This window comes from Rhinoderma darwinii, chromosome 1 (assembly GCF_050947455.1).
Source record: "Rhinoderma darwinii isolate aRhiDar2 chromosome 1, aRhiDar2.hap1, whole genome shotgun sequence".
Lineage (NCBI taxonomy): Eukaryota > Metazoa > Chordata > Amphibia > Anura > Rhinodermatidae > Rhinoderma > Rhinoderma darwinii.
This window is the reverse complement of record NC_134687.1, coordinates 560,611,484-560,755,662: the sequence shown is the minus strand read 5'-3', so window position 1 is coordinate 560,755,662 and position 144,179 is coordinate 560,611,484. Positions and strand designations below refer to the sequence as shown.

Here is a 144,179-nt window from a genome sequence, read left to right as displayed (position 1 = left end):
CGTATTCCAGTTTAGGTTTGGCGCTGGCAGTGTCCAGTATCTTAGTCTAACAGGCCCAGGGCCGGCGTCCGCACCCGGCGAACTCATGCAAATGCGTGCCGGGGCCAACTACCCTTGGGAGGGCCCACTCGGCCTCTGGGTGCTGTCACTGCTGTCGTCAGGGCATCATTGTCCATATATGGACAGTGATGTCAGGAGGAAAGGAGTCTCAGGCAGAGTGGTAGCGGCTCTGCTCCGGGACTCAGTATCTGTAGAAGTCCCTGACATCACTGTCCATATGTGGACAGTGATGTCAGGAGGAGAGAAGGAGTCCCAGGCAGAGTGCTAGCGGCTCCGCTCTGGGACTCCGTCTCTGGAAAAGCCTTGACGATGGAAGCGACAGCACTCAGCGGCCGAGTGGGCCCCCCCAGGGGTAGTATGGACAGTGATGTCAGAGGAAGAGAAGGAGTCCCAGGCAGAGCGCTACAAGCGGCACTGCTCCTGGACTCCGTCTCTGGGGAAGCCCCTGACATCACTGTCCATATGTGGACAGTGATGTCAGGAGGAGAGAAGGAGTCCCAGGCAGAGCGCTACAAGAGTCTCTGCTCCGGGACTCCATCTCTGAGTCCCAGGCAGAGCGCTACGAGCGGCTCTCATCCGGGACTCCATCTCTGGGGAAGCCCCTGACATTACTGTCCATATATGGACAGTGTTGTCAGGAGCAGAGCAGTGTCCCAGGCAGAGTGCTAGTAGTGCTCTGCCCGGGACTATGGCTCTGGGGTTGCATCAGGGGTTTCTCCTGAAGCGTAATCCCCAGCCAGAGCATCGGCAATGCTCTGGCTGGGGATTCCACTCCTAGAGGGAACCCAAAATCGCTACCTACAGGGGGGGTGTTCGTGTGGTTCTACCAGGGAGGGTGGCTGTGCGGCACTACCTGCGAGGAGGGAACTGTGTGACACTACCTGGGAGGTGGGGGCTGTGTGGCACTACCTGGCGGGTGGGGGCTGTGTGGCACTACATGGGATGGGGGCTGTGTGGCACTCCCTGGGAGGGGGGCTGTGTGGCACTATCTACAGAGGCACTAAATTTTAGGGGGGGTACAAACTGGGGGCCTAACTTCTATGTGGGGGCATAAACAGTGCCTAACGTCTATATGGGGGCACAAAGTGATGTTTTCTGCCATTTTACTGCCCTGTGAGTTCCCCTGCAAAGGGGCCTACTAAGTCTGTGTCGCCCACATAAACCTGGAGGTGGCCCTGAACAGGCCCCTCTGTCTTCACCAGGGACCACCGCAAGATGGTGTAGAATGAGCTGCTAGGCAGCTGCAGGTCGCGCCCCTTCTAATTGTCCCCTTAATTTGGCTAGTAGGAGGCAGACAGATGACAGTGTCAGGATGTAGTGTCAAATAAAGATCAAAGACAAAAGTCAAAATGGAGAGGTCAGGTTCAGAGGCAATGGTTCAGAAACAGAGTCAAAAGCCAAGGTCAATTACACGAGCAAGAACACTAGAATTTGGATGAGACCTAATACTCTGGCATCTGTTGGTGCTCACAAAGAGGCTTATAAAGGCAGTCCAATTAAATCATGTGACACCAGAGGGAGGTATTTTTCTTGAAGGTACTTCCTCACACTGACCACTAGGGGGAAATGTGTCATGTAGCACTGCTCGATGACTACTAGAGAGATCTCCGGCATGCTGACCACGAGAGGAAGCTCTAGGATGCAGTACTGCACTTTAACCACTAGAGGAAGCTTCAGTGTGTAGTACTGTACTTTCACTACTAGATGGAACGCCGACATGTAGTGCCGCGCACCAACCAATGGAGGGAGCTCTGTGCTGGAAATGGTTGAAAGATAAGGAGGTAAAGAGGAGGAGAGTCTGCCCTGGACCTGGGAACAACAAACACGGTAAGTAGGCTTGGCATTGTTTTGCTACAAAAATGTAAAACTGGGGCAGCAGAGACATCAAACCCCAGAATCAGTTCACACCTCAGACCACACATCTAACTACATTCAGACTTTAGACCCCTAAACTAATATAGACCTCAGAACATACCCCTATTGACTTTAATGGGTTCTGTTGGGTTTCCGTCATGCTATCCATTTTCCCTGACAAACTGCATGTTGCGTTATTTTGTTCAGGATTTTTAGCAGAATCTGCAATGGAGGTGTGAACTAAGCCTTAGTCGCAAAGTTGAATTTTCATGGAATTTTTAGCTTAAAATCACTATTTAAATCATAGTTGCATGAAGGTGGTTGTGCATATACATTTTTCTACACCATATATGCTGTGTGCTGTCTTCAAAAACTTTTGACTTTGGTTGCATACTAGCTGTTTGGGGGTGTGCTGTATATATTTTAACTGGTTCCCGACCGCTCACTGTAAATTCACGTTGGCGCTTGCTGGTCTCTGTGCAGCACCGACGTGAATTCACGGTGGGTGTTAACAGAGCGATTGGGTGTCTCAGAGTGGCGCTAACACCCGGATCGCACTGGAAACACCTGCATCTGCTCCCGGAGACATGATCGGGACCTGATTGGTTCAGGTCCCAATCATGTGACATTGCAGGGAAAGTTTGCTGTAGTACCAAACTGGAAAGTTTGTTGTAGCAAGAAACTTTTCCGCCATCAATCGCGGGTGATTCCGCTGGTTGTCATGGCCACCGGGACTGCCATGAATGGAAGCCTATGTCAGCGTCACACTGACAGTTATAATATATTGCATTACATAGGTAGTGTAATGTATTCTAGCAGCGATAAGAGATGCAGGTCCTCAAGTCCCCTAGTGGGACAAAAAAAAAAGTTTAAAAAAGTCTAAAAAAGTAAATACAAATGTTTTATAAAAGTGTAAAAATAAAAGTTATAAGTAAAAAAAAAAAACAACGTGCTTTTTTCCTATAATAAGACTTTTATTATGGGAAAAAAATGAAACCTTTAAAAAAAGTATACATATTTGTTATCACCACATTCGTAAAGACCCAAACTATAAAACCATAATGTTATTTTTCCTACACGGTGAACACTGCAAAAAATAAAAATAAAAAACAATACCAGAATTGCTATTTTTTGGTCACCACCCCTCCCAAAATATACATTAAAAAGTGATCAAAAAGAAACATTTCCCCTGAAACAGTAAAAACTACAACCCGTTTCGCAAAAAACAAGCCCTTACACAGCAAAAGTTACAGCTTTCAGAATATAGTGACAAAAAAAGAAATTATTTTATAAAAAAGTGATTTTATTGAGCAAACGCTGCAAAAAATAAAAAATGGTATCGCCATAATCATATCAACCAGCAGAATAAAGTAAAATTGTCATTTGTAGCGTGCAGTGAACGCCATAAAAAATAAAGCATTTAAAATGCCAAAATCGCTGTTTTTTGGTCACCTTAGCTCTCACATTTTTTTTAGAAGCGCATGTTCACATGGCAAACAAAAAACGGCTGTAAAATATGGAGCGGTTTTCAAGGGAAAACAGCCCCTGAGTTTGAGCCTTTTTTAAGCATCAAGTGTTTTTTGATGCGTTTATCACGGCCGTTTTTGGAGCTGTTTTTCTATTGAGATAATGAGAAACGGCTCAAAATATGGCTCAAGAAGTGACATGCACTTCTTTTTTATGGGGCGTTTTTTTACGTGCCCCTTTTTAGAAACTGCAAGTAACAAAACGCCTCGTGGGAATGAAACGCCATTTTACCCATTGAAATGGGCAGATGTTTGGAGGCGTTCAGCCCCCGTATTTTTAGATATTTTTCACCAATAAAAACTACAGCTCGTCCCGCCAAAAATAAGCCCTCACACCTCTCAATCGACCAAAAAATAAAAAAGTTATGACTCTCGGAATGTGGCGAAACAAAACAATTATTTTTTTTCTTTGTAAAAGTAGTAAAATATAAAAAAAACGATGTAAAGTTGGTATCACCGTAATCCTATTTTGCCATGGAAAAAAAGTTAAGTTGTTGTTTTTACCACACGGTGAAAGCCATAAAAACAAAACCCAAAAAATAATGGAGGAATCACAGTTTTTTCCAGTTTCAGCCAGCAAAGAATTTTATTTTCAGTTTCCCAGTACATGGTACTTCATATCATGTCAATAGAATCTACAACTCCTCCCGCAAAAATTAAGCCCTCACACTACTCTATTGATTAAAAAAAATTAAAAAAGAAATTTATGGCTTTTGGAAGGCGGGGAGTGGAAAACTAAAATGGAAAGGCAAAAAAGGATCAGTCCTGAAAGGGTTCATTAATTTCTAATGAAAAAACATTTATCACCATCAGTGGGTATTGCCGTAATCGTAAGAAATTGCTTTACAAACTATCGGGGTGCTTTTTCTCCTTTTTCTTTTGTGAAACTGAAAATGTCAACATTTTAGTGGAAAAAATGTCGATATTAATTTTAACAGCCTAATTCCACTAAATTCTGCAAAAGACCTGTGGGGTCAAAATGCTAACTATACCTATAGAAAAATTCCTTGAGGGCTGTAGTTTCCAACATGGGGTCACTTTCTGGGGATTTACACTGTTTTGGCACCACAAGACCTCTTCAAACCGGACATGGTGCCTAAAATATATTCTAAAAAATAGAAGGCCTGAAAATCCACTAGGTGCTCCTTTGCTTCTGAGGCCGGTGTTTCAGTACATTAATACACTAGGGCCACATATGGGATATATCTAAAAACGGCAGAATCTGGGCAATAAATATTGGGTTGCGTTTCTCGGGTAAAACCTTCTGTGTTACACAAAAAACTGTATTACAAATGAATTTCGGCAAAAAAAAAGAAATTTGTACATTTCACCTATACTTTGCTTTAATTCCTGTGAAACGCCTAACGTGATAAGAAACTTTCTGAATGCTGTTTTAAATACATTCAGGGGTGCAGTTTTTAAATTGGGGTGAGTTATGGGGTTTTTAATAAATAGGCTCCTCAGAGCCACTTCAGAACTGAACTGGTACCTGAAAAAATAGTCTTTTAAAATTTTCTTGAAAACGTGAGAAATTGCTGCTAAATTTGTAAGCCTTGTAACGTCCAAGAAAAATAAAAGAATGTTCAAAAAACGATGCAAACATAAAGTAGACATATGGAATATGTGAAATAGTAACTATTTTGTCTGGTATTACTATATGTTTTACAAGCAGATACATTTAAATTTAGAGCAATGCAAATTTTTGCAAACTTTCTCAAAATGTTGGTGTTTTTTCACTAACATAAAGTACAATATGTCATGAGAAAACAATCTCAGAATGGCTTGGATAGGTAAAAGCATTCCAAAGTGATTACCACATGAAGTGACACATGTCAGATTTGAAAAAATTGTCCGTGTCCACAAGGCCAAAACAGGCTGTGTCCTGAAGGGGTTAAACACATTTGCGGTAGAAGGCCAATATGTAGATGAGATTTGAACAAATCTCATCTATATGCTGCGGAACATTTTCTGCATGGATATCAGAGCATGCTGAATCCGCAGCAAAATCTGGACGTAACACACAAGTACATATTGTGAAGATATTTGCATGTAGACATAAGTGACATGTATGAACTCTGCATATCTTGAACTATTATATTTAGGAGGTGTTGTGCGTCTAATTTTCTGATGGGGTCAGACTTTTAGCCACAAACACTAATTGTTATGCATTGTTTACGACAAATAACATTTTGAGACAAAATTGCATGAAGGTACATGTGTGCAGTGGCGTAACTACCGCCGTAGCAGCCGTAGCGACTGCTACGGGGCCCGCGGCATGAGGGGGCCCGTGTCGCCCGCCGGCACAGGCCCCCACCATGGCCGGAGGCTCCGCTAGCTGCCGCTACGGCTGCTACAGCGGGACGCCACTGAACACTACGGCAGAGCAGGGAGGTATCTCCCCGCTCTGCCAGTAAACAAAAGACATGTATCCCCTATCCACAGGATAGTGGATACATGTGTGATCGCTGGCAGCGATAGGGAGAACGGGGGACTGAAAGTCCCCTGAAGTTCTCCATCACAAACCTCGGACTTCCAGGGTCTGTGTCGGCAGCTCCGTAGAAATGAATGGAGCGCCGGTCGCGCTTGTGCGCAATGCGTGACCAGCGCTCCATTCATTTCTACAGAGCTGCCGACACAGACGCCGGAAGCCAGAGGTTAGTCATGGAGAACTTCAGGGGAATTTCAGTCCCCTGTTCTCCCTATCGCTGCCAGCGATCACACATGTATCCCCTATCCTGTGGATAGGGGATGCATGTTATTTGTAGGACACACTATAGGTCGCATTTTTTTTGGGGGGGGGGGCTGTATGGCGTTCCCTGCAGGGGGGGGCTCTGTATGGCGTTCCCTGCAGGGGGGGTGCTGTATGGCGTTCCCTGCAGGGGGGGGCGCTGTATGGCGTTCACTGCAGGGGGGGGCGCTGTATGGCGTTCCCTGCAGGGGGGGGCGCTGTATGGCTTTCCCTGCAGGGGGGGCGCTGTATGGCATTCCCTGCAGGGGGGGCGCTGTATGGCGTTCCCTACAGGGGGGGCTGTATGGCGTTCTCTACAGGGGGGGCTGTATGCCGTTCTCTACAGTGGGGGCTGTATGGCGTTAGCGCCATACAGCCCCCTCTGTAGATAACGCCATACAGTCCCCCCTGTAGATAACGCCACACAGTCCCCCCCTGTAGATAACGCCACACAGTCCCTCTGTAGATAACGCCACACAGCCCCCCCTGTAGATAACGCCACACAGTCCCCCTGTAGATAACACCACACAGTCCCCCCTGTAGATAACGCCACACTGTCCCCCCTGTAGATAACGCCACACAGTCCCCCCTGTAGATAATGCCATACAGCCCACCCTGTAGATAACGCCACACAGTCCCCCTGTAGATAACGCCACAAAGTCCCCCCTGTAGATAACGCCACACAGTCCCCCCTGTAGATAACGCCACACAGTCCCCCCTGTAGATAACGCCACACAGTCCCCCCTGTAGATAACGCCACACAGTCCCCCCCTGTAGATAACGCCACACCGTCCCCCCTGTAGATAACGCCACACAGTCCCCCCTGTAGATAACGCCACACAGTCCCCCCTGTAGATAACGCCATACAGCCCCCCCTGTAGATAACACCATACAGCCCCCCCTGTAGATAACGCCATACAGCCCCCCCTGTAGATAACACCATACAGCCCCCCCTGTAGATAATGCCATACAGTCTACAGGGGGGGGCTGTATGGCGTTATCTACAGGGGGGGGCGCTGTATGGCGTTATCTACAGGGGGGCTGTAAAAAAGGCACTATCTACAAGGGGGGGGGTTGTGTGACACCCAGGGGAGGGGGGGCCCCAGTCAATAGTTTGCTATGCGTCCCAGTCTTTCCTAGTTACGCCCCTGCATGTGTGTATAAAGTGCTGAGCGCCATTTTCTCAAAGTGGCAGGTGTGTACTTTCAGAAAATATGTGGTTAAGGGGGTTTAGGATAGTTTTTTTCATTTTATAAATCAGGTTTTATTTGTACACATCAAAAGTGTGAAAATTGGCCCGGCTATCAGAGGTGCAAAATACCCAGAAACCCCTGGCAGCGAAAGAATTAAAAGGAATGGCTCAAAGGACTTCCACTTATTTCAAAGCCTCCAGTACTTATGATGGTGGAATACTATATTTAGTAGTCAGTGCTTCTTATGGAGGATAAATCAAACTGTGTAATTTGGAGACCACATAGTTGGATGCAGAAGCCACATTACAGCTGATAATCCAATAAATTGCTACAGGCAACACCACTGTTTTTTTTTTTACACCAGTTTTCTTTTTTTATCGATCCCGTTGTGTTATCTCTTTGAGCTGAATGCCAGAATTCAGACTATGTAAACTCATCGCTAGGGCATGCTCGCTTAAAATTGTGGGCGGTATATACGAGTGGGCTGAATGTCTTATCTTAGCTATTAGTTATGAATGATATCACTAATAGCTACGTGTTTATTATGGAAGTGACCTTATGATGTTTTATTTTAGTAGACTTGTCGCATTGCACCAATTTATTTCCTACATAAACCATGTGTCAGATGCGGCAACTTGGTCAAGTGGAGATACTATATATGGCTTCTTTTGCCCACGAGCCATTTCAGTATATTGCAAATCTACATAATGCTACGTCAAAGCAATCCATTGCTGGAAGATAATCTCTAGCTATATCTGATTTCTAAGGGCCAGTTCACACAGAGTTTTTTTACCACTTTTTTGGCGCAGAAACCACGCCGCAAAGCGTGGCAAAAAACGGCCGAAAATGCCTCCCATTGATCTTAATGGTAGACGGAGGCGTTTTTTCCCGCAAGCGGGAAAGCCGGCTCGCGGGAGAAAGAAGGGACATGCCCTATCTTCGGGCGTTTATGCCTCTGACCTCCCATTGACATCAAAGGGAGGCAGAGAAAGCGTATTTTGCTGTGTTTTATGGCCGCGAGCGAAAAACGTAGTGAAAATCAGCGTGCAGGCAGAGGAAAATCTGCCTCAAACTTCCAAACGGAACTTTGAGGCAGATTTTCCTCCTGCAAAAAACTCTGTTTGAACTCACCCTTAGGCTATGTTCACACGGAGTATTTTGGGGGAGGAATATCTGCCTCAAAGCTCCAAACGGAATTTTGAGGCAGATATTCCTCCCCCAAAATACTCCGTGTGAATAGCAATTATCGCGCCATTTTTCGCCCGCGGCCATTGAGCGCCGCGGGCATAAAACACGCTTTCTCCTGCCTCCCATTGAAGTCAATGGGAGGTCGGAGGCGGAAGCGCCCGAAGATAGGGCATGTCGCTTCTTTTTCCCGCGAGGCATTTTTACTGCTCGCGGGAAAAAGACGCCGACGCCTCCCATTGAAATCAATGGGAGGCGTTCTCGGGCCGTTTCTGCCGAGTTTTGCGACGCGGTTTCCGCGTCAAAAAACTCTGCAAAAGACCCCGTGTGAACATAGCCTTAGGCTATGTTCACACGGAGTATTTTGGGGGAGGAATATCTGCCTCAAAATTCTGTTTGGAACTTTGAGGCAGATATTCCTCTCCCTGCACGCCGATTTTCGCGGCAATTATCGCGCCGTTTTTCGCCCGCGGCCATTGAGCGCCGCGGGCATAAAACAGCGAGAAATACGCTTTCTCCTGCCTCCCATTGAAGTCAATGGGAGGTCAGAGGCGGAAGCGCCCGAAGATAGGGCATGTCGCTTCTTTTTCCCGCGAGGCAGTTTTACTGCTCGCGGGAAAAAAACGCCGACGCCTCCCATTGAAATCAATGGGAGGCGTTCTCGGGCCGTTTCTGCCGAGTTTTGCGACGCGGTTTCCGCGTCAAAAAACTCGGCAAAATACCCTGTGTGAACCTAGCCTAAGATTCTTCAGTGAACAGGAAAGTTATATCATGAAATGTTGTCCTTTTATATTGTGCATTATTTATTTTTCCTATAGGCCTCCTTCACACACAGATTTTTTACTGGCACTTTAAAATGCATCAAAAGCGCTTTTAAAAACACCACCATTATTAAAATGTAACATGCGTTTTTTATGACTTTTTTAATGCCGTTTTTCAATAAGGCTGGACTCACACCTGCCGTTTTGCTGTGATTTGTGCACTTTTCACAGCGTTTTTATTGCATTTTTTGCTGCGTTTTTTAACTCATTTTTTAGTGTGGCCACATGTTACGGTAAAGGCTATAGTAAAATATCAAATGCACTACACACAACTGCGTTTTGGTTTGTGGTGTTTTTGAACCATTTTTGTGGTCAGTAGCATCTTTTTCCAAATCCAGCATTCTCTGGGTATGGTGTTTTTTCAGGCGTTTATCCCATAGGCTACTCTAAAGGACTTTACAAAACTCCCAAAAAAAGATAAAATGATATCTAATGTAAAATATCATTAGAAACGCCACTAAAAACACCATAGAAAACGCATGTTACATTTTAATAACAAATATAATGGCAGTTTCTCCTGGCTCAAATACCCACAATATATATCTTAGACCGGAGCAGGTAAAACTAAATTGGGTATGATCCAACAAATACTAAATGACATATATAAAGTACAGTTAAGTTTACCGCTCAGACGGCACCGGTAAGGGTATGTTCACACGGCCTATTTTTGGCCGTTTTTCGTGCCGTAAACGGCCGGAAAACGGACGGAAAATCGGAAGCAGAACGCCTCCAAACATCTGCCCATTAATTTCAATGGGAAAAACGCAGTTCTGTTCCGATGGGCCATTTTTTTATGCGGCCGTTTTAAAAACAGCCGCGAAAAAAAAGAAGTGTAGGTGACTTGTTGGGACGTTTTTTGGAGCCATTTTTCATAGACTATATTGAAAACATCTCCAAAAAAAACGTAAAAAACGCGAGTGGCTTAAAAAACGTCTGAAAATCATGAGCTGTTTTCCCTTGAAAACAGCTCCATATTTTCAGACGTTTTTGAGTTTGTGTGTGAACATACCCTAACAGTCCAATATCATTCAGTATGGACACTCTCTCCCAGAAAAATGCAGTGGACAATCCGTAATCCAATGAGGCTGTGGATGGTAATTCTTATCCCTGTAGTCCCACTGAGCTCCGTATCGTCTCTCGATGTTCAAATAACTGGTAGGAAAAGGATCTTATGTCTCTAATAGATGGAAAAAGGAAGACACAGGCACGCGAGAGTGTTTGGCGTGCCGCCTAGAAATTTTAAAGATTTTTACTTACCTTGATGCTTTTATTTCTTGTTACTTCTGTGAGTATGGATTAAACTTGGCGTGGAGCAATGTTTTTTCAGAGGGTGTTGCACTATGTGTCTTCCTCTTTCCATGTATTAGGGTATGTTCACACGGCAGCGTCCAATACGCCTGAAATTACAGGCTGTTTTTCAATGGAGTCAATGAAAATCGGCTCCAATTACTTCTCTAGAAATGACATGCACTTCTTTGACGCGGGCGTCTTTTTACGCGCTGTCTTTTGAAACCGGCGCGTAAAAAAAAAGCCTGTGTGCACAGAACATCGTAACCCCATTGATTGCAATGGGCAGATGTTTGCCGGCGGTTTGGAGACGTATTTTCGTCCGTAAATAGGGCGTGTGAACATACCCTTAGGGTATGTTCACACACACTAATTACGGACGTAATTCGGGCGTTTTTGCCCCGAATTACGTCCGAAAAATGCGCATCAATAGCGTTGACAAACATCTGCCCATTGAAAGCAATGGGCTGACGTTTGTCTGTCCACACGAGGCGTATATTTACGCGCCGCTGTCAAATGACGGCGCGTAAATAGACGCCCGCGTCAAAGAAGTGACCTGTCACTTCTTTGGCCGTAATTGGAGCCGTTATTCATTAACTCCAATGAAAAGCAGCGCCAATTACGTCCGTAATGGATGCGACGTTCAAGCGCCTGCACATGCCGTTACGACTGAAATTACGGGGATGTTTCCTCCTGAAAACATCCCCGTAATTTCAGCCGTTACGGACGCTGTCGTGTGAACATACCCTTAGAGACATAAGATCCTTTTCCTACCAGGAGTTCTTTGAATGTGGAGAGAGACGATCTGGAGCTCTGTGGGACTACAAGGATAAGAATTACCATCCACACCCTCATTGGATTGCGGACTGTCCACTGCATTTTTCTGGGAGAGAGTGCCCATACTGAATGATATTGGACTGTTACCAGTGCCGTCTGAGCGGTAAACTTAACTGTACTTGACATTTTAATAACGCTGGCGTTTTCTCGAAGCATTTTTTGATGCAATTTAAATTGGCAGAAAGATTGTGTGTGGGAAGGTAGCTGAACTGTCATTTTGTACATACCTTTTTTTCTGGTTTGTTTAGAACGTAGTTTTGGCCACACTAAAAAAACGCATAAAAAACGCTATTAAAAATGTCACGAAAAATTTCACGAAAAATGCACGAAAACACAGCAAAACGCTCTGTGTGTGTGTGTGTGTGTGTGTGTGTGTGTGTGTGTGTGTGTGTGTGTGTGTGTGTTTGTGTATATCTCCAGCCTAACACGATTTCTCCGATCCGGTTGAATTCAGACCATTTCTGCACCCACCACTGGTCTTCCGTGTTGCAAATTGTCTTGACTAAAAATTTCCTAACGTTTTGTGTCTACAGCTCTTATGGAGATCTATGAGACCTCATGCACACGGTCGTAGCCGTGTGCACAGCCCGTGGTTTTGGCACGGACTGTTGCGGAGTGTCAACCGCGGGCCTTCTGCAATTCACGGACCGTCCACACATTAGCCCGGACCGCAAATCCGTACCATATAATGACTTGTCCTATTTTTTTGCGGTCTGGCCTCCCAGCCAATGCACAGATCGTGGAAACCACTGTCGTGTGCATGGGCCCATAGAAATGAATTGCGGATACAAAAACACAGTCTTGTGCATGAGGCCTCAGTCTTCATAGTTATATACTACATACAATCCCTGTGTAGTCTGACCCTGCAATTAAACTATATCAGCTATATTTATGTTCTCCCAGGGAACCCCTTTAACCCCTTAACGACACGGCCAGTGTTAATATTTTCACTTTTCTTTTTCCTCCCCGCCTTATTTTTTCATTGACATATTTTTTTCTATTATATTGTTTTTTTGCGGGACAAGTTGTGGGTTTTCTTGGCACCATTTAATGTAGCATATAATGTACTGGGAAACTGCAAAAAACATATTTGTGGGGTAAAGGAAGCTAAGGTGACAAAATTTGAGCATTGCAATTTTTTTTTTCTTACGGCATTCACCAAGCAGGTTAAATCCATTATATTGTACTAGTTCGGACTAGTACGGACGTGGCAATACCAGGTTTGTTATTTTTTTTAAACATTACTTTTTGTACATTAAAATAAACTTTATTCAACAGTTTTTTATTTTTTAGAAGTCCCCCTAGGGGACTTGAACCAGCAATCATTGGATCGTTTGCAGTATATAGCGATTTTGACAGGTTCCTATTAAAGGGGTGTCCATTACCGGACAACTGATGACCTATCCATGGGGCACCGGATGTCATTGCACAGTACGCAATGTATGGAGCTGGAAGCAGTTGGTGCCGCACATTGCATATCGGCCATGCTACCGAACTGCAGCTCTACCGCTATTTTGTGACCGGAGCCACCCGCTTCTGGTCCGGTGCCCGGAGGCAGCTGGAACGGCTGATCGGTGCGGGCTCCGGGTGTTGGACACACCCCGATCATATACTGATAATATGCTGATACTTATCATATACAGTGGATAGGTCATCAGTTGTCCGGTAGTGCACAATCCCTTTAATCCCAGAGGCGGGGCTTAATAGGTGTACAAAGATGCGTCGCGGGGAGAGGAGATGGCACATCAGAGGCATGTTGCATGTTGTTTTTTTATGATGCGTGCTGTTGCGCTACTTTTGAAGTCGCATGACTGCCAATTTGTGAAACTCAATGCAACTTTGGTGCAACTCAGAACTGTTGTGTGACTTTTCCTAGCCACTTCTTTTGAAATGCAGCTCACAGCCAGCAGTCCTCTCCCCGCTTTGACGTCAGTTTCACACAAGCATACAGTACAGCTCTCTGTAGAAGCCAGGGGCGTTGCTAGAGTCTTAAAAGAGATATATATTTACTCCCGCCACATAGCTACACCGCTGGATAGAATTGGATGCATTGTCTCAGAAGACAGTATCACACATGATAGGCTTAGATACATGGCCCCAGCAGACAGTATCACACATGATAGGCTTAGATACATGGCCCAGCATACAGTATCACACATGATAGGATTAAATATAGGGCCCAGCTCGCTGACATTGCGGCTCCAGCACTGGACCCACGAAATGTAAGTATAAGAATTGCTTTGCTTTTGTATGTGTTACTAATTTTTTGGTGTATTTGTGTTTTTTTACAGGTTCGGTTGTGGGACTACGTCGGACTCGAGGACTACTTCGATTACGGCTTTTTTATTCTCAATAAAATGATTAATGAGGGATCTGTGGGTTTTTTATTTTAATAAAATATTTTTTCTATGTATTTGTATTTTTTTTTTTACTTTATTACTACCGCCTTAGCAATGGCCGCTGGCTAATTGACAGAATCCATTACTAATGCGAGGCTTAATGTTAGCCGGTGAAAAGGCAAACAGTAACCCCCATTATTACCCTGGTACCCACCGCCATCAGGGGTACCGGGAAGAGCTGGGTACGATCCAGTACCCGACCATCTGTAGTGTAGGCTGGGCACCGGGGCGGCCGTAGGCTGGTATTATTAGGCTGGGAGAGGCTGAAAACAGTGGCACTTCCAACCCTGGTAATGCTAGCCTGCTGCTGCTTCTATGTTGTAACTGACTAGTTGTGAAAAATGGGGAGGACCACACAACGTTTATTCCATTAAAAAATAATTACGAGGGGTCTCCCCCATTTTTTATATACAGCCAGATACAACTTAGCAGCAGGAGGCTAGCATCACCATGGTGGGAAGTGCCACTGCTTTGGGGCTTTCCCAGCCTAATAATACCAGACTGTGGCCACCCCAGTGTCCGACCATCACTACTGATAGTCTGGTACTGGATTGTACCCAGCTCTTCTCGGTACCCCTGGTGGCGGTGGGTGCCGGAGTAATAATGGGGTTTAGTGTTAGCCTCCGCACCGGCTAACACTAAGCCCCGCCTTAGTAATGGACGCTGTCAATCAGCCGGCAGCCATTATTAAGGCGGTGGTAATGAAGTTTAAAAAAAAAAAAAGAACATAGAAAAAATATATTTTATTGAAATAAAAAACCCCCACACAATTCTCATTAACCATTTTATTGAAAATAAAAAAAGCCGTCATCGAAGTAGTCCAACAACCGAACCTGTGAAAAACTACAAACACGCATAAAAATCCAGTAGTAACACAGGTGGTAGGCTTAGATACAGCGCCAATGTGTGATACTGTCTGTTCAACCATGTTTTCTTATACTGTATAAGATTACTGTCTGCTGGGGCCCTGTATCTAAGCCTAACATGTGGTAGGCTTAAATACAGGGTCCATCAGACAGGATCACACATGGGCCATGTATCTAAGGGTATGTGCACACGGTGAGAGGCTTTTACGGCTGAAATTACAGACTGTTTTCAGGAGAAAACAGCTGCCTTGTTTCAGACGTAAATGCTCCTCCTCGCATTATGCGAGGCGTCTGTGACGCTCGTAAATCTTGAGCTGCTCTTCATTGAGTTCAATGAAGAACAGCTCAAATTACGTGGCAAAGAAGTGTCCTGCACTTCTTTGCCGAGGCAGTCAATTTACGCGTCGTCGTTTGACAGCTGTCAAACGACGACGCGTAAATGACAGGTCGTCTGCACAGTACGTCGGCAAACCCATTCAAGTGAATGGGCAGATGTTTGCCGACGTATTGTAGCCCTATTTTCAGACGTAAAACGAGGCATAAAACGCCTCGTTTACGTCTGAAAATAGGTCGTGTGAACCCAGCCTAAGCCTACCATGTGATAGGCTTAGATACAGGGCCCCAGCAGACAGTAATCTTATACAGTATAAGATTACTGTCTGCTGGGGCCCTGTATCGAAGCCTGGCTTGCGGTAAGCTTAGATACATGATCCAACAGACAGTATCACACATGGGCCCTGTATCTAAGCCCATCAATGATGCTGTCTGTTGGACCCTGTATCTAAGCCTACCACAAGTCAGGCTTAGATACAGGACCCCAGCAGGCAGTAATGATGTTACACTTATCCAGCTCTTTGGTGCAGAGGATGTCCTGACACCATCCAGCGTCGTGACGTCATGCGCGGCGCACAGCGTCGTCTTATGACATAGGCCCTATTTACTATAGTCAATTTCTATAGACACGGGGTCGGGGGCCGCGTCCTGGTTGCAATTGCGACCCCTGCGACCCCTGTCGCCCGGGGATCCAGGGCACCGGGCCAAAGATCCGGGGCTTGGGCCCCTGGGGGTCCGGTGCTAGCGTCGCCCCTGGTAGAAGCCGTACATAGCGCAAAGGAAGGGATCAAATCTTGTCCTGTGAGATCAGGGGAACCTTTCATCTTTCCTTATCTCACAGGAAGGTATACAATCCCATCCTTCGCTCTAAACATACAGCTCCTGCTAGTGACTGTTGTGTTCTCAAGTGAACCCGGCAGCCGTATTCACACAGTGTATTTTTGACTAAATCCGCATTAAAAACAATTGGATAAAGCTTCTCATTGAGTTTAATGTGAATATGAATCGCTGGTATATACAGTGCATTTTTTTTCACGTGTGTAAATAAATTACGCATCGTGTAAAATAATAAGCATCATGTCAATTCTTGCGGCATGTCGTGTATTCCATTGGGAGGAAAAAAAACATTAAAAAAATTCCTCAAAAAACACTTCAAATACACATCGAAATATACGTATTCAATGAAAAACAGCTTAAACTAAACGTGTGTGTTTTGACGTGTATTACACAGGTTTTATTTTCAGCCTCAAATTTATGCTGCGTGAGCATTGCCGAACAGTCACTTATTTCTATTTACCATGTTCTCTGCTGACCCCTAGTGGAGGTAATGTAATAAGGAACTTTATGTTACATTACAGAGGTTGGAAGCTTCTATAAATCCTTTCTTTTTCTTTTTAAATTGCTTCTATTTTCTGCCAAAAAACTCATGCCAACTACAGTAAAAATATACGCCAGCTCCTATTTGGCGTGGATTTCACTCTGTGGGACATAGCAAGGTAGAGGCCAGTGCCCCATACCGTACCCCCCCCCCCCCGATCAGACTAGCCCCCCCCCGCCCCGATCAGACTAGCCCCCAATTAGTTTAAAAAAAAAAAAAATGAATGCTCATTTTACCGCTTCTCTCCTCCACTTCGGGTCCCCTCAGGGTACTGGACGGGCAGTGTCAGTACGTTCTATGTGACGCAGCACTAAAGACTTTGAGTACTGTGTCGCATAATAGACGCTGCTCGGCGTCAGAACTTGTATGAGCCATGTAGCATGCTGTGGGGGCCAGGCGGGGCAAAGTGTAGGTAAGGTGAGCATTAATTTTATTATATGGCCGATGAGGGGGAATGGAGGGCGCACGGCCGTCCGAAAGATACTCACACTTATTAAGAGGCATGCGCCTCTTAATAAATGTGTTGCCTCTTAGGGTATGTTCACACGCAAAATCAAAAACGTCTGAAAATACGGAACAGCTCCTGATGTTCAGCCGTTTTTTATTCAAAGTTGCGTTTTTTGTGGCGTTTTTTACTGCCGTTTTTGGAGCTGTTTTTCTATAGAGTTAATGAAAAATGGCTCCAAAAACGTCTCAAGAAGTGACATGCACTTGTTTTTCGCGGCAGTTTTTTTACGCGGCTGTTTTTCAAAACGGGCGCGTAAAATAACGGCCCGTCGGAACAGAGCGCCTTTTTTCCCATTGAAATCAATGGGCAGATGTTTGGAGGCGTTCTGCTTCTGGTTTTTCAGCCTAATAAGCCGTGTACACATACCCTTACTCCAACTTTCCTTCTATTAAGACTGGCATATGAAATGGCAGTATTAATAAATTGGCCATAGATTTTTGTTGAAAGACTTATTGGACATGCAATTCGCGTGCAACATTTTTTACGTCATGTTGCATGACGCTACAATATGGCTGTATGTAGCCCAAGCAGTTATTTGCCTCTTCACAAAAACTCATTTGTCAATGTGTGCAGCAATTTTTTTTTATGGTGTTTTTGGTGGCTTTTTTTCAGAATAAACCCTATGTTGCATAGTGGAATCTTTGCATCACACAATCTTTTAATCACATGATTTGCAATGTGAAAAACACCACCTAAAAAAAACCCTGCAGGTAGTAAAACACACTATTAGCAAAAAAATTCCACCAAAAACACATTAAGGCCATGTTCACCAATGTTGGTGCAGATTCAGGGCAATTACGCAATGAATCGGCACCAACATTTGCATATTTGACAGGTAATTCAGACGTTGCAGATATCACAGCGGACTGGCCACAGCTTTCAGTTTTTGCATTGCAAAGGCTGAAATACGCAGTGAAATTCCGCTGCTTCTCCGCAACATAATGAGCATGCTGCGGAGAGAAAAATCTGCACCGCAGCCTGATTTCCGCACAGTTATTTTTGGCAACGTCTGAACAAACTTTCCTAAAAATGTATAGAAACAAATGTAAAAAACGTCTGCTGCAGAATTCCACTGCGGACTGTCAGCAGCGGAATTCCAAAGCAATTCTGCCACGTCTGAATGTGCCCTAAGGCCCTGTTCACATGGAGTATTTTGCAGGCAGATAAATCTGCCTCAAAATTCCTTCAGGAATTTTGAGGCAGATTTTGTCCGGCCAGCAGAACACTTGCTGCGTTTTTCTCCTGCGGCCATTCAATGGCTGGCGATTTTGGCCGATTTCGCGGACATTCAATGGGAGGCAATCAATGGAAGGTGATTTCGGGCGCTTATTCGCGCGGTTTCCAATGCGGTTTCCACATCAAAAACAGAGCCAAAATACTCTGTGAACTAGCCTTTAAGGGGTATTCCTAAAATCATAAATTATCACCTATTCACAGGATAGGTGATTATTTTCTGATCGCTGGGGTCCCATCGCTGGGACCCCCATTGATCGTGAGGACGAGGGTCCCGAACCCTTAGATCCTCCTTACTGCTCGACCACAGTGAGGACATTAAATGGTGCGACGGTCGAGTTTGCGTGCTGCCGCTCCATTCAAAGTCTACGGAAATTACAGAAACAACGGAGTACATCTCTCGGCTGTTTTCGGCATTCTAATAGCCAGTGAATGGACCTGCGAGCGCATGCTTGTCCGCCGCTCCATTTAAGCTCCTCCTCACCGCAAGGAGTGCAGTGTGGAGCATATGGGGGTTCAAGACCCTGTTCTCATGATTGAAATCCTGTGGATAGGTGATAATTTATGACTTTGGGAATACCTCTTTAATTATTTTATCTAAAAACTTACATTTAGATGGCTAAAAAAACGTCAAAAAAACGTGTGGGAAGGAAGCCTACCGGCCTTAGCAATTGTTAGTGACTGATGTGTGACTTGCCCACATCTTTTTTTTTCCCTGTGCATATTTTATTGGTATATTTATTTTGTGATAAAAGAAAGTTGGTGTTTATGTAATACAATTTATTCATGTTCCCTGCCGTAGGCCTGTAAGCTGCAGCACTGGGAAAAGACTGTACACATACAACTTTTTTTTAGCAAACGTTTTTTTTGCAGTCCATAAAAATAGATTGAGTCGCATGCACTCAGTCACCGGACGTGAAGGGGTGTAGTAGAGCCGCTCTTGGGGACAGCAGCAGGCGCAGTAATGTGGGGAGAGCTGGCATAGTATTGCACAGCAAACACTGTTTTGGGGGCTAGTTTTGGGGGTACCTGGGTAGCAGTAGGCAAAGGCAGTAGCAGGAAAAATATTAAAGGATGCATATTTTGGGGGGTAACAGCAAGCACATAATTGTTTGTCGGGGTGGGGCAAATGCAAGTGGGATTATAAATGAACACATAAAGGCGTGCTCTGGGGCTGGGTTCACAATGTGCATTTTTGTTGCGGTTTCAACATGCTTTTTTTTTGTTGATGAATTCCCATTGAGAGACATGGGAGTTTAGCTACCAAATAAACATCGCATGTTAAAAACGCACAGTGTAAACCCAGCCTTTATGGCACCCTGAATGGGTGTTTGGGGGCACTCAGTTTCTCTTATGCCATCTATTGAAGGGATTTTTGTGAAATTCTTTGGAAAAGACTGATGACGTTTTGTACTTTGTTTCCAATCTTAGCAAATACACACGAGAGCTGTCTAGTGACCAGGAGCTGATTCATGCAGACACTACCCTATCACACATAGTGTAGTGCGCATGTGTGGACAGCAGGTGGCAGTACAGCTGTGGCGGAAATGAGCGGTGAGTGTACGGCTGTACTTCCGGTGTCCGATGAGGCAGGTCAGTGCGTGTGCAGGAGTGATACATGAGGAAGGTCACACTCTCAGGCGACGTGTTTCTTTGCGGCTGTTATTTAGCTGTAACACACGGTGTTGCCGGGACTTGTAGTTCCTTCTTTCGGTGACTTGTAGTCTATTCCTGCGCTCATGTCCCTCGGTTTATGTAATAATGGCGGATGAGTACACGGGCAGAGATGTGGGTTCCCCGTCTCAAGGTAATATACTATACGCTTTTTTGGGGGGGCATCGAGGCTTTAGATTATAGAATGGCTGTTGTGAAACTACAACTCCTAGCATGTCAGGCCATGCTCGAGTTGTAGTTTTTACAAAAGCTTGTGGAGCACGTGTTGCAGTGCACGTCTAGTACAAGCGAATGGAGGCTGCTTTGTCCACTGTTACAGTAGTTGCAGATTGTTGTATGGTGCAACTCCAGTCAGATGATGCGTCTTTTATGTGATTCACTGCACATTCAGCTTCCGTAGAAGTAATTGGAGATGTGTGTCTGCTGTGGGGAATGACTGACGATTGCAGAAAAGCTGTAGCCAGGCGTCATTCATACAAGAGGTATTGAGCGTGTCCCCGGCGACTAATGTAGTCCTCCTGCTGGGACCATCCACTGTTATGGGCTAGGGGGGAGGGAGAAAACAAAGTCCTTAGTTGTCGTCCATTAATCCATAACCGCAGGGACACTGTGTACCGGCTCTCTGCACACTGTTTCTGTCTGCATGAGGCTTAGTGAGTGCTGCAATTTATTCTAGCATTGGGAAGTCCTGGAAACTTTTCCTAAAAACTGCTAGGTTCTCTGCTGCATTGTCTGAATTGCGTCATCCACTCCTCTGTAAAACGCCCACTTGGTCTAAAGTAAAAACATGCCCAGTTGTCACCACATTATAAGTGGCCTATCTTGTACATGATGTGATCGGCGCTGTAATGTAGATTACAGCAGTGTTTTTTATTTAGAAAAACGATTATTTTTGACGGAGTTATGACCTATATTAGCTTTATTCTAATGAGTTTCCCAATGGACAACTGGGCGTGTTTTACGATATGGCCAAGTGGGCATTGTACAGAGGAGTGTATGACTCTGACCAATCAGCGTCATACACTTCTCTCCATTCATTTAGTCTGCACACGGCAGTGTCCTCACAATGAATAGACATTACCACCAGCCGGGACGTGATGTATATTCAGAATCCTGACTACTTCTCTGCACGTCTCTGATTTACAGCACAGCAGGCGTAGTCTCGCGAGATTACGCTGTAAACTATCATTTACAGCGAGAGCTTGCTGTGCTGTAAATCGGAGACGTGCAGAGAAGTGGTCAGGATTCTGAATACACATCCCGTCCTGGCTGGAGGTAATGTAAATTCATTGTCAGGACACTGCAGTAATGTTATAGTGTGTTTATGTAGCTGCATATAACGACATAACTATATCACTATCTGCTGAATGAATGGAGAGAAGTGCATGACGCTGATTGGTCACTGATTGGTCAGCGTCATACACTCCTCTGTACAACACCCACTTGGCCATATAGTAAAACACGCCCAGTTGTCCATTGAGAAACTCATTAGCATAAAGCTAATATAGGTCAAAAATCATTGTTTTTCTAAATAAAAAACACTGCTGTAATCTACATTATAGCGCCGATCTCCTTATGTACAAGATAGGCCACTTATAATGTGGTGACAGAACCTCTTTAATAGTCATTGGCATAAAGCTAAAATCGCTCATAATTGTTTTTCTAAATAAAAAGCACTGCTGTCACCTACATTATAGCGCCGATCTCCTTATGTAGGAGATAGGACACTTATAATGTGGTGACAGCCTCTTTAATGTATTTGCTCCCTCCTCACCCCCGATGGCCTAGAGACACTATTTAAAGGTTTTTTTAAAAATCTTTTTGGCACTAATTCTATGTGAATGACGCTTGTAGAAATATCTAATGGGTAGAATTGTTTTTTCTTACCGCCCCTAGAGCAGTAACATGTATGTAGTATTGTGTAACTGGTGAATAGAGCTGGAGGCATGAGAAGGTGGAGCAGTCCCTTGTACTGCTTCCTACTGGTTATATCCTCCTATAGTAATAATGTATGTACTTATTCACTTCCCATTTATGTTGGGAAATGACCTGCATCTTGCATTAACAGTGTGTATATAGGTATAGATTTGTGAGGAACTGTAACAAATTATATTGGAGAATTGCGTAACATTTCATTATCTAATGAATACGCTTTATGTTCAAATTGGAATAGCATTGGGCCAGAGCTAAACTACACTTGTGCCGCATGGTGGTCACATGTCTCAAGAACAGTGGTGTTTGCCTATTAGGCCTCGTGCCCACTTCAGTTATTTTCTTCAGGGTGCTATTTTTATTTTTTTTAACTGATCGCACCCGGACATGTTAATTTCTATGGGGCCATGCACGCTTCAGTTGTTTTTACGTTTGTTTGTCCGTTCCGTCAAAAGTAGTGCATGTCCTACTTTTGTCCGTCATTCAGTGACCGTGGGCCCATTGAAGTCTATGGGTCCATTAAAAACCCGGACGGCACACAGAAGGCATCTGTGTGCCGTCCGATTTTCACAGGTCGGTTGCTAAGCAACAGCAGGGCGTGCCAAAGTTCCCTGCATTCAACACACAAGATAGATTTTAACAGACCGTTTAAAGAGGCTCTGTCACCACATTATAAGTGTCCTGTCTCCTACATAAGGAGATCGGCGCTGTAATGTAGGTGACAGCAGTGCTTTTTATTTAGAAAAACAATCTATTTTTACCACGTTAGGAGCGATTTTAGCTTTATGCTAATTAGCTTCTTAATGCCCAAGTGGGTGTGTTTTTACTTTAGACCAAGTGGGTGTTGTACAGAGGAGTGTATGACGCTGACCAATCGGCATCATGCACTCCTCTCCATTCATTTACTCAGCGCATAGGGATCCTGCTAGATCCTTATGTGCTGTCTTATACTGACACATTAACATTACTGAAGTGTTTAGACAGTGAATAGACATTCCTTCCAGCCAGGACGGGATGTCTATTCACAATCCCGGCACTTCGTTAACGTTTCTGTAGTACTTACAGCAGAGCAAAGCGTTTCTGTCATTTACAGCGAGATCTCTCGAGATTACGCTTGCTCTGCTGTAAGTACCAAACAAACGTTAATGAAGTGCTGAGATTGTGAATAGACAGTCTCTTTAAGGCTGGGTTCACACGACCTATTTTCAGGCGTAAACGAGGCGTATTATGCCTCGTTTTACGCCTGAAAATAGGGCTGCAATACGTCGGCAAACATCTGCCCATTCATTTGAATGGGTTTGCCGACGTACTGTGCAGACGACCTGTAATTTACGCGTCGTCGTTTGACAGCTGTCAAACGACGACGTGTAAATGGACTGTCTCGGCAAAGAAGTGCAGGACACTTCTTTGCCACGTAATTTGAGCCGTTCTTCATTGAACTCAATGAAGCACAGCAAGATTTACGAGCGTCTCAGACGGCTCGCAAAATGCGAGGAGGAGCATTTACGTGTGAAACGAGGCAGCTGTTTTCTCTTAAACAGTGTCTTTTCACACGTAAATGACAGCTAGCGTGTGCACATACCCTTAAACTGAAGACAAACTGAAGCACAGCATCCGTTTAAAACGAAGGAACGGACGCGGAGTGACAACAGAAAGCACACTGATGTCACAACGGACACACTGATCTGTTTTAAACGGACCTGAAACTGGTGAAGAATCTGCATGAGGCCTTAGTCTATCCCTGCAAGCTGATTGGCTGCTGGGTTAGATTAAACAACATTGTATGGTGTATTATCTGTAGTGACTCCAAGACCCATCATCTACATAGACTTTTAGAATGTAATGGGCTGATCTGTGCCTTCTGTCCCCACAGCTATGAGACACGATGATAAGACACAGCAACCTCCAGAAACAAGTCCTGAGTCTATACAAACAGTTTTTACGAGCTGGAAAGGACAAACCAGGTTTCCTGCCCCGAATCCAGAATGATTTCAGGAAGAACGCCAAAATCCCCAGGACTGATATCATGCACATAGAATATCTCCTGCGCCGTGGATGGAGGCAGCTGGATCAGATGAAGGATGTTAACACAAAACAGCTCGGAGCCTTCATCAAAACCTCCATCGAGGCAGAGAAAGTTCCCCCAACATCCTAAATGGAGTGACCAGTTACCTGCTGACATACGCTCCGTACACTAAATACATGGTGGGTCTTATTATATAGACTACAACATGTCAGCATCCTAATGTGAATCTCTATTAACTTGAGGTTGTCAATTATTTCACACCACTGGATTATTATTTCTGTCGTGGTTTTACTAATAACTTTTTTGGGCAAACACTGCGCCATAAACAAGCATGCAAAAGCGCAGTTTTCTATAGAAGCAGTTCTAAGAGCATTTCCTAGAGAGAAAAGAAGAAAAGTTTATTTTTCTGATGTAGGAAGACCCACCACCAGAGGCCGCACTACATATTTTTCTTTAAAGTAAAAATACTACTCCTCAGCATTTTTAGGGCAGTATTTTGGGGCGTAAACTCCTCGAAGTACACCTTGAAAAACGCTACTGAAACGCCGACATACACCTTCCCATTGTAATCAATGGGGAAAAGGTATTTAGTTCAGACGGGGTGTTTTGTTTTTTTTTGTTTTTTTTTACCGCTCCAAAAACATCTAAAAATAAAAAGAAAAGCCTCACATGTTTTCTGCTTCAAAAATGGCTGAAAATCAGAGGCTGGTTTCCCTTGAAAACAACTCAAATTTTCTGCCGTTTTTAATTGTACGTGTAAACAGTCTTATGGAGCATTTTTAGCCAACGGGGAGTATAACTTTCAGTAATGCAATTCAAAATTTATTAGGCTGAAAACCATTTAATGCAACCTCTGTGTATGTCTTTTCTACTGTTAATGCTGACCGCAGCATTTGCACTACACTGTGGACTGAACACTGTTAACGCAGAAATGTTATATGTACAATATATAGATGGACATCTGGTCACTAAACGGGTGACAAGAACAATGAGGGTGCCTAAAGATGACAGATGGAGTTGTATAAAATGGGGGGCATGTAATTATCAGCACAAGTCCCATCATACACTATACATACCAGTGAGGGGCCACAAATCTTCTTATCCCTGAGGGAGAGGGGGTAACATTAACTTTCCTGATATAGGCCCCATGCACACAACCGTAAAATCGCCTGTAATTACAGACCCATTCATTTCTATGGCCGACAGACACCTTCCCGTTTGTCTACGGGAGTGTGTCCGTGCTATAGAGACCTGCCGAAAAAAATAGGACGTGTCCTATTTTTTTTTATTTTACGGACCGTGCTCCTATACTTTATAATGGGAGCACGGCCTGTAAAAACGGCCGGCTGTCCGCAGCCGGCCTTGCCTGTAATTACGGGCACGGTCGTGTGCATGAAGCCATAGAGAGTACACCTCATGGTCCACAGCACCTATTGTACTGGAGGATAAGACCAGGACCACAGACTGTGGATAACTACATTGTAGGGGCCAAACTGTTTCCATTGTATCCGCCTGAGACACCATTTTGAAAGTGCGCTGACCCGAACCAGAGGGACCACTGGGTGGCTCCTAATGACGTAATACAGGCGCACACGTAGATCCTTCCTGGCTCAATGTTCCGGTACCTAACAAACGGCATTAGGAGCCACCCGGCGGCCCGCACAATCGGCTTCGTATGAGAGTTTACTTAAAGGGCATGTGTCGCTAGAAATCCTTTTTTTTTTTTTTTTCTGTTAAACAATTAGTATTTAAGTGATTACACATTGTTTTGTTTTTGTTTTTTCACAAGTCAGGAAATATTATAAATTAGATTCTAATTTATAACATTTCCATGTGCTGGCCACTAGAGGGAGCAGTTTCCAAAATTGCAGCATGGTCACTGTGGTAAAGCAACCTCATTGATTTATGCTGCAAATTTGGGGTGGACACACTCTCCTCTAGTGTCCTCACACAATCCCCCTCCCTTATTCTGGCTAGTGCCAGGAGAAGGAAGGGTTTGAATGTCTTCAAACCTCCTACACTGTGTGCCGCCATTTTCTGAGTGACTGCACAGTGTAGGAGGATTAGATACAGTGGTAATCACACAGTATAACACGAACATATACACAAACATAAATTACCTGCTCCTGCCGTCGCCTCCGCCGGTCTATGCTCCTATTCATTGCGCCTTCGCTTCGTTGAACACTTCGTTTTGGTCTGCTCAATCATCTGCTGATCGTATCGTTTAAAAAAAGGAAAAGATTATCGTTGTCTGCAGCACATCTCCCTTTTGCTCGTCCCCATCCATAGCTCTGTGTGACAGGAGCAAGCGAGCGCCGATCAACGATGTGTTGGCCTTAATGATCAGGGCTGCATGGTATCGTGGATTTGCACATGCTGCTGTGGTGGTGAGCCAGAAAATCATGCCATTACCACACAGCTAAACCTGCTGCAGAATCCAAAGTCTTTAAAAGAACTGCAAAAAATAACTAAAAATGAAGATGTGTATGTATAAAGTTGCTAGGTTTCTCGTTGACCATACAGCCAATGTTAATTTAAGGTGCAGCTTGTTAATACTTGAGCTGGAGGCATGAGAAGGTGGAGCAGTCCCTTGTACTGCTTCTTACTGGTTATATCCTCCTATAGTAACAATGTATGCACTTATTCACTTCCCATTTATGTTGGGAAATGACTTTGTTCTCTGCATTGACAGTATATGTGAATAATTTTAATCCTAGCGATCTGTCATCACTTAAGTGGGAAAACCTCTTTAATTATTGTATCGCTATTAGGTTTAGTTATAGACGTACTTTCGGACATCTCATGCATGCATTCTGTGTGAAATTTTCTTAATTTAGGTGTACTCGAGAATTGGATTATGCTGCTCTTACACCTTTTTGTTTTAAAGTACCTTCACCCACACGTGTACAGTAGGACATTGCATATAAAGCAATTACCGAATAGACTTGTATTGCTCCATTGATAAGTAGGAGCTGTCCAATAATAGAACAGGACACTAGCAGCTTCCCCCCTGCAAGTCCTTCAGCAGAATACAGACTGCATTATTATCAGACCTGTGTTGCTCATATACCAATAATGCTGTATTTGACATTTCATGATATATACAGATTAATTTACACATGGTGCTTTAAATAATCAGTACCTATTACAAAGGGACCGGCGTGCCATGAAGTTTAATGATGGGAGCCAAGTTCTATGGAGAAAATAATTTCCATCTTTGCAATAGTTGTCCTTGGTATGTAAATTCTCATGAAGTGTTGTGTGTGTTAGGAAAATTAGACCCTGAGGGGGGCAGGCATGGAAAAGTTAAAGGGAATGTGTTGCCAGCAAAACATGTTTTGTTTTTTTTTTAGTTAAACAATTAGTGTGTAGGTGATTAAACATTGTTCTAATTTTTTTTTTTTTTTTCACGAGTCAGGAAATATTATAAATTGGATTCAATTTATAATATTTCCCAGCACTGGTCACTAGATGGAGCCATTCCCAAAATTGCAGCATTGCATGTGGTAAAGCAACCACATTGCTTTATGCTGCAAAATTGGGTAAAAATCCCTCGCTCTAGTGAGCTCTCAGAATCCCCCCCTCCTTTATCCTGGCTAGTGCCGGGAGAAACGAGGGGTTTGAACGGTCTAACCTCCTACACTGTGTGTCGCCATTTTTTGAGCTAACACACAGTGTAGAAGGTTTACATACAGTAGTAAACACACACTGAAACACGAACATACATAGAAATCACTTACCTGCTCCTGCCGCCGCCGCTCCCTCCGGTCCATCCGCTCCGTCTGCTGCCGCTGCTCCATGTGCACAAATCCGGAAGCCGCGACCGGAAGTAGTAATCTTACTGTCCGGCCGCGACTTCCGGTCCACAGGAAAATGGCGCCGGACGGCACGCATTTCAAATTGAACTGTGTGGGAGCGGCGCATGCGCCGTTCCCACACAGCGGCGTACACGATAGTGGATGGAACGGGCCCCGTTCGCAGTCCCTATGGGACTGGAGCTGCCGTATTCCATGTCTGTATGTGTCGTTAATCGACACATACAGAAATGGAAAAAAAAATGGCAGCCCCCATAGGGAAGAAAAAGTGTAAAAATAAAAAAAAGTAACACACAAATTAATCCAAACGTTTTTAATAAAGCACTAACATCTTTAACATATTAAAAAAATAAATTTTGGTGACACTGTTCCTTTAAATCTCTGGTGTTCAACTGAATGTAAGTTGTAACTGGTTTGTGTTTTGCATCCCTAGGACATCGGCCAGGTGATGGGCGCATGTTACTGGCACAGTGCTTAACATCAGAAGCTTATGCCACAACCATTATGAATACAAAACTATTGTGGAGCTGCAGCGTCTGAGAACATGCACAGTGAATCGCTACTGCTCCATAGATGGACACAGAAGACATGGCTGAAGGATGTAAGATAGGGCAATCATTTAGTATGAATTGACTTTACCTATATATAATCCTGGTGTATCCAGCTGAAAAAATATGTATGTATAGAACTAATTTTATATTTCATTTAAATAAGTTTTTGTGTTCAGTTACACAGGATATTTAAAGTCTAAGTAACGTTCTGAAGTGACTAAGGCAAAAAATACTTTTTAATGACCTTTACAACCCATTGAAATGCATGGTGAAAGATGAACGTGGAATAAAGACCTAAATCAGAAAATTGACTGAAGTTTTTTTTTTTTTTTAACCAACTTCCTATCCCTAACCGTGCCAAAGACGTTAGAAGTGGATTATATACGTACACGTAGAGGAGGTTGTACGTGGTACATTGAGATCCCTGCAGCATCGTACTCTGTGCTATGTGTCTATTGTTATACTGTATATTGTGACCTAGGGTTGAATAGTTTAAAAATATGGTGTCCGATGGAACACGCCATGAATGTTTTTTCTGACTGATTTGTATGTCATTCAACAGAAAAACAGTAGGGTCCCTGTAGAACCCTGTGAGTACGCTATTACAGCTTTGTACAACTTTGAGGCGGTATGGAGCCGTAATATATTCATGAGGCCTTCTAGGAACTGTGTGTGTGTGTGTGTGTGTGTGTGTGTGTATCTAAAAAGTAATAGCAACAATTACAAAAATATCCCCTTCTGTTTTCAAAATGAAATTTAACGGAAAAGATGGAATTCATCCGCACCCCTGTCAAAAATAGATCTAAGGCCTCATGCACACCACCGTAGCCATGTGTATGGCTGTGATTTTCGGGTCGGCCGGCAGCGGACTGTCAGCCGCGAGCTGCCCGAAAATCGCGGGCCATGCACATGGCCGCGACCATTATTTTCAATGAGCCTGGACTCCTGGGCCATGCACGGACTGTGAAAAACCACGGTCGTGTGCATGGTCCCATAGGAATGAATGTAGGTTTTCGGGGTATTGCGGCCGCAAAAGCACGTTCGTGTGCATGGGGCCTAACACTTTAGGCCAGGATCACACATGCGGTTTTTTGAGCCAAAGCCAGAAGTGGATCCAAAAAGAAGGAAAGATATAAAGAAAAGACATGCCTCTCCCTTCATTTGTGGCCATTCCTCTGGCTCAAAAAGCTGCATTAAAACTGCATGTGTGATCCTGGCCTTAGTGATATGTCGTCCATTCCTAGTTGTTTTTAAGTTTTGGCTACAACTATATAATAGCAGCTGCTTTAGGCTATGTTCACACGGAGTATTTTGGGGGATGAATATCTGCCTCAAAATTCCGTTTGGAACTTTGAGGCAGATATTCCTCTCCCTGCACGCCGATTATCGCGCCGTTTTTCGCCCGCGGCCATTGAGCGCCGCGGGCATAAAACAGCGAGAAATACGCTTTCTCCTCCCATTGAAGTCAATGGGAGGTCAGAGGCGGAAGCGCCCTGAAATCAATGGGAGGCGTTATCGGGCCGTTTTTGCCGAGTTTTGCGACGCGGTTTCCGCGTCAAAAAACTGCAAAATACCCCGTGTGAACATAGCCTTACGCGGTCTCCTACAAGCCATTGCAGGACGAGATGTTACTTACTATGTGATGGTTTCTTACTGTGCAGCATTCCACCATCAACGTCTGGCTGTACATATAATATGTATTTTATTCCTAATTACATTTATAGCAAAGTTATTTTTCCCTTACTAGGGATCACTTTGAATGAGGCCAGGACCACACGCACACCGTTTTTAGTGACTTTTTTTGGCTCTGCTATTTGAGCAAAAAAAATAATTATAGATTTTTGTGTCTTAACCCCTTAAGGACGCAGCCTAGTTTGGGCCTTAAGGCTCAGAGCCCATTTTTCAAATCTGACATATTTCACTTTATGTGGTAATAACGTCGGAATGCTTAAACCTATCCAAGCGATTCTGAGATTGTTTTCTCGTGACACTTTGGGCTTCATGTTCGTGGTAAAATTTGGTCGATATATTCAGTCTTTATTTGTGAAAAATTGCAAAATTTAGAGAAAATTTACAAAAAATAGCATTTTTCAGAATTTAAATGCATCTGCTTGAAAAACAGACTGTTATACCACCCAAAATAGTTACTCGTTCACATTTCCCATATGTCTACTTTAGATTGGCATCGTTTTTTGAACATTATTTTATTTTTCTTGGACGTTACAAGGTTTAGAACATAAACAGCAATTTCTCATATTCTTAAGAAAATTTCAAAAGCCTTTTTTTGAAGGTGCCAGTTCAGTTCTGAAGTGGATTTGAGGGGCCTATGTATTAGAAACCCCCATAAAACACCCCATTTTAAAAACTAGACCCCTCAAAGTATTCAAAACAGCATATAGAAAGTTTTTTAACCCTTCAGGCATTTCACAGGAATTAAAGCAATGTGGAAATGAAATTTGCAAATTTAATTTTTTCTGCTGAATTTCAATTTTATTCAATTTTTTTTTAGTAACAGAGAAGGTTTTACCAGAGAAACACTACTAAATATGTATTGTCCAGATTCTGCAGTTTTTAGAAATGTCCCACATGTGGCTCTAGTGCGCTCGTGGACTAAAACACAAGCCCTAGAAGCAAAGAAGCACCTAGTGCATTTTGAGGCCTCTTTTTTTATTAGAATATATTTTAGGCAGCATGCCAGGTTTGAAGAGGCGTTGAGGTATCAAAACAATGGAAACCCACCAGAAGTGACCCCATTTTGGAAATTACACCCCTCAAGGAATTCATTTATGGTTTTTGTTATCATTTTGACCGCACAGTTTTTTCACAGCACCTATTTGAATTGGGCTGTGAAATGAAAAAAATGATATTTTTTCCAATAAAATGTCATTTTTGATCAAATTTTCTTATTTTCACAGGGAACAACATACCCCATTTTGTTGCCCAATTTGTCCTTAGTGCGGCAATACCCCATTTGTGGTGATAAACTGCCGTTTGGGCCCATGGGAGGGCTCAGAAGGAAAGGAGCGCTATGTGTTTGTTGGAGTCCAGATTTTGCTGGATTGGTTTTCGGGTGCCATGTCGCATTTGCAGAGCCCCAGAGGTATCAAAGCAATGGAAACGCACCAGAAGTGACCCCATTTTGGAAACTACACCCCTCAAGGAATTCATTTATGGTTTTTGTTATCATTTTGACCGCACAGGTTTTTCACAGCACCTATTTGAATTGGGCTGTGAAATGAAAAAAATTATATTTTTTCCAATAAGATGTCATTTTTGATCAAAATTTCTTATTTTCACAGGGAACAACATACCCCATTTTGTTGCCCAATTTGTCCTTAGTGCGGCAATACCCCATTTGTGGTGATAAACTGCCGTTTGGGCCCATGGGAGGGCTCAGAAGAAAAGGACCACCATTTGGCCTACTGGAGCTTTTCTGGTGCTAAGTCATGTATGCAGAAGCCCCTGAGGTACCAGTACAGTTGAAACCCCCGAGAAGTGACCCCATTTTAAAAACTACACCCTTAAGACATTCATCTAGAGGTGTAGTGAGCATTTTGACCCCACAGGTACTGTGTAAAAGATAATGCGCAGCAGATGGTGCAGTGTGAGATTTGCAATTTTATATATGTATATGCCATTTCAGTGTCCAATATAGTGTGCCCAGCATGCGCCACCGGAGATATACACCCCTTAAATTGTAATGTGGGTTCTCCTGGGTACGACAATACCCTACATGTGGCTGTTATCAGCTGCCTGGGCATACGGCAGGGCTCAGAAGGGAAAGATGAGGGCGGTAAGCTGTGCGGAGTGCATCAGGGTAAATTAAAAATCAAGGGATGTATGATACATTTTAAAACAATCTTTTATACAGAGCCCTGGTTTTTCGGGACACGTGTCACATTGGTATATTGTGACTTTCCTTATCCCCCTCTTATAGCAGACTCTGCACCTCTTTTGACTCTTTCCCTTTCCACCGGTTTGGGGAACTTCTCCTGGAAAGTGTTGCCCTGGTACGATGCGTGTGGCCTCGCTTCCAGAAGTACTGGGTGCCCCCCCTTCCTGGTCCCTAAAGATTAGATCTTGAAATTCCAGGAAAGTTCCCCTCTGGCCTGCACATCGACGTAGCACATACGAATTGTACAAAGCCATCTGTATGATGTGCCCGGCCAGCTTCTTATACCACACCGCATGGCGCTGTAGGGCTTCAGGACTTGATTTGACAAGTCCATCCCTCCCATGTACCTATTGTAGTCCAGGATGCAGTCTGGTTTGGGGGTGGCCTTTCCTTCATATATCCTAAACCTGTAGGTATACCCTGATGCACTCTCGCACAGCTTATACATCTTCACGCCATACCTTGCCCTCTTACCTGGCAGGTACTGGCGGAATTGAACCCTCCCTTTAAAATGTACCAGGGACTCATCAATAGAAAAACACTTCTCGGGGGTGTATGCTTGGGAAAACCGGGCACTGGAACGGTCTAATAGGGGTCTCCGTTTATACAAACGGTCAAAACTGGGGTCATCTCGGGGTGGGCACTGCTCATTATCAGTATAATGCAAGAAGCGAAGTATTGCCTCATTTATTTATTTTTTTAGGTTCCAGTTCATTTCTGAAGTTGCTTTGAGGGGCCCATATATTAGAAACCCCTATCAAACACCCCATTTTAGAAACTAGACCCCTCAAAGTATTCACAACAGCATGTAGAAAGTTTATGAACCCTTTAGGTGTTTCACAGAAATTTAGAGCAAAGTAGAGGTGAAATTTACTCTTTTTATACCATTTTTTTTATAACACAAAAGGATTTATCAGAGAAACGCAACTCAATACTTATTGCCCAGATTCTGCAGTTTAGAGAAATATCCCACATGTGGCCCTCGGGCGGTAATGGACTGAAGCACCGGCCTCCGAAGCAAAGGAGCACCTAGCGGATTTTGAGCCCTCTTTTTGATTAGGCACCATGTCCGGTTTGAAGAGGTCTTGTGGTGCCAAAACATTGGAAACCCCCCAAAAGTGACCCCAATTTGGAAACTAGACCCCTTGAGGAATCCATTGTAGTTTTCATGGGGTGCATGCGGCTTTTTGATCAGTTTTTATTCCATTTTTAGGTGGCGTGGTGACTAATAAACAGCAATTCTACTATTGTTTTTGTATACTTTTTTTTTTACAGCGTTCACCGTGCGCTATAAATGATATATTCACTTTATTCTGCGGGGCGATACGATTACGGCGATACCAGATGTTTATAGTTTTTTTTTATGTCTTATGGCGTTTGTTTACAAAACGTATTTTATTGTGCAATCATTCACTTTTTGTGTTACCTTATTCTAAGAGCCAGAACGTTTTTATTTTTCAATCAATAAAGCCGTGCGAGGACTTATTTTTTGCGTAACGAACTGTATTTTCCATCAGTACCATTTTTAGGTACATGCGACTTTTTGATCTCTTTTTATTCCATTTTTTGGGAGGTGAAGTGACCAAACAATTGTGATTGTGGTACGGTTTATTAATATTTTTTTTTACGGCGTTCACCGTGCGGGATAAATAACAAAATAATTTTGTAGTTCAGGCCGTTACGGACGCGGCGATACCAATTATGTATAGTTTATTTGTTTGTTTATATATTTTTATTAATAATAAATGACTGATAAGGGAAAAAGTGGGACTTTTACTTTTATTACTTTTAAAACTTTTATTTTCTTATTTTTACACATCTTTTTTTAACTTTTTTTTTACTTTATTACTTTGTCCCACTAGGGGACATGAGGGCAGGAGGCCCTGATCGCTATTCTAATACACTGCACTACATGCGTAGTGCAGTGTATTAGAACTGTCAGCTACTCACTGACAGCAAGCATAGTGGGTCCTGACGTTGTCAGGACCCACTAGGCTTCCGTCTATGGCATAGCCGGACGCCATTGTTTGGTGTCCGGTTGCCATAGTCACCATCGCCGGCCGCTGTCGCGTAGCAGGCCGGCGATGGCAGCTTAACCCCTAAAAAGCCGCGATCTCTATAGAACGCGGCTTTTAAGGGGTTAATCAGCGGGGACACAGCGATCGGTCCCCGCTGTAGGAGCTGTGACAGCTGCTGAACAAGACAGCAGCGTCACAGCTCCTGTATGTGTCGGGAGGACGGCCGAAACGGCCGTTACTCCCGAGACGTACTATTACGGCATGGAGCGCGAACGATACAGCTGCCATGACGTAATAGTACGTCAAGGAGCGGGAAGGGGTTAAAGAATCCATTTAGTGAATAAAACTCATCCGGTGCGTTAAGATAATCATAAGACAAGTATGTGAATGCTGATTTTGTTGCAATTTTATGAACAGACTATTCATAACAAAGAAAGGAATTTGGTGAGAATAAAATATACACTGATGTGGCCTCATGGGAAAGAATAATGAAGAATTTTCTTGCCAATAGAAATAAACCAGGTGTTACCTGATGATGAAGAATTATAATGCATTTGAAATATTTTTTGGGTATGCTATTGGCTAAAAGAGAATTATCGGCACATTGCCTCTGATTGGTTAACCTCAAGCCTACACCACTTTTGAATTATATTATTGTAATTGAGTTTAGCAATAAGTATTTTGAGCATACAAGCGATGTCTGTGTGTTTAATTTGTCTTCTCTCATATCGATAAAGTTCCTGGCATGAGTGTCTGTTGAAACACTCGTCTAAATTTGTCTAATATATATTGAGCCATTGGCTTCCCCAACAGTGGTGGTGCCGAAAAACCTGGGAGATTGCACGTCTGATAAGCTGTCGCTGAAGAGGTCGGGCTTTACATTTGTGAATTAAAAAAAAGATCGAGATGGTAGATAAGAAGCTTATTCTTACACCATTCACACATGTATTGCGTAAACCTTGGAATTTAGCTGTCATAACGTCACATCTTCTGGACGGGGCACTTTATCCAGTAATGGTATGAAAGGATGGATCCAAAAAGGTATGTTTAAACTTTGTGTGATGAAAGATCGCAGGTGCGTTCGTGATCTTGAGTTGTTGAAGATATGAAAGACGAGAGAATTTTTGTCGGCAATTACATTGTTAATCAAAAAAAGCTGTGAGCAGTGATTACCTCCTCCTTTGGAATGTGGTGACGTAGCGCATGGTTGAGAGAAGTTGTAACTCGCGTGAAGTTTTTGAAATGAAAGGATTGCAACTTGGACAGTGAGAAAATACTTGTGCTGCTCTGTAGTAATGTCATTTGTTACTTTGTTGTGTAAAATCTTTACGGATCAATAGTTATCCTGTTACCCGTTTCCTCTGAGTTAATGGCTGGGAAGTACTGATGGTGACAAAAGTTGGATATTTGTGAGTAATATCCTGTAGTACCACAAGGGCTTCAATGGATAAGTACTGATAAATGGAGAATCCAGTGCAATAGGGAAAACTTTGAATGTTTTGAATAACCATTGACATGCTTTTAGCACACTGCCAACTTGTAATACTGTGTGTAAAGGTCCCTAAAAACCACCAGTTGTATGCACTGTCAGACTGGCATAAGGTGGGAATCGGTACAGGCTCTTTCTAGCACACATTTGCTAATGCAGCATGGACTTTGATGTAGCATAACATCCAAAGTCGGTCTGTTTTAGCATTACATCAGAATGCCGGATTGAATACTGTTGTAAAATAAAAACCTGTGTTCAATGAATGACCCTTACACATACCCCAATTGCCATCTGTGTCTTAGTAATATAACTACTTACACAAATTACAGTGAAGGACATTGGTATTAGCTCACACCCAGGGCCCCTAAAGAAATGATCACTAAAATACATCACAGGTTGTATGAATCAAAAGCTATACCCCGGCAGCGTGGGGTTTGTAGATGTTTGAAATGAATGTGACCAACTCCTGCTTGATTCAATAGAAGTTCACAAATGTCAATTGTGTTGAATTTGCTCATGTGTTGATTGGCAGCATTTTGTCTGATCCCTCACTGTTTTGAACATCAAGAACAGAGGAAAGGATACCCTACTGCTAGAATTTCTGGAGGAACGACTTTTGATATCGTATTGGTAAGACGGTCTAGGACAGGGGTCTCAAACTCGGCCGGGTAAGTGGGCCACATATATAAAAAAAAATAGAAGTTGATGGGCCGCATTTCAATAATCCAGTTTTCCAGTCAAGGTGTCGCTAAATGTAGTCTGGCGGCTCAATTGGCAGCGTTTGGCAGACACACAAATGTCAAGATTGGGCAGCCCCTTTTTAAGATAGTGCCACAGAGCCCTCTGTAGATAGTGCCACAGAGCCCTCTGTAGATAGTGCCACAGAGCCCTCTGTAGATAGTGCCACACAGCCCTCTGTAGATAGTGCCACACACCCACCCGTAGATGCTGCCACTGTGCCCTCTGCAGATGCTGCCACTGTGCCCTCTGCAGATGCTGCCACTGTGCCCTCTGCAGATGCTGCCACTGTGCCCTCTGCAGATGCTGCCACAGTGCCCTCTGCAGATGCTGCCACAGTGCCCTCTGTGGATGCACAGAAGATGAGCCTGCACCATCGCCAGCAGGTATCGGCTGTATATTGCAGCGGACACCCTGCTGCATGGCCAGGACCGGAGCTTGTCTCAAATCTGGCTGATTAACCCCTAAAATGCAGCGCTCAAAAGCGAGCTCTGCATCTATGTGGGTTTTACCAGCAGATCGGACCCCAGCAATGTCAGGCTGGGTTCGCACGAGCATGTTACGTCCGTAATGGATGGAACGTATTTCGTCCGCAAGTCCTGGACCGGACACACTGCAGGGAGCCGGGCTCCTAGCATCATAGTTATGTACGATGCTAGGAGTCCCTGCCTCTCCGTGGAACTACTGTCCCATACTGAAAACATGATTACAGTATGGGACAGTTGTTCTGCAGCGAGGCAGGGACTCCTAGTGTCGTACATAACTATGATGCTAGGAGCCCGGCTCCCTGCAGTGTGTTCGGTCCGGGACTTGTGGCCGAAATACGTTCCGTCCATTACGGATGTAACATGCTCGTGTGAACCCAGCCTTACCGAGAGGCTCCGATGACTGCTCCGGCAGACCGGAGGTCTAATTGGCCTCCTGTCTGCCAAATACAAAAGCCTGTTAGGTCCCGCTCGGAGGCGGGGTCTAAAAGGATTCTGTCCCCAGAAACAAGATGGCGCAGGCTGAGAAGCTGAGCCTGCGACATCAGCCGCTGGTGTCCGCTGTATGTTACAGCTGAAACCGTGCTGTAATGGCAGCATCTTAGTGATTTTTAGCCTATCCGCATCGCTGTGATGCGCAGCGTTGCCGATTGTTGCTATGGCACCCGGAGGTCTAACAATGGCCTCCTGCTCTGCCATGTATAGAAGCCTATTAGGCCCCGCTCGGAGGCGGGACATTATAGGTGTGCTGTCAGTGAATAGCTGACGGCTCTAATGCATTGCACTATGTGGGTAGTGCAATGTATTAGAGTAAAGATCAGAAGTGTAGGCCTTCATGTCTCCAAGTGGAGGGGGGGAGTTAATAAAAGTGTAAAAATAAAAGTATTTTCTATTATAGGAAAATGTACACCTATTTGGTATCACCGCGTCCGTAAGAACCCAAACCGTAAAACTATAATGTTGACTTCCGGTTCCGGCGCTGGCGATGCAGGACGCGTGTGACTGAGCTCCCGCTCCCGACTAGCCTGCTCATCTGCAAAAGTCACTTCGGTGGCGAAAAACAGCTCAGTGACACCGGCCCTTCGCACAGGAACGTACCCAGGGGTATATGGAAAGATATCTCCTCCGGAGCGCGCACAAGCCAGCCATGGAGGATCGAGCCGCGGGTGTGGACAGGGGAGGTAAGATGGCGGCGTTTCCCGCCACTACTCCCCCGCTGTATTCACAGGATGAGGAACTGCTGCAGCCTCAGCCAATGTCCCCAATTTCAAGCCAGGCAGAGCCCATAGCCTCTTTGCAACCAGTACCTGTGGATTATATAGCACTAGCCCATGAAGTGGCTAAGCGGATAGCCCCTGACCTGCAGAAAGCACTGGAAAAAACGGTGCAAGCGTCTCTTACCCGCATGCATGCGGATCTGGCACAAGTAACGTCCAGGACTAATGAATTAGAGCAACGGGTAACGCTGCTAGAGGATGAAAATGAACGCTTGCAGTCCAAACTTAAAGCGGTGTTGTCTAATACCACTCAGTTGGGAGACAAAGTAGAGGATCTGGAAAATCGCTCCAGGAGGAGCAACCTGCGAATTGTGGGCCTGAAAGAAGCGGTGGTCCCTTCTGAGTTGCAACGTCTATGTGAGAGATCATTGCCAGCAGCATTGGGCCTCCAGCGCCCATGTCGGGTGGAAAGGGCGCATAGGGTGGGGCCAGACCCTAGAAATCTTCCAGCAGCAGACAACAGCAGCAGCAGTTCGTATCGCCCCAGACAAGTCATCTTTAAACTGTTGGATTACAATGACAAGGTGGCACTGATGAAGGCATATCGCAGCAGAACTCGGCCCTTGGAGATAATGGGCATGAAAGTGCTACTTTTCGAGGACTATTCTACGGAGGTCGCAAAATGCAGGCGTTCCTTCAGCAAGATTTGTACCGAGCTGTTCCAAGCGAAAGTACGTTTTAATCTGCAGTATCCAGCCATCTTGCGGGTGTTTCAAGCCAACGGCCGGACCGCGACATTCAATACAGCAAAAGAGGCGGAGGACGCGCGGGCAGAGCTATGTGGAAGCCGCTCCCCGCACGAGGAGCAACGCAATCCAGAACACAGCCCACGTCGCAAGCCGAGAGAAGTCGGAAGGAGTCGCTTGGATATGGAGAGGACCTGGGCAGAAGCTTTACTACCCACGCCCGGAAGAGTACGCGGAGGAAGATCCAGGAACAGAGGGGATTCTCCGAAGCCGCAGAGACGGTCACGGGGCCGTACCAGGTCCACGTCTCCTGATTGAAGAGCGAAGTTTTTATAGGACCTTTATGTCTTAGAGAGAGGGTTCTGAGGACGATGTAGACCACTTGCAGGTTCCGATCCGATCTTGAGCAGATAAGTTGCCAGTTATTACAGATAATGCTTGATGATTGCATATGTTTGTTTGTTACTACAGCATTTTAGTCTGTTGTTAAATGTCCTCAGATCAAAATGTATGCATACTGATATAATGCTGTATTCATATTGCAGGGGGTTGGAATAAGAGTTAGGGCCTGTTCTAAGTTATAAGCACGCTCACTGGTGGGATACTCTGAGAGTTCCACAAGGTCGGTTCTCTCCTGAAGGGGTTTATTTGGGTAGTTGTTTGGGGCAACGTTGAAGTGAAGCAGTGTTCAGGTCAATATAGTATGTGGTAATCTGAGCGACAGCTGAAGGGCGTGACCCTTTGATAGAAGACCGAGTATCGGCTGCAAGAAATGGTTGGTTGGCGAAGGGCTGGTGCAGCTTGATCACGATAAGTGATTTGTAATCTCGGCTACGCAGGTCTGGGAGGGAGGGGGAGGGGGAGGGAGGGACGTGTTAGTGCACAACAGAAAAAAGTGAAGTTTCCTATGCCAATGTGTACTAGGGGGGTGACCGCCCTTGGCACAGGCGTTTTTTATATTCCTTTTCAACAAGGTCTGTTGGCTTTGAGTTGGAGTTTAGCTTTGTTTGATAGGCCGTGTTCTGGCCATGTTTTCTATGTTTATACATGGCGATTAGGGAAAGATGGATCCGACTCCTCGAACCGATCACGGCTTTTTGACACCTTAGCTCATCTTAGACATAGTCCAATAACATGAAAATAGTCTCATGGAATGTTAAGGGGCTCAGATCCCCACAGAAACGGACCAAACTCTTACGACATATGAAGAGATTGCATCCAGATGTAGCCCTGTTACAGGAAACTCACCTTACCGAGTTAGAATTTAAATATTTACAAAAATTCTGGGTGGGCCACGTTTTTGGCTCGCCGGCAAGAGATGGCAAGGCGGGAGTTATAATATTGATACATAAAAATTTTGCTTTCACATTGGTGTCCCAGGAACGTGATGATGAGGGGCGTTGGGTCCATCTAGTGGTGGAACATGCAGGGGAAACTATTAGTATCCATAATGTCTATGGGCCAAATGCGGCCAGCACAGGTTTTTTTGACAAATTGGAAGCCCAACTCCAGCAGGATCGCACAAAATTATTGATATTAGGGGGAGACCTTAATACTGTAAGGTCCTTTAGGGAAGATAGAAGTGTAGGGGCTGCTTCACAGAAACAGAGGGATAGGATCTTACCGGATTTTTTAAGACACACTGCCCTGGCAGATGCCTGGAGGAGTTTACATCCTGATGCTAGGGAGTATACTCATTTTTCGCACGTACATCAAATCGTGGTCGCGTATTGATTACTTACTGGTGAACGAAGCTTGTTCCCGCAGATTGCGCGACGCGACGATAGAAGATCTTGTCATCTCTGACCACTCCCCGATTACCATTACTCTGGCTGACACAGTAGCTAAGGGAATGGATTTTATATGGAAGTTTCCCTCATTTCTGGCGACGGACGAAGAATTTTTACAAAAACTAAGGGGATGGTGGACGGAATTTGAAGGGGATAATGCGTCACACCGTACGGACCCGTCGTTGTATTGGCGTACAGCAAAAGCAGTAATTCGCGGGAAAATTATACAATTTATGGCCAATCTGAAACGTAAGACCAATGAGGGGTACAAGACGGCAAGCGAGCGATTAAGGTGTGCATATACGGCATTTTTACAACATCCGTCGGCGTCTCTGGGGGAGGCATGGAGTGCAGCCAAGCGACAATTTGATCAATGGTTAGATAAAAGAGAAAGCATCTATCGGTCTCAATTTGATGCTGACCTTATGCGCTTTGGCAACAAAGCGGGCAAATTACTAGCACGCCTGGCGAGGGGGAGGTATTCACCGTCACACATTTTATCCCTTAGAGACGCCGACGGAATCCCTACAGCGGATCCGAAAAAAATTAACACTATTCTGTGTACGTATTATCAAGCTCTGTATTCGGACACGCACATTGACCCTCAAAAAGGTAGGGAATTCTTGGAGAAGGTAAAGTTACCTGGGCTCATGCAGGAGCAGAACGATTTGCTGAGCGCAGAAATCACGGTGGAGGAACTCACGAGCACAATCAGGACCTTACATAACGGAAAGGCCCCGGGGCCGGATGGGTTCATGGGAGAATTTTATAAGTCACTAAGAGAGGAAGTCAGCCCCACTTTAGTGGAGTATTATAATATTTTACTAGAGACCGGTACTTTCCCAGCGGGGGCCAAAATAGCGCATATAAAGGTGCTGCCCAAGAAGGGGAAAGATCCTCTTGACCCGGGGTCATATCGCCCGATCTCATTGATAGATCAAGACCAGAAGCTACTTACAAAAATCTTAGCTAACCGCTTGGCCATATATTTGCCAGCATTGGTGGGGAAATCTCAAGTGGGGTTTGTAAAGGGTAGGGCGGCAGTGACTAATCTGCGTAAGGTGTTGACGGTCCTAGAAACAGTAAGGCACGATCCTCAGCCAGGGGCCCGACCGGCACTCTTGGCGCTAGACGCAGAGAAAGCTTTTGATAACATACAATGGGAATGGCTGGGGATGGTGCTGGATAAGATGACGATCCAGGGAGCCTTTCGGATCTTTTTGAAAGGGGTCTATAATAATCCCCAAGCGCGCGTCTACTCCTCAGGGTTTTTATCGGCTCCCTTCCAATTGCATAAAGGAACCCGGCAAGGATGCCCACTGTCGCCACTTTTATTTAATCTAGCACTGGAACCTATGGCTAGGTTTCTGGAAGAGTCCGCAGTATTTAAAGGTATCCAGGTGGGGTCTCGGGCAGTCAAGTTAGCCTTGTTTGCTGACGATGTTATACTGTTTATGTCAAATCCCCAAGAACACTTAATGCCGGTCTTTCATTTTTTGCAGGACTTTGAGCAATGCTCGGGATACAAAATCAATATGGCTAAAAGTGAACTGCTGGAGTTGGGCAAACCGTTACCCGGGGCATTTTGGCAGTCCTTGGGATGCGGAATATCCCCGGTGAAACAATGCATAACTTATCTAGGCATTAAGATAGGGAAGGGGCCTGAAACTCTATATGGTCTGAATTATCCACCGCTGTTCAAAAAAATACAGGCGGAACTCGCCAGATGGCGCCAGTTACCTCTATCCCTGCTGGGGAGGTGCCACCTAATCAAGATGGTTAGTTTCCCCAGACTGTTATATCCCTTTCAAACGCTCCCGCTCTTGCTGAAACATGGGGATGTCTCCAAACTGAACTCCGCATTCACAAAATTTGTATGGGCAGGAAAGAGGCCTCGTATTGCACTTACTAAACTCATGATGGGCAAGCAGGAGGGGGGACTGAAGTTTCCCAACATTAGGGGATACAATGTGGTATGTCTTTTTCGTCATGCAGTGGATTGGCTTCATGAAACGAGCCATTATTCCAACTTAGAGCTGGAAGGGGAGTACGCCTCACCCTGGAACTTAAAAGCATTATTGCATTGTAGAGTGGCCTCCCTTCCGTGCCGTCTTAAAACCTCCATTGTCCTGAGAGACACAGTCCTGGCCTGGAAAGCGGTTCGTAAATGTTTTGGCTTGCCTCACCTGCTCTCCAAACACATGCCGCTGTGGGGACACCCGGAGTTCCTGCCGGGAGTAGACAGTAGGAGTAGATTTGCCTCTTGGGGGGAAGCAGGTATTAGTAACGCAGGGGATCTTATGCATAAAGAGGAAAGGAGATGGTTAACAGGGTCGGAAATCAGAGCTAAACTCAATCCATTAGAGGGCAATGTTAATGTTAATGCTGATTTTATACAAGTTTTCCAGGTGCGGTCGTTCTGTACCTCTAGGCTCAGAGATTTGAATAAGGAAGCTACCACTCATACTCTGGATGAGGTCATAGGCCCAACGGTTCTTCGGGCGACTATCTCGAGGTTGTATAGTGCACTCGGGGATTATTTTGTCCGCCCACGCCCACGGGCTATGTTCAAAATATGGGAACGATGGACGCAAGTTCCGGCAATAGGAGAGACCATATTGGAGGGTTGGGAGACGGTACGGAAGGTGATAGTGAACGAGAGCTGGAGGGAAACCTATTTGAAACCAATACATTCGGCCATATATGGCTTTAATATTTTACCCTCGCAGTCCTTCCCCGATCGCATTACGAGCTGTCCCAAATGCAACACACCCCTGTCAAATTTGTGGCACGGAGTATGGAGCTGTGTTCAGACTGAACGATACTGGGAGATGGTACGCAGATATATTGTGGATCATTGGAAGGTGAAACTTCCGATGACACCTCAAGCGCTGCTGTTCCATCAGGCGCGACCGCCAGAGGAAGAGGGGGCTCGAGGAGCGAGATCTCCGCTCCCCTTGGTGCACACAATTTTGCTGGTGGCCTTGAGGTGCCTTCTGTGTAAATGGCTGGAAGCGGATACACCGGGTCTCGACATGATCGTGACTAGCTTGAAACAATTACTAGCTCTCGAACGGGTGGAGGTAGAAAGAAGGAAAGAAACGGGAACCAAGAAGTTATTTGCTAAATGGCAAATATTTATAGAAACGCAATGCACAGCGACTGAGGTGGAGGAAATTGTTACGCCCTTTAGACACACAGCATGGTATCACACGCAATTTCTGGCAGGCACATTAGGAGGCTTACAAATGGAACCTAGATAATAGAAGGGGAATGGATGGGACGGAGATATTATCTGACGGCCTGGGTCGTGTTCGGGGATAGGGGAAGTCAGGTTGTTAGCGTTTTTAGTCGCTGGACAGATGCAAAAAGATATGCCATGAGTATATGTTATGTTATTTTATGTTGTGTTAGTTATATTCGCAAGTATGCGAGATTCAAATTGTAACTCAATTTTTCTGTGAAATGTCTGTAAAAAAGTGAAAAAATGTTAATAAAAATGATGTTTTAAAAAAAAAAAAAAACTATAATGTTATTTTTCCCGCATGGTGAACACTGTAAGAATGTAATAAAAAATAATGCCAGAATCGCTATTTTTTTGGTCACCGTCCCTCACAAAACATAGAATAAAAGGTGATCAAAAAGTTGTATTTACCCCAAAGCAGTGCCAATAAAAACTACAACACATCCTGCAAAAAAACAAGCCCTTACACAGCGTTTTTGATGAAAAATAAAAAAAAGTTATGGCTCTGAGAATATAGTAACAAAAAATTAATTATATAAAAAAGAAAAAAAGATTTTATTGTGCAAATGCTGTAAACCATAAAAAAAAAAAACCTATATATGTATGGTACCACTATTAGCATATCGACCTGCAGAATAAAGTGAAATGTCATTTATAGCCCACGGTAAACACTGTAAAAAAGAAAAAAAAAACTGCCGGAATTGCTTGTTTTTGGTCACCTTGCTTGCCAAAAAATAAAGAAGTTCTGGCTCTCAGAATATGGCAACGCAAAATGTGCAGAGTGTTCCAAAAGCGGATAACATCTGGCACCATTTGTCAGTGCGACACCGGCCACATATCTATGAATTATTATATATTAACTGCAATATTATAGCCTCTTATTATGCCCTGATGTTCTCCGCACAGATTACATATGCCCCATATTATAAACTGAAATACCAGCAATACCCCAAACAGAAAAACTACCAAGCAAAATATGCGCTCCAAATGGCACTTCCTCCCTTTTGAGCCCTACAGTGTGCCCAAACAGCAGTTTACATCCACATATATGGCATAGCCGTACTTGGGGAAACTCCCTTAACATTTTATGAGGAATTTGTCTTCAGTGACTCAAACTGGGCACAACATATTGTGCACTAAAATAGCATATTAGCGGAAAATTGTCATTTGTACTTTGCACCATCCGCTATGCATTCGTTTGGAATGAAAAAACACGTCGGTTCAAAATTCTCACTACATCCCTTAACGCGATTGGGCGTGACTGTACGTCCGAAATCAAAGTCATTTCCCGCAATAGGGCGTACAGTTACGCCTAAGCCTCAAACTGTCACCATGTCAACAGACATGGTGACAGCGTCCTGATCACAACTGTCATAGACCGTTGCCGAGCAGGACTCGCGGCACAGGACCAATCAAAGTGGTCCTGTGCCGGCATGAGCTGTGATTGGCCAGTCAGTACTGACAGGCAAATCACAGTGCAGGAGGAGTGTGTTGCCGGCATCTCCGGCTCTGACAAGCTCATTCCTGTCGGAGAGCTTGTTAGAGTCGGACGCCAGTGAACAGAGTGAACTATGCAGAGTGAACACTTTTTGTGTTAAAAAAAAAAAACAAAGCCCAGCGATCTGCCCCTGTTGTGCCCACTGACCAGTGATCACCACCTTTGGTGCCCACTGGTTGTAAGATATATAATTATATAATTTCAGTCACCCACAGTGTCCTTCTGCCATGTCATCTGTGCCCAGCGATCACCTGTCGCAGTACCTGGTCGCCATCACCCTACTGTGTCGCTAGATTGCCCACTGCCCGAGTTCCGTTAGGTAGCAATGCCACGTCTCATTTAGTTTTCCCCCTGGTAGGTAGGGTACGCTTACTGTTTGAATACAGCAGGGTTGCTGTTCTCATTGCGCAGTTGAGAGTAGCGCTGTTTATTTTTTGTTAAAAAAAGTTTAATAAAATTAAAAAAAAATGTAAAAACATTTTTTTTTAAAAAAAGTTACAAAAAAAGATAGTTAGTTAGTAGCTGAACAAAATTATGGCCAAAAGAGTCTTCACAGCCGAGGAAGCGTATCAAATGATGTGTTCTGATACGGACAGCGCAAGTGAAGGTGAAGCACAGTTCGTGCTTCCATCTTCCTCTGCATCCAGTGACTGAGTCTGCACCCCCCAGTTGGCGCAGAAGAGCCGTAGGTCCTGCTCTGCCTGATATGACATGGGTATCTGCGGACAATTATACCCCCCAGGTGCCTGAGTTTACAGCCCCCTCAGGCATTCAAATTGACACTACGGATTTTAGCCCCATTGATTATTTTAACGTTTTTTTTTCCAGACACCCTTTTAGAATTAATTGTCCAGCAGACCAACATTTATGCGGAACAATTTATCGCCCAGAATCCCAACTCATTTTATGGGAGAGGCCAAAATTGGACCCCCACAAACGCAGTGGAATTGCGGAAGTTTTGGGGCTTATTTTTACGATTTGGGCTCATAAAAAAGCCCAGTATTAGAGACTATTGGTCCCCTGATATTTTATATAACACCCCCCTTTACCGCACAGTAATGACAAGGATGCGATTCGAAGCCATCGTAAAATTCCTTCATTACAATGACAATAGTCAGTGCCCACCCCCACAGGACCCACATTTTGATAGGCTGTATAAAATAAGACCATTGATTGCCCACTACTCCCAAAGTTTTTCTCAAGTTTATACCCCCCAACAAAATATTTCTGTAGACGAATCATTAGTGAGCTTCAAGGGTAGACTGCACTTCAGGCAGTATCTACCCAATAAAAGAGCCCGGTACGGCATAAAACTGTACAAACTCTGCGAAAGTGCCACCAGTTACACGTACTCTTTTAGGGTCTACGAGGCTAAGACTCCCAAATAGATCCCCCAGAATGCCCCCCCCCCTTTCCTAGGAATTAGTGGAAAGATTGAATGGGATCTTATCTATCCTTTGCTCCGCAAAGGATATCATTTATATCTGGACAACTTTTACAACAGTGTCCCATTGTTAAAAGTTCTCTCGTCCAGATCCACCTTGGCGTGCGGAACAATCCGCAGAAATCAGAAGGGCCTCCCCAAAAATTTGCTGGGTCAGATCCCAAAATTAGGAGAGAGCAGAGCTGTCTGCAGCGACGATCTGCTCCTCCTGAACTATAAGGATAAAAGGGACGTCCTTATGCTGACCAGCATACACGACAGCAGAGGCAGCCTTGTCCCTGTATGCGGATCCACCACCCAAGTCCCAAAACCATATTGTGTACAGGAGTACAACAAACATATGGGTGGCGTTGACCTGTCCGACCAGGTCATAAAACCATACAGCGCCATGCGCAAGACCAAGGTATGGTATAAAAAGCTGTCTGTGTATCTTACACAGATGGCTTTATACAACGCCTTGCAGATATGCTGGCAGTGGGGATACGTTCCTGCAATTTCAGGAAAAGGTCATAAAGTCCCTGATGTTTGGTGACCAGGAAGGGGAGGGCAGTTCATCCGGCTCTTCCGTCAGCAGGATAATTCCCGGCCAGCATTTCCCCACAGAAATTCCCCCCACTGAAAAAAAACAGAAGCCCCAAAAAAAATGCTGTGTGTGCGCCAAGCGAGGCATTCGTAAGGACACCACATACCATTGTGAGACGTGTCCCACAAATCCCGGCCTGTGCATGAAACAATGTTTCAAAATATACCATACCTCCTTAGATTTTTTATTTATTTATTCTTCATTCACTTTTTTTGTCTCCAATACTGGACATGACCAATTATTCATTTTTTTACTGACCAGCCCCATTTAAAATTTGTCAAAAAACACCTAAAACAAAACTAAAAATTCTCACTATACCTAGGACCCGAGGGAGTGTCTGTCTCATCCAGGTTGCAAATCTGGGTGAGAGGAATAAATCCAGATGAGATTGGTTGTCTCCGCAAATCTTTTTTTGCTGAGGCATTTGATTTATTTTTTGGGCTGGATTTTATGGAATGGTGGGTAGGTTGGTAGTGGGACCTGCCATTCCCTCTCACTCCATTGCGGGTTTTCCGGATTTCCAGGTTGCCCTCCTTAGTTACTAAAATTAAAGTATTTCTTATTATACTCCTAGATGAATACCTAGAGGATTGTCACTTCACAAATTAAAAATTCTCACTATACCCCTAGATGAATACCTTGAAAGGTGTTACATTACAATCTAAATATTCTCACTATACTGCTAGATGAATTCTTTGAGGGGTTTAGTTTCCTAAATGGGGTCACTTTTCTGGGTTTCTAATGTTTTGATACCCCAGATCCTCTGTTTTCATGACACAGGGCAGTAAATGCCATCGTAGTAGGCCTCAGATGTTGCATGGTGCTCTTTATCTTCTGAGCCCTGCCATGTGCTCAAACAGCAGTGTATCTCCACAAATGGGGTATTGCCGTATTCAGGAGAAATTGCGTAACAAACTGTGGGTGCTTTTTCTCTTTTAACCCTTTGTGAAAATGATGAATTTGTGGCTAAAGCAACATTTTCTTTGAAAAAAATCTACATTTTATTTTTTACTGCCCAGTGTATGCAACACCTGTGGGGTCAAAATGCTCACTATACCACTTGAAGAATTCCTTGAGGGGTGTAGTTTCCCAAATGGAGTAACTTTTGGAGGGTTTCCACTGCACTGGTACCTTTACAAATGCGACATAGTGCAGAGAAATCAATCCAGCACTCCAAAAGCTAAATGGCGTGCCTTCCCTTCCGAGTCCTGCCGCTTGCCCAAACAGCAGTTTATGACCACATGTTTGGTATTTCCGTACTCTGGAGAAGTTGCTTTACAAATGTTGGGGTGTTTTTCCTCATTTATTTGTTGAAAAAAAATTACAAATTTTGAGGTAACGCTACATGTTATTGGAAAATAATGTAATTTTTAATTTTCACTGCCCAATTCTAATGAAATCTATGAAACACCTGTGGGGTCAAAATGCTCACTACACTCCTAGATGAATTCCTTAAGGGGTGTAGTTTCCAAAATGGAATCACTTTTGGGGGGTTTCCACTGTACTGGTACCTTAGGCGCTTTACAAATGCAACATGGTGCAGAGAAATGAATCCAGCAAAATCAGCGCTCCAAAAGCCAAATGGCGTGCCTTCCCTTTCAAGTTCTGCCGCTTGCCCAAACAGCAGTTTATGACCACATGTTTGGTATTTCCGTACTCTGGAGAAGTTGCTTTACAAATGTTGGGGTGCTTTTCCTCATTAATTTGTTGAAAAAAGAAAACATTTTGAGGTAACGCTACATGTTATTAGAAAATAATGTAATTTTTCATTTTCACTGCCCAATTCTAATGAAATCTATGAAACACCTGTGGGGTCAAAATGCTCACTACACCCCTAGATGAATTCCTCAAGGGGTGTAGTTTCCAAAATGGGGTATTTTTTGGGGTGTTTCCTTTGTTTCGGCACCACAAGACCTCTTCTAACCTGATATGGTGCCTGAAATATAATCTAATAAAAGGTAGGCCCTAAAATCCTCTAGGTGCTCCTTTGCTTCAGTAGCGCACTAGGGCCACATGTGGGATATTCCTAAAAACTGCAGAATCAGGGCAATAAATATTCAGTTGTGCTTCTCCGGTAAAAACCTTCAGTATTACAGGAAAAATGGATTAAAATGCAATTTCTGCAAAAAAAAATTAAATTTGTAAATTTCCCCGCTACTTTGCTTTAATTCCTGTGAAACGCCTAAAGGGTTAAAAATCTTTCTGAATGCTGTATTGAATACTTTGTGGGGTGCAGTTTTTAAAGTGGGGTGATTTGTGGGGGTTTCTAATATATAAGGCCCTCAAAGCCACTTCACAACTGAACTGTTCCCTAAAAAAACAGTTTCTTGAAAATGTGAGAAATTGCTGCTAAACTTATAAGCCTTGTAACGTCCTAGAAAAATAAAAGCATGTTCAAAAAATGATGCCAATCTAAAGTAGACATATGGGAAATGTTTGCTAGTAACTATTTTGTGTGGTATAACTATATGTCTTACAAGCAGATACATTTGAATTTAGAAAATGCTAATTTTTTGCAAATTTTCTCTACATTTTGGTGTTTTTCACACAAAAATATTGAATATATTGACCAAATTTTTTCACTAACAAAGTACAATATGTCACGGGAAAACAGTCTCAGAATCGCTTGGATAGGTAAAAGCATTCCCGAGTTATTACCACATAAAGTAACACACGTCAGATTTAAAAAATGAGGCTCTGTCATTTGGTCCAAAAGTGGCTACGTCCTTAAGGGGTTAATATGCCCTACTTTAGTAGTTTCCAAGATAAGGGTCACTACTTGGGGGATGACCTCGGAGTCCTGCAATTGTGGGCCAATGCTGTGAAAATCACCAAAATAGGTCTCCAATACGCATGGTACTCTTCACTTCTGAGCCCTGTCATATGTACAGGCAAATGATAAATTCCTTGAGGGGTGTAGTTTTGAAAATGGGGTCACTTCTTGGGGGCTTCCACTGTACCCTGGTACCTGCCTTTCTGAGCGCTGCAGTGTGTCCAAACAGCAGTGTATGACCACATGTGGGGTATTGCCGTACTCGGGAGAAACTGCTTTACAAAAGTTTGGGTGCTTTTTCTCCTTTTGTCCCTTGTGGAAATGAAAAAAATGCAACATTTTAGTGTAAAAGATGTTGATATTCATTTTTATGGCCTAATTCCACTATGTTCAGCAAAAAACCTGTGGGGTCTAAATGCTCACTATACACTATACAACAGGACACTCAAAAATTATTCCTGCAAAATTTGAGCTTCCATTCTGAGCTTTGCTGTGGGTCCAAAAAGCAGTTTATTACCACATATGGATATTGCCGTAATCTGGAGAAATTGGTTTTCCTTGTAAAAATTGAAAATTTCCACGTTTTATTAAAAAAAATGTAATTTTTAATTTTACAGCATAATTACACTAAATTCTGCAAAAAAAAAACAAAAAAACAGTGGTGTCAAAATGCTCGCTATACACCTCAATAAATTCCTTCAGGGGTGTAGTTTCCCGAATGGGGTCACTGTTGGGGGTTTCCATTGATTTGGTACCGCAGGGGCTTTGCAAATATGACATGGCGCCGCAAACCATTTCAGCAAAATTTGAGCTCCAAAAGCCAAATAATGCTCCTTTCCTTCTAAGCCCTGCCGTGGGTACAAACAGCAATTTATGTCCACATATGGGATATTGCCGTGCTCAGGAGAAATTGCTTTACAAATATTGTGCTTTTTCTCCTTCAGCTCTTGTGAAAATGCAAAAATCTAAGCTAAAACGATATTTTATGGGAAAAAAATTTAGATTTTCATTTTCACAGCCTATTTCCAATTAATTCTGCAAAAAAATTTGTGGGTCAAAATGCTCACTCTACCCCTAGATAAATTCCATAAGGGGTGTAGTTTTCAAAATAGGCTCAATTTTGGGGGGTTTCCATACCCTCAGGGGCTTTGCAAATGCGACATGGCACTGAAAACCATTATAGCAAAATTTGAGCTCCAAAAGCCAAATGGCGTTCTTTCCCTTCTGAGGGCTGCCGTGCGTTTAAACATAAGTTTATGACCACATATGGGTTATTTCCGTAGGAAATTCTGAGAAATTGCTTTACAAATGTTGGGGTGCTTTTTCTCCTTTATTCCTTGTAAAAATAAAAACATTGTATGTTTTATTTGAAAAAAATTTAGATTTTCATTTTAATTCCTTGGGGGGTGTAGTTTTCAAAATTGTGTCTTTTTGAGGGTTTTCCCTATGTTTTGGCACCAAATGACATTTTCAAATCTGACATGGTGCCTAAAATATTTTCTAATAGAAAGGGGGCTTGAAAATTCAATAGGTGCTCCTTTGCTTCAGAGGCCTGTGTTTCGGTCTATTAGCATACTAGGGCCACATGTGGCATATTTCTAAAAACTGCAGAATCTGGACAATAAATATTGAATTGCATTTCTCTGGTAAAACCTTCTGTGTTACAGGGAAAAATTTATTACAAATGAATTTCAGCAAAAAAAAAAAATGAAATTTGTAAATTTCACCTCTACTTTGCTTTAATTCCTGTGAAACGCCAAAAGGGTTAAGACACTTTCTTAATGCTGTTTTGCATACTATGAGGGGTGCAGTTTTTTTAAAATGGGGTGATTTATGGGGACTTTCTAATATATAAGGCCCTCAAAGCCACTTCAGAACTGAACTCGTCCCTGAAAAATAGCATTTTGAAATTTTCTTGAAGATGTGAGAAATTGCTGCTAAAGTTCTAAGCCTTGTAACGTTCTAGAAAAATAAAAGAACGTTCAAAAAATGATACAAACATAAAGTAGACATATGGGAAATGTAAACTAGCAACTATTTTGTGTGGTATTACTATCTGTCTTACAAGCAGATACATTTAAATTTAGAAAAATGCTAATTTTTCCATACATAGGTAGTGCAATGTATTTGAAAAAAAAGTGGGACCTAGTGGGACTTAAAAAAAAATGTAAAAAAATAAAAAAAAAAGTTTCAAGACATAATAAAAGTTTCAAGTAATAAAATACAATCGCCTTTTTCCCTTATTAAGTCCTTTATTATTGAAAAGTATAAATAAACCATACATATTGGCTATCGCTGCGACCATGACGGCCTGAACTAAAAAAATATTATGTTTATTCCATGCGGTGAACGGCGTAAAAAAAAACATGGAGAAAACTGTACCAGAATTTCTGTTTTTTGGTCACTTTGCCCTACAAATATTGGAATAAAAAGTGATCAAAAAGTTGCAGGTATCCAAAAATGGTACCTATATAAACTATAGCTCGTCTCGCAAAAAACAAGCCCTCGTACAGCTCAGTCGACGAAAAAATTAAAACGTTCTGGTTCTCACAACTTGGCGACAGAAAAAATACATTCTTTTTACAAAAGTAATTTTATTGTGCAAAAAGTTGTAAAACATAAAAAAGTGGCATAAACTTGGTATTGCCAGAATCAGACTGACCCGCAGAATAAAGGTAACATGTAATTGATAACGCATGGTGAACGCTGTTTAAAAAAAACCCTAAAAACTATGCCAGAATTGCCGTTTTTTTGGTCACCTGGCCTCCCAAAAAATAGGTTAAAAAGTTATTAAAAAAGTAGCATGTACCCCAAAATGGTACCAATAAAAACTACAGCTCGTCCCACAAAAAAACAGCCCTCATACCACTACGTCTATGAAAAAATGTAATTAGTTAAGGCTCCAATAAGTCAGGAAATAGAAAATATGCAGTTGTGCAGGCCCGAGGGGAACATTTCTTCTGTTTCAATAGGCAAATTTTTAAGGCCCTAAAATTAGGGAACCAGGAAGGGGAGGGCCCAAACATATCTGCTGGAAGTGAGGGCGCCCGTATTATACCAGGGCAACACTTTCCCAGCAAAATTCCCCAAACTGCAAAGGTGCGGAGTGTGGACCAAAAGGAGGATAAGGAAGGACATTTATCAGTGCGACACAGGCCTGTGCAGAAAGGATTGTGTCACAGAGTTTACCCCATTATTATACCACCTGACTATGCCCCTGATGTATTTTGCCCAGCTTACATATACCCCCACATTATAAACTGAAATACCAGTAAAACTCCAAACAAAACTACTACCAAGGAAAATCCACGCTCCAAAAGCCGCATGGTGATGCGTCCCCTCTGAACCCTACAGTGTGCCCAAACAGCAGTTCACTTCCACATATATGGCATCGCCATACCCAGAAGAACCCTTTTAACCATTTTTGGGCTGTGTGTCTCCAGTGGCATAAGCTGGGTATGACATATTTGCCACTGAAATGGCTTATCTAGGGAAATGTTTGCTTTGCACCATCCGCAGCACAATCATTTATGGAAAAGACCTGTGGGGTGAAAATGCTCACGACACCCCTTAATAAATGCCTTGAGGTGTGTAGTTTCTAAAATTCGGTCACTTCTCAGGGGTTTCTTTTATTACTTCACATCAGAGCCCTGTCAAATGTCCAGGCAAAAGATTAGGGCCACATGTAGGGTGATTCTAAAACCGGTCTGAAAGAACCTGATGCTGAAGGAGTCTTGAGTGCAACTGGGCCCATTCTATCGCTGGGATACAGGCTGTTAGTACTCCCAGAACTGATATCACTTCTCTTAAAGAGACCACCTTCTGTATGACATCCCTGACCGTCATTACCATACTCTTTGCTTTTTTCAAGGTAAGGGAAGACGTTTGAGTTGCAGAGTCCAGCATTATCCTTAGAAAGATGCGCTGTCGACAGGGGACTAGCTTAGATTTCTCCTCGTTCAATTCCCAGCCAAGCTTGAAGAGGATATCCTCTACTATTTTTATTTGCTGAAGCAGAATCCGATCTGACGCGGCCACAAGCATAAAATCGTCCAGATAATGTATTATCACAATGTCTTTTTCTCGAATATGGGCCATCATCTCCGCTAAAATTTTCGTGAATACTCTTGGGGCTTGTGAGATTCCAAAGAGAGAGCCCTGAACTGTAGGTGACAAAGAGTGTTCTCCAGAAATACTGCCACTCTTAGGAATTTCTGGAAGTGACTGTGGATGGGCACATGAAAATACGCGTCGCGCAGATCCAGGGTGATCATGACACATCCCAGAAAGATATTGTTTACTGTGGAAGTACCGGAATTTTCGGGCTATAAGACGCAGTTTTTAGCAAGAATAAATCCTGCTAAAAAGTCCCTGCGTCTTATAGTCGCCAGTCAATGAAGCCAGATTAATTTTTCATGATCTCAAATTAGCCTATAATAAAAGGGAAAAAATACATAAATTGTTGAACCAGTTATCCTTCCGTTCAAGACTGCCCAAGCAGAAATCATCTTTGGCAGCAGATGCCAGAAAGTTTCTACTCACCCGAATGGATCCCGAAAGAAATCTCAAGACGGTTATGGAAAAAACCAAAACCAAAACAAACCACAACTTCTAGATTGTTTTAAAATGTGGGTAATGTCCTGTTGTCAAGCAAAACATGCCCCGTTGTTGTTTTTTAAATTACAGGAATGTATCGGTTTTAAGATGACCTGATAAAATATTTCAGGTCTAAGGCCTCGTTCACATCAGCTTCGGGTTCTGTTTGGGGTTTCCATTCACCCATTCCGTCAGAAGAACAGATGAACGGAAAGCCAAATGGGAACCATAGCTTCCGTTTGCATTACCATTGATTTCAATGGTAATGTTTCCATTGCAAATGGTTTCCGTTCCGTAAGGTTTCGGTTTTCCTTTTTTAGCAGAAATAGCGTAGTCGACTACGCTATTGTTTTTGCTAAAAAAACAGATACAAAAGAATCATAAAAATTAAAATGCTATGCTTCTACAATCATTTGAGCCCTTGGACTAATAGTGTTCCCCAACCTGTGGCTCGCCAGCGGTTCCAAAAACCACAACTCCCATTCATGATGGACAGCAATGGGGAACACTGCCAAAGAACCAGTTTTAACTGCTCCCGACCGCCCACGGTAAATTCACGTCGGCATTTGCTGGGCTCTGTGCAGCGCCTACGTGAATTCACGGTGGGTGTTAAAAGCGCGATCCAGGTGTCTCAGAGTAGCGCTGACACCCGGATCGCGCTGTTAACCACTGCCTCTGGTCCCGGAGACATGACCGGGACCTAATTAGTTCAGGTCCCGGTCATGTGATCGCATGGGAAAGCTTGTTGTAGCAATGAACTGGAAAGTTTGTTGCTACAACAAACTTTCTCGGGGACCGATTGCGGGTGCTGCAGTCGGTTAGAAGGCAAAACCGGAGGCCATACAACGGCCCCCGGGTCTGCCATGCACAGCAGCCTATGAGAACCAGCCGGAGGCCGGTCCTCATAAGCTTCCTGTCAGTGTGACTCTCAGCGTCACACTGACAGTTTATAATACGTTACACTACCTAGGTAGTGTAATGTATTATAGCAGCGATCAGTGCTGCCAGTCTTCAAGTAAAACAAGTAAAAAATAAAGTAATAAAAGTGTAAAAACAAATTATAAAAGTTACAAAAACAAAAAATGCTTTTTTTTCCTATAAGTCTTTTATTATAGGGAAAAAATGAAAATGTAAAAAAAAAAAAACACACATATTTGGTATCACCGCGTTCGTAACGACCCAAACTATAAAACTATAATATTATTTTTCCCGCACGGTGAACAGCGCAAAAAAATAATTAAAAACCAGTGTCAGAATCACTATTTTTTTGGTCATCAACCCTCCAAAAATATAGAATAAAAAGTGATCAAAAAGTCGCATGTACCCTAAAATAGTACCAATAAAAACGACAACCTGTCCTGCAAAAAACAAGCCCTTACACAGCTTTTTTGACTAAAAAATAAAAAAGTTATGGCTCTCAGAATATGGTGACACAAAAAATAAATAATTTTATCGAAAAGTGATTTTATTGCGCAAATGCCACAAAACCTAAAAAAAACGATATACATCTGGTATCGCCGTAATCGTATCGACCCGCAGAATAAAGTAAAATGTCATTTATATCGCACGGTAAAAAGTGAAAAAAAAAAAAGACAAAAAACATTGTCAGAATTTGTTTTTTTGTCACTTTGCTTGCCAAAAAAATCTAATAAAAAGTGATAAAAAAAAAAAAAAATCACATGTACCCTAAAATGGTACCAATGAAAACTACAGATTGTCCCGCAACAAATAAGTCCTCGCACGGCTCCGGTGAAGAAAAAATAAAAAAAGTTCTGGCTCTCAGAATATAGCGACAGAAATTGTGCAGTGTCAAAAAGCTGATAAGATCGGGCGCCATTTATCAGTGCGACATTGGCCACATATCTGCGGATTATTATACCCTCTTATTATGTCCTGATGTACTCTGCCCAATTTACACATACCCCCACATCATAAACTGAAATACCAGCAAAACCCCAAACAGAACAGTTACCAAGCAAACTCTGCGCTCCAAAAGCCAAATGGAACTCCCAACCTTTTGAGCCCCACAGCATGCCCAAACACCAGCTTACGTCCACATATATGATATTTTATATCCGGGAGAACCCGCTCAACATTGTATGAGGTATTTGTCTTCAGTGGCACAACATATTGTGCGTTAAAATGGCATATCAGTGGAAAATGTTAATTTTCACTTTGCACCATCCGCTGCGCATCAACGCCTTTGCGCACCACGACTTAATAGCATGTCGTGGTGCAGGGGGTTATATATGGAGCAGGCTCATGCGCTGCGCCCGCACCATATTCTGCAGGTGTCTGCTGTGTATTACAGCTGACACCCGGGACTAATGGACAGGAACAGCGATCGCGCTGTTACAGGAGCCTGTAAAAATGATATTATACTGCAATACATTAGTACTGCAGTGTATTGTACCAGCGACCGAATGATCGCTCGTTCCAGTCCCCTAAAGGGACTTTTGGGAGGTTTCCACTGTTTTGGTACCTCAGGGGCTTTGCAAATGCGACATGACACCCGAAAACCATTCCAGCTAAATTTGAGCTCCAAAAGCCAAATATTGTTCCTTCCCTTCTGAGTCTTGCCGTGGGTCCAAACAGCAGTTTATTACCACATATGGCGTATTGCTGTAATCAGGACAAATTGCTTTACAAATTTTGGGGTGATTTTTCTCCTTTATTCATTGTAAAAATTAAACATTTCTATGTTTTTTCAGAAAAAAGTAGGATTTTCATTTTCACGCCCTAATTCCACTAGATTCAGCAAAAAAAACTGTGGGGTCAAAATGCTAACTATACCCCTAGAAAAATTCCTTGAGGGGTGTAGTCTACAAAATGGGGTCACTTTTGAGGGGTTTCCACCGTTTTGCTCCCTCCAGGGCGTTGCAAACACGACATGGCACTGAAAACCAATCCAGCAAAATCTGCGCTTCAAAATCCAAATGTCGCTCCTTCCCTTCTGAGCTCTGCCGTGGGTCCAAACAGCAGTTTAGTACCACATATGGGGTATTGCTGTAATCGGGAGAAGTAGCTTTACAGGTTTTGGGGTGCTTTTTATTCTTTATTCCTTGCAAATATCTTTTTTTTTTTTTATATATTTTTTCAGAAAAAAAGTAGATTTTCACTTTCACAGGCAAACTCCAATAAATATAGCAGAAGACCTGTGGGGTCAAGATGCTAACTATACCCCTAGATAAATTCCTTGAGGGGTGCAGTTTCCAAAACCGTGTCACTTTTGGGGATTTCCACTGTTTTGGCACTACAAGACCTCTTCAAACCCGATATGGTGCCTAAAATATATTCTAAAAAAAGAGGCCACAAAATCCACTAGGTGCTCCTTTGCTTCTGAGGCCTGTGCTTCAGTCCATTATCACACTAGGGCCACATGTGGGATATTTCTAAAAACTGCAGTATCTGGGCAATAAATATTGTGTTGCGTTTCTCTGGTAAAACCTTCTGTGTTACAGAAAAAAAATGTATTACAAATGAATTGCAGCAAAAAAAATTAAATTTGTCAATTTCCCCTCTACATTGCTTTAATTCCTGTGAAACGCCTAAAGGGTTAAGAAACTTTCTGAATGCTCTTTTGAATACTTTGAGGGGTGCAGTTTTTAATATGGGGTGATTTATGGGGTCTATCTAGTACATAAGGCCCTCTAAGCCGCTTTAGAACTGAACTGGTCCCTGTAAAAATCGCCTTTTGAAATTTTCCTGAAAATATGAGAAATTGCTGGTAATGTACTAAGCCTTGTAACGTCCTAGAAAAATAAAATAATGTTCAAAAAATGATGCAAATATAAAGTAGACATATGGAATATGTGAAATAGTAATACCACACAAAATAGTTACTATCTGTTTTACAAGCAGATACATTTAAAATTAGAAAAATCATAATTTTTGCAAATTGTCTCTAAATTTTGGTGTTTTTCATAAATAAGAAATGAATTTATTGACCAAATTTTTCCACTAATATAAAGTACAATATGTCACGAGAAAACAATCTCAGAATCGCTTGGATAGGCAAAAGCATTTCGGAGTTATTACCACATAAAGTAACACGTCAGATTTGAAAAAATGGGGCTGGTCCTGAAGACCAAAATGAGCTCGGTCTTGAAAGGGTTAATGAATAGGGGGCATTTATTAACTTTTCTATGCCTGTTTACTTGCGTAGAAAATTTGCAAATGCATCAAATCGGAATTTGTGCAAAAAAAACCAAACAAAACCAGTGACTTTTAAAGCATTTAAAGCCACTTTTCCGAAAAAGGTGCGGCGCTTAGCCGGTCTCTGTCCGACATTAAATATAATTTATGCCAGAAACTGGCGTCAACTATAGCTCAAAGCTGGCGAAGATTTACCTTGCAAGAGAACAGACAGCCAGAGATGCACATAATTTAATAATAGGTGTGCGCCTCTTAAAGTTAGCTGGCGTAAGATGCACCTAATTTATTAAGACTGGCATCTGAAAAATCTCCCCATTAAACATACGTTGAGGTAGCCAAATTTATCCAGTAGAAAAAAAACCAAAAAAACAGTCCCTTGCTGAAAACAGTAAGTAATTATTTTTGTGTCCACAAATTTCCACAAATTCCAGGGCATCATCATTCCCTCGATTGACAAAGGCATAAGAATAAGCAGAAAGACTGAAAGCTACTATTAGAGCTGTAAGCACACCTAAAAAAAAAATGCTGTACGTTACCAGAGTGGAAGAGCTTATCTTTCATCTTGGTGAAGGGACTGCTTGCTGAAAGGTCTATTCCTTAGCTGGACTTCTTTATTCTACAAACTAACATTCTTCCATACAAATTTACAACTATAATCCACCCTTAGGACATTTCCTAATATTGCATTCTTTATGATCTCATCAGGAGCTCTTGAAGGGAGTCATTCAACGGAAGGTGCTTGTTAACCTTTTTTTCTTGTCCCCAATAGGTATGGGGAGTCAAACACCCGGTGATGTCATGAAGCTTTCTGGAAATCAAATGACCAGTTAAAGGGATTTTCCCATAATCAATATTTATCACCTATCAACAGGATAAATGATCAATACCTGATCAGTGGGGGTCCGACCGCTATGACACCCACCGATCACAAGAACAGACTTACTTTGCTGTTCCTGGGACCCCCATAGGAATGGAGCGGTAGTGTGCATGCTTGACCATTGCTCCATTTATTTCTGTAGGGCTGCCGAAGATCGCGCCCAGCAGCCCCATAGAAATGAATGAAGCGGTGGTTGAGTACGCGCACTACCGCTCCCTTCCTATGGGGCTCCCAGGGACGACAAAGTAAGTGCGTTCTTGTGATCGGTGGGGGTCCCAGTGGTCGGTCCCCCACCTATCAGATATTTATAACCTATCCTGTGGATAGTTGATAAATATTGATTATGGGAAAACCCCTTTAAGACTTTCACTGTACTGTGCTTAACAATAATCACACCTATAGACTCTGCACATTGCCACTCACTAAGCACCTTTAAACATGAGGGAGCGGACTGCATACTCCTTATTCATTAAACTCCACAATAAATCAGTTGCAGTAAGTGGTACCTGAAAAAGAGTCAGAATTGTATCATTCTCTATTGCTATGCAGGGCTTTTGGAGCTCTGCATCAGAAAAACGTAGCCTGAATTTTACAGCTTTCCCTGCCATGTTTTTATCCCTTTAAAATCAGATGGGGGGGGAGACTTGATGTGTAATAGGATCTAAAGTACCTGGTTTTGAATTCCTTTTTTTAATATACTCTAGTTTACGTTTGTACTAGGTTATTAAAATGATTAAAAAAAGCCCTGAAAACTGGGAAGTGTTTTTTTTTTGTAAATATATATTCCAGTCCTTTCGTCTAAAACTCTTTCCACTGCAGTTTCTCTCCATAGAACAAGTGTGAACCTGGCCTCAAATATATTAAAAACCATGTCTCGTAATGTTATATATATTTTTTTATATAAAATAAAAGCTCAAATACAGACTAAAATAGTTCATATTATTGTGCTGTGCTCTTAACCCAAGAAGTGGCTTTCTTTGCATCATTCTTTGCAGCATCTTCGAAAATTTCTGCATATCTCTCTCGGGCCTTCTCCCAGTTCTTTTGGTTCTGAGTAGAGATCTGAATATCTTCAATGGAAGAAGAGTTGTGTGTCCCCAGACCTGCCTTCTTCTTATGCAGCTGAAGGTGGATCTGGCGAATAAGACGAAGTATAATTAGATATCACAAGCATATGAGGTGCGATTAGATTTATCCAACACAAAGAAAGCCCAAAAAGTTATGTCAACATGAAAAAAAAGCTGTGCATACAGTATACATGTTATACAAACCTCTCAACAATCTACCCTTATTTGTAGTACATACATTTTCTATAAAAAAAAACAATGTGTCCATGTAACATTTTACACAGAGCTTCTTCTGAAAGGACTTGTCATTCAAATTTGTTGTCCAGGGCACCGATTTATTTGTGCTTTCCTTTTGTGTATAGAGTACCTATACTTGCTTGTAAGTGCTCTGCGGGACTAAACGTCATATTACATGCCACAATTTAGGCCATGAAAAGGAGCGCTGATCCACGATCCAGCTTGTCCATGAGCGCGCAATGATCGGTTATGTACGTGGACGAGCGGTCATTACTACGATAGTTTATCCCCATACATTTCCATCATGTCGGCAGTACACATGGAGATGTGCTTCCGACTAGCGACTATTTTATTGGCCGCATGAACAAGCCGATCAGCCGATGAATGAGCGGTTGCTCATTCATTGGCTGATCGTTGCCCTGTTTACACAGGACAATGATCAGGAACAAAATCATATGAACGCTTGTTTGCCCCATCATTGGCCCGTGTAAAAGGGCCTTTAACCCCTTAAGGACGCAGCCTAGTTTTGGCCTTAAGGCTCAGAGCCCATTTTTCAAATCTGACATATTTCACTTTATGTGGTAATAACGTGGGAATGCTTAAACCTACCCAAGCGATTCTGAGATTGTTTTCTCGTGACACATTGGGCTTCATGTTCGTGGTAAAATTTGGTCGATATATTCAGTGTTTATTGGTGAAAAATTGCAAAATTTAGAGAAAATTTTGAAAAAATTGCATTTTTCAGAATTTAAATGCATCTGCTTGTAAAACAGACGGTTATACCACCCACAATAGTCACTAGTTCACATTTCCCATATGTCTACTTTAGATTGGCATAGTTTTTTGAACATTCTTTTATTTTTCTTGGACGTTACAAGGCTTAGAACATAAACAGCAATTTCTCATATTTTTAAGAAAATGTCAAATGCCTTTTATTTAAGGTACCTCTTCAGTTCTGAAGAGGCTTTGAGGGGCCTATGTATTAGAAACCCTGATAAAACACCCCATTTTAAAAACTAGACCCCTCAAAGTATTCAAAACAGCATTTAGAAAGTTTTTTAACCCTTCAGGCATTTCACAGGAATTAAAGCAAAGTGGAGGTGAACTTTGCAAATTTCATTTTTCTTGCGGAATTTCAATTTTATTCATTTTTTTTTCTGTAACACAGAAGGTTTTACCAGAGAAACACTACTAAATATGTATTGTCCAGATTCTGCAGTTTTTAGAAATGTCCCACGTGGCCCTACTGCGCTCGTGGACTAAAACACAAGCCCTAGAAGCAAAGAAGCACCTAGTGCATTTTGAGTCCTCTTTTTTATTAGAATATATTTTAGGCAGCATGCCAGGTTTGAAGAGGTGTTGAGGTGCCAAAACAGTAGGAATCCCCCAATAGTGACCCCATTTTGGAAACTACACCCCTCAAGGAATTCATTTATGGTTGTTGTTAGCATTTTGACCGCACAGTTTTTTCACAGCACCTATTTGAATTGGGCTGTGAAATGAAAAAAATGACATTTTTTCCAATAAGATGTCATTTGTGATCAAAATTTCTTATTTTCACAGGGAACAAAATACCCCATTTGGTTGCCCAATTTGTCCTTAGTGTGGCAATACCCCATTTGTGGTGATAAACTGCCGTTTGGGCCCATGGGAGGGCTCAGAAGGAAAGGAGCGGTATATGTTTGTTGGAGTCCAGATTTTGCTGGATTGGTTTTCGGGTGCCATGTCGCATTTGCAGAGCCTCAGGGGTATCAAAGCAATGGAAACCCACCAAAAGTGACCCCATTTTGGAAACTACACCCCTCAAGGAATTCATTTATGGGTAATGTGACCATTTAGACCCCATAGTTTCTTCACAGAACTTATTTGAATTGGGCTGGGAATGAAAACAAAATTATTTTTTTCAAATAATATGTAGTTTTGGCTGAAAATTTCTTATTTTCACAAGAAACAAAATACCCCATTCTGTTGCGCAATTTGTTCTGAGGGCCGCAATACCCCATTTGTTGTGATAAACTGCCGTTTGGGCCCATGGCAGGGCTCAGAAGGAAAAGGACCACCATTTGGCCTACTGGGGATTTTCTAGTGCGAAGTCATGTATGCAGAAGCCCCTGAGGTACCAGTACAGTTGAAACCCGCAAGAAGTGACCCCGTTTTAAAAACTACACCCTTAAGGCATTCATCTAGAGGTGTAGTGAGCATTTTGACCGGAGACTTACACCCCATAAACTGTAATGTGGGTTCTCCCGGGTATGGCAATACCCTACATGTGGCTGTTATCAGCTGCCTGGGCACACAGCAGGGCTCAGAGGGGAAAGACGAGGGGGGATAAGCTGTGTGGAGTGCATCAGGGTAAGTAAAATTGGGGTAAATTATAAACCAAGGGATGTATGATAAATTTTAAAACACTCTTTCATACAGAGCTCTGGTTATTCGGGACACGTGTCACATTGATATATTGTGTCATCCCTTATCGCCCTCTTATAGCAGACTTTGCACCTCTTTTGACTTTTTCCCTTCTTGCCAGTTTGGGGAACTTCCCCTGGAAAGTGTTGCCGCCCTGGTACGATGCGTGTGGCCCCGCTTCCAGAAGTACTGGGTGCCCCCCCTTCTTGGTCACTAAAGATTAGGTTCTTGATAATCACCTCTTGAAATTCCAGGAAAGTTCCCGTCTGGCCTGCACATCGACGTAGCACGTACGCATTGTACAAAGCCATCTGTATGATGTGCACGGCCAGCTTCTTATACCACACCGCATGGCGCTGTAGGGCTTCAGGGCTTGATCTTACAAGTCCATCCCTCCCATGTACCTATTGTAGTCCAGGATGCAGTCTGGTTTGGGGGTGGCCTTTCCTTCATATATCCTAAACCTGTAGGTATACCCTGATGCACTCTCACAGCTTATACATCTTCACGCCATACCTTGCCCTCTTACCTGGCAGGTACTGGCGGAATTGAACCCTCCCTTTAAAATGTACCAGGGACTCATCAATAGAAATACACTTCTCGGGGGTGTATGCTTGGGAAAACCGGGCACTGGAACGGTCTAATAGGGGTCTCCGTTTATACAAACGGTCAAAACTGGGGTCATCTCAGGGTGGGCACGGCTCATTATCAGTATAATGTAAGAAGCGAAGTATTGCCTGATTTATTTATTTTTTTAGGTTCCAGTTCAGTTCTGAAGTTGCTTTGAGGGGCCCATATATTAGAAACCCCTATGAAATACCCCATTTTAGAAACTAGACCCCTCAAAGTATTCACAACAGCATTTAGAAAGTTTATGAACCCTTTAGGTGTTTCACAAAAATTTTTTTTTTTGTCAGAAAATCCGCTTTATACCATTTTTTTTATAACACAAAAGGATTTATCAGTGAAACGCAAATGAATACGTATTGCCCAGATTCTGCAGTTTACAGAAATATCCCACATGTGGCCCTAGTCAGGTAATGGACTGAAGCACCGGCCTCCGCAGCAAAGGAGCACCTAGTGGATTTTGAGGCCTCTTTTTTATTAGGCACCATGTCCGGTTTGAAGAGGTCTTGTGGTGCCAAAACATTGGGAACCCCCCAAAAGTGACCCCAATTTGGAAACTAGACCCCTTGAGGAATCCATTGTAGTTTTCTTGGGGTGCATGCGGCTTTTTGATCAGTTTTTATTCTATTTTTAGGTGGCGTGGTGACTAAAAAACAGCAATTCTACTATTGTTTTTTTATTCTTTTTTTTTTTTACTGCGTGCACCGTGCGCTATAAATGACACATTCACTTTATTCTGCGTGGCGATAAGATTACGGCGATACCAGATGTTTATAGTTTTTTTTATGTCTTATGGCGTTTGCACAATAAAATACGTTTTGTAAACAATCATTCACTTTTTGTGTTACCTTATTCTAAGAGCCAGAACGTTTTTATTTTTCAAACAATAAAGCCGTGCGAGGACTTATATTTTGCGTAACGAACTGTAGTTTCGATCAGTACCATTTTTAGGTACATGCGACTTTTTGATCTCTTTTTATTCCATTTTTTGGGAGGTGAAGTGACCAAAGAATTGTGATTGTGGTACGGTTTATTATTATTTTATTTTACGGCGTTCACCGTGCGGGATAAATAACGAAATAGTTTTGTAGTTCAGGCCGTTACGGACGCGGCGATACCAATTATGTATAGTTTATTTGTTTGTTTATATATTTTTATTAATAATAAAGGACTGATAAGGGAAAAGGGGGGATTTTTACTTTTATTACTTTTAAATCTTTTATTTTCTTATTTTTACACATCTTTTTTTAACTTTTTTTTTACTTTATTACTTTGTCCCACTAGGGGACTTGAGGGCAGGAGGCCCTGATTGCTATTCTAATACACTGCACTACATGCACTGTCAGCTACTCACTGACAGCAAGCATAGTGGGTCCTGACGTTGTCAGGACCCACTAGGCTTCCGTCTATGGCATAGCCGGACGCCATTGTTTGGTGTCCGGTTGCCATAGTCACCATCGCCGGCTGCTATCGCGTAGCAGGCCGGCGATGGCAGCTTAACCCCTAAAAAGCTGCGATCTCTATAGAACGCGGCTTTTAAGGGGTTAATCGGCGGGGACACAGCGATCGGTCCCCGCTGTAGGAGCTGTGACAGCTGCTGAACAAGACAGCAGCGTCACAGCTCCTGTATGTGTCGGGAGGACGGCCGAAACGGCCGTTACTCCCGTGACGTACTATTACGTCATGGAGCGCGAACGATACAGCTGCCATGACGTAATAGTACGTCAAGGAGCGGGAAGGGGTTAAACATTCATGGATTATCCTTAATATTGCTCAATAATGTTTGACTGGTGTGGGGCAAACCTTCGGAACCCACGCCAATGATCACAATGAAGGAGCCAAGCATGGCTCTTCATATGGACGAGGCACTGAAGGGGACGTGTCGCTTGCCGGAGGGTAGTTCTTCTTTAATTATAAAGGCAAAATGATAAAGGTTGACCTGATGCTGTGACCCCAGTGAGGTTAAAGCTTCCTCTCTTTTTATTCTGCCCTGGTGTACACCACCAATAGTGAACCATTAATAATAGGGGAAAGGGATATGGACGAGAAGAAAAGAGGGCAAAAAAAGTTACCTGGTATATGAACCGGCAGAAGCAGGCATATTGCCTGGCAAGGAAATCTAGGGTGAACAGTCCCTTTATATAGAGCACCCTATTGCAAATGATCAGATCCCATTATTTTTACATTTTCCTTTGCTGCTTAGTTACCATTTTAGAGTTTTTGACAGAAGCAGTGGATTGATTAAATAAAGGGAGAGGGAAGGTTGAGCTTAGTGGAATGTGATCATTGTGTTAGACAATCACTTCAAATGGAGCTTAAATAATTGTACTTTATTCCTGTCATTTTGATTGTTATATATTTGTTTTGATACCATTTATCTCTTGTACTTACAGGACAGGTAGCTCTTTTTTAAGGCCTTATGCACACATCCGTTGCAAATCGTACGGCCGCTAAAGATGGCTTCAGTGTGCAGTCCATTGTTTCAACGGAATGAATGGAATGGAACGGACAGGTGTAGGACCGATTCTATTTTTGTCAGAACGGCCACACGGATCCGTTAAAAGAACGGGTGTGCATGGCCCCATAGAAATGAATGGGTCAGTGTGCTATTCATTAAAAAAAACAAAAAAAAAAACGGATAGCACATGAGGCCTAGTACATAGATTGTATCACATTTGTTGCTAAGTCTAGGCAACAAATACTATGTAACAATTAGTTACACACACGTATCCATCGAGACTGTCAACAGGAGATGTGCATGCCGTGTATCATCAACATCCCCCACTCTTTACTGATGAACAGCACATGACCGCTGTAGGGGTTTCCAGGACCGAAATGGCGGAGAGTGGGAGCAGGAACGCTTCATGGGGTAAGTATGCCATCCCCTGTCATGCTGCAGTCCCAGATAACCCCCTTTCACCTCTTGGCGTCGAATGCCATTTTTAATTTTTGTCTTTTCCTCCCTGCATCCCAAAAGCCATAACTTTATTTTCCCATTAACATAGCCATATGAGGTCTTGTTTTTTGTAGGACGGTATGGAAAAAAAATCATTGATGCCATAATTTTTTTTTTGGTTTCACCTTACGATAAAAACAACATGTTAACTTAATTCTGCAGGTCAATAAGATTACGGCGGTAATTAAATTTGTATATTTCTTTTTATGGTTTACCCGTTAGAAAAGAAACATATTAGTTAAAAAAAAAAAAAAATCGTTTTGCTTCACCCTATTCTGATAGGTCTAACTTATTTTCCCGTCAACTGAGCAATGTGAGGGTTTCTGCGGCGCGAGCTGTAGTTTTTATTGTGCATGCGACTTCTTGATCACTTTACTTTTTTTAAAAGTTAACCCCTTAACGACCTGCGTATAGTGTTTTTACGTCGGCCGTTTGGGGTAGTTCTTCTGAAATGCCGCCTTTTCACGTTGGCACTTCAGAAGAACTTTTCCCACATCGTGCGGTGTGCTCCTGAAGTCCGGGCTGTTGCTAACAGTCTCGGGCTTCAGGGCAACGATCGGAGAACACTAGCAGTGGTCTCCGATCATATTTAACCCCTCAGATGCGGCAGTCAATAGCAAGTGAAGATAGCAAGCGCTGCATCGGAGTGATCTTAGAGGGAGGGGGCTCCCTCTCACCCCACGTGCATCACGGGGTTCCGATGGTTTCTATGGCAGCCTGCAGGTCTGCCTTTAGTGTTTGCCTGTTAATACACTGCAATACCCACTTTTTCCCCTAACAAAATACATTATGAAAAAAAGTTACTCATATTTGGTATCGCCCCGTCCGTAACGAACCAAACTATAAAATGATTACATTATTTAACCCACATTGGGAATGCCGTAAAAAAATAAATAAAAAACAATGCCAGAATTGCAGTTTTCTGTTCATCCTACCTTCAAAAAAATTTGATAAAAAAAGATCAAAAAGTAGCATTTACTCCAAAACGGTACCAATAAAAACTACAAGTCGTGCCGCAAAAAACCCTCATCCAGCTGCATCGGTCGAGAAATAAAAAAGTTTTGGCTCTTAAAATATAACGACACAAAAACAAATAATTGAAAAAAAAAATTAAAAAAAATATGTTTTTATTGTGTAAAGGTAGGAAAACATATAAAAACCTATATAAATTTGGTATCGCCGCAATAGTAACGACCCGCTGAATAAAGTTATTATGTTTATACCACACAGTAAATGTCGTAAAATTAAGACGCAAAAGAGGATCAATAAATTATATGTACCCCAAAACAGTGCTATACAAAAATACAACTTGTCCCACAACAAAATAGTCCTTATACAGCTACGTCGACGGGAAAAATAAAAACGTTATAGCTCTTTGAATGAGACGATGGAAAAACTTAAAAAAATTGCTCGGTCATTAACCCCTTCAGGACTGAGCCTGTTTTGGCCTTCAGGACGAAGACGATTTTTCAAATCTGACTTGTGTCACTTTATGTGGTAATAACTTCGGAATGCTTTTACCTATCCAAGTGATTCTGAGTGTTTTCTCGTGACATATTGTACTTTATGTTAGTGAAAAAATTGTCAATAAATTCAATATTTATTTGTAAAAAAACACCAAGATTTGGAGAAAATGTGCAAAAATTAGAATTTTTGTCAATTTAAATGTATCTGCTTTAAAACAGATAGTAATACCACACAAAATAGTCACTAGTTACCATTTCCCATATGTCTACTTTGTTTGCATCATTTGTTGAACATTCTTTTATTTTTCTAGGACGTTACAAGACTTAGAACTTTAGCAGCGATTTCTCATATTTTCAAGAAAATTTCAAAAGGGTATTTTTACAAGGACCAGTTCAGTTCTGAAATGGCTTTGAGGGCCTTATATATTAGAAAGTCCCCATAAATCACCCCATTTTGAAAACTGCACCCATCAAAGTATTCAAATCAGCATTCAAAAAGTGTTTTAACCCTTTAGGCGTTTCACAGGAATTAACGCAAAGTAGAGGTGAAATTTACAAATTTCATATTTTTTTGCCAAAATTCATTTGTGATAAAATGTTTTCTATACCACAGAACGTTTTACCCGAGAAATGCAACTCAATATTTATTGCCCAGATTCTAAAATTTTTAGAAATATCCCACATGTGGCCCTAGTGTGCCAATTTACTGAAATATAGGCCTCAGAATCAAAGGAGCACCTAGTGGATTTTGGAGCCTCCTTTTTTTTTTTTAAAATATATATTTTAGGTACCATGTCAGGTTTGAAGAGGTCTTGTGGGGCCAAAACAATAAAGACCCCCAAAAGTGACCCCATTTTAGAAACTACACCCCTTAGGGAATTTATCTAGGGGTATAGTTAGCATTTTGAACTCACAGTTTTTTTGTTAAATTTATTTGAATTAGTATGTGAAGATGAAAATCTACTTTTTTTCTGGAATAAAAGAGAAAAAACACCCCAACATATGTAAAGCAATTTCTCCCGATTATAGCAATACCCCAATAAACTGCTGTTTGGACCCGCAGCAGGGCTCAGACGAGAAGGAGCACCATTTGGATTTTGGATTTCTGATTTTGCTGGAATAGTTTTCAGTGCCAGGTCTGTTTGCAATGCACTGGAGGGAACAAAATAGTGGAAACCCCCCAAAAGTGACCCCATTTAAAATCTACTTTTTTTTTTCTGAAATAGGGTAGCCATTTTTAATTTTTACAAGGAATAAAGGAGAAAAAGCACCCCAACATTTGTAAAACAATTTCTCCCGATTACGGAAATATGCCATATGTGGTAATAAACTGCTGTTTGGACCCACAGCAGGGCTTAGAAGGGAAGCAGCGCTATTTGGCTTTTGGAGCTCAAATTTAGGTGAAATGGTGTTTGGGTGCCATGTTGCATTTGCAAAGCCCCAGAGAGTCCAAAACAGTGGAAACCACACAAAAGTGACCCCCATTTTGGAAATTACACCACTTAAAGAATCTATCTAGAGGTATAGTGGGCATTTAGATCCCACAAGTCTTTTGCAGGATTTATTAGAATTAGGCCGTGAAAATGAATATCAACATTTCTTCCACTAAAATGTTGAATTTTTTCAATTTCACAAAGGATAAAGGAGGAAAAAGCCGCCCAACATTTGTAAAGCAATTTCTCCCGAGTACGGCAATACCCCACATGTGGTCATAAATGGTTTTTTCATTAGAAAGTAATTAACCCATTACGGACTGAACCATTTTTTTTCTTTTCCTTTTTAGTTTTTCCCTCCCCGCTTTCCAAGAGCCATAACTTTTTTATTTTTCCGTCAATAGAGTGATGTGAGGGCTTATTTTTTGCAGGACGAGCGGTCGTTTTTAATGGTACCATTTTTTTGGTACATACAACTTATTGAGCACTTTTTATAAATTTTTTTGGTAGAGCCAAGGTGACCAAAACACAGCGATTTTGTCGTTTTAAATTCTTTATTTTTCACGAGCCCACTCCATACATCACCCCCCACACTACGACATGCTATGTCGTGGTGCGCGAAGGAGTTAATGCGCAGCGGATGGTGCAGAGTGAAAATTAAAATTCTCCACTGATATGCCATTTTAGTGCACTATATGTTAAGCCCAGTTTGTGCCACGGAAGACAAATACCTCATATAATATTAACCGGGTTCTCCCGGGTATGGCGATGCCATATCAGTGGACGTAAACTGCTGTTTGGGCGCGCTGTAGGGCTCAGAAGGGAGGGAGCGCCGTTTGGCGCGCAGATTTAGCTTGTTGGTTCTGTTTGGCGTTTTACTGGTATTTCAGTTTATAATGTGGGGGCATATGTAATCTGCACGGAGAACATCAGGGAATAATAAGAGGGTATAATAATGGGGTAAATAAATAATAATCCAAAGATATGTGGGGGTCCACATGTGGGGTCCACATGTGGGATTGGGCATAAAATGAAGTGGGGTTCTTAGTAATATACTGTTGGGCATATAAATTTGTCTGGGAGACCATAAGCTCTATAAAATCATCAGTGAAAAAGAACTTGAAAAAGTCCATCTCACTGAGCCCTGCCGTGTTAAATTTGATCCCTGGACTGCCCGTATACTCAGGGATTTGGGGTTCATAATTGTCTGGTGTGGGGGTCCATATGGGGTGACTTCGCTCGGGGGTTTCAACTGCGACGGGGTCACTTCTCAGGGGGTTTCAGCTGTGGTGGTGGTCCTGCAACGTCTCCTAGGTGGTCCCTCCTCTTCATCACTAGATGAGGAGGTTGACAAAAAAAAAAAAAAAAAAAAAGTCACACCATCCGACGATTCTGTGTTGGAGGCAAGAAATGCCTCTTCAGCAGAAAATGACCTTTGGGACATCTTTTATTATTTATGTGTGACACGTGTATTATGTATACAGCAAAAAAATTAAAATAAATAAAAGAAGTTAGAAAAATTCCCTAACTAAAAGCAATAGGATGATACCCAAAACTCTCTTTGTTTTTCAATAGAATGAGTGGACTTCCCTACACTAAAACTAACTAGGGCGAGGGTTCCTAACACTAAACCTAACTAGATTTTTTTTTTTAACTTCCCTAACGCTAAGCCTAACTACGGTGACAATTCCCTGACACTAAACCTAACTAGTGATGGATCCCTAACGCTAAAACAAACTACGGTGACCGATTCCTGACGTTAAACCTAACTACGCTTTTTGACGGTTCCCTGACACTAACTACCCCTAATACTAAACTAGCTAGATGATAACTTTCTAAACTAGCTTTTTTAAATTGTAATAAATTTTCATATTTTTTTTGTTTTTTGTATTTTATAAAGAAAAAAAATAATCCACAGGGACCAAGAAATGTGGCCCTGAAGACTAAGAAGTGGTCAGTGATAGGAGATCACTGAGCAAAAACAAGGGGGAAAAGGGAAACACAAGGAGGAGGAGGAGGAAGTGGGAAGTACAAAAAAGTTACTTTTTCCAAGTTTTTTTGTAAAGTTTTCTCAGCACAATTCTCCTGACACAACCGCTCTGAACTACTCTCTAACGCCAACAGAGAAGTTCAGGGCGGGTGCGGCAGAATGTGAGGTCTGGGGCAGAAAATTATGTATGTGATCGATGCTATTGGTTAGTAGTCACTGACTAGCCAATAGCAGCGATCGCCGGGGCGGGACCACCGAAATTGGTCCCAGAGTATCGAGCGGAGATTAAATGGTACTGTGTTTACTCAGGTCAGTACATTTACTGAGCTGAGCGCGAACGATGCACTCAGCACGATGTAATAGTACTGAGCTGGGCGGGAAGGGGTTAAGCTGTGCCTCTGTCAGCGCTTAATAGGAGAAACATGGGAGATCTGGGGGCTCCCAGGCTGCCATGACAATCGGCCCCCCACACTCTTTCTGGTGGCTCAGATGTCGCGGTCGGTATTGATCGTGGCATCTAAGTTGTTAAACGGCTGAGATCTACGTTATCTATGAACCCGACCGTTGCAGTGAGGTGACGGCTGTAACATATAGCCAATACTTGCGGAGTATGGAGAAGCTCAGCCAATGAGCTCGTTCCTTACTCCCCCTTGCTGGCTGTGATGTACAGTTACATCAGATGCCGCCAAGGGGTTAAGGTGCCTCTAAACTGTGAATTGTTCTACAAAACAGATTAAGAGAATTGTTACCGATTTAACCTGCCTCCACCCAGGCCACACTCCACAACTTACCGGGTCTCTCATTCCATCTCCAGATTTGCCAAGACCTTCCCCCTTTTTCCATCCCATCTTTTCTAACATCTTTCTTCCTTTGTTACGATCATTAATTTCTCTGTGTGAAAAAAAACAAAGATTAAAATAGGCCCAATAACAATTTCTCAAAGTTATTCCAAATTTTAATGTAGAATTTCTCCTAACGTACACGTGTACAGATGCTGGCGCGTCATCTCTCTGGAATGTGCTTTCACTTCCCACCACTTTACGGCGTCTATCGGCTCGGTCTTTGTACTTGGAGTTCTTCAACACTTTGTTGTTTTCATAATCAACGCCCTAAGATAATACAAGATGGTGTTTACAACATTCATCTGACTAAAAGGTTTTTAAAAGGATCTGCAAAGTGCTCTTATGGCACCATCAGATACTTATAAAGGGAGTGGTCCCCAGTTTGGGGTACATAAAACTTACTTAAAAGTTGAGAACTCTAACGGGGGAGGGGGGAGGGGTGGAAAATAAACAGCTATCACATAAGTTTTTTTAGTTTTAAAATTCCATTGTTCACTGTGTGCCACAAATAATGTGTTTGCATTGTTCTAGGGGGCGGTACAATTACAGCGTTACCAGGAAAGCAATTCCATATTCTTCCTCCCACCGTTCACCGTGCGGTTTTTACCCCTTAACGACTGCCAATACGCCTTTTCGCTGCGGCCGTTAAGTGTACTTATACCAGAGCGCCGCCTTTTCGCGGCGCTGCAACATAAGCCCGGAACAGGTGTTCTGTGCCGGCTAAAGCGTGTGTCGGCCGGTCTAAAGACAGCCGGGCACCTGCACTAACGGGCGGGATCAATCTCACCGGTTTAACCCTTTAGTTGCGGCGCTCAACTGCGAGCGCCGCATCCAAGTGGTTTTGGAGGGAGGGTGCTCCCTTTCTCACCCCACCGGCCCCATGCAAGTGCAATCGCAGGGTGCTGATAGCTTCTATGGCAGCCGGGGGCCTAATAAAGGCCCCCAGGTCTGCTTGTAGTGGATGCCTGCTAGGCCATGCCTGAGGCATTACCTAGAAGGTGCCTGTCAGTTTTAGCGTTCACACGCTTAACAAAAAACATCTGAAAATACAGAGCTGTTTTAAATGGAAAACAGCCCCTGATTTTCAGCCGTTTTTTAAGCAACTAGCGTTATTTGAGGTGTTTTTTACGGCCGTTTTTGGAGCGTTTTTTCTATTGAGTCAATGAACAACGGCTCCAAAAACGGCTCAAGAAGTGACATGAACTTTTTACGGGGCGTCTTTTTACGCGCCATCATTTGAAAATGAGGTATAAAATAACGCCGTATTTCCCATTGAAATCAATGGGCAGATGTTTGTAGGCGTTCAGCTTCCGATTTTCAGCCATTTTTCGGGACGTTTACACCCAGAAAAACGGCTGAAAATAGCCCGTGTGAACATACCCTGACACTGACAGGCAATAATACACTGCAATACAAAAGTATTGCAGTGTATTATAAAAGCGATCAGAAGATCGCATAGTGAAGCCCCCTAGTGGGACTAAAAATAAAGTAACCAAAAAGTTTAATAAATAAATTAAAATCCCAAATATAAAAATAAAAAACCCATGTTTTCCCTTATAAAATACTTTAATATGAAAAAACCCCCAAAAAACTTCAAGACATTACACATATTTGGTATCGCCGCGTCCGTAACGACCTCACCTATAAAGCTATTATGTTATTTAACATGCATGGTGAACGCCATAAAAAAAAAACGTGCCAGAATTGCTGTTTTCTGTTCAATCTGCCTTCAAAAATTTTTTATAAAAAGTGATCAAAAAGTCACATGTACTCCAATAAAAACTAGAAGTCGTCCCGCAAAAAACAAGCCCTCATACAGCTGCAGCGGCGTAAAAATAAAACAATTATGGCTCTTAAAACATGGCAACACAAGAACAAATAATTTTGAAAAAAAATGTTTTTACTGTGTAAAAGTAGTAAAACATACAAAATCTATATCAATTTGGTAGCCCCACAATCATAATGACCCACTGAATAAAGTTATTATGTTATTTATACCACACAGTAAACGGCGTAAATCTAAAGTGAAATTTATGGGTTTTCTTTCCATTACCCACCCCCAAAAAAGTTAATCAATAAATTCTATGTACCCCAAAATGGTGCTATTAATAAATACAACTCGTTCCGCAAAAAACAGGACCTTATACAGCTATGTCGACGCAAAAATAAAAAAGCTCCAGCTCTTGGAATGCGACGATGGAAAAAACTTAAAAAATAGCTTGGTCATTTAGGTTTAAATAACATGATAACTTTATTGTACGGGTTAAGATTGCAGAAAAACGACATATGGGTATTTGTTCTTTTCAAACAATTTTACAAAATAAAACGAATATTTTTTTTACTGCATAGTTTTTTTTTTTTAAACAAAACCACACAACTTTAATTTAATTATTTTTCAGTCCCACTAGGGGACTTCACAAAACAATTATTTTAATCACTGATATAATGCTTTGGTAAGGGTACTTTACAGCCTATTCCTGTGGTATACTGACAGGCAATCTATTAAGCTGTGCCAATAGGCAAACAGCCATGACAGTCCTGGGGGCTTTTGTTAGGTCCCCGGCTGCCATGCCAACCCATCGTCGCCACACGATTCGGTCGCGAGGCACGATGGGGTGACAGAGGAAGATCCTCTGTCTAACCACCTAGATGCCACGGAAGCTATGGAGAGTGGCATCTTGGGGGCGAAAAAGCCAGGATCGGAGGTAACTCCAATCTTGGCCATTGAAGCAGGAAGGCTGCTGTATATTACAGCTAGCACACCCTGCGGATGGTACGGGCATATGTGCCCACGCCATAGACGTAACCGTATGCTCATTTGCGGGAATGTACCTCTAAAATGGATGTACAATTACGTACATTTCCGAGAAGGGAGGGGGGGAGGAGTTAAAAGCATATTAAGAATATGCATGCGCATTGCAGCCCATTCACTCAAATGGCAGTGCCATCAACATTACCTTGGAGATAAATGTAAAGACGAAGGACTAAAATAGGCCATACACATTAGACGTCACAACTCTCCCCCGATGGCAGATGTTGGGGGAGAGAACTATCCTGCTGTTGAATTTCAACACGGCCATAACTTTTTGTTCTTTAGTAGATGGAGAGGAGTCTGGCAGCGGCTTTCTCCCTATTGAAAACACATGCACGCTGAGCCGAGCATGCATGCGTACAGGGAAGCCCGGAGGAATAGCTGTTGGCAGAACGATCGTTCGGCTGACAACTATCTCAAGTGTATGGGGCTACATGGAGACATTCTGTAGCATGACTTTCCATTGTTAACTATTGAGTGACAGCTGCAATCCACATTAATGCACTGAGTTGCATGCAACTCAAAGTATTACTCCGCCTGCAGCTGTAACTCAACAGATAAAATTGTAAAGTCCCAGCCGCAGGTCTTACACCGAAGTACGATGCTCTATCCGGTGCCTTAGGCAATGCTTCTTGGGGAGAATAGCTGTAAAGCACAACATGTGATAGAACACGACATGATTGTTTTTTTTTTTTGGACTGATTTGATGGAATTCGACAAAGAAGGAGCTCTACAGGAAAAAGTGAAACACTTATGCCTGGTACAGGGCATGACGTCTTTGAGTCTAAGTTGTGCACCACCCACTCAATCCTTGCACTAGGCATAACACAGTATCAGGGTTTCTCAAAATGCAGCAACTAAGGCAAAGTCTAAGGCCCAGTTCACACTCCGTTTTCTTGCAGGAATTTTGAGTCAGATTTTTACCTGACTGCAAATTCTTGCCGCGATTTTCGCTGCGTTTTTCACCCGCGGCCATTGAGCGATGTGGGCAAAAAAAGGCTGCAAAAACGCTTTCTCTGCCTCTCATTGATTTCAAAAGGGAGGTCAGAGACGGAACCGCGGCAAGAAAGAGCTAAAAACCGCCGTGAACAAAAACTCTTCCGCCTCCCATTGAAATCAATAGGAGGCGGTTTCGGAAGTTTTTTGCCACTGATTCAGACGGGTTTCCCGCCTAAAAAAAAAAACTCTGTGAACTGGGCCTAAGCATGCTACATGGTTTTCTCATAAGGTTCAAGGGTACTTTACAGCCTATTCCTGTAGTTGTTGGTTCAGATAGGTGAAGTGATTTCTAGAGGTCATACAAGATGCCATCCACTCACATTACCTGTAAGCCATATTTCTCACGGATTTGCTTAAGTCCCTTTCTTCTTAGCTTTTCTTTTTCCTCTTTGCTTATGACTGGAACAGCTAATGATAAAAATAATAAGAAATAAATACAATTTCCCCTTTATAAATAACATACATGTCTATTATTTTGCAGCAAGAAAGAGAGTGTTAAAATATAAGGTACAAGTTACCCGTGAATTCTTCTTTCTGATTTAGACGCAGATGTGCTCGGACTTGTCCAGGTTCACAGCCATCACAGGTTTCACTGCCTGGGTGCACATGAAATGAAAGCACAGTCTCTCCGAACTTGACCTCGTCTCCATGATGTATCACAACGGGCTCACAGATTATTTTAGGCTGCATTATAGAATATGGACAGAGATTTCATCATAAAAAACAAACATATACTATGGACATTACACATTAAAGGGGTTTTCCCATGAGGGACATTTATGGCATTTATGACATTAGGCGGGTCCCACCTGCACCCATCTCTAGAACCGAGCCCCCTAAACCCCGTTCTAGCTTTTTGTGCTCGCGCCGACTCCCGACCACTTCCTGATTAGATGGTCGGGAGTTACAGAAATAGCGTAACTTGCTGAGCTACGCGGTTTCCGTAATTCCCATAATAGTGAATGGCAGTCACGGAAGCAGCGTAGCACGCGAGCTATGCGGTTTCCGTAACTACTATTCAGTTCTATGGTGCTTACGGGACCAGCTACGCGGATCTCTCCTTCATGGTCGGAAATCAGCTGGAACTCAAAGAGGTAGAACGGGGTTTAGGGGGCACTGTTCTAGAGATAGGTGAGGGACCCAGAGGTGGGACCCGCATCTATCCGACGTATCCTGTATAAAAAGTCCACCGTCCAGCAGCACCAGCCTGAAAATATGGATGGGTGCACGCCCTGGGAACCCAATCACGGTTCCAAATCCTCCAATATGTGTCCAAAGATAGGCAGCACTCCAAATCAAGGTGAAAAAAGTAGCTTTTAATAGCCCTCGTGCAACGTTTCGGCTCAATACAAGGAGCCTTTCTCAAGCAACTTGTATTCTAAAGTTGCTTGAGAAAGGCTCCTTGTATTGAGCCGAAACGTTGCACGAGGGCTATTAAAAGCTACTTTTTGCACCTTGATTTGGAGTGCTGCCTATCTTTGGACACATATTGACATATCCTGTAAATATGTCAAATGTCCCTCGTGGGAAAACCCCTTTAAAGTTATTGACCTTAAAACTAAGGAACAGGTGCACTCGTAACCCCTTGGAGACACAGCCATTTTTTGGTTTATTTTATTTTTTTCCTCCTGGCGTTCCAAAAGCCATACGTTTTTTATTTTTCCATTGATGAGAGTTTGTTTGTGGGACAAGTTGGAGTTTTTAGTGGCCCTATTTAATGTACCATATAATGTGCTAGGGAACTGGAAAAAAATCCTTTGTGGGGTGGGAGGGAGGAAAAAAAAACAAAACGATTCCTCCATTGTATTTTGGATTTTGTTTTTATGGCGTTCACCGTGCAGTGAACATGACATGTTAGACTTTGTTTTGTGGGTCAATACGATTACAGCAATACCAAATTTAGGTAACTTTTTACAAAGAAAAAAAAAATATTTTTTGTTAAAAAAATGTTTTAACCATATCCTGAGAGCCATAACTTTTTTTTTTTTTTGTTGAACAGCCTTGTGAGGGTGTGTTTTTTGCTGGTCGAGCTGTAGTTTTTATTGGTACAATTTTACGGTACATGTGGCTTCTTGATCAGCTTTTCTATTATATTTTGGGCGAGATAAGGAGACCAAAAAACAGCAATTCGGTTTTGTTTTTTGACTGCGTTCACTGAGCAGGTTAAAAAGAATGTTATAATAAAATAGTTCGGACATTTACGGACACGGCGAAACCAATTATGTTATTTTTTTTTACATTACTTGAGGGTGACGTTCGAATGATTGTTCGTTCGCCAAATATTCCTTAATACAATGGCTTCATACACGTCCTTTGGCCATTATAGTCGTGCAATCGGCCCATACTTGTCCGATGGGACAAGAAAATTACTGGCCGATATATGGCTGGAAGTGACAAACCCCCCTACTCTTCCTTTGTGGGTTGTCATTTGTAGAACGATTGTTTGTGATCGAAAGAGTGACCCATACACATTCAACACTTTGATACCTGGGCAAAAATTTCCAACACTATCAACAAATTGTTTAGAAGATTAATTTCGTCCATCAATGGTTTATAACAATCCTTTGCTTAATTTTGTTACCAACAATCGTCGTTCTGGTCGAAATCTTCCACCTTCATCAACTTTTGTCTAATGTGTATGGCCACCTTGAGAGGAATGTTGGCCGAACCCAATTTTGGCGGGGCCAGCCGACTATGTAATGTGTATAACAGTGTCCAAACTCTCTTCTGACAGCAGATGTCGGGGAAGAGAAGGGTCGGGCATGTTCGATTTCAACATGCAAGATCCTTTTATTTGTAAGGAGTTAAGCTGCTGTTAGAGATGTCTGGCAGTGGCAAACTCCCTTCTCCCTAGTGAGAACACATGCACGCTTGGCCAAAGGTGAATATGTATGAGGTGGGCCGGGAGGGACAGCTGTTGGGACAAACAGACAGCTATATGGACTGTGGAGGTGAACTTATAACCTCAAAGAGAAGGGCGGCACATTGTGGAACAGACAATGAACCTACCTGCAAAATCTGATTGCCGTTAATGATTGTGCCATTCTGGCTGCCTTGATCCACAAGTACATAGCTCTGCAAATTGTGGTCAAAGTAAACTTCTGCATGAAACTAAAGATGAAAGAAAATAAGGGTATGAAATGAATTCCTGATTATTCTACAGAGCAAGTACACACATTCAAATAAAATAAATCATTTTGGGGTTTGGGTGCCGAGAAGTTGTGAATAGGTCAAGTAAACAAAGCCAACTCCGAGAGAAGGCATACAATACGAATGGAAATAGTCTATAGTTGTTGACAGACATCTCGCAGAAATCTGCTTAGCCCATATAATGCTGGGGGAATCCATTTTTCCTACACCACTTCTCTGTACAGTGCCTGGTGTAAAGGCAACATTTCCCAGAACACATCACCAATTGAACTAGGAATGCTGGGAGATTTCTGTATTGAAGCCCACAGACTTGTGAACTCAGATCTGGACTATAAATCCAACTGCAATTTAGGATCAGTACAAGATAATATACGGAAAAAAAATAAAAATTCAAAAGTTACCCAAAACACAATGTACTCACCTTGCTCACACCAACTTCTGCAACACGAATGTCATGACCCAAGTTCTTTTCCCTAAACAATACCAAAACATGTTACATTCATGACAAGAAGTTATCTCCAATATGCTTACATTTTCTCATTAGCTGCACCTACCTTCCGATGGTGGCACTTTTCTCAGCGGTTATAATAAACAGGGATCCTTTCTGTAGCACTGGCGACCTTACTACTATTACTCGGATACATGGAGGCCAGATCCGATCTGTGTCTGCACAAGTCATACAAACAGAATGTTTTTTCAATTCTTATACATGGATACATAATTTTATATTACCTCACCACTTATGGACTGATGGTGTTTAGATTCAAGTAAGCCATTTTTTGAGAACCAATTAGGCATGTGCCATTGCTATGGGACACCACCGTAGTCATATTGGCCAAATTTGGCATTTTGGTGGCGTCAAAATTCTAAATAAGTGGCCCATTTGAACTACAGAACCACAGGTTGCAAATCTATAAAAAAAAAAAAAGCAAGAAGAGTCCAAGTAGATAACATACATATAATCGGATTTAATATTGCCTCTTTTGTATTGGACAAACACTCTACTTACTTAACAGATTCGCAATCTCAAACCAACTACTGTAATGCTCATACATAGAAAACAGCTGAAATAATAAACTAAACTGCTCACCTACACATAAAGAACCTACCAGTTTCCTGGACAAGGACATCATTCACGACTATTAAGCCGGTTAAATTTACCAGGAACTGAACATCCCTGCAGAAGTCCCTGTGAGGGTCCATGCATACGGCGTTGCTGCGTGCACAGACCCTCTACGGCAGAAGAAAGTTCTGGAGGCGCTACATGTGGTGCCTCTGTGGAAATACCTGAATAATGGCAGAATTTTTTCCCTTACAGATTCTGTTTGAATGTGCCTTTGTATAAAAGGCATACAGTGGTACAACATGGGCCGTAACAGGTTCAAATATGCAACCGTAATACAGAAGTATTGGTCTTCAAAAACTCTTACGGGAATTCAATTTCCAGCGATTCCAGGTTATAAGGAGAGGGGAATAATCAGCTGCCAGACATCTCTAGAGGTATCCACCTCCAGGGAAACAAAGATCGGGATGGTAAAAGCCAACAATCCTGATCCTTGTTTCTGACAAGACATAGGTGGATAATAATCTGATATGTATGGCTAGTTTAAAGCACATGTCTACCCTTGCGACCAATGAAACCAATGTTCTGTACATCTACAGCTTAAAAAATGGTGTCACAAAGAAGCAATAGTTTGCTAACCAATCAAAAAAAATTCAGGGGCACATTTATCAAATTAAACATGGCATAAAAGTTATGCAAAGTGTGGCATATTTATGAAAGACTTGCCGCATTTTTAATCTGGTTTTGCGACATGTACAACAGTTTTCTTTTTTTTAAGATGCCTTAAAGGGGGTGGCTAAACTTACGATTGTGGCGCTCAATTTTATTCTAATTAAACATTTCTTACTTTGTAAGGCGTCGTTCTTGCGATACAATTGATAAATGTGCCCCTAAAAAACTGACAACTCAAATCTTAAATATGTAAGTGTATATTTAAACTCTAAATGCAAGTCAGGTCACCTTCAACATCAGAGTTATGAGTTGAGACACTGCTTGCACTGGACACGTCTTCATCACTGGACGTCTTCTCAGAATCAGTGAGCTCCCCTTCCTCGGGTTCACTGTCATCTGAACTGGAGGAGCCGTCTCTGGCATTGGAGTCTACACAATGACTGCTCAACTTAGGCTTCTTATTTCTGCTGGCAGACTGTTCCCTGTCATACGGACTTATTGTGCCATGGGCTGTACTACAGGAAGAGGACGTTCTCATCTCCACTGACGCCTTGGGGAAAATTGACAACATTCAGGATAGATAGACAAATAAACGTGGTCTTATTACCCAAATTTATTGAAAGTTGAGCTTTCCCAGAGCCCTAAATAGCCAATAGAACCAACTAAATTTGCTTAGGCTCTGTTCACATCTGCGTTGGGGCCCCGTTCTGACGTTCCGTCTGAGGTTTCTGTAAGAATGGGACCCCGAGCAGAAACAATCGGACACCGACAGAAACCAGAGGTTTCAGTCTCCATCACCATTGATTTCAATGGTGACGGAGCCGGTGCCCGTGGTTTCAGTTTGCCTCTTTTGTGCACCGAACACGTCGTTTTGTCGGAAGCAATAGCGTAGTCCACTACGCTATTGTTTCTGGCAAAACTACTGATCCGGTGCACAAAAGAGACAAACGGAAACCAGGGGCACCGGCTCCGTCACCATTGAAATCAATGGTGATGGAGACGGAAACCTCTGGTTTCCGTCGGTGTCAGTTTGTATCTGCTCGGGGTCCCGTTCTGACGGAAACCTCCGACGGAACGTCAGAATGGGGCCCCAACGCAGATGTGAACAGAGCCTTCGTTGTTACAGAACCAATTTTTAGACAACCTCTCAAGTATAGGGCACTCTGGTACCCACATAATCAGCCTATTGCAACAGCTGTACCATAATGCTCTAGACCGTTTCCCCTGAAAAGTATTTCTTCATGAAGTGCTAGCCATATATTAGTGAATTTAGATGGTGGACCGTTGAACGACTTATAGTTCCTAGGTAGTGTGGTAAGACTGTTGTTATTTTGGATGAAAATGCCATTAGTTATAGTGACTAAGATCTCTGCACAGGTGAATATCGATGAGGAGAACGTAGTGGCACATGCCGATTGGTGCCGGTCTGTAGTTCGTATTACAGCATGTTCCTCAAATATTACAGTGACTACTCACAAGCAGTGGTCAAAAATATCCAACCTGAGGCCCACTGCACACGGCTGTACCCGTGTGCACAGTCCGTGATTACGGTTACAGACAGCCACCCATTTGCGGCCCGTGCTCCCATTATAAATTATAGGGGCACGGTCTATAAATTAAAAAAAATAAATAAATAGGACATGTCCTATTTTTTGCGTGTAATTTCTACAGCCCAGACACCATCCCGCATCAGTATACCGCCCAAAAAAAAAAATGAAGACTCCACTAACAAATACTGTATTAGTCTATGGGTGACGTATGGCACCCGTCACAGGCATCTGTTTAACGGACACATCATTGGCTATTCAATAGCTTTTCATGACGTATGCTTTAAACAGATAGCATTATAGCCTATCTGTGACAGATCTGTCAAACGGATGCCTAACAGTGGCATCCATTTAATGGATACATCATGAAAAAGCTCACAATATATTAGTTTTACGGATTCTTTATTAGTCTATAGGTGATGGATGCCACTGTTGGGCATCAGTCACAGCCTTTGTTTAACGTTTAAGTCAGGAGCTTTTCCCAGTCCATACGTTAAAGAGGCTCTGTCACCAGATTTTGCAACCCCTATCTGCTATTGCAGCAGATAGGCGCTGCAATGTAGATTACAGTAACGTTTTTATTTTTAAAAAACGAGCATTTTTGGCCAAGTTATGACCATTTTTGTAGTTATGCAAATGAGGCTTGCAAAAGTCCAAGTGGGTGTGTTTAAAAGTAAAAGTCCAAGTGGGCGTGTATTATGTGCGTACATCGGGGCGTTTTTAATACTTTCACTAGCTGGGCGCTCTGAAGAGAAGTAACATCCTCTTCTCTTCAGAACGCCAGGCATCTGACAGTGCAGATCTGTGACGTCACTCACAGGTCCTGCATCGTGACGGCCACATCGGCACCAGAGGCTACAGTTGATTCTGCAGCAGCATCAGCGTTTGCAGGTAAGTCGAAGCTGGGCGTTCTGAAGAGAAGAGGATGTTACTTCTCTTCAGAGCGCCCAGCTAGTGAAAGTATTAAAAACGCCCCGATGTACGCACATAATACACGCCCACTTGGACTTTTACTTTTAAACACACCCACTTGGACTTTTGCAAGCCTCATTTGCATAACTACAAAAATGGTCATAACTTGGCCAAAAATGCTCGTTTTTTAAAAATAAAAACGTTACTGTAATCTACATTGCAGCGCCTATCTGCTGCAATAGCAGATAGGGGTTGCAAAATATGGTGACAGAGCCTCTTTAAACAAAGGACAAAAACAAACACAGTGTGAGCCTAGACTAGGGATGAGCGATTTTGGCCAAAAATGTAATTTCAATATTTTTTTTCTCGACTCTTTGGGCAATTTTCGATTTGAATTTAGATTTGTCTTATTTTTTTCTGTTTATTTAACAGTAATACCAAGAGATAATTTAATACATTTTCTTTATATGAATAACTTTTTAACATATATTGCTATAATTATTGTACGTAACTTCACAACTTTTAACCTCTGCAATTACTTTTTTTTTTTATCATAACATTTTTTGGGGGGAAAAATGTCTATATAATGGATTTTAAAGAGGCTCTGTCACCAGATTTTGCAGCCCCTATCTGCTATTGCAGCAGATAGGCGCTGCAATGTAGATTACAGTAACGTTTTTATTTTTAAAAAACGAGCATTTTTGGCCAAGTTATGACCATTTTTGTAGTTATGCAAATGAGGCTTGCAAAAGTCCAAGTGGGTGTGTTTAAAAGTAAAAGTCCAAGTGGGCGTGTATTAGGTGCGTACATCGGGGCGTTTTTAATACTTTACTAGCTGGGCGCTCTGATGAGAAGTATCATCCACTTCTCTTCACAACGCCCAGCTTCTGGCAGTGCAGACACAGCCGTGTTCTCGAGAGATCACGCTGTGACGTCACTCACAGGTCCTGCATCGTGTCAGACGAGCGAGGACACCGGCACCAGAGGCTACAGTTGATTCTGCAGCAGCATCGGCGTTAGCATACATACATAGCTCCTTGTGAAAGGAGCGCCGATCAACAAGCTGTCTCATTGATCGGCGCTTGCTGCACCAGCCAAAATCGGCCGGTGTAATAGACCCTTTAGACACAAGGCAAACAAGACACCTAGCAACCATACAGCGCCGGCAGCATCTCCCGTAAGGCTCCTATTACAACCCTGTATATAGGATTGTTTTTCAGCCTAATGGTGAACTCCTTCACTCCCATTGACACCTCTTTGGACCGCATATTGAGCGTTCCCATGAACAGCTACCAAATGAAAATTCAACACTTGGAATCCACTCTAGACCTTTTATCGCCTTCATTAGTCATGAACAAATAAATAAATACTGATTTGAAGTCCATAACAATGATACGGTGGTTTAGACTCAAGTATAGTACACCAAAAACCAGACAAATTAAGAGCTTGAAACCAAAATGATGGCCATATAGTTAAAATTGGATAAATGAGGATTACTAAGAGAAACGCGCGACGAGGCGCAGCACACACTTCAATAAAGATCTTTCAAGGATAAGTAAGTCTTATTAATATGGATGCTGTTATACTTCTATAAAAAGCAATCAGCAGAATACGTCTAATACATGAGGGCATATTATTAAAATAGTGATACATTTATCCCTGCGTTTTATCTAATATTTATTGTATGCAGGGATTTAAATTTTTCCTATATCACACATGGTTGGCTGTTTAGCATAGAGGAATACTTAATCTTGTTTGCATTTTGGACATAAACCTACGCTTCCACCATAATAAATTCTCTTCATGTTATAGATAATATAATATATAGACTTACTTTAGTCCAGCAAAAAAATACGCGATGCAAATTGTTGATCCCATTGTTCTTTGATATATTCTGGTCAAGTGTTTATCTTCATAGTATGTAAACATTTATGTTTTTTAATATGAGAATCAAATAAAGTATTTATACAATTTTAACTATATGGCCCTCATTTTGGTTTCAAGCTCCTAATTGGTCTGGTTTTTGGTGTACAAATAAATAACTGACTGAAAAATGGCATGGTTTTGCCACGGTTCGGCACAAAATACACATTTTGACCACGTCTTGTAAATTTAGTCTCAGGAGAGAATAGACGACACCCGGCCATGAAACTGCTTATCAGCCAGTTTTCCAATTACTTTTGGGCCTAGAGTATGTAAAAAAGGTCTGTAATTACTAAATGGTTAATGCAAGATTTTTGTTAAACTGCTTGAATTAAAGCTGAAAGTCTACACTTCTATCACATCTTCATTGCTTTGTTTCAAATGCATTGTGGCGGTGTACAGAGGCTAAATGCTGAAAATGGTCACTGTCCAAATACTTCTCGAACGGACGATTTCAGCTACAATACACTTTGCACTTTGTTTAACAACAAAATAAAAAAATAAAAAAAAGGTGGAAAACATTTCCTGTTGCCCCATTTCTGAAGTTTTTCTTTAAGAGATCCACGTAGTAAAGTTTGAGAACCACTTTTGGGCTAAACAAGAATGAACGTCTTCTCAGTAAGCATGCATAGAACCATCTCAAATCATGGAGGATGCTTCATCCAACCAGATAGAGGGGGGGGGGGTCCCGAGTGGGGGAGTATTTTCTATCAGTCAGACCAGAGAGGAACTAAATAAAACCTGCTCCAGCTATGGTGAACCAGGTATTACATGGTCGGTGCGTAACTTGAATGGGCACCCTGTAATACTACAGTATCCCTGCAGTAGCCAATGGCAAGGTCAGCCGATTGCTGGAGATCCAAAAGCTGAACATGTGGCAACCAGGCTGGATTTTATTTTTTTATAAAACCCTTTCAGGACTAAGGTCTTTAAACGCCTGAATGTGCTGTGAGGGTTTAGCATCAGGAGAGGTTGGTACAGTGGTTTCTTTGTAGCCAGAGACAGGGACACCGTGTATTAAAAGTCATAACAGGGCTTTGCCTGTGTTTTATTCTGGTCAAAGAAACAGCCTCTTGTACAACAAGGCAAAATACAAAATAAATCCTGCTCGTCTGAGCACTAACTAAACAAGATATTATCTAACTATACCAAGTGCCTTCCTACCAGGCACTGGACACAAAGTAACACAGGTCTTTACTCACATAGAAATACAGGCTACTCCAGCCTTCGTAGTCTCCAGTCTGAGTCAGGGGTGAGACTCACACACTCTGTGTCTGCACCTTTTTATACACAGGCTGCAGGTGCAGTTAATAGAGCAGCAGCCTTGTCCTACAAACAGAGATGGACTAGGGATTGGGGAACCCGCCCTGCTCTTCCCCAATCCAACTCCAGGTCCTTTTTCCGGCTTTTCCTTAAGCCGAGATTGGAAAGCTAGAGCTTTCTATTGCAAAAACTACTCATTCCCTGGAGCCTAGGATACATATGACAGGATTCTAGGGGAAATGTACCTTCCCTCAATGACTTTACCTGTCACTGTCTCACAGTGCACAGCGCAATTTCACCTTTTTAAATATGTTTTATGGTAATTTTTTGTGTGTTATATTTTGGGTCATCCTCTCCTATTGTAACAGGTCATCACAGCATCACAGTTTCTATGGCATATGCCCAAATGCAGGAAGTAAGCTTTCTGGATTTGGGTCCCAGTGCTAAACCCAGCGCTCACTTTGATCATTGTGTTTAGCGCTTTTTGGGACAGAGATGATCATTTCAGCTCCCTGTCTTCACAGGAAAGTCTTTTTAATGCCATTTAGCTATACAGCACAATCTTCCATTAAAGCACGGTAAATGCCCTAGCTGCACACGGCATAGGACGCTAGGACGTAGATCTACAGATTAGCCACGGTAAGGGGTTGTTTTGGTTAGACAATGAGACAACGCTCTTTAACCCCTTCAGGACTGTGCCTGTTTTGGCCATGTGGACACAGCAGATTTTTTAAAATCTGACATGTGTCACTTTATGTGGTAATAACTCGGGAATGCTTTTACTTATCCAAGCGATTCCGAGATTGTTTTCTCGTGACATATTGTACTTTATGTTATTGAATTTATCGACCCCATTTTTTTCACTATTTATTTGTGAAAAACTCAAAATTAGAGAAAACTTGCAAAAATTAGCATTTTTCTAAATTGAAACATATCTACTTGTAAGACACATAGTTATACCACACAACATAGTTACTGGTTAACATTTCCCATATGTCTACTTTATGTTTGCATCGTTTTTTCCACGTCCTTTTATTTTTCTAGGACGTTACAAGGCTTATAAGTTTAGCAGCAATTACTCACATGCTCAAGAAAATTTCAAAAGGCTATTTTTATTTCAGGGACCAGTTCAGTTCTGAAGTAGTTTTGAGGGGCTTATATATTAGAAAGCCCCCATAAAATCACCCTATTTTGAAAACTGCACCCCTCAAAGTATTTAATACAGAATTCAGAAAGTATTTTAACCCATTAGGCGTTTCACAGGAATTAAAGCAATGTAGAAGTAAAATTCCCAAATTCCATTTTTTTTGCCAAAATTCATTCGTAATACATTTTTTCTGTAACACAGAAGGTTCTACCAGAGAAACGCACCTCAACATTTATTGCCCAGATTCTGCAGTTTTTAGAAATATCCCACATGTGGCCCTAGTGTCCTAATGGACAGAAGCACCGGCCTCAGAAGCAAACGAGCACCTACTGGATTTTGGGGCTTCCTATTGTTAGGAATATATTTAAGGCACCATGTCAGGTTTGAAGAGGTCTTGTGGTGCCTAAACAGCCAAAACCCCCCAAAGTTTTGGAAACTACACCCCTCAATGAGTTTTTCTAGGGGTATATTTAGCATTTTGACCCCCCAGTTTTTTTGCAGAATTTAGTGGAATTAGCTTATCAAGATGAGTTGACTTTTTTTCTGCTAAAACAGAATTTTTTCAAGGAATAAAAGGAGAAAAAAGCACCCCAACGTTTGTAAAGCAATTTCTCCTGATTACTAAGATTACTCCATATGTGGTCATAAACTGAAGTTTGGACCCACAGCAGGGCTCAGAATGGAAGGAGCGCCTTTTGGAGAGCAAATTTTTCTGTAATAGTTTTTGGTGCCATGTCTCGTTTGCAACACCCTGGAGGGACCAAAACAGTGGAAACCCCCAAAAGTGACCCCATTTTGGAAAACTACACCCCTCAAAGAATTTTCCTAGGGGTATAGTTAGCATTTTGACCCCACAGGGTTTTTTGTAGAATTTAGTGGAATTAGGCCGTGAAAACTATTACCAACATTTTTGACCACTAAAATATTGAATTTTTTAATTTTCACAAGGGATAAAAGAAAAAAAACCGCCCAACATTTGTAAAGCAATTTCTCCTGATTAAGGCAATACCCCATATGTGGTCATAAATGTCTTTTTGTTAGAAATTAAATGAACCCTTTCAGGACTGATCCTTTTATGCTTTTTCATTTTAGTTTTTCACTCCCCGCCTTCCAAGAGCCATAACTTTTTTATTTTTCCGTCAACAGAGTGGTGTGAGGGCTTATTTTTTTGCAGGAGGAGTTGTAGCTTTTATTGGCACCATTTTTTAGTACATACAAATTTTTGATCACTTTTTATAAAAAAAAATTCGGAGCTAAGGTGACCAAAAAACTGTGATTTTGGAGTTTTCAATCCTTTATTTCTTAAGGCGTTCACCGTGCACAATACATAAAATGTTACTTTATTCTGCGGGTCAGTACGATTACGGCGATATTATATATATAGTTCTATGTTTTGCAGCGTTTGTGCAATAAAATCAAATTATTTCTTTTTTGTGTCCCCTTATTCTGAGAGCCATAACTTTTTTCTTTTTCAGTCAAAAAAGCTGTGCAAGGGCTTGTTTTTTGCGGGACGGGTTGTAGATTTTATTGGTGCTATTTTGGGGTAAATGCGACTTTTTATTCTATAACTTGGGAGGGGTGGTGACCAAAAAATAGCAATGCTGACAATAGGTTTTTTTGTGCTTTTTTGCGGTGTTCACCGTGCGGGAAAAAAAACATTATAGTTTGGTGGTTATGAAAGCGGTAATACCAAATACTGTATGTGTACATTTTCATTTTTTTCCTATAATAAAAGACTTATAGGAAAAAAAGCAGTGTTTTTTTAACTTACAACTTTTATAAAACATTTTTATTAAACTTTTTTTTACCTGCAGCACTGATCGCTGCTAGAATACATTACGCTACATAGTAGAGTAACGTATTCCAACTGTCAGAGTGATGTCACAGTCACTCTGAGAGTAAGCCTATGAGGACCAGCCAGGTGCTGGTCCCCATGGGCTTCCATACATGGCAGAACCGGAGGCCGTTGCCTGGCCTCCGGTTGGTTGCCATGACAACCTACACGATTGCATGGGTGCTGCCGATGTGCTACAAACCCCCTAAATACTGCGATCGCAAACGATCGCCACATTAAAGTTAATTGCCGAAATTAGCAATGATGAGCCGCTAATCGGCAACAGTGGAGTGTCAGCTGTCGGGGACAGCTGACCTCCCAGTTCCCGATGCACACTGTGACTAAGAGTGTGCACCGGGAACGAGAGTGACTTCCAGTCACTGACAGGAAGCTGGTGCTTATAGGCTTCCGTCCATGACAGACACCGAGGCCATTGTTTGGCCTCCAGTTGCCATGTCAACCATCAGCAAACCCCGCAAATTCAGAGTGGGGTCTGCCGCACCCGATCGCCGCATTTGGGTTAATTGCCTAAATCAGCGGCAAAGGACCGCTGGCCGACAAGAGTGGAGTGTCAGCTGTTGGAGACAGCTGACCTTCCGGTTCCCGGTGCACACTGTCGCCGACGGTGTGCACCCGGAACGACTCAGTAACTATAAGCTTTTGTGCGGGAAGTAACCTCCTGCGACGACGTATAGTTACTGAGTGGTGCAGCTAGGGTTTAAGTGTGTAAATGAATAAATTTTACAAGTGTCATCTGTCTGTATCTAATGGTTTTCCATACCTAGTCTCGTCTATAAGATATACAGTATAAGTTCTACCTACCCTCACCCACAGTTTGCCAAAAACAAGCGACATGTGTAGTTAACAGCTTTTCACCCACTGGAAATGTAGTATGGGCTAAAGATGGAGAAGTACCGTATTTTTCGGACTATAAGACGCAGTTTTTAGCAAGAATAAAGCTTGCTAAAAAGTCCCTGCAGCTTAGTCTGCAGTCAAGGGACCCGGCAGTGCCGAGCCCCCTGACCGCTTGTTACTTAACCCCTTCGCGACCCATGATGTGCCGGCACATCATGGAGCGAGGATGGAATGATGTTTGGAGCGGAGCAGGCTCATGCGCTGAGCCCGCTCTATACACTGCAGGCGTCAGATGTGTTTTACAATGGACACGCTGCTCTAACGGCCAGAAACAGCGATGGCCGTTTAGTTAAATGCCGTGGTCAATAGTGACCGCGGCATTTATTGGGGTCTTTCCACAGGATATGTCAAATGTCAGATAGATGCGGGTCCCACCTCTTGGACCCGCACCTATCTCTAGAACGGGGCCCCCTAAACCCCGGTTTACTCGGCTCCGCTGTCTCCCGGCCACTTCCTGGTTAGGAGATCAGGAGTTACGAAAACAGCAGAGTGCTCGCTGAGCTACGATGTTTCTGTAACGGTCATTCACCACTATGGAAGTTACGGAAACACCGTAGCTCAGCGAGTAACGCTGTCTCCGTAACTCATCCATATATTGCAGTGTATTGAACCAGCAATCTAATGATCGCTGTTCAAGCCCCCTAAGGGAACTAATAAAAATGTGAAAAAAAATCAAAAAAAAAAAAAATCAAAAAAAAAACACCCTTTTCCCGTTTTTGCTTTGTAAAACTAATAAAAGTAGTAAAATATGATTTTTTTTCCCCCCTATTTTCTGTTGTCTAAAACCTGGGTGTGTCTTATAGTCCAAAAAATACGGTACATCTAAAACCTAATATTGACCTACCATTCAAGATACAATAAAATAAATCAACTCTACCTTTGTATGGAGAGTATCCATAAGAAGAAATCCTCAAGCCAACCATGATTTCTGTCAGGTTTTGTACCTAAAGACAGGATGAACAGTCAACATAACTGTAATGGATTACAAAAGGAGCATGTCTGGAAGTAAACCAGCATCTTGTGCAGCAATGGACACAGGCCTAGTGACAATCTGCGGTGCAAAAGTGCCCTCTCTTAGTTGGCAGTAAATCACAGCAAGAACCTTCCCGTCCTGTCCCCACACTGTGCAGGGAAATGCATAACTGAATAGTATGAAACATGATCTCGTATCCACCACCAAATGTTTATTTCATGACAAACCAGAGCCTTAACCCTAATTTAGGACCAGCCATTGCTAAAACAAGTAAGAGAGACAGAGGTTATATACTACTGTTCTGAGCGCACTTACACCTGGGAAAGCCCAACTTTCATTTCATTTAAACATTTTTCAAATATTTCCCTTTAGGAGAACATGGAGGCTACTACAGGGTCACACGGTCACTAAGCAAGGACCAGAATCTGTCACACAGGAAAATAATTTTATAGAACGGAAAGCCCCTTTTAAAACCTTATGTCGAAAAGGTATAACTGCAGTAAGATTAGTCACTTAATAATGTACTGTCTGTAGCTGAAATGCCTCTGTACGCCAGTCTCCCATGTAGTCACATGACCATGGTCCTGGTGTTTATCTCCCCTCACTGTAGTCTGGGACATCACATGCCTCTTATCGCCACCCTCAATCTCGGTCAGTGGAGGGATTGCGTTTTACATGCAGGGCAGCAGATTGCTGCAATACTCTGCACTAAGCTGTGTCTCAGTAGCAGACAGTGAGTAATTACAGCACTACCTTACACCTTGTAATAGAGGGGCCTGCTGGCAGCTGTAAATAAAGGCAATGCCTGTAAGAAGGGAGGGGAGTCATAGGAATTGTAGTCCTCTACATAGGTAATCTCGCCCACAGAGAGCCCTAGCAAAATAAAAACAGCGAGGCACAAAGCTGTGCAAAACAACAAAAATAAAAAAATATTACTTTAGAGCGGTGGTGAAGATTCACACACATACAGGTACTTTTCTGTGTTTTTCATAAGCTCGGAAATGCCCTTTAATACAGAAATTGCCTCATACCGTTGTTTATAGAACTTCTTCAGTTAGCTGTACCTTCCATTGTAATACATTATATTGGGAAACTGTACTTTATGGAATTCTCAAATCATTTCTATAAAATACCTTAACTCCTTAAAGAGACTCTGTCACCACATTATAAGTTTAGCTCCGTGATCTCGCGAGATTTGGTTTCACTAGCCGGAATCTCACAAAAAAAGATTCAGAAGTGTCAGGATTCTGAGTACACATGACGTCCAGGCTGGATTTCATGTGTATTCATGATCAGGACACTGTAGTAATGTTAGTGTTTGTGTATGAGGCTGCACATAGCGATATATCTATATCGCTAGTGCAGTGTAAATGAATGGAGAGGAGTGCATGATGCCGATTGGTCAGCGTCATGCACTCCTCTGTACAACGCCCACTTGGTCGAAAGTAAAAGTACGCCCACTTGGGCATTAAGAAAGCTCATTAGCATAAACCAAAATCGCTCCTAACGTTGTGAAAAAAGATCGGTTTTTTTAAATAAAAAGCATTACTGTCACCTACATTACAGCGCCAATCTCCTTATATAGGAGATAGGGCACTTATAATGTGGTGACAGTCTCATTAAGGCTGGGTTCACACAACCTATTTTCAGACGTAATGGAGGCGTTCTACGCCTCGAATTACGTCTGAAACAACGGCTCCAATACGTCGGCAAACATCTGCCCATTACTTTCTATGGACTTTACGATGTACTGTGCCGACGAGCTGTCATTTTACGCGTCGCTGTCAAAAGACGGCGCGTAAAATAACAGCCTCGTCAAAAGAAGTGCAGGACACTTCTTGGGACGTTTTTGGAGCTGTTTTCTTATAGACTCCAATGAAAACAGCTCCAAAAACGGCCGTAAAAAACGCGAGTTGCTCAAAAAATGTCTGAAAATCAGGGGCTGTTTTCCCTTGAAAACAGCTCCGTATTTTCAGAAGTTTTTTGTTAAGCGTGTAAACATACCCTAAGGGGCAAAGCCTATTTTGTTAGGACTGCAGGAGATTTTTTGTTGCAAGAGCCATAACTTCTTTATATTTTTCAGTTAACGTAGCTGTATTAGGGCTGGCTTTTTGTGGGACGAGTCGTAGCTTTCAATGGCATAATTATGAAAATATAGAACTTATTTCACTTTAAAGTTACTTGAGGGATGGGGAGAGGTCGGGGAGAGAGACACCATTTTGTTTCCTGTTCACTCTGCAGCTTAATTGACATGTGACATTGCTGCAGTCCATGAGCCAATTTTTTTTTTTTTTATAACACAATTTTGGTATAGCTTATTGATTAACTTTTATTATTCCTTTGGCGGAGGAGGGTAATGAGGAAGAGGAAGAAAATAAAAAAAAAAAAAAAAAAAAAAAAAAAAAAGGTATTTCACGTACTTAGCTTTTTTTTTTTTAAACGTCATCCACCATGCGCTACGAATAATTGTGTTAGCTTTAATATACGGGCCTTCATTCAGTATACCAAAGCATCATTGCATGTCATTAATAAATTGACAGGCAATCTATTAGGCAGGCCCTAATAGGCATAGCCATGGCAGACCTAGGAGGTCTTGGTTAGGCACACGACTGCCTTAGCAACACATCAGGTCCTTGCGAACGCATTGAATCAATGGGGTAACAGAGGGAGCCCACTTTCTTTGTCTAACCACTTAGATGCCATGGTCGCTATTCCCAGCGGCATCTAAGGGGCTAAACGGTGGAGATCAGACTTCTCAGTATATTACAGCCAGCCTGCACTTCTGATGTAGCAGGCGCAGCTCCTGTGCTCGCGCCATCCGCTGGATGTACTATAAAGTCCTATGGTGGTCAGAACTACACAATCAGGGTAGAATAGTACGCCCAAATACGGGAAGGGGTTAAGGATCGCAAATAATTCAAGCAATAATAAAATGAACAAAGCTTGTTACTGACATGGTCATCCTCTTGCTGACTGCTGGGCTCACGTTTCTTTTTTTTCTGCTTTTTCTCTGTGCTTGGCAGAGCGTTTGGGTCCACAAATGACTGGATATCCACCCTTGAATGAAACAGGTAACGACCGCTCTCCACCTCGCAGTAGTAATAAATTCCAGTGGAAGGATCATAATATAGTTGGGATTCCTTATGGTAAGGGAAAATAAGTAACACAGATTAATTTTGGAATGAGATGCCATTTCAATAATTTACATATCACATTCTCTCAATATCTTTGCTTTACAGACAGGGTAGAAATCTGTAGTATCTTCAAAGGGATTACTGGACAGTGTTTTCTATGTAAACTTACTTTAGATCCTGGAAAAATGCTTACATACACAATTGGATACTTTAATACAAATTTTACAACCACTACATATGAAAAGTGACCGTGCAGCAGTGACCCGGCCGTTTTCAGAACAATGATGTTCTATGGGTGTATTCACACGGCTGTTTTTTTAACGGCCCGTGAATAATGGCCATCAAAAAATAGGACGTCCTATTTTTGGCCGTTTTCACGGCCAAAAATAGGACGTCCTATTTTTGGCCGTTTTCACGGCCTGACGGCCCCCATAGAAGTCAATGGATCAGTTGTTTTTTTTAAAGAGACTCTGTCACCACATTATAAGTGCCCTATCTCCTACATAAAGAGATCGGCGCTATAATGTAAGTGACAGCAGTGCTTTTTATTTAAAAAAAAAAAATCTGTTTTCACCACTTTATTAGCGATTTTAGATTTATGCTGATGAGTTGCTTAATGCCGAAGTGGGCGTGTTTTACTTTAGACCAAGTGGGCGTTGTACGGAGGAGTGTGTGACGCTGACCAATCAGCGTCATGCACTCCTCTTCATTCATTTAGTCAGCGCAGAGGGATCCTTTTAGATCGCTATGTGCGGTCTTATACTAACACATTAACAATACTGACGTGTTTAGACAGTGAATAGACATTCCCCGGGATGTCTATTCACAATCTCTGCACTTCGTTACTATTTCTGTGGTAGTTACAGCAGAGGAAGCGTGATCGCGCGAGATTACGTGGAGATGACAGGTTACAACGAGATTACGCTTCCTCTGCTGTAACTACCATAGAAACAGTAACGAAGTCCACAGATTGTGAATAGACATCCCGTGGAATGTCTATTCACTGTCTAAACCAGACATGGGCAAACTACGGCCCGCGGGCCACATACGGCCCGTTAGGCTTTTTAATCCGGCCCGCCGAACTTGTCCAAATCATAGTAAAAACCTCCTTTTTTTTCCCCTTTCCCTGCAATGCCCACGTTTTCCCAATAGATGGCGCACTCAAAACACATTGACCGTTGTTAACTCCTTAACGCCGAAGGACGGATATATCCGTCCTCAGCAGCTGCTAGTTCGCGCAGGAGGACGGATATATCCGTCCTGTGATGGCGCGGGTACTGCCAGTGTACCCACGCGATCAGCGGCAGGAGCACGGCTGTTATACACAGCCTGGCTCCTGCTGCAACTGCCGGAATCGAAGCGCGCTCCGATTCCGGCAGTTTAACCCATTAAATGCCGCTGTCAATAGTGACAGCGGCATCTAATGTGTTTGACAGAGGGAGGGAGCTCCCTCTGTCACCCGATCGGCGCCCCCGCAAACAAATCGCGGGTCGCCGTCGGGTTTCCATGACAGCCGGGGGTCTAACAAAGACCCCCAGGTCTGTCTTCCGCAACTGCCTGTTTGGCGATGCCGGAGGCATGACCTAACAGGTTGCCTGTCAGTTTTACACTGACAGGCAATAATGCTTTGGTATACTAAGTATACCAAAGCATTATATATGCGATCGGCACATCGCATAGTGAAGTCCCCTGGTGGGACTTAAAAAAAAAATGTCAATCAGTTAAATAAAGTTTGTTGAAAAAAAATAAAATAATTACAGTCAAAATCAAATAAAACTACTTTTTTTGCCCAAAAAGTGGTTTTATTCAGTAAAAGTGTCAAAACAAATAACACATACACATATATGGTATCCCCGCGATCATAACAACTTGACCAATAAAATGAACACATTAATGAAACCGCCGGATGTACGGCGTCCAAAAAACCCGCAAAAAACAACGGCAAAATTCTCTCTTTTCTCCCATTCCCCCCATAAAAAATAAAATAAAAGTTAATCTATAAGTCCTATGTACCCCAAAATAGTACTAATGAAAACTACGCATTGGCCCGCAAAAATCAAGCCCACATACGGTCACATCGACGGAAAAATAAAAAAATGACGGCTCTTGGAACGCGGCGATGCAAAAACAAGTAATTTTTTTCTAAAAGGGTTTTTATTGTGCAAACATAGGAAAACATATAAAACCTTTTACATATTTGGTATCCTCGTAATCGTGCCGACCCGTAGAATAAAGGTAACATGTTATTTATGCTGCATAGTAAAGGGCATAAATTTATAACGTGAAAATTAATGCTGGAATAGCTGCTTATTTTCAATTCTCTCCTAAAATAAAGTTAATAAAAGTTAATCAATATATTGTAAGCATCTAAAAATGGTGCAATTACAAAATACAACTCGTCCCGCAAAAAACAAGCCCTTATACGGCTATGTCGACGTAATAAAAAAAAAGTTACGACTCTTGGAATGCGACCATGAAAAAACAAAAAATAATCCTTGGTCATGAACGTGCAAAATGGCCCGGTCATTAAGGGGTTAATGTGGCGCGTATTTCTCTTTATTTCACTTTAATTTTCACTTCGTTTCACGTCACCATTAAGCCCTTCGGTTTTCAAAGAGTACAATATCAGCCGTCACTTTGCCACGAAGCATGCAAACTATGCTAGCAAGCAGTCAACACAAGAACGGGCGGCTACTGCTCAGAGGTTGGCAGCTAATTTACAGAGTCAACAGAACTTTTTTCTTGATAAATCACAGTGCGTATGTTATTTTAATCTATTTACATTTCCTCCTCCCAGTATCTGCGAAATAGTATGTAAATGCCATATCTTGCATATTCCTTGAGACAAATTTATTAACTGATAAGGGCTATTTTTCACATTTGAAAGACAGTTAATAAATTGGGTTGTAGTGTTCTTACTGTGCTATGAGGTTTGCACACACTACATTTAATGCTTTAGTATATCCGGCCCAAACACTCCCTCCAAATGCTCCTGGCCCGGCCCCTCTGTCAAATTTTAGAACCCATTGTGGCCCGCGAGTCAAAAAGTTTGCCCACCCCTGGTCTAAACACTTCAGTATCGATAATGTGTTAGTATAAGACAGCACATAGCGATCTAAAAGGATCCCGATTGGTCAGCGTCATACACTCCTCTGTACAACGCCCACTTGGTCTAAAGTAAAACACGCCCACTTGGGCATTAAGAAACTCAATAGCATAAATCTAAAAACGCTAATAACGTGGAGAAAACAGATCATTTTTTTAAATAAAAAGCATTACTGTCACCTACATTACAGCGCCCATCTCCTTATGTAGGAGATAGGACACTTATAATGTGGAGACAGAGCCTCTTTAACCCCTTAGTGTCTAAGCCTGTTTTGGCCTTCAGGACCAGCCCCATTTTTGCAAATCTGACATGTGTCACTTTATGTGGTAATAACTCCAGAATGCTTTTACCTATCCAAGCGATTCTGGGATTGTTTTCTCGCGACATGTTGTACTTTATGATACTGAAAAAATTTTGTCGTTAAATTCAATATTTATTTGTAAGAAACGCCAAGATTTAGAGAAAATTAGCAAAAATTAGCATTTTTCTAAATTTTAATGTATTTACTTGTAAAACAGATCGTAATACCACACAAAATACTTACTAGTTTATATTTCCCATATGTCTACTTTATGTTTGCGTCGTTTTTTGAACATTCTTTTATTTTTCTAGGACATTACGAGGCTTAGAACATAAACAGCAATTTCTCATATTTTTAAGAAAATTTCAAAAGGCTATTTTTTCAGGGACCAGTTCAGTTCTGAAATGGCTTTGAGGGCCTTATATATTAGAAAGTCCCCAGAAGTCACCCCATTTTGAAAACTGCACCCCTCAAAGTATTCAAAACAGCATTCAGAAAGTGTTTTAGCCCTTTAGGCGTTTCACAGGAATTAAAGCAAAGTAGAGGTGAAATTTACAAATTTCATTTTTTTTCTTCAAAAATTCATTTCCAATACATTTTTTATGTACCGCAGAAGGTTTTACCCAAGAAATGCAACTCAATATTTATTGCCCAGATTCTGCAGTTTTTAGAAATATCCCACATGTGGCCCTAGTGTGATAATGGACTGAAACACAGGCCTCAGAAGCAAAGGAGCACCCAGTGGATTTTGGGCCTCCTTTTTTTAGAATATATTTTAGGTACCATGTCAGGTTTGAGGAAGTCTTGTGCTGCCAAAACAGTGGAAACCCCCCAAAAGTGACCCCATTTTGGAAACTATACCCCTCAATGAATATATCTATGGGTATAGTTAGCATTTTGAACCCACAGTTTTTTTGCTAAATTTATTTGAATTAGTATGTGAAGGTGAAAATCTACTTTTTTTGTGAAAAAACGTAGAAATGTTAAATTTTTACAAGGAATAAAGTAGAAAAAACACCCGAACATATATAAAGCAATTTCTTCCGATTATAGCAATACCCCTTATGTGGTAATAAACTGCTGTTTGGAACCACAGCAGGGCTCAGAAGAGAAGGAGCACCATTTGGATTTTGGATTTCTGATTTTGCTGGAATAGTTTTCAGTGCCGTGTCGCGTTTGCAATGCACCGGAGGGATGAAAACAGTGGAAACCCCCCAAAAGTGACCCCATTTTGGAAGCTACACCCCTCAGGGCAATTTCTCCTGATTACGTAAATACCCCATATGTGGTAATAAACTGCTGTTTGGACCCACACCGGGGCTTAGAAGGGAAGGAGCGCTATTTGGCTTTTGGAGCTCAAATTTAGCTGGAATAGTTTTTGGGTGTCATGTCGAATTTGCAAAGCCCCTGAGAGACCGAAACAGTGGAAGCTCCCCAAAAGTAACCCCATTTGGGAAACTACACCACTTAAGGTATCTAGGGGTATAGTGAGCATTTAGGCCCCACACGTCTTTTGCAAAATTTATTAGAATTAGGGCGTGAAAATTAATATCAACATTATTTCCACTAAAATGTTGATTTTTTTCAATTTCACAAAGGATAAAAGGAGAAAATACACCCCAACATTTGTAAAGCAATTTCTCCCGAGTACGGCAATACCCCACATGTGGTCATAAGTTTTTTCATTCGAAAGTAATTAACCCTTTACGAACTGATTCATGTTTTGCTTTTTCGTTTTTCCTCCCCGCTTTCCGAGAGCCACTACTTTTTTATTTTTCTGTCAATAGAGTGGTGTGAGGGCTTATTTTTTGCGGGACGAGCTGTAGTTTTTATTGGTACCATTTTGGGGTACATGCGATTTTGTTGATCACTTTTTATTACATTTTTCGGCAAGCCAGGTGACCAAAAACCATCAATTCTGACAATGATTTTTATTTATTTTTGACAGCGTTTACCCTGGGCTATAAATGACTATTATACTTTATTCTGCGGGTCGGTACGATTACGGCGATACCAGATGTATATACGTTTTTTTATGTTTTGCAGCGTTTTCGCAATAAAATAACTTATTTAGAAAATAATTTCTTTTCTGTGTCACCGTATTCTGAGAGCCGTCATTTTTTTATTTTTCAGTCAAAAAAGCTGTGTAAGGGCTTGTTTTTTGCGGGACGGGTTGTAGTTTTTATCGGTACTATTTTGGCGTACATGCGACTTTTTGATCACTTTATTACATATTTTGTGAGGGGTGGTGACCAAAAAAAATAGTGATTCTGGCATTGTTTTTCGTTTATTTTTTTTGCGGTGTTCACCGTTCGGGAAAAGTAATATTAGAGTTTTATAGTTGGGGTCGTTACGAACGCGGCGATACCAAATATGTGTACTTTTTTTTTACGTATTCATTTTTTTTCCTATAATAAAAGACTTATAATAGGAAAAAAAGCAGTTCTTGTTTATGTCACTTATAACTTTTATTTTTACACTTTTTTAAAACATTTTTATTCTTTTTTTTACTTTTTTCACTTGTCCCACTAGGGGACACTTAGACTTGCAGCTCTGATCGCTGCTGGAATACATTACACTACACACGTAGTGTAATGCATTCCAACTGTCATTGTGACGTGACAGTCACACTGACAGGAAGCCTACGACGACCACCCTCCGGGTGGTCCTCATAGGCTTCTGTACATGGCAACCCGGAAGCCATTGTCTGGCGTCCGGTTGCCATGGGTACGATCGCCAGCCCCCGTGATTTCACATGGGGGCTGCCGATCGGCGCTAAAGACCTTAATTGTGGCGTTCAAAATCGAGCGCCGCAATTAAGGGGTTAACTGACGATATCAGCGGCGACAGGCCGCTGATCGGCAACGGGGAGAGCAGGGCTGACACCCTGCACAGTTAACCGCCGCTGCGGTGTAGCGCCGCGCGGCGGTTAGCTGTCAAAGCACTGACGTAACTGTACGTCAAGGTGCGCGAACTTACTGCTCACCTTGACGTACAGTTACGTCATGGTGCGTTAAGGGGTTAAACTCGTTTTATTGAAAAGTAAACAAAGTTTATCACAGTATGAAAATAGAAATGTGAGTGGACAACAGTGTCTTATGAATTTTTGTGACAAAGCACACGCAGGTGCTGAAGAGATAGTTATAAAATTATCACAGCTTACAAACAGTACTATGCAAGCAAGGTACAAAAGACAGTGAAAGTAACAATCTGAGCATACATATCAAAAGACTTTTACAAGTATGTAATTATGCAAGAGGCCCGCGACACCCACTACCACCATAGCAATCCGCATCTATCGTCCTACATCCACCACCAATGCATCCATTGCCAGACCCACCTCTTTGGAAGAATAATTAGTGTCTGAAGATCCGCATCACAAGTCCCAAATTTTATTACATTTGTCAGGGCAATTTCTTTGTTCGCATAGGACACGTTCATATAATACAGTAGCGTTAACCATGTTTTTCCAAACTGTAACTGTAGGAGGTCGCCTGTCCATCCATCGCATTGAGATACCTTTATGAGCTAAAAATAAAGTCTCTTGTATAAAGATTCTGCTATAATATGGCCAGTGTTCTTCCTCCATTATGCCAAATAAACAAAGTTCTGGAGAGCCCATAATAGGGGAAGGTAATATCAAGTTAAGGAATCCAACCACTTCTGCCCAATATGCTTTGGCGCGAGGACACATCCACACCATATGCCAAGTCTGCAGGAGCGTAAGAACATTTAGGGCAGGAAGGTTCAGAGATACAATGCATTTTAAATAATCGTACAGGTGTCAGGTAGGCTTGGTGAATATAGTATAGCTGAATGAGCTTGTTGTTGGCCGCCAGCGACACATGTAAGTGAGATTGAAATAGGTCCACAATATTCTCTTCAGTAAGTGATGGGATCAGTTGGGACCATTTAGAAGTGGTTGGCAGCGGGGCTGCTGAAGCCTTTTTGTCAAGCAGGTGGGCATAGATGGTTGATCAATATTGGGTGGATCTGGTGTGTCAGTTGCTTGAAAACTCAAAATATATTCATTTAATAAAAATAAAAAAATTGCTTCCAAAGGGTGTACTTAGCATTTAAGCAAGGCCATAGAGTAACAAAGAATGTCACAAAGTCTCGACACTAATGCAAGAGCGGGCGTCTGACCAAGCACAAGAAATCTATCCTTGAAGTTTGAGTCTTTGCTCCTTAAGTTGTGCCATGAAGTTGCTGAAAGTGTCTAAAGGACAAAAGAGATCTTAAATTCACCAAGAAAAGGATTGAAACTAACATCTGGGTCAAGAGAGAGAAGAACAGCGCAATGTGCTGACTGGCATGGGACCTCTTTATATTAGGGCATCCATTATAAAATATTATTAGCAATTTCATATCAGGTACAATAGAACACAATGAATTGGAGAGGTGGGGAATTCAGTGGTTGCTACTGTACTTACTACTATAATGATATTAGGGCTTCTCATTGATGGCCCAATATAAAAACATTGGTCTGGTGAAAGAACCTATTTAAAAGAGGACTTGTCAGCTCTTCTGGTACAAGGGTTCAGGTAGGGCTGGGCGATTAATCGACTTAATTCGATTAATTCGCCCTCAAGGTCTCGGACAATTCTGTTTTTTTAACAGAATCGTTAAATAGATTTTTTTTTAGTGGCGCCGTGCTGCACGAAGAAGCTCCCCGCCGCCTAGTCACCGCCTGATCTGGCCCCATTTGACAAGCTGCTTCCCGTTCTGTCTCTGCTTCCCCATGGAACTGCTGTTCTGTAGTGAACAAAATGATACAGTATGGAACAGCAGTTCCGTGGGGAAACAGAGACCCTTAGTATACAGCCATACCACCCTGTAGATACTACCCGTCCTTGTAGATCGCACCCCCCCATGCAGATCACGCCACCACCCCCCCCTGCAGATCGTGCCACCCTCCCATGCAGATCGCACCACCTTCTTGTAGATAGCGCCACTGTAGCTCTCACTAGGAGCTGTATCCCTGGTCAAAGGGTCGGCAACATCTGGCCGGGGATTCAGCCCCTAGTGGCAGCTATCTACAAGAAGGTTGGGGTGGGGTGCTGCTAACTACAAGGGGGGGGGGGGGGGGGCGAGACTGATCTACATGTGGGGGTACGATCCAAAAGTGGTGCTGCGATCTACAAGGGGGTGCGGGTGCTATCTGCAAGGGTGTGTGGCACTATATGGGGGTGGCACTGTTACTATATGTGGACCCTGTGGCACTATCAACAGGGACATAGCAGCACTATATACATGGGCACTGTGGTGTTTTCAGGGGATTGGGACAGAAAAAAAACCCAAACAAAGGCAATCCCTTTGGATACACTGATGCAAAATGAACATGGAAAACTGACAATTGATGAGTTTTTAATGGACATTTTTTTTTCCCGGTCTTGTGGCTGTAGCATAAATGACTAACGCCAGGAGTCCCGTTCACATGTACCGTGTTTGGGCCGGGAAATCCGGCTGACACACGGACAGTTTTTCACGGTCCAATCACGGTCATGTGAATCGGGCCTTAATGTCATTTATTTAACCCTCCATGGTGGGGCTGGTACTGCACAGAGTCCTGCTCACACTTCAGACACTATAATGTAATCTGGCCCAGAGTGCCCGCTCAGCGCTATCTGCCTGGCCCTTCTGCAATTTACACTGCTCTCGCCTGCGATGTCAGAGACCGGCTGAGGGGGTGACAGGCAGAGAGGGATGTTAATGCACGCAGCGCATCATTCATTATAGATTCTGTTAACCTGATCCCTGCCGGGGAACACAAGTTATGATCAATTAGATATCAATTTTTCCAATATTATTTCTGCTAAAGTATTTGCAGAGGTTAAAAGTTCTGAAGTTACGTACAATAATTATAGTAATATGTTAAAAAGTGATTTATATAAAAAAAAATCTTAAATGATCTCTTGGTATTTTTTTCAGTTTATTTAACAGTAATATGAAAATAGAGAAATTGAAAATCGGCCATAGGGTTGAAAAAAAATCTTGATTCTATTTTTTGGCAAAATCTCCCAGCCCTTGGTTCAGGTGCTGTGGCATCTTGTGGCGCTGAGGATGGCTCTGCCGACGGGCACGCTCCGGTGCCATATTGGGCCTGCTTGCGCGCAAAAACTTTCCAGTGACTGGGCTGTCGGTGCTGGGACAATTTTGATCATGATAAGTGTCGTAACGGTATGCCACCAAGTTCTAACCAATACTGTAGCAACTAGAGGCTACATAGCTGGTAAGATATGTCACCAGGATGGGGTTTACGAATGAAGGATAGCCGGAGCTGTGTGAAAGCATGTCTGCTCACATCTTGCGCAAGGATATGCCCCCTCCCAAATTTACGTTTTAAGTATTTTTTAGAAAAAATATTCCCGTTCCAACAGCACACAAGACAACTACAATCGTCAGGTTGTCTGCTTTCAGTAAATATATAGTGTTGCGGGTACACTTACTTTTTGAAGGTGTGGAATCCTTGAATTTTATAGGTTGTTACTTTTTGTAAAATTCCAGCTTCAAACCAGATTTTTGGTCTCTTCAGTTTCGGTGATTTTATGAAGATGTGCATATAGACTTCGGTATAAATGTATGAATTATGTATGAATTCTGCTCGTATCAAACTTTTATTTCTAGGCTGTGTGCTGCATCTAATTTTCTGCTTGAGTCACACAAATATAAAAAATTTTAGGCATTTTTTTATGAAAAATTATAGTTCATTGTAATTGTTCTGACTTTTACAGACACGGCAAAACCAGTTATGCAAACTTTTTATTTTTTTAACACTACTTCAAATATGCGAAAAGGAGGGTTTTTGGAACTTAATATTTTTTTTGTACATTAAAAAACAAAAAATTAAAACAAAAAACACTTTAGCTGTATTTCACTTTTTTTTATTTATTAGTGCCCCTAGGGGACTTGAATCAGCGATCATTGGATCGCTTGCATGGAATACTGCAATACTACTTTATTGCAGTAGATCGCTATACTGACTGTCCCCTATGAAGCTCCAGGCTGCCATAACAACCACCGCCCCCCGATGACACGTCTGAGGTGGATGTCCCCCTTATTTTAACTGTCCGCTGTAACACACAGTGGACACCCTCTCGGTATGGAGCGCGCTCAGCCCATGAGCACGCTCCATACTTCCCCTTGGTGGCTGTCCTGAACATGTACGTGACATGTCTCCAAGCGATTAAAATGGGTGTATAGTGTGGCGCCACCATAGAGCCATACTTATTAAGGTTTAGGGAATGGCTTTCATAGCAATTTCCAAACATACTTCCCTACTACAATATGCTAGAAAATTCTTCAAGCTGCCCACCCACCATAAACTACAGATGGTCTACAAACAGTGATGGCTTTACAACACAGAGAAAACTGGCAGTTGTGAAATATTACAGTCGAGTCACATTATTATGACCACCAGCTAATATCTAGAGTAACCGCCGTGTGCAACATGGACAGCAGCTAGACTGACTGGGAGCGACTCAATAATGTGCTGGCAGGTTGTCTCCGGTATCTGGAGCCATGCTGACTGCAGTACATCCAACATTTGCTGGAGGGTGCGTGGGAGAGGATCCAAAGAACGAGCAAGACGATCGAGGTGGTCCCACAGATGCTCAATTGGGTTCAAGTCTGGCGAATTAGGGGACCAGGGAAGTACTTGGAAGTCTTGGTCATGCTCTTCTAACCACTGTCGGACATTTCTAGCCGTGTGACATGTCTCATTGTCTTTCTGGAAAATTCCATCTGACCCAGGGAAGACAAACAGCATGTATGGGTGGACGTGATCTGCAACAATGGATTCATACCCAAATCGGTTCAGAGTGCCTTCCACATGGATGAGTGGACCCAGAGAATGGCATGAAAAAATTCCCAAGACCATAACACTGCCGCCACCAGCTTGTGTTCTTCCTGCAACGGTTGCAGGGTATTTGTTCTCTGATGTTTCTCGCCTGACACGCCGAGGTCCATCCATTCAATGAAGCAAAAAACGTGAGTCATCGGAGAAGGCAACCCTATGCCAGTCACCGATAGTCCAATTCCGATACTGCCGTGCAAATAAAAGCCTTTTTTACCCATGCACCTTTGTTAGCATAGGAGCAGTGACCATTTGCTTTAGAGCCTCATACGCAGTAGGGTTCGCAGAACTGTTTTAGACACATGTCTAGTAGCCCCCTGGTTGATTTTCAGGGTGAGCTGCTCCACGGTGTTGTGTCGCTCAGCCCTCGCGCACCTTCACAGCCGACGTTCATCTCTCACATCAATGGCACGTGGTACTCCAGTTTCTGCGTCTGTTATTCCCAATGGTGCCATTTGTCCACCCACGATACAGTTTCACGACAGCAGCACGCTGCCACCTTTGGCCCAATGAGAAGTGTAGGACACTGATTAGTCACTGATTGGTCAGCGTCATACACTCCTCTGTACAACACCCAGTTGGTAAAAAGTAAAAACACGCCCAGTTGTCTATTAAGAAACTAATTAGCAGAAATCTAAAATTGTTCATAGCTTGCTCAAAAATGATCGCTTTTCAAAATAAAAACCACTGCTGTTCTCTACATGACAGCGCCAATCAGATTATGTAGGAGATAGGGCACTTATAATCTGGTGACAGAGCCTCTTTAATAAACTCATTGACAGGTGACAGCATGCCAAGGTGTGTAAGTGTGTGCACTTCTGCGCGTGGCGCTCATATTCGATATTCAATAAAGACATTTGCAATATTTTGTTCCATTTTTTTTTATCCTTTGCATACCATTAAAGGCGTTTTTCCATGAGAGACATTTATGACATAGCCACAGGATATGTCATAAATGTCAGATAAATGCGGGTCCCACCTAAGACCCGCATCTATCTCCAGAACGGGGCCCCCTAAACCCCGTTCAGTCGCTCTGTGTTGCGGCTGAATGAGGTGAAATCTGACCATGAAAAATGTTATATGGTCGCGAGCTACGTAAACAGCGTAGCTGAGTGAGCTACGCTGTTTCCGTAAGCCCCATAGAACTGAATGGTAGTTACGGAAACAGCGTAACTCGCATGCTACGCTGCTTCTGTAACTGCTATTTACTACTATGGGAGTTACGAAAACAGCGTAGCTCAGCGAGCTACGCTGTTTTCGTAACTCCCGACTATATAACCAGGAAGTGTCCGAGAATCAGAGAGATCAGATAAAGCTAGAACGGGGTTTAGGGGTCCCGTTCTAGAGATCGGTGCAGGTCTCAGAGGTGGGACCCGCATTTATCTGACATTTATGACCTATCCTGTGGATAGGTCATAAATGTCTCCAATGAGAAAACCCCTTTAACTTGTCTATTCTGTAATTTCCACGATTTTAACCCCTTCCCACCGCAGCCCTTTTTCAGATTTTCGTTTTTTTCCTCTCCAACTTCCAAAAGCCATAACTTCTTTATTTTTTCCATCAATATAGTCCTATGAGGGCTTGATTTTTGCGGGACGTGGTGTCGTTTTTCGTAGCATCATTTATTTTGCCATATAATGTACTAGGAAACAGGAAAAAATTATTTGTGGGGTAGAAAATGAAAAAAACAGCGATTCCTCGTTGTTTTTTTGCGCACCGATTTTACGGAATTCGCCGTGCAATTAAAACAACATGTTAACTATATTCTGTGGGTCAATATGATTACGGCGATACCAAATATATATATATATATATATATATATATATATAGAGTTTTTTCTATATTTTACTACTTTTACAAGTAAAAACCTAAGTGTAAAAAAGAAAATTTATTTTGTGTCGCCAAATTCCGAGAGCCATAACTTTTTTATTTTTCCGTCGATTAACCGGAGGCAGGCCTTAATAGGTGCACAAAGATGGCGGACCTGGGGGTCTTCATTAGGCCCCCAGGCAGCCATAGCAACCATCGAGGGGCGCGATGAGCTGTTAGAGGGGGTCGCCCCCCTCTTTCTAACGATTTAAATGCTGCGGTCGCTATTGACCGCAGCATTTAACGAGTTAAACGAGCGGGATCGCGCTCGAGCCCGATGCCACTCGTTACTCTGAAGTGTCGGCTGTAACAACACGACACCGGCATCATATGGAGCGGGTTCACTCCATGAGCCCGTTCCATACTTCCCCTACCCGACTTTGGCGTCTGGATATTTCAAATGTCAGGAAGGGGTTAAAACTTTTCCTTCTTGGTGTTGCAATTTCAATGTTGAGGAGCGTAATATATATCATACACACACAAAATGTCTTACCGAATCATAGTAAAATCCAGTACTACGGTCATAATACATCCCAGTGTTCTCATCATAGGTAAATCCAGTCTGAGACAAGGCTGCTTCGGCTGTTGCTCTTAAGGTTTCAGCAAGTGACGTTCCTCCCTCTTCCTAGAAAGTTGAAAAAACACAAAAAAACTTCAGTTTTTAACTATCATAGGAAGACAAGTGATCTTAAAGGGGTATTCTGGATGCAGCAAATAAAACGTATCCAATTGCATAATAAAAAGTTCTAAAATTCTTCAATATACTTTTTGTGTTAAAGAGGCTCTGTCGCCAGTTTATAATTGCCCTATCTCCTACCTAATCTGATAATCGCTGTAATGTAGATAAGTTTTTTTTAAATGTTTATTTTTGACGGAGTTATGACTATTTTTAATTTTATGCTGATTTCTTTTAAAAGCCCAAGTGGGCGTATTTTCACTCTTGACCAAGTGGGCGTTGTAAAGAGAAGTCTATGATGCTCACCAATCAGCGTTATACACTTCTCTTCATTCATGTTCAGCTGTACTCACTGCACAGCGTGGTCTCGCGAGATCACGCTGTGCTGTCACTTACACCCACAGTAACTTTACCGGAGTGTTGGGAGAATTAAAAGACATCACCTCCTGGCTGGTGGAGATGTATTTATAAATATAACCCTTTAACAAGTTCAGGACCGGGCTATTTAGAGCCTTCAGGACCAGACACCGTTTAGCCCTTTTTAGCACGTGTAGTGTAAATGGCTATAACTTTTTTATTTGTTGGGCTAACTACCTGATTTTTGTGATGTTTTTTTCCGTAGACAATGCAGGTTTCTTTTTTTATACACATTCTTTTTGCTATTTTAGAATTTTTATTCTTAAAGTTTGAAAATAATAGAAAAAAATAAGCTTTTGTACGTTTCAGCTATTATTTCTGGTAATATAGTTTTGCCCTAAAATAGACCTTTTATTTGTGATCGTCATTGTCTACCGTAAATTTTTATATATTACATGTCTATATTAGGGTATTTGGGTCCGGGCTAGCGTTACGACAATGATTGGCGGGGGGGGGGTGGAGTTTTTTTTTGAGATGGGTATTTTATGTGTATTTATTATACATTTTTTTTTGCACTTTACTTTACTATTTTTTTTATTACTATGGTCTGCCCCTCAAAGGTCAAAACAGACCTTTGGGGAAATGTATATATTTTTTTTCCTTTCTTTTACACCATCTTTTCCACTGTAACTGGAGCTGCACAGCAGCCCCAGTTACAGGGGAAATCAGCCCTCTCATAGTGACGATTGTCACTAACAGGGCTGTGTTGGGTTTAGTAAGACCCAGCAGCAGTCTGTCACTAACGGCACCCGGCGATCATGTGACCTGTCACATGATCACCGGGAGGAATAGAGACAGCGCCGCTGCTGCTGTCTCTATTCCTATACACAGCGCTCATTGAGCGCTGTGTAAGAGTGATCAGAGAAGACAGAAGCAGCGAAAGCTGCTTCTATCCTCTCCTCAGGGTCTCCGGCAGTCACTAACAGCCGGAGACCCGACATTCAGATGCCCGATCGCGCGGGCAGCAAGTTAAAACCCGAGCCGTAAAAAGTCTATGGCGTGGGTTTTAACCCCTTCGCGTCGTAAACAACTTTCAGATTTTTATTTTCGTTTTTCCTCCCCACCTTCCAAAAGCCATAACGTTTTTATTTCTCTGTCGATATAGTACTATCTGGGCTTGATTTGTGCGGTACAAGTTGTAGTTTTTTGTAGCACCATTTATTTTGCCATATAATGTACTAGGAAACGGGGAAAAAAAATTATTTGTGGGGTAGAAAATGAAAAAAAAAAAAGTGATTCCTCCATAGTTTTTTGCGCACCGTTTTTACGGAATTCACTGTGCAATTAAAACAACATGTTAACTTTATTCTGTGGGTCAATACGATTACGGCGATCCCAAATATATATAGTTTTTTCTATATTCTCCTACTTTTACAAGTAAAAACCGAAGTGTAAAAAAGAAAATTTATTTTGTGTCGCCAAATTTCGAGAGCCACAACTTTTTTTAGTTTTCCGTCCATTAAGTGGTATGCGGGCTTATTTGTTGCGGAATAAGCTGTAGTTTTTAATAATATAATTTTGGTTTAACTGCGACGGTTTGATCACTTTTTATTTTATTTTTTGTGGGAGATTAGGTGACCAAAAAATAGAGATTCTGGCGTTTACATTTATTTTTTTTACGGCGTTCACCGTGCGGGTTAAATAATGATATATTGTAGTTCAGACTTTTACGGACGCGGCAATACCAATTATGTCTATTTATTTTTTTTTTTTACTATGCTCTAGGGGGAAAATGGGAAAAGGTTTTTTTTTTTAACTTTTAATATATATTTTTTTTTTTTTACACAAAAAAAACCAACAAAACAACCTTTATTTAACTCCTCTTTTCTTTTTTTATTAGTCCCCCTAGGGGACTTCAACCAGCGATCGTTAGATCGCTTGCACGATATACTGCAATACGAATGTATTGCAGTATGTTGTGATTCTGACAGGCATCTATTAAGCCCTGCAGGTGGCAGGGCTTAATAGGTGCACAAAGATGGCGGACCTGGGGGCCTTCATTAGGCCCCCAGGCAGCCATAGCAACCATCACACCCCCTCGATTGCGTTGCGGGGGGCACGATAAGCTGTTAGAGGGGGTCGCCCCCCTCTTTCTAACAATTTAAAAGCTGCGGTCGCTATTGACCGCAGCATTTAACGAGTTAAACGAGCGGGATCGCCACTCGTTACTCTGAAGTGTCGGCTGTAACAAACAGCCGACACCCGCATCGTATGGAGCGGGTTCACTCCGTGAGCACACTCCATACTTCCCAAACCCGGCTATGACGTAACTGTAAGTCATATGTCAGGAAGGGGTTAAGGACCCTGACCGCAAAAACACAGCTAGCGGTCGGGAACCAGTTAAAAAAGGTGTACATATCCTTTAATTCCTCACGGTTATCAAGATCTCGGCTTGCTTTCATTCATTTGGAACTTTCATTGTTTACTCCCTGGGGACAAAAATCTGTCCTGGTCATGTGATGGACACACAGGTGCATGGTTCGTTACAAGACACAGCTCTGATAACCGTACTGTGACTGTAATGCGTCCTGTACAAGTGTGTGCATAACATGACCAGAACAGATTTTTACTCACTGCAAGGTCCTTATTTAATGACAGGAAGCAGAGAAACCGCAAGGAATTTGACGCATCTTGGACTGTCCATGCACCGCAAACTGAAATCTACACCAGGCAGGAGCTGGAGTATTTCCACTATGATTTACGCCAGTTTCTAGCGTAAATAAAAGTAAATTTGTCACGCCTCATGTGGCTCCCCACTACGTTCAGTCCACTTTTGAAAAGTTTTGACAGTCACGGAAAACAGGCTTGCAAGCCGATTTTTTTTTCCCCACTAGAAAACTGGCGCAAGTTACATAAATCTCCCCCAATTTCTTCTGTATGGAAATCAAAGTAGGTAACCAAATTCTAAAAATCTCACGGGGATGGCCAGAGGAGCAGCTGCTCTTTCCGCTCTGACAAACTGAGGGAGTTTTCCGCGAATCCTGTATGACATCCTTATGCCCTAACAGGACATCTGGATAGGGGTGGTGTAGTTGGGACAAGCACTTTAAGTGTATGGAGGGAGAGGCATACCATATCAAATGAAGAACTGGTCACTGAAGGATTATAATTAAATAAGTCATTTCTTTAAAAGGGTTTTCTCGTTATGGACACATGGCAAAATGTCTGGTAGGTGCAGGTCCTAAAGGCGGGACTCTCTGGGACCCACATCTATCTCTAGACGCCGGTCCCCAATGTGGCCAAGTTTTCCCGAAACAGTCAAGCGTGTTTTGCTACAGTGTTTCCTGAACTCCCATAAAAGTGAATGGAAGTTACAGAAACAGCGCAGTACAGTGAGCTACGCTGTTTCCGGAGCTCAGGAGCTATGGAAACAGCGTAGCTCCCTGTACTATTTTATTTACGCCATAATCTGGGATTCAAGTGTCCGATGCCTTGCCTGAGTAGAATCGGTTTCTTGCTCCTCTCTTTCACACAGACTTTTCTTTTCTCCTTGATGCTCTTGAAGGTCTGTCACAGCCTGTGATGTATCTATAGTGGGCTCACTGCCATTACTTGCTTCCACCTCATGGGCATCTGTGTGGGTGGGATGCTCATAAGATGATTGGTAATAGTAGTAATCTGAAAAATAATGGTATCAATGGTTTCACTGCAAACATATATAAACGGTATAAAAATATGATAACATTTATTTATATGCTGTTTTTGCAGTGCGGTAATGGTGGGCTTTCTAATTATAAATATAGCCTAAAACACAGCTATGATCAGTGACTGTAGTCTCAATCTGCTATTCTGTCCCCCATGCTTTACACTGTAGCTCTGCCTGTTCACAATGACTGTTGTGCATAAGCATAAGCTCACTAGCCTTAAGAAATTCCTATACTCAGAGCCGACATATTGCATGGACTTGGGGAAATAAATACCTCTCTTTGTGGATGTTGTTGCAACTTTTTCTTCTATATGTCAGAGATTGGATTAACAAATTTGCACCCTGCAACTTAAAGAGTAATTATACTTTCATAAACTTTTGACACTTCATAGGGACATGTCAAAAGTTTTGATCAGTGGGGGTTCGACCCCAGTGATTGCTAAAGCGAAGCGGCAGAAGCGCTCAGGTAAGCACTGCGCCCCTTCGTTTCTGAACGGCTCTCCTCGGAAAGCTGAGTGAGCGGTGTACGGGCTCAATAGAAAGTCTGAGTTTGTACACCGCTTGCTTGGCTGAGGAGAGTGTGATATTCAGGTAACTGCCACGCATATGTGATATCAAGAAGAGGGGGCATGGAGACAATACATGGATTCCAATTATAAGCTCTCCCTTTTAGTAAAGACGGCAAACCTCCTTCCTTACCTGACCATGCTGAATAGTCATCCGTTTGCACTTCTTGGTCATTTTTTTCTGCCTTATTAAATTCATGGATTTCTGTACTTAATTTCTCTACCTAAAGATATAAAAATAAAAAAGGGACAAATAAGTTACACTATATAAAAATATATTATACGCTGCTGACAAAAACCTCAATTCACATTCTCCTTATAGGAACATATTTATGTGTAAAAGATGCTCATCCTGCTAATTCACTTGTGTAAGAATATGTTCCCATGCTTGGGCTGGGCAATTAATCAAATAAAATAACAAAACAGAAATGCAGCACAATTTTTGGTTTTATCAATTATTGGTTTGAACTGTATCTGCATCTTCTGGACGCAGGTACAGTTGAATCCAATGGTAGAGCATGGGATCGACAAGAAGCAGGCAGGCAGTGACGTCATCACGCCGGTCTGCGCCATGCCAGACAGACCTGAGGTACCTCCACTAGTCGTTGGAACGGGGTTAAGCGAGTATGTATATTAATTTTATCAGGCACTATTGGGGCATTATACAGCATGGTGGCATTATACTGCGTAGAAGTCAGTTATAGGAGCATTATACTGTGTACAGGCAGCTATGCGGGCATTATACGGTGTACAGGCAGCTATGCAGGCATTATACGGTGTACAGGCAGTTATAGGGGCACTAAACTGTGTGGGGGCACCTATGGGGGCATTATGAGGTATGGGGGCAGTGTCAAGGGGTATATTACATACAGTAGTAAATAGTAGGCTCAGGGGATAAATATTAATTCAATGGCGTAGCATGCAAAGAGGGGGTGTGACATGAAAAAAGGGGTGTGCCCTACACTGTTCATTAATCGTAAACCGAGGTTGCATGCTCAATTAATCGTGATTTAGATTTAGGTGACAATCGAACAGTCCTATCCCATGCCATATAGTGATGCGTCGTCAGAGAACTGCGCAAAAAGAGCAGCAAAATTCCACGTTAAATAAACCCAGTTTTGCTATAATCGTTGGCGAGGCTTTAAATGATTGCGACAAGCAAGAACACTTAAACACTACATACATGGTCAAACGTCTGCAGCCGCCTCCCGCAGCTTCCCCCGGCCAAAAAGTAAAACACGCCCAGTTGCCATTGAGAAACTCATTAGCATAAAGCTAATATAGGTCATAACTCAAATAAAAAACACTGGTGTTATCTACATTACAGCGCCGATCACATCATGTACAAGATAGGCCAAGTATAATCTGGTGACAGAGCCTCTTTAAGATACCTTTGCTCTGTGGTCACCTACGCCCACAACGTAATAGAGGCAATTCCACGTAACAATGAATCAACATCTCGTTACGGATGTCGAAAACTCTTCATAGAAGTGAGTGGGTGATATGGAAACTGAGTGAGCTTGTGTTGCTATTCCCATATCTTCCCTTCTATGGAGAAGGACCAGCTTTCTGCTGAGAACCGACATTTCCGCTGATTACAGTTTTGCGGCATAGCTAATTGATCTGAAATAAAACTTACACAGTAAGAAGTTGTCAAACTAACCTAATCTGTTTTTATGAAGAGGTGAGCAGAAGCCTAGACAGAGGGGCCGCTGTGGATTTAGTGTTTTTGGACTTTGCAAAGGCATTTGACACTGTCCCCCATAGACGCCTAATGGGTAAATTAAGGACTATAGGTTTAGAAAATATAGTTTGTAATTGGATTGAGAATTGGCTCAAGGACCGTATCCAGAGAGTTGTGGTCAATGATTCCTACTCTGAATGGTCACCGGTTATAAGTGGTGTACCCCAGGGTTCAGTGCTGGGACCACTATTATTCAACTTATTTATTAATGATATAGAGGATGGGATTAATAGCACTATTTCTATTTTTGCAGATGACACCAAGTTATGTAATATAGTTCAGACTATGGAAGATGTTCATGAATTACAGGCAGATTTAAACAAACTAAGTGTTTGGGCGTCCACTTGGCAGATGAAGTTTAATGTAGATAAATGTAAAGTTATGCATCTGGGTACCAACAACCTGCATGCATCATATGTCCTAGGGGGAGCTACACTGGGGGAGTCACTTGTTGAGAAGGATCTGGGGGTACTTGTAAATCATAAACTCAATAACAGCATGCAGTGTCAATCAGCTGCTTCAAAGGCCAGCAGGATATTGTCGTGTATTAAAAGAGGCATGGACTCGCGGGACAGGGATGTAATATTACCACTTTACAAAGCATTAGTGAGGCCTCATCTAGAATATGCAGTTCAGTTCTTGGCTCCAGTTCATAGAAAGGATGCCCTGGAGTTGAAAAAAATACAAAGAAGAGCAACGAAGCTAATAAGGGTCATGGAGAATTTAAGTTATGAGGAAAGATTAAAAGAACTAAATCTATTTAGCCTTGAAAAAAGACGACTAAGGGGGGACATGATTAACTTATATAAATATATTAATGGCACATACAAAAAATATGGTGTAATCCTGTTCCATGTAAAACCCCCTCAAAAAACAAGGGGGTACTCCCTCCGTCTGGAGAAAAAAAGGTTCAACCTGCAGAGGCGACAAGGCTTCTTTACTGTGAGAACTGTGAATCTATGGAATAGCCTACCGCAGGAGCTGGTCACAGCAGGGACAGTAGATGGCTTTAAAAAAGGGTTAGATAATTTCATAGAACAAAAAAATATTAGCTCCTATGTGTAGACATTTTTCCTTCCCTTTTCCCTTCCCTTGGTTGAACTTGATGGACATATGTCTTTTTTCAGCCGTACTAACTACGTAACTATGTAACAACCAGCCAATCAGGTTCAAGCTCCCTTGTTTTGTTTTTAAAGCGCTACGAAAAATGAAAGCAGCACCCTGATTGGATGCATTGAGCAACTACACTTTTCCTTGTACTGGTTTTTCAAGCTTTCAAATAATTCATGCTTCATTTACGGTGTTTGTGTTGTAATCTATACATTGCACTGCTCTGGTTTGAAGAACTGCTGCACCTGCCATACTATTTGTGTCGCGCAGAATAAGTCTATGTTCACACCTGTCCTGTGCCGGATACATTGTATGACAGATCCCAACAGCGCCTGACGGACTCCACTAACTTCTAATCGGGCCTGTTGCGATTCTGTCGTTTTGAGAATATCATACTGTGTGGACATGATGGAAGTTGTAGTTCTACAACAACTGCTGAGTCAGATTGTTGACATACCCGCCAGTGCCAGTAGTGGTGTAAACTGACAATTTCTTCCATGTTATTCTGTTTTATTGTAGAGAAATATTTCCGTTAACAGACCCATCTATCTCAATAGGATTTTTCTGATGACAAATATCACAAAATAGCCTGTTCTGTCAGAACTTCTTTTATGGTGAGCAGAATAGTGGCGGGATGTAAAGTATATTACATTATCTTTGTATTTCAGGACGTTTGACCACAGTTTTATTAGAAGTTGGAAACCCCCTTTAAAGGCATGGTGTCGCCCCAAAAACATGTTTTTTTTTTTAAATTTAAACATTTAGTGTGTGGGTGATAAAACATTGTTCAAATTTTTTTTATTTTTTTCGCGAGTCAGGAAATATTATAAATTTTTTCAAATTTATAATACTACCCATTTTTGGTCACTAGATGGAGCTGTTTGGAGCTAGTTCCCAAAATTGCAGCATTGCAACATTGGGTTAAAAGCTATCGCTCTAGTGAGCGCTCAGCATCCCCCCCTCCTTTATCCTGGCTAGTGCCGGGATAAACGAGGGGTTTGAAAGGTTTAACCTGCTACACTGTGCGTCGCCATTTTTTGAGGTAACCCACAGTGTAGTAGGTTTACATGCAGTAGTAAACACACACAAACACTAACATACATTGAAATCGCTTACCTGCTCCTGCCGCCGCGGCCCGTCCGCTCCCTTTGCTGCCGCTGTTCCATGTGCACTTGTCCGGAAGCCGCGACCGGAAGTAGTAATATTACTGTCCGGCCGCGACTTCCGGTCCACAGGAAAATGGCGCCGGACGGCGCCAATTTCGAATAGGACTGTGTGGGAGCGGCGCATGTGCAGTTCCCACACAGACGCCGTACACGGCAGTCAATGGGACGGGAGCCGTTCGCAGTCCCTATGGGACTGTGGCTGCCGTATTCCATGTCTGTGTGTGTCGTTAATCGACACACACAGAAATGGAACAAAAAATGGCAGCCCCCATAGGGAAAAAAAAGTGTGAAAAAAAGAAACAGTAAAACACAAACACACAAATGAAAATAAACGTTTATATTAAGGCACTAACATCTTTAACATATTAATAAAATATTTGTGATGACACTGTTCCTTTAACATTTTATGACCCAAGTCATTCATGTATTCTTGGACTCGTGTATACACTGTTGTAGTTGAAAAAAAAAAAAAAAAGAGTTGCCCACAGCAGCCAATCAGCATCTTGCTTTCGTTTTTTACAGCGTGTTAGGCAATGAAGGAAGAGATCTGATTGGTTGCTATGGGCAAACCGTCCTCCGCAGCATCCCACTCGCCTGTGTCCTCAGCTCCTGGTTGGTGGTCTCCGCTGTTCGATGCAGTCTCTGACTTAGGGTCAGCTGTCTCTGGATGCGGCGCAGCTCCTCCTGGCAGTTCCTCAGTTCTTCCTCCAAAACTTGTACCCTGCAGCTTAGTGCTGAGGACTGTGGGGTCTTTGCAGTGTGCTCGACCTCCGGCCACAAGTGATCGACACCGGGCTGAGCGTCCCCTGCATACCTGAGTGTCGCCTCATCTTGATCCGGGGATGGATAGACCTCTTCTCCACGACTGGCCATAACACGCGAATCCCGGAGACCCCGAAAATCACATCACGTTGGTGGCTGATTCCCTCCCCATAGCGACTAGTTTACCTTCCTGCTGACGTCGGAATCACGTGACTTCTAAGATCACGTGGTGCAGAGGATTTTCTGTGAACTGCTAGCTGGGTCTGAGGAGAGAGCGCTTGTGTAAAAGGAGCCGGCGCTGTGCGGGTGGGGTGTTAGGGCTAGTCTTCTTGTCAGGGTGGGGGTGGTGCTCAGTTTGCGGTATGTCATAGTTTCGATCTTTTGAGAATAGCTTTCAGGAAGAGTTTGAATCAATTTGCATAGAAACCACGCCCATATGCAGACCACGCCCTACTCCGGCAGTAGGCACTCCTATTAACCCCATCAAGACACGACCAATTTTGGCCATGAGGACAGAATAATTCTTTGATGGTTTCCTATTTGCGTCCCGGTGTTTTAACTTTTTTCATTTTTCGTTCGACGTAGCTGTTTAAGGCCTCATGCACACGATCGTAAAAACACCCGTTATTTCGGGTCGTAATTACGACCCGAAATAACGGGCCCATAGACTTATGTTGGCCACGGGTACCTTCCCGTTTTCTCACGGAAAGGTGTCCGTGCCGTTGAAAAAGATAGAACATGTTCTATTTTTTTATTTTACGGGCCGTGCTACTATACTTACGAGTCGTAATTACGAGCACGGTCGTGTGCATGGGGCCTAAGGCTTTGTTTTTTGCAGGATGAGTTGTGCTTAATGTAGGTGCCATTTTTTGCTGCATTTAGATTTTCGTTTAATTTATATACATTTTTATTTTTGCAAAAATGCAGAAAAAAACTTCCGCTGCAGGTTTAATTTATTTAATTTTTTCTACAGCATACACTGATCATAAATGGTGCTATAAATTAGTTGTGCAGGCTGTTACGGTCGTGTCACACCAAATAGTGTATATTATTTTATGCAGGGGTGGGATCCGGCTGGTTCGCCCCGGTTCTCCCGAACGGATGTAAAAATTACAGCCTGTTTCGCAAAACTGGGGTGAAGCGGGAAACTGGAACCAGTCCCCTGTACTCAATTGTATCCGTGTCTTTAGGGCCGTATCTTTCTATTGGGGGTCCTATTTACAGGGGACTATAGGGGGGCCCTATTTACAAGGGACTATATAGGGGGCTCCATTTACAGGGGAATATGTAGGGGCCCTATCTATAGGGGGCAGCATCCATAGGGGGCCCTATCTACAGGGGGCACTATCTACAAGGGCCATTAAAGGGTGCCCTATCTACAGGTTGCACAATCTATAGGGGACGCTACAGGTGGCCCTATCTACACGAGATGTTACAGGGCACTATCTACAGGGGACTCTATAGGGGCACTATCTCTAGGGGCCCTATCTACAGGGGACTTTATAAGGGGCCCTATAAATGGGATACTACAGGGGGCTCTATCTACAGGGGACTCTAAAAAAGTTAAACCTATAGTGCCCCCTATAGATAGGGTCCCTACCAGATCTATAGGGGGCACTATAGGTTTAACATTTTTTTAATCTCATAATAATAGCCCAAACCTAAATATGCCCTAACAACATGAAATATGGTCAGACAGCCCTGGGGTCCTTCAATGGACCCTGGGTTTTCTGTCCATATAAGGTATGTCCCTCGATTGCGTCACAGGGAATCCCTGTGATTCGATCAAAGGAGGGTCCCCGTTCTCATATTTCTTTGAATGCCTTAATCAGCTTTCATAGTGGCATTCAAGGGTTTAATGGTGGAGAAGAGAGGTTTTTCTTATCTCCGCCATTACAGGGGGGCTGCGGCTGTGTATTTTTTGCGTATCTTATGTGTCGGCAACATTAAAGCTGGGGTCTCAAGCACGCAGCCCACAGGCCGCATGCGGCCCCCGGGGCTGTCATCTGCGGCCCGCGGGACACAGAGCCGCTAGTACAGACTCTGCCTCGGGACTCTGGAATCCCCTGACATCGCTGTCCACACATGAACAGCGATGTCTGGGGCTTCCCCAGAGCGGAGTCCCGGGCAGAGCGCTATATAGGCTCTGCTCCGGGACTCTGTGGAATTCCCTGACATCGCTGTCCATATATGGACAGTGTGTCAAGGTCTTCCCCAGAGCGAATTCCCGGGGAGAGCGCTAGTACACTGTGTTGCAAATTATTATGTACATTGGATTTAAGTGTCATAAACATTTAATTATTAGTTTTTCAATTAAACTCATGGATGGTATTGTGTCTTAGGGCTCTTTGGATCATTGTAATCAATCTCACACACCTGTGATAATTAGTTTGCCAGGTGTGCCCAATCAAAGAAAAACTACTTAAAGGAACAGTGTCATCACAAATTATTTTTTTATATGTTAAAGATGTTAGTGCTTTATTAAAAACGTTTATATTTATTTGTGTGTTTGTGTTTTACTTTTTCTTATTTTTACACTTTTTCTTCCCTATGGGGGCTGCCATTTTTTGTTCCATTTCTGTATGTGTCGATTAACGACACATACAGACATGGAATACGGCAGCCACAGTCCCATAGGGACTGTGAACGGCTCCCGTCCCATTCACTTGTGTGTACGGCGTCTGTGTGGGAACTGCGCATGCGCCGCTCCCACACAGTCCAATTTGAAATTGGCGCCGTCCGGCGCCATTTTCCTGTGGACTGGAAGTCGCGGCCGGACAGTAATATTACTACTTCCGGTCGCGGCTTCCGGACTTGTGCACTTGCACCAGCGGCAGCAGACGGAGCGGACGGGCCGGAGGGAGCCGCGGCGGCAGGAGCAGGTAAGAGATTTAAATGTATGTTCCGTGTTTGTGTGTGTTTACTACTGTATGTAAACCTACTACACTGTGTGTTAGCTCAAAAAATGGCGACACACAGTGTAGGAGGTTACACCGTTCAAACCCCTCGTTTATCCCGGCACTAGCCAGGATAAAGGAGGGAGGGATGCTGAGAGCTCACTAGAGCGAGGGCTTTTCACCCAATGTTGCAATGCTGCAATTTTGGGAATAGCTCCATCTAGTGACCAGAAATGGGTAATATTATAAATTAGAATTAATTTATAATATTTCCTGACTAGTGAAAAAAATAAAAAAAATTTGAACAATATTTAATCACCCACACACTACATGTTTAATTTTTTTAAAAAAACATGTTTTTCTGGCAACACATTGCCTTTAAGAAGGACATTCCACATTATTAAGCAGGCCACAGGTTTCAAGCAATATGGGAAAGAAAAAGGATCTCTCTATTGCCGAAAAGCGTGAAATTGTCCAAGGTATTGCACTAGGTATGAAAACATTGGATATTTCAAGAAAACTTAAGCGTGATCATCGTACTGTGAAAAGATTTGTGGCTGATTCAGAGCACAGACCGGTTCGTTCAGATAAAGGCATAATGAGGAAGAGAAATTAATAGGATTAGGAGAGCAGCTGCTAAAATGCTATTGCAAAGCAGTAAACAGGTATTTGAAGCCGCTGGTGCCTCTGGAGTCCCGCGAACCTCAAGGTGTAGGATCCTCCAGTGGTTTGCAAGTGTGCATAAAGCTATTATTCGGCCACCCCTAAACAATGCTCACAAGCAGAAACTGTTGCAGTGGGCTCAGAAATACATGAAGACTAATTTTCAAAGGTGTTGTTTACTGATGAGTGCCGTGCAACCCTGGATGGTCCAGATGGATGGAGTAGTGGATGGTTGGTGAATGGCCACCATGTCCCAACAAGGCTGCGACGTCAGCAAGGAGGTGGCGGAGTCATGTTTTGGGCTGGAATCATGGGGAGAGAGCTGGTAGGCCCCTTTAGGGTCCCTGACGGTGTGAAAATGACCTCTGCAAAGTACGTAGAGTTCATGACTGACCACTTTCTTCCGTGGTACAAAAAGAAGAACCGTGCCTTCCGTAGCAAAATTATCTTCATGCATGACAATGCACCATCTCATGCTGCAAAAAATACCTCTGTGTCATTGGCTGCTATGGGCATAAAAGGAGAGAAACTCATGGTGTGGCCCCCATGTTCCCCTGACCTCAACCCTATTGAGAACCTTTGGAGCATCCTCAAGCAAAATATCTATGAGGGTGGGAGGCAGTTCACATCAAAACAGTAGCTCTGGAAGGCTATTCTGACATCCTGCAAAGGTATTCAAGCAGAAACTGTCCAAATACTCACAAATTCAATGGATGCAAGAATTGTGAAGGTGATATCAAAGAAGGGGTCCTATGTTAACATGTAACTTGGCCTGCTAAGTTTTTTTTGATTGAAAGAGCTTTTGATTTCTGTAAATATGACCTCCTGATGCTGCAAATTCAACAAATTATCATTTTAGTTCTCTTTACAACCTTTAAAATGTTTTGATCTCTGTTGTGCATAATAATTTGAAACAGTGCATTTTGAGTTTTTACTTCTAAAAAAAAATCTGTTATCATTAGGAGATTTGTTCAATAAAATTAGCATTATACTCCAACGGTTGATGGCTTGAAGATTATACTGACTGTCATTTGCATCGACTATTTAGGAAAATCAGCCAAAAATAATATTTGCATAATAATTTGGAATGCGATGTATAGGCTCTGCTCCGGGACTCTGTGGAATTCCCTTTCATCGGTGTCCATGGAGCTATCTACTTGGGGTGTGTGTGGCATTATCTGCAGAGGGCACTGTGGCAGCATCTGCGGAGGGCACTGTGGCAGCATCTGCGGAGGGCAATGTGGCAGCATCTACGGAGGGCACTGTGGCAGCATCTACGGAGGGCACTGTGGCAGCATCCACAGAGGACTCTGTGACAGCATCCACAGAGGACTCTGTGGCAGCATCCACAGAGGGCACTGTGGCAGCATCCACAGAGGGCACTGTGGCAGCATTCACAGAGATGTCAGGCACTGTGGCACTATCTAAAAAGGGGCTGCCCAATCTTGACATGTGTGTCTGCCAAACACTGCTAACTGAGCCGGACTGCATTTAGCAACACTTTAACTGGAAAACTGGATTGTTGAAATAAGCACGTGGCGAAATATCTAAAATGTTAAACCTAGTGGTATTATTATAGTAATGTAGTATTATAGTAATGTAGTATTGTTATAGTAATGTATTATTATAATAATGTAGTATTATACAGTAGTTCAAATAACTAATTGATTAACAATAATTTTGTATTTATCAAATTTGAAAGTAATGCGGCCCGTCAACTTCCCATTTTTTCTATATGTGGCCCACTTACCCGGCCGAGTTTGAGACCCCTGGGTTAAAGGAACTGTCTAGTGCAACCTGCTGGGACCCTGGTTAACCAACGGGAGGTATATTTATTGCTAAAGGCCCTGCCAATGATAGGATGAAAAAGCATTACCTTTATATAAATAACCCTTACAAAAACCAATGTGATAAGATATCCTTTTTGTGTACCTTACAGAGAACACAGGGTCACTGTGGTTAACCCCTTTCCGACATTTGACGTATCCATACGCCAAAGTCGGGCAGGGGAAGTATGGAGCGGGCTCACGGAGTGAACCCGCTTTATACGACGCCGGTGTCGGCTGTAACACCTCAGAGTAACTAGCGGCATCGTCAACAGAGACCGCAGGATTTAAATCTTCAGAAAGAGGGGGCGACCCCCTCTAACAGCTCATCGCGCCCTCCGCAACGCAATCGCGCGGGGGGGAGGTCGATGGTTGCTACGGCTGCCTGGGGGCCTAATGAAGGCCCCCAGATCCGCCATCTTTGTACACCTATTAAGCCCGGCCTCCGGCAGGGCTTAATAGTTGCCTGTCAGAACCACGATATACTGCAATACATTAATATATTTTATTTTTTGTTACATTAAAAAAACATTATTTTACAAATTTTTACATTTTTATTAGTCTCCCTAGGGGACTTCAACCAGCGATCGTTGGGTCGCTTGCACAATATACTGCAATACTAATGCATTGCAGTATATCGTCTTTCTGACAGGCTGCTATTAAGCCCTGCCGGAGGCAGCGCTTAAAAGGCACACAAAGATGGTAGACCTGGGGGCCTTCATTAGGCCCCCAGGCAGCCATAGCAACCATCGCCGCTCCGCGATTGCATTGCGGGAGACTTGATGAACTGCTAGAGGGGGTCGCCCCCCTCTTTCTAACAAACTAAATGCCATGGTCGATATTGACCGCGGCATTTAACGGGCTAAACGAGCGGGATCGCGCTAGAGCCCGACCATTCAGCTCCTTACAATGACGCTGATAGGTGGGGCAGAATTGCCCCGCCAATCAGCGCCTTTCACCGATGCACGCCGCTTCTGTTGTTGAAAGGTGCTGATTGGTGAGTCAAGTCATTCTGCCCTGCCAATCAGCGCCTTTCAACGACACTGGCGGCGCGATGACGTCATCGAGCCCCTACCGTTATTGAAAGGCGCTGATTGGCGGGGGAGTCATTCTGCCCTGCCAATCAGCGCCTGTCAATGATGCAAGCGGCGCAATATGTAATCATGTCGCTGGCATCGTTCAGCCCCAGCAGACCTGCTTAGAAGAGAGCAGGTCTGCATTGACACAGGACGGTGTGGGAACAGGATCAAAGTGAGTACGTAAAGTTGTTTTTTTCTTTAAAAAGTGCGTCACATTATCTACAGAAGGGGAGTGCTATATGTTGGGCACAATCTATGGAGGGGGCTATATATAGGGACCTATCTACAGTGGAGGGATATATGTAGGGATCTATATACAGGGGGGCTATGTGAGGCACTATATACAGGGGGCTATATGTGAGGTACTATATACAGGGGGCTATATGTGGGGCACTATTTTCAGGAGGGGCAATATGTGGGGCACTATCTACAGCGGGAGCTATATGTGGGGCACTATCTACAGGGGTATCTATGTAGGGCACTATCTACAGGGGGCTCTTAGGGGGCACGCCCTACAGGGTGCACTGTGCATTTGGGACACAGTGTATGATGCTATTATAATCAGGGACATTGTATGGTGCAGTATATGGCACTATTATATTTATGGTGTAGTGTGTGGCATCATGAGAATTTTATCTTCGTTTATAGGTGCAGAAATATTTGAAAAGTGAGAAGCTGAAGACATCTGGGCGGCAAACTGCAGAAGTGGGCTGTGGCCGGGAGAAGTCGTCATAGAGGTCTGGACCGGATGGAGAAGAAAAGAGAAAAATAACAACTAGAATCTGACATCGTCACCGGTGTGTCACTTAATGTAAATTTTTATTCTGCCTCTAATCAGCAATGTAGTCACTGTATGATCTGCAGTGAGATGATGGGTGGTATGATTTTTTTTTGTGAAACAGCAACTCCCAGCATATCCTTACCATTGTTCACACCATGATTATGCCGTACAAACCTATACGGCAGGGGTTGCACTAAATTGAGCTGTATTTGTGTTGGTGTTGCATTTATGTACTGAGCTTGGTTCTGATGCTGTATTTATGTACCGAGCTTGGTTCTGGTGTTGTATGTATGTAATGAGCTTGGTTCTGATGCTGTATTTATATGCTGAGCTTGGTTCTGGTGGTGTATATATGTACTGAGCTTGGGTACTGAGCTTGGTTCTGGAGTTGTTTATATACTGAACTTGGTTCCGGTGCTGTATTTGTGTATTGAGCTTTGTTCTGGTGCTGTAAATATTTACTGAGCTTTGTTCTGGTACTGTAAATATGTACTGAGCTTGGTTCTGGGGCTGTATATATGTACTGAGCTTGGTTTTGGTGTTGTATATATGTACTGAGCTCGGTTCTGGTGCTGTATATATGTATTGAGCTTGGTTCTGGAGCCGTATATGTCAGAGCTTGGTTCTGGAGCTGTAACTATATGGAATATATTTATACTAACAAAATTGCAGGGCAGATAAAATTGTTTTCAATTTGTTGTATATTTAATGGGAATCTGTTAGCTAATTTTAACCCGTTGAACCGCCGCCATGCGGTAATACATCACCTGACAATATTTTAAAACATTCCGCTGTATGTTTTTTTCAGATGCAAATGCAGCAAAATCTATAAAATCAACATTTAAAATGATGCACGCTATATGCTAATTACTCTATAAAGGTCATGGGGCGGTGCCGCTATACTGAAGAGTCACATAGTCAATTCCTCCAAACGCACATTTCAATGCTTGATTGACATCACCCTGTCTGTTATACATCACTACCAGTCTTCCCCAACTTTCTCGGATGCGCCATTGCCTTGGACTACTTGAGCATGCACCGTGCAGCGAGGTGTATTCTGCCCGGCTGCACCTCGCAAGCTAGTACAAGTCAACGGCGCATCCGCAATCTGGGGGGCGCCATTTCAATTTTCACCACAGGCAGCAGAAATGCTAGAATCTGCTCTGATTTTATAGACCGATATGACTCAGTACACAGCTTCCATTCTACACCATGGTCTCTGGGGGAGGGGCTGTACGTATTTCTTCATAGAGATTATTTTAGTGTAATGGACACTTTAGAGACTGACACAAATTTTGGCATTCACAAAGTTTTTTTTTAAAGTGGCAATTTGTATTAACTCTAGATTGTTATGAAGAGGGATCAGATGAATTGCAATTAAGTGCAAAGTCATTCCTTACCGTGAAAATTAACTTAAAGGCTATGTACACCTTCTAAAGCGATTTTTTTATTTTTATAAAAAGGTTAATCAATGTTTTGTGCAACTTTATAATTAGTTTTTATTAAAAATTATTTTCCGTGTTTGAGATACAGCTGCTTTGTATCCTGTATAAAGAGTAGCTGTATCGTGCACGAAGACCTGAATTTGTCAGGTCCGCGAGACTATCGGATTCAGTGTCAGCGGCTCATGCGTGTCTTCGACACCTGTTATCCATCACATCTAAGAGGGATGCAAACTATATGAACTTAGATGTGATGGATAACAGGTTGATCGACCCGCTGACACTGGACCTGTCAGTCTCGCGGACCTGACCGGGGCAGGATTCAGCATAAGATACAGCTCCTCTGAATACAGAATACAAAACCGTTGTATCTCAAAAAGAAAAAATTGTTTTTAATAAAAAGTAATTATAAAGTAATTTATATTGCACAAAACACACTGGTTGACCTTTTAATTAAAAAAAAAAATCTATTTCAAAGGTGTACATAGCCTTTAATCACAAAGACCTAATTTCAATTGCATTTCAGCCGTGCCACAAAATGATCTGCTAACATAGATAGATAGATAGATAGATAGATAGATAGATAGATAGATAGATAGATAGATAGATAGATAGATAGATAGATAGGTATATACAGAGTCAGGCAGCACTGGCAGCGTGTGGGTGCAAGCTCTGAGGAACAGACCAAGTTCCAAGTACATACAAATCAAAAAATGAGCAGCAACTCCAAGGTTCAAGTGAAAAAATGGGTACATTATTGCCCGTGCGACGTTTCAGCTCCGTCCAGTGGACGGAGCTGAAACGTCGCACGGGCAATAAAGTACCCATTTTTTCACTTGAACCTTGGAGTTGCTGCTCATTTTTCGATTTGTAGATAGATAGATAGATAGATAGATAGATAGATAGATAGATAGATAGATAGATACTTTATCCCCAAAGGGAAATTGGTTTACAGTTGTAACTCCCATTAGGCTGGGTTCACACGACCTATTTTCAGACGTAAACGAGGCGTATTATGCCTCGTTTTACGTCTGAAAATAAGGCTACAATACGTCGGCAAACATCTGCCCATTCATTTGAATGGGTTTGCCGACGTACTGTGCAGACAACCTGTCATTTACGCGTCGTCGTTTCACAGCTGTCAAACGACAACGCGTAAAAATACTGCCTCGTCTTTGGATGTTTTTGGAGCCGTTTTCTCATAGACTCCAATGAAAACAGCTCCAAAAACGAACGTAAAAAACGCAGCCAAAACGCTGCGAAAAACCCTGCGAAAAACGCGAGTTGCTCAAAAAACTTCTGAAAATCAGGGGCTGTTTTCCCTTGAAAACAGCTCCGTATTTTCAGACGTTTTTGGTCACTACGTGTGCACATACCCTTACAACTGAAACATCGTTTCAGTGATGTTCTCATTAGCTCAGGGGAAAGTGTAAACGGTGACCAGGCAGCTGATATCACTCTCTCATGCTAATTGAATTATAAGAGGAGACTGGTTGTTTTAAAAGGGGAATGGTGCTTGAAATCATTAACTTCTTCTGTTAACCATGGTTACCTCCAAGGAAACACGTGCAGTCATCATTGTTTTGCATCAAAAGGGATTTACGGGCAAGGACATTGCTGCTAAGATTTCCCCTAAATCAATCATTTATCGGATCATCAATACCTTCAAGGAGAGAGCTTCAATTGATGTGAAGAAGGCTTCAGGGCACCAAAGAAAGTCCAGCAAGTGCCAAAACCGTCTCCTAAAGAAGATTCAGCTATGGGATCAATTCAACACAAGTGCAGAGCGTTCTCAGGAATGACAGCAGGCAGGTGTCAGTGCATCTGCACACACAGCAAGGCGAAGGCTTTTGGAGGCTGGCCTGCTGTCAAGAAGGGCAGCAAAGTAGCCACTTCTCTCCAGGAAAACATCAAGAGCAGACTGACATTCTGCAAGGAGTACAGGCAGTGGCGTAGCTATAGGGGTCGCAGCGGTCGCAGTTGCGACCGGGCCCCTAAGCCTGAGGGGCCCATGGGCCCCTCTCGCCACACTTAGAGTGACCGTATCATTCATTACCTCTTAGCTAAACTTGATCTTTACACAGCGCAGGTGCAGCAGTGTGTGTAATTCCCCCTCCCTTCTTGTGCTCTGAGGCACTGGATTGGAGGAGACAGGGGAGGAGGAGTCTAGATACACACACTGCTGCACGCTGTGTAAGGAGAAGCTCATGTCTCATCCCAGCTCGTTTCACCCACATCCATGTGAGTTCTGGACGGGCATCACTCATGTAATTACATTGTCTTTCTTTAGTGTGTTTTGCTGTCTCTCTCTCTGTTCTTTCTATCCTGCAAATAGAGGACAGAACGGGAGGATTCAGTAGTGAGAGCAGCGCAGACAGGACACTGATAATCAGGCCGTAAATGACCTCAATAATATATTTTATACCATGGCAGAGAAGTCTGACCTGAAAAGATGTGACTACAAGAGGCCACAAGAAATACATCCTAACGGTTGGTTTGACCGTGAGTGCAAAGAAGTACGGAAGACCCTAAGAAATGCCTCAAATAAGAAGCACCAAGACCCAAACAACACCGGTCTGAAGGAGGCCTACAGCAACATACAGAGGCAATACAAGACCATCCTCCGAAAGAAAAAACAAAGGCACATCTCCACCAAACTTACCCAACTCCAAGATGCCCTCCATGACAACTTGTTCTGGGAATTATGGAAACACATGGGCAAAAATTGCAAGAAAAACAACCTTCATTTCCAAAATGGCAACATCTGGCTCCAATATTTCAGAGACCTCTACCAAGATATCCCGAAAGACGGACAAAGCCAAGAACAAAAACAAATAATATCAAAATTGAAGGCGATGGAGGAAACACTTAAAGATTCTCAAAACCCCCTGCATACACCAATAACACTGCAAGAAGTAACAGAGAGAACCTCAGACATAAGGTGTAAAAAATCCAGCGGCCTAGACGGAATTTCACCAGAAATGATAAAACACAGCCCGCCAGAAATACAGGCCGCAATAGTAAAACTATTTAATATAGTGCTGAGTGCCGGCTACTTCCCACAAATCTGGAACCAAGGCCTTATAACACCAATCCACAAGAGTGGGGACAGGTACGACCCAGCCAACTACCGAGGGATATGTGTCAGCAGCAACCTGGGGAAACTGTTCAACAGCATCCTGAATAAGAGAATCCTCAGCTTCCTCACCCAGCACAATGTCCTCCACCAAAGCCAAGCTGGGTTCATGCCAAACCACCGCACCACTGACCACATCTACACCCTGCGCAGCCTCATCAAGAGCCACGTCCACAATACAAAGCATGGGAAGATTTACGCCTGTTTTGTTGACTTTAAGAAGGCCTTCGACTCAGTGTGGCACCCGGGCCTATTCCTGAAACTGCTGGAGAGCGGAATAGGAGGTAAAACCTATGACGTCATCAGAAGCTCCTACACAGAGAACAGATGCAGCGTGAAGGTGAACGGGAGAAGAACGGCTGATTTCCAGCAGAGCCGAGGAGTCAGACAAGGCTGCAGCCTCAGTCCAACGCTCTTCAACATCTACATCAATGAACTGGCCACAGCTCTGGAATCCTCCTCAGCACCAGGTGTCGCCCTCCATGGCACCCAGGTGAAATTCCTGTTGTATGCAGATGACCTTCTGTTACTATCACCAACCGAGAAAGGTCTCCAAGACAACCTGCAAATTCTAGAAAAATTCAGCTCCACGTGGGCACTACCCATCAATGCAAAGAAAACCAACATCATGGTGTTCCAGAAGAGAAACTCAAAGTCACCCAGGCACCCGACCTTCACACTAAATAACGCCACAATCACAGCGACCGACAGGTACACTTACCTGGGCCTAGAAATCAACCAATCAGGAAGCTTTAAACAAGCCATAGAGATTCTGAAAGACAAGGCGTGCAAAACCTTCTATGCCATCAGAAGAAAACTCTATCATCTCAAACCACCAGTAACGGTCTGGCTGAAAATCTTTGACTCCATCATCTCCCCAATCCTCCTGTATGCCAGTGAAGTCTGGGGTCCGGACACATACCCAGACTGGTCAAGGTGGGATTCCAGCCCAACAGAAATCTTCCACCTAGAATTCTGCAAACACCTTCTCCAAGTCCACCGGAGTACCACAAATAGTGCCTGTCGGGCAGAACTGGGCAGATTCCCACTACACCTCACAATCCAGAAGAGGGCGCTATCATTCTGGGCCCATCTACACAGCAGCAGGCAAAGTTCCTATCACCATAAAGCCTTGCTACACCAAGGGGTCCCAGGTAAACCAGGCCCCCCAGAACATCTCACCCTGACCCGGCCTGAAGAAAATGTCACTCAGCGCGGCCTCACAAAAGCCGAAATCAAGGAGACAATAAACAAAGGCCAAGAGGAGTATGTCAGTGACTGGAGGAACGACATAAAGACATCCCAGAAACTGACAATATACCGGAGTCTACAGCGACAATATAAACTGGCGCCATATCTGGAGAAACTGCCAAACCCCAGAGACAGACAGATCCTGAGCCGCTACAGACTGAGCGCCCACAACCTGCTCATCGAATCCGGGCGCCACAGACAAACCTACCAGCCCAGGGAGAGCCGACTGTGCCAACAGTGCGACCAGGAGGCCGTGGAGGATGAGGCCCACTTCCTGCTACACTGCTCCAAATACTCAGCAGTGAGGGACACTCACTTCAGGAGACTCTCTGATCTCTTACCGGACTTCAGCTCCATGGAAGAGGAAGAGAAACTCTACATCCTGCTGGGTGAAGAGGAAACCACAGTGGGCATAGCGGCACAATATGTCACTGAATGCCATAGACTGAGAGAGACATGATATGCCATGGACTTGTATAACCCTGACCCTAGATGTGTCCCTATCCCCCAATCCCTCAGTCCCTATCCCTCATTCCCTTACTTCTTACTTGCTTTGGCAATGCTAATATGTATTTGGTCCTGCCAATAAAGCTTCTTTGAATTGAATTGAATTGAATTGAATTGATAACAGTTACTGAGGGTCATAATTCATTACAGGACAGCTCCAGCCTCCAGTTATGGGGAAGACATTGATAAGGGGCTAGACACTGGCGTAGCTATAGGGGTCGCAGCGGTCGCAATTACGACCGGGCCCCGAAGCCAGGGGGGCCCACGGCCCCCCGCACCACATCAATAAAAAGTTACTATAGTAACTCGGGCCGCGGGCCCCTGTTACTATAGTAACATACCTTACTTACCTTCCTGGTTCCGGATCGCAGCGGAGGTCCTGACGTCAAGCGCTGTGCGCATTGCATGACGTTACAGCGCTATGCTGCCGCGCACAGCATAGAGACTACAGAACAACTGCCGCGGCCGAAGAGGAAGGTAAGGTTAGCCCTGACTTGCGGGGTCTGACTCCCGGGACCCGCCAATCAGCTGTTTTGCAGGGGCCGCAGCACTCGTACGAGAGCTGCTCCCCTTCATTCCTGTCACTTCATTCCGGTCACACTGTGAATCGGTGTTGGCGATTCACAGTGTGGGCGAGTAGTGAAATGAAGGGGAAGCAGCTCTCGTACGAGTGCTGCGGCCCCTTCAAAACAGCTGATTTGCGGGTCCCGGGCGACACATCAGCTATTGATGGCCTATCCTGTGGATAGGCCATCAATGTTTAGGGACTGCACAACCCCTAAGCCTACGATGTAGCAGGCTTAGGGGGGCCCATGAGACAGGATCACAGATTTTGTAATCCTGTCTGCTGGGCCCTGTATCTAAGCCAATCACATGGTAGGCTTAGATACATGGCCCATGCGTGATCCTGTCTGCTGGGCCCTGTATCTAAGCCTACCACACTGTAGGTTTAGATACAGGGCCCCAGCACACAGTAATCTTATACTGTATAAGATTACTGTCTGCTGGACCCTGTATCTAAGCCTACCTTGTGGTAGGCTTAGATACAGGGTCCCACAGACAGTATCACACATGGTCCCTGTATCTAAGCCTTAGGGTATGTGCACAGACACTAATTACGTCCGTAATTGTAATCATGTTTTCAGTACGGGACAGTTGTCCTGCAGCGAGGCAGGGACTCCTAGCGTCGTACATAAGTACGACACTAGGAGCCCGGCTCCCTGCACTGTGTTCGGTCCGGTACTTGCGGCCGAAATACGTCTGTCAATTACGGACGTAATTAGTGTGTGTGCACATACCCTAACACATGTGTTACTAATCATTTTTTGTGTGTTTTCTTACAGGTTTGGTCGTTGGACTACGGTGGATTCCAGGACTACTTCAATGACAGCTTTTTTTTTATTAATAAAATGGTTAATGAGGGTTGTGTGGGTTTTTTTTTTATTTCAATAAAATATTTTTTCTATGTCTTTGTGTTTTTTTTTAAACTATATTACTACCGCCTTAGTAATGGCCGCCGGCTGATTGACAGCATCCATTGCTAAGGCGGGGCTTAGTGTTAGCGGATGCAGAGGCCAACACTAACCCCCTTTATTACCCCGGTATCCACCGCCACCAGGGGTGCTGGGAAGAGCCGGGTACGATCCAGTACCTGACCATCTGTAGTGATGGTCGGGCACTGGGGTGGCCGCAGGCTGGTATTATCAGGAGGGGAAAGGCCAAAAACAGTGGCCCTTCCCATCCTGGTAATGCTGCCTGCTGCTGCTTTATTGTATCTGGCTGGTTATGAAAATGGGGGGGACCCCACGTCATTTAAAAAAAATAAAAATAAAAAATAATTGGAAAGAACGATGTCGGGTCCCCCCCAATTTTCATAACCAGCCAGATACAACACAGCAGCAGCAGGCAGCATTACAAGGGTGGGAAGGGCCACTGTTTTTGGCCTTCCCCAGCCTAATACTACCAGCCTGCGGCCACCCCGGTGCCTGCCCGTCACTACAGATGGTCGGGTACTGGTTTGTACCCGGCTCTTCCCAGTACCCCTGGTGGCGGTGGGTACCGTGGTAATAATGGGGGTTAGTGTAGCCTCTGCACCGGCTAACATTAAGCCTCGCCTTAGTAATGGAGATTGTCAATCAGCCAGCGGCCATTACTAAGGCGGTGATAATAAAGTTTAAAAAGATACAAGCACATAGAAAAAATATTTTATTGAAATAAAAAAACACAACCCTCATTAACCATTTTATTGAGAATAAAAAAAACGCCGTCATTGAAGTCCTCGTATCCGAAGTCCAACAACCGAACCTGTAAAAAAAACACAAACACACAAAAATAATCAGTAACACATAAAGAAGCAAAATTATTATTCTTACCTATCCTGGGTCCAGCGCTGGAGCCGCAATGTCAGCGAGCTGGGCCCTGTATCTAATCCTATCATGTGTGATACAGTCTGCTGAGCTGTGTATCTAATCCAATCATGTATGATACTGTCTGCTGAGCCCTATATCTAATCCGATCATGTGTGATACTGTCTGCTGAGCCACTGTATCTAATCCTATCATGTGTGATACTGTCTGCTGAGCCACTGTATCTAATCCTATCATGTGTGGTACTGTCTGCTGAGCCACTGTATCTAATCCTATCATGTGTGATACTGTCTGCTGAGCCACTGTATCTAATCCTATCATGTGTGGTACTGTCTGCTGAGCCACTGTATCTAAACCTATCATGTGTGATACTGTCTGCTGAGCCACTGTATCTAATCCTATCATGTGTGATACTGTCTGCTGGGCCACTGTATCTAATCCTATCATGTGTGATACTGTCTGCTGAGCTGTGTATCTAATCCTATCATGTGTGATACTGCCTTCTGAGCCACTGTATCTAATCCTATCATGTGTGATACTGTCTGCTCAGCCACTGTATCTAATCCTATCCATAGTTTATAGGGTCGTAGTGCTATAGATATGCTTATCTGTCTCATATACACACTTTTTTTTGGGTGGACACATATGTATTGGGGCTATTTCCCCTGACATTTTAAGCCCTCAGGGTATGTTCACACGGCAGCGTCTGTTACGGCTGAAATGACTGTGCTGTTTTCAGGAGAAAACAGCACCGTAATTTCAGCCGTAATGGCATGTGCAGGCGTCTTTTGCTGTGTCCATTACGGAAGTAATTGAAGTTGGTTTTCCATGGAGTCCATGGAAAACTGCTCCATTTACGTCTGAAGAAGTGACAGGCACATTTTTACACGCCGCCTTTTGACAGCGGCGCGTAAAAAAAAATGACCGTCGGCACAGAACATCGTAAGACCCATTCAAATGAATGGGCAGATGTTTTCCGACGCTTTTGAGCCGGATTTTCGGACGTAATTCAATGCTAAAACGCCCGAATTACGTCCGTAAATAGGGTGTGTGAACCCAGCCTTAGTGACGCCCCCGGCTGCTAGTGCTGCATTGTTGGGTCACTTAGGAGACCCAGCGATGCAGCTGAAAGCTGCGGACCGTCGGCCATGAGAAGTTTGCGGGGGGGGGGGGCCCAGTAAGAATTTTTGCATCGGGGCCCATGAGCCTCTAGCTACGCCCCTGGGGCTAGAGGTTACTGTGGGTCATGATTGCACATTACTGGAGGTCTGGAGCTGTGCTGTAATGTGAAGCACACAGCTCTGCTATGCCAGTGTCCATTGGAAATTATAAATAATAAAGAGGCTGCTCCTACAGGTTTATTAGATAATATCTAGTAACAGGGGCATTTTCTTAACGTTTTTTTTTTTTTTGCTAGAATCATAAATTATCACCTATCCTTAGAATAAGTGATCATTTTGTTATCGCTGGGACCCCAACTAATCATGAGATCTGGGGTCCCGAACCCCCCATTCCTCCTCACTGTAAGCAGGACATTGAATGGAGCAGCGGTTGTGCATGCACTCTACTGCTCCATTCAAAGTCTATGGGAATGACAAACAGCCGAGTACAGCGCTCGGCTGCTTACGTCATTGTCATAGACAGTGAATGGAGCGGCGGGCGTATGCTCAACAGCCGCTCCATTCAAGCTCCTCTTTACTGCAAGGGTGCAGTGAGGAGGATCTGAGGGTTTGGGACCCCTAGTCTCTTGATCACCTCCAGCAATAAGAAAATGATTAAATATACTGTGAATAGGTGATAATTTATGATTCTGCGATTTTTTTATTAAATATGTTGCAATTAATAAAATTATCAACTGCCCAGGTGGAATTTATCCTGTGTAGGAGGACATAGGGGGCAGCAATCCCTTTGTGGGGGCAAAAAAGTTGGTATTATTACTGTATAAGACACAAAGGAGGGTGTTACTGTGGGGCACAAAAAAGGCATTATGATTTTGTGGTGGGGGCACTATTACTTTGTAGGGAACAAAAGGGGGCACTAGTACAGTTTGGGGCACAAATGAGGCCACTATTAAGGTGGAGGGGCACTAAGAGGGCTATTGGGGCTAGCAGCATAATTTGTAGTTTGTGTGAAGACACAAGTTGTGGCTGGAAGAAGTCTTGCCGGTCTGGCCTGGATAGAGTAGAAAAGGGAAATCGGGATACAACTGTAGTGCATTAATTTTTCACTGTGTAGAGCTGGTATATGACCATTATTTGGAGACTTCATTATTTAGGTATACTATCATACATAGAACTGCGCCGCTTTAAGCCTGCCGTGTTATAAAAGTTGTTTTATTCGTCTCTGATGTATATATTTTTGTTTTGAGGGGTTACTTTAGAGACCCAGTAATGCAGCTGAAAGTTAGAGAGAAGATGCGTAGGGGGGCCCAAACTGAAATTTTGCACCTGGGCCCATGAGCCTTTAGCTACGCCCCTGAGTACAGGGACTGGACTGCAGAGGACTGGGGTTAAGTTATTTTCTCTGATGAAGTCCTCTTCAAACTGTTTGGGACATCTGGAAGAATGATTTTCCGGGAAAGAAAAGTTGTGCTCTACAATGAGTCCTTTGTGATGCCAGCTGTAAAGCATCCTGAGACCATTCATGTGTGGGGTTGCTTTTCATCCAATAGAGTGGGCTCACTTACAATTTTGCCTAAGAACACTACACTTCCATGTATAAAGAATGTAATTGTACCATTTTTAGATGCTTATAATATATTGATTAACTTTTATTAACTTTATTTTAGGAGAGAATTGAAAATAAGCAGCTATTCCAGCATTAATTTTCACGTTATAAATTTACGCCGTTTACTATGCAGCGTAAATAACATGTTAACTTTATTCTATGGGTCGACACGATCACGGGGATACCAAATATGTAAAGGTTTTATATGTTTTCCTACGTTTGCACAATAAAAAGCATTTTAGAAAAATAATTTCTTGTTTTTGCATCGCCGCATTTCAAGAGCCGTAATTTTTTTATTTTTCCATCAATGTGGGCGTATGTGGGCTTGATTTTTGCGGGTCAATGTGTAGTTTTCATTAGTACTATTTTTGGGTACATAGGACTTATAGATTAACTTTTATTTAATTTTTTATGGGGGGACTGGGAGAAAAGAGAGAATTTTGCCGTTGTTTTTTGCGTTTTTTTGGACGCCGTTCATCCGGCGGTTTAATTAATGTGTTCATTTTATTGTTCAAGTTGTTACGATCACGGGGATACCATGTATGTGCATGTGTTATTTGTTTTGACACTTTTACTAAATAAAACCCCTTTTTGGGTTTGACTGTGATTTTTTTTTTTTTCCTCAAACTTTATTTAACTGATTAAATTTTTTTTTATAGTCCCACCAAGGGACTTCACTATGCGATGTGCTGATCGCATATATAATGCTTTGGTATACTTAGTATACCAAAGCATTATTGCCTGTCAGTGTAAAACTGACAGGCAATCTATTAGGCCATGCCTCCGGCATGGCCTAACAGGCATTTGCTGAAGGCAGACCATGGAAACCCGACGGCGACTCGCGATTTCTTTGCGGGGGTGCCGATGGGGTGACAGAGGGAGCTCCCTCCCTCTGTCAAACACATTAGATGTCGCTGTCACTATTGACAGCGGCATTTAATGGGTTAAACTGCCGGAATCAGAGCGCGCTTCGATTCCGGCAGGAGCCAGGCTGTGTATAACAGCCGTGCTCCTGCCGCTGAACGCGTGGGTACAGTGGCAGTACCCGCGCCATCACAGGACGGATATATCCGTCCTCCTGCGCGAACTAGCAGCTGCAGAGGACGGATATATCCGTCCTTCGGCGTTAAGGGGTTAAATATCACAACTACTTTGCTGTTGTTTTTTTTACAAGACTAATGAGGCTTTCATTTTCTAGATTACTTTAACCCCTTACCGCACCAGGACGCACTGGTACGTCCTGTATTGCAGTGCTTAAAGGCACCGGGACGTACAGGTGCGTCCTGGCTAAAAACTGTCACCCTGTCAAAGGACAAGGTGACAGAACTGTGCTGTCAACTGTTTATGACCGTTGATCGGCACAGTAAGACGGCAAGGGACCAATCAGAGTGGTCCCCGGCCGGCGATTGCTCTGATTGGTCAGTCACAGCAGACTGACCGATCACAGCTCCCTGAGAAGGTGTATGTGATGGCGCTGGCTCAGAAGCTGAGCCAGCGCTATCACCGCCGGTTATCAGCTGTCCGACACCCCGCTGCAACAGCCAGGACCGGAGCTAGGCTCTGATCCGGCCGATTAACTCCTTAGATACATAGATCAACACGATCGCTGCATCAAAGTGTCTTCTAGCCTGTCGGCAACCATGATGGTTGCTACGGGCGCGAGTGTCAGCTGTTTGTCACAGCAAACACCGTGCTCTAACGGCCAGTACCGGAGCTAGGCTCCGATCCGGCCGATTAACCCCTTAGATCGCACCCTATGTTTGCTAATCACAACCATCGGCACCGCGTGTGTTCCGATGGTTGCTATGGAAACCGTAGACTAACCGTAGAAACCGTAGACTAACCGTAGACTAACAATCGCTTCCTAGTACAGAAGTCTACTAGGCCCCGCCGGGAGGCGAAGCCTAATAGGCTTGCTGTCAGTGAACAGCTGACAGCTCAAATACACTGCACTATGTAGGTAGTGCAATGTATTAGAATAGCGATCAGGGCTTCATGCCTTCAAGTCCCCTAGTGGGACAAAAAAAAAATTAAAACAAGTTAATAAAAATTTTGTCAAAAAGTAAAAAGAAATAAGTTTCATATTAAAAAACACTATAAAAGCCTCTTTTCCTATAATAAGTCCTTTATTATAAGAAATACCAAAAAAACATTAAAAAAAGTACACATATGTGGTATCCCCGCGTCCCCAATGACCCAAACTACAAAAATATCACGCTACTTTACCTTCACAGTGAACACCGTAAAAAAAAATAATAAAAAACTATTCCAAAATTGCTGTTTGTTAGTCACTACCCCTCGCAAAACAGAATAAAAAAGGGATCTAAATGTTGCATGTACCCCAAAATTATACCATTAAAAACTGCAGCCCGTCTCGCAAAGAACAAACCCAGCTTTTTTGACGGAAAAATAAAAAAGTTATGGTTGACACAAAAAATTAATTATTTGAAACAAAAATCATTTTATTGTGCAAACGCTTTAAAACATAAGAAAAACTATAATACATATGGTATCGCCGTAATCGTACCGACCCGCAGAGTTAAGTAAAATTCTCATTCATAGCGCATGGCGAACGCCGTAAAAAATAAAAAACATCAGAATTGCTGGATTTGGTCACCTTTCTTGCCAAAAAAATGAAATACAAAGTGATCAAAAAATCGCATGTACCCCAAAATGGTACTAATGAAATCTACAGATTGTCCCGCAACAAATAAGCACTCACACAGCTCCAGGGGAGAAAAAAATCAAAAAGTTCTGGCTCTCAGACTATTGCGATGCAAAATGTGCAGTGTCCAAAAGTGGATAACATTTGCCACCATTTATCAGTGCGACACCGGCCACATATCTATGAAATATTATGTATTTACCCTATTATTACACCCTCTTATTATACCCTGATGTACCCCGCACAGCTTACATATGCCCTCCACATTATAAACTGAAATACCAGCAAAACCCCAAACAAAAGTATTACTAACCAAAATCTGCGCTCCAAAAGCAAAATGGCGCTCCCTCCCTTCTGAGCCCTGCAGCGTGCCCAAACAGCAGTTTACGTCCACATATATGGCATCGCCATACCCGGGAGAACATGCTTAACAGTTTGAGGTATTTGTCTTCGGTGGCACAAACTGGGCACAAAATATTGTGCACTAAAATTGCATAGACCTGTGGAAATTTGCAATTTTCACTTTGCACCATCCACTGAGCATTCATTTCTAATAGAAAAAAAACCAGGTGTGGTCAAAATGCTTACTTAATAAAATGCACCCCTTAATAAAATCCCTTCAGGGGTGCAGTTTCCAAAATGGGGTCACTACTTGGGGGTTTGTTTTACTATTTGACCCCAGAGTCCTGCCATTGTGGGCTAATGCTGCGAAAATCACCAAAATAGGACTCATATGCGCCTTTCACTCCTAAGCCCTGTCATATATCCAGGCAAATGATAAATGCCTTGAGGGGTGAATTTTACAAAATGGGGTCACGTCCCAGGGTTTTACACTCTACTCTGGTACCGAAGAGCGCTCTGCAAATGCGACATGGTGCCCGTACACCAGTCCAGCAAAATCTGCGCTCTAAAACCCAAATGGCGCTCCTTCCATTTTGAGCTCTGCAATGTGCCCAAACAGCAGTTTAGGGCCCCCCCTTGGGTATTGCCGTACTCGGGAGAAATTGGGTAACAAATTACGTGTTGGTTTTTTTCTCCTATTACAACTTGTGGAAAAAAATTGGCTGCAAAACTACATATTTTTGGCAAATTTTTTTTTTTTTCATTTTCACTGCCTCATTCTAATACAATCTATGAAACACCTGTGGGATCAAAATGCTCAGTACACCCCTAAATGATTACCCTGAGGGGTATAGTTTCCAAAATGGAGTCGCTGCTCAGGGGTTTCTACTGTATGGGTACCTCAGGGGCTCTGCAAATGCGACATGGCGCCAGAAAAACAATGAACCAAAATCTAGATGCCAAGTAGCACTCCTGCCATTCTGAGCCCTGCGGTGTATCCAAGCAGCAGTTTATGACCACATATGGGGTATTGCCGTACTTGGGAGAAATTGCTTTACAATTTTTGGAGCGCTTTTTCTCCTTTATTCCTTGTGAAAATGAAAAAAATGCAACATTTTAGCGGAAAGAATGTAGGTTTAAATTTTCACTGCATAATTCCAATAATTTAGCAAAAATCAGTGGGGGTCAAAATGCTCACTATACCGCTAGATAAATTCCACGAGGGAATTTCCCAAATGGGGTTACTTTTGCCGGGTTTGCACTATTTTGGCCCCTCAGTGGCTTTGCAAATGTGACATGGCGCCGCAAACCACTCCAGCAAAACTTGAGCTCCAAAAGTCAAATGGTGCTCCGTCCTTTCTAACCCCCGCCGTGTGTCCAAACAGCAGTTTATTACCACATATGGGGTATTGCTGTGCTCAGAAGAGTTTGCTTTACAAATGTTAATGTGTTTTTCTCCTTTATCTATTGTAAAAATGAAAAAATCTGAGCTAAAACTACATTTTATTAGAAAAAAATTTGATTTTCAAATTCACTGCATAATTTCAATAAATTCTGCAAAAACCGTGTGGGGTCAAAATGCTAACTATACCCCTAGAAAAATTCCTTGAGGGGTGTAGTTTCCAAAATGGGGTCATTTTTGGGGAGTTTCCACTGTTATGGTCCCTCCAGGGCTTTGCAAAACACGACATGGCACCGAAAACCATTCCAGCAAAATCTGCGCTCCAAAATCCAAATTACCCTCGTTCCCTTCTGAGCCCTGCTGTGGGTCCAAACAGCAGTTTATTACCACATATGGGGTATTGCTGTAATCGGGAGACATTGCTTTACAAATGGGGTGCTTTTTCTCCTTTATTCCTTGTAAAAACTAAAACATTGTATGTTTTTTCAGAAAAAAGTTATTTTCATTTTCACAGACTAGTTCCAATAAATTTAGCAAAAAAACTGTGGGCTCAAAATGCTAACTATACCTCTTGAAAAATTCCTTGAGGGTGTAGTTTCCAAAATGGTGTCACTTGTCACTTTTGGGGGGTTTCCACTGTTTTGGCACCACAAGACCTCTTCAAACCTGACATGGTGCCTAAAATATATTCTAATAAAATAGAGGCCCCAAAATCCACTAGGTGATCCTTTTCTTCGGAGGCCGGTGTTTCAGTCCATTACCACACTAGGGCCACATGTGGGATATTTCTAAAAACTGCAGAACTTGGGCAATAAGTATTGAGTTGTGTTTCTCTCGTAAAACCTTCTGTGTTACAGAAAATACTGTATTACAAATGAATTTCGAAAACAAAAAAATGAAATTTGTCAATTTCACCTCTACTTTTCTTTATTTCCTGTGAAACGCCTAAAGGGTTAAAATAATTTCTGAACGCTGTTTTGAATACTTTGAGGGGTGCAGTTTTTAAAATGGGGTGATTTATGGGGACTTTCTAATATATAAGGCCCTCAAAGCCACTTCAGAACTGAACTGGTCCCTGAAAAAATAGCCTTTTGAAATTTCTTGAATATGCGAGAAATTTCAGCTAAAGTTCTAAGCCTTGTAACGTCCTAGAAAAATAAAATGACGTTCAAAAAATGATGCAAACATAAAGTAGACATATGGGAAATGTTAACTAGTAAATATTTTGTTTGGTATTACGATCTGTTTTGCAAGCAGATACATTAAAATTTAGAAAAATGCAGATTTTTGCAAATTTTCTCAAAATGTTGGTGTTTTTTTACAAATAAATATTGAATTTAACGACCACATTTTTTCAGTATCATAAAGTACAACATGTCACGAGAAAACAATCTCAGAATCGCTTGGATAGGCAAAAGCATTCTGGAGTTATTACCACATAAAGTAACACATGTCAGATTTGCAAAAATCGTCTGTGTCCACAAGGCCAAAACAGGCTTAGACACTAAGGGTTTAATTAATTCCATGTTTTACATTTTTATTATGAGCAGACAAATCACAAAAAATGTGAAAAAAACACTTTTTTGTATTTTTTTAAAATATATATTTTATGTGTGTATGTGTATGTACATGTATATATATTTGTGGTAACGCGGGCGCCGAGTCGCAGTGGGCGGGGCTCTCTGAGCTGAAGTTATTCGCACCCTTTGGTCACGGTGGCGCACTTTCTCTCTCCCGCGCCTCGGGCCGCAGAACCAGTGAAATAAGTGGTGCTTGTAGGATACACTGTTCTCTGTCCCCTGGGATGTTATGTGGTGTACCCCGAATAAGGATGTTCCAGCAGACAGGGTTCAATAAACTTTCACAGTAGTTTTACTGGGCACAATATGCTTGGTGGTTACTTTTGTTACAGAGGCAATGTCTTTAAGTAGTATAAACATATCACAGGGTATTGCAAATGGTGGTACCTGCTTCACCTCCCTGACTCTGTCTGTAATTCCTCCAAGTGTGCTCTGAGCTCTGGTCCTGTTTCTTCTCTATACTGTACTGGAAGGTGTGCTGCTGACTGTCCCAATCTAGTTGCACTATCACAGAGGAATGGTGTCCCTTGGGGATTCTAGGCTGTGTGCAAGCTCCTTGCTTTGCTCTAGGCACTCTCAGTAGTGTCCAAGCTCCCTGTCTGGCTTCTGTGCCACATGCACCACACACTGACCTGCACTCCTTTCACTTCCACATGGCTGTAGCTGATCCTCTCACAGAATTCCTCTCAGTTCCACATGTCTGCTGCAGCATCTCACGGAATCCAACTTTAGACACTGAGTTGTCTGCTCTCCTCTGCCTGCACGCTGCTGCACACTTCTCCTCACTTCTGCACTGCTCTGCTTCACACTGCTGCACTGCGTGAGGTTTGTTCCTCTGTCTCCAGCTAGCTACACACCTCCCCTCTCTCTGGAGAATACATCTTAAAGGTGAAGCAGCCCATTTATGTTTCTGCAGAGTCATATAGGGAAGTGAATTCAGAACCAACCATGATTACAGAATAAAGCACATTAAAACCTGCATACTAAAGCAACAGTACAATGACAGTAAATAAACAGCAATTTTCCTGGGTATCACATTCGTCCCCGGTAAAATCAGGGTCGTCCCCGACACTGTCTCTCCTGCAACAAAAACGGGACAAAAATATGCAATATAACATATTCACATATTAAAGGTAAACTTTGCATCATAACATCAAATGTCCATAGTGCATTC

General features: G+C 42.8%; 2 protein-coding genes and 2 non-coding genes across 6 annotated transcripts; 3 read left to right on the top strand and 1 right to left on the bottom strand.

The window, feature by feature from the left end:
• The first annotated feature begins 19,743 nt into the window (after positions 1-19,743).
• Positions 19,744-28,513, top strand: SDHAF1 (succinate dehydrogenase complex assembly factor 1). Of its 3 annotated transcripts, none has more exons than XM_075838601.1 (3): positions 19,744-19,801; positions 23,688-24,019; positions 28,089-28,513. In XM_075838601.1, the coding sequence occupies exon 2, from the start codon at positions 23,700-23,702 to the stop codon at positions 23,967-23,969; it is 270 nt and encodes an 89-aa protein (XP_075694716.1). In that variant the 5' UTR covers positions 19,744-19,801; positions 23,688-23,699; the 3' UTR covers positions 23,970-24,019; positions 28,089-28,513. The 3 variants fall into 3 exon arrangements, with proteins under 3 accessions (XP_075694716.1, XP_075694706.1, XP_075694724.1); XM_075838591.1 differs by lacking the exon at positions 19,744-19,801 and adding an exon at positions 19,808-20,015; XM_075838609.1 differs by lacking the exon at positions 19,744-19,801 and adding an exon at positions 20,343-20,364.
• LOC142722991 (small nucleolar RNA SNORA47) lies at positions 21,822-21,904 on the top strand. The gene has a single exon (XR_012875250.1). It is a non-coding gene; the product is annotated as a small nucleolar RNA SNORA47 (small nucleolar RNA).
• LOC142723002 (small nucleolar RNA SNORA47) lies at positions 26,403-26,474 on the top strand. The gene has a single exon (XR_012875262.1). It is a non-coding gene; the product is annotated as a small nucleolar RNA SNORA47 (small nucleolar RNA).
• Positions 28,514-60,636: 32,123 nt separating the features above from the next.
• Positions 60,637-118,614, bottom strand: AGGF1 (angiogenic factor with G-patch and FHA domains 1). Its single transcript, XM_075838578.1, has 14 exons — positions 118,174-118,614; positions 113,693-113,783; positions 112,784-112,965; positions 108,748-108,873; positions 94,943-95,128; positions 81,763-82,024; positions 80,294-80,405; positions 80,161-80,212; positions 79,599-79,700; positions 77,108-77,273; positions 76,915-76,997; positions 72,918-73,045; positions 72,728-72,827; positions 60,637-60,888 (listed from the first exon to the last, which is right to left on the bottom strand). Exons 1-14 carry the CDS (start codon positions 118,450-118,452, stop codon positions 60,694-60,696), a joined length of 2,064 nt encoding a protein of 687 aa, XP_075694693.1. The 5' UTR covers positions 118,453-118,614; the 3' UTR covers positions 60,637-60,693.
• Positions 118,615-144,179: the final 25,565 nt, after the last annotated feature.

What these genes read in the sequence shown, in the direction of transcription:
- SDHAF1 (XM_075838601.1), top strand. Translation starts at nt 23,700, where the DNA reads ATGATAAGACACAGCAACCTCCAGAAACAAGTCCTGAGTCTATACAAA.
- AGGF1 (XM_075838578.1), bottom strand. Translation starts at nt 118,452, where the DNA reads ATGGCCAGTCGTGGAGAAGAGGTCTATCCATCCCCGGATCAAGATGAG. An exon ending in ACCAGGAGCTGAGGACACAG is followed by an intron (nt 113,784 to 118,173) that starts GCGAGTGGGATG and finishes TTATATCTTTAG; the next exon opens with GTAGAGAAATTAAGTACAGA. An exon ending in TCAGAAAGAAGAATTCACGG is followed by an intron (nt 76,998 to 77,107) that starts GTAACTTGTACC and finishes TTTTATCATTAG; the next exon opens with CTGTTCCAGTCATAAGCAAA.